We start from the raw sequence: 132,000 nt of genomic DNA, 5'->3' as shown, positions 1-132,000 counted from the left end.
TTAATAATGACGGAGAGGTGGGGTGCCACGCTTACTTGCTCTGCTGCTTTTTTCGAATTTGGCAATCAGTTACGCAAAATATAACAAAGCTACATGACTCCAATTTGTTTGGCTATATATAGGGGTACTGGCACATACAATCATATTTAGATTGTCTTTTAGAACTGCATTATCGAACTGCATTAGAACTCCATTTAGAACTGCATTATCGATGAAAATGTTATTGTAAGAGATTCCATTGAAGGCATAAAAAAATTGAGCAGGCATGGCATGCTAGCATGACAACAGAAACAACCCACAAGTAAACTGAGTGCGATAAGACCATGCAGTTTCTGGCCTAGGTGCCCTTAATTTGCAAAAACCTTGCACAAAAAACACTTTAGAACTATGTGAGCTAACACATGGCAGTGAATTGAAAAAAAAGATTGACTATATATATCAAGAACTACAAAATTATGCCTAAAAAGGAATATGCCATCAACAAAGCTAATAGTAAAGAAAAAAAGAGTTCATTATTGGCTGCCTACCCTGGAGTCTGCACAAGCGTATGTAAACCTATAAGGGGAGCCTATTTATGAAAAAAAATTAATCAAAATTAAAAATGGGCAGAAGTGCATAAAGCATGCATTCTCAAATCATGACAGGGAATCAGCCACTGTTCCTCAAATGAAAAGTATGCAAACCTCTACGTACCACCAGATCAACAAGTAATCTGGGCTTAGAGCCTAACAGGGAAACTTAATAAAAATTAGAGAAATACTGAACAAAAATTGGAAAACTGACTAAAATTCGTGATTATAATCAGAAGATGTGACTGTTCTGATAAACAGTTGATTTCCCATATTTTTGAACAGTTGCCTGTATTTTTCATGAATTGTCAACCCGTGGCGTCTGTGTGCGAGTGGAAACCATGCCATCACATTCGCCGAGAAACATGCAGGGCGCACGAGTTCCTGTCCTCTTCTCTCACTCTTTCCCAAAAGCACTGATGCTTTGCCTAGCTACTTGGCCTCGGCGGGGAGAACTGTTTGCAACCGCTGCTGTTCATACCGGTTCTAGGAACCGCAGGGGGAGATGAGCGAGTAGAGGGCCCGCATTGTTAGTGTGCCCATCTCGGGTGGGTATGACGTCACGAAACATCACCTCCTGTAGTGAACGGCGTGGCTGCTGGATGCGGTAGTAGTTTGTTAAAAACGCATTAAATTCATTATTTCCCTGTAGTTTCTGCCTGGAATGAAGGTTGTCCCGATCACTTTGAGGACCCCACTTCCAATTTGATTGAATATCTTGGTGGCCAAAAATTTGTTCAGTATCCCTTTAAGGACCATGTACCATACCATGAAACAGGAAATGGTTGGTAAAACATTAAGCTATTAGAAAACACCAGATTGGGTGAGACAGTCGGGTACTGCAGGTTGAAAGAAATAAACTTGGTGCGGCCATACAAAGAGTAAAACAAACAACTGGGGGCAAGAGAAGCAGAATGAATGCAAAAAAAAAAAGAGGAAAAGCCGAGAAGGCAGGGAATCACCTAGAGCGACAGAATTAGGGAGCTCACAGGGATGAAACTGAATCGGCTTGCTCAAGAAAGGGTAAATTGGAGATAATTTTAGAGCGGTCTTCATTCTGCAGAAGACACAAAAATAGGCTGGGGATGACGACGGTGGCACAGATGCCGTGCTTACATAGCATTACACAGGTTCTAAGATCTATGCTTATGGTGACACGAATAAAAACCATATCATGGCTCGCGATACACAACATCACATCACTGAATGCATCCTTAAGCCAGTTCGGGCTGCATAAAAAATCAACGTGCCCACTCTGGTCAGCTTGGAGTGCCAGTTCATGGCATTTCAAACAGTGGAGATACCGATTCATTGAATCCTATAAAAACAATGCAAAGAGTGGCTGACAGTGATGTAGCCTCCGAGCGGGCTACATTATGGCGGGCTTCTACTGTACTGGGTAACCTATGCATAAATGGTACGTGAAAGTCGTCTTGGACATGGCTGGTTGAAAGGCTTTTCAACAATTCACTTGCAAAAGATATAGCAAACATTTATCACAGATGGCAACTTCACAACTGCAGTTCACAGGGAAAGTAATATACAAACTATGAATTATACTCACAAATTTGCAGATGAAAGCATCCATTCTTTCCTTCACCATTGCCGGAAGGACACAAATAGCAGCAGTGAGCATCACCTCTGAAAAAACCGTGAGTTGCACTGTTTCAAAAAGTACTTAAATGCAAAAGCTACAAGCTGGATTCAAACTGCCATTTTAGCAACTCACTAGAAACATAGAGGCTGTAATGGTGTACATGACTGACTATCTTTTATGGGGTAGTCATGGTAACTACACTCAAACTTAGGAAGTATGCAGGGTCACCCAGCCAAGCGAAATTCACAGTCACGTGCACCACAGACCAGCTGGATACCTAATGTGAAGTGAGAAGGAGTAGACGTGCTTACTTACATCTACATTACTACACAACTAGTTTGTGTATTGCTATGGTGTTTAAGCAGCAGAACCTAATTCCCATTGGGGATAGCACTGCAAGACATAATATAACAAAATTTTTATCGTACCTTTAGAAGATGCAGTTTACATCTTCGTGCTTTCAGATGTGAAAAAAATTTTGGCACGAATTTTAATCCTTGCCATTGCCAAATGTAGAATGCACAGAAATAAATTGAAAACTCAAGAAAAGTATTGGAAAACACAGTGGCACCCATCTTGCCTGCTACGACCCCTTTAAAAAGACTAAAGAAATCACTTTGAACTGTATGTAAGAATGTTAAATTACCTTTTTTTATTAGTGGAGGTAGGCATTTTGTGAAATGGGAGTATTGAATTCATTCATGCAAAAATCCCATTGCAGTTTAGAAATTTTCAAAAACCGACCTCTAGTAATATTTGAGAAGAAATGAAATTCACCCACATTCAGCCGCGATACTAAAACACGGAAGAGCGTCACTGCCCTACTTCGTCAAGAATAAGTGAGCATCATTATATCGACCACCAACCAACTTCGTTGTGTGGGCGTGCAGGCTGTGCTTGCAATTAAACGCACATGGCACACAACAAATACAGAACTTTGCCTCTTCTGTAATCTTTGTTTCCAACATTCTGGTCTTTTGCTTGTGCTCATCTGTGCTTCAGTTTTGGTTCCATCATTGAACAAAACTTATTTTCTTAAATTTTATTTTATTGGTTTGAGCACAGAATGAACTGTATTTCAACCTAGCTTTAGCTGAGAAGTTCAAGCAGTGGTGAATGTATTGCACAAATAGAGGCAGTTTAAGATCTTCAGCAGCTGAGATATTTAAGCAATTTTTATTGCTTCTGTACATGAGCTCTTGAAATAAATTTATCTCTGTAATAGCTACCTGTAATCACGTCGTTGGCACTTAATGCCAGTTTCTAGGAGTGTGACATTGCATTTTCAAAACAAGTGCATATAGTGATAGACTAATCGAACGCATGCTCTGAGTCAACCAATGTAGAACTGTGCAAACAAATCTTGCCTAATACATTCAATTTTACAGCACCCAATTTGCTTGACGTAAAATCGGAAGAATGGCGCTACTGGAAGCTAGATACAAAGAAAGGTGGTAATGTTAGCGTAGAAATGTTTGAAATTACCCTCGGATGCATCTTCAGAGGCATCGACAAGAACAGCATCGAGGTCTTCCAGAAACTTTTGCATGTGACGTTTCTGTCTGGCTATTTTTACTATTTTTCCTGAAGCAGGCCCCAAGAATTCTTCCAGTTTCTCCATTATGGGCACTTTGGTAAGCAACCTGAATTCCAGCTGCACCTATAAAATTTTCATAAGGCATTTTAATGACGGTAAACCCTATAGACTTACTTGCATCTGCGGTACAACATTGCACAAGGTCACAGCACTGCAAAACGTGTAGTCAGGTTCACGATTACAGTAATATGAATAAAAATGCTGAAGATGATGTTAATCAGTTTTATGGGCTCTTGCAATGTGGCAAGACGGTTACTGTTACAAAAACAAAAATGGACAACCACACATTTGTAGCACCAAGCTACAAAAAAACTTTCATGGATTCCTCAACATTTCCATGGACAGAACAAAGCTTTCATCCTAAAAGATACACGAGGATTTCGGTTGAGCTTCGTGCTACAAATGCATAATATCTTTCCCTTTTAAGGAGTTGCAGAAGTGCTCAGATACGTGTGCAGTTAAAAAATATTAGGAAATGAGACTGTGCACCAGGTTATGAAAAAGGCTTTGAAGCATCATTTTCATACCTTGCAACAGTTTTCTGAAATGGGACATACTTTCTAAGTTTTGGATTTGCAGTGCCATCCACAGCACCATGGTGCTATGGATGTGAGATAAACTGCTAGCGAATGCATTTGAGCTGAGTATATTTATGGTTCCTTGGAACATACCAGACATTTGTTATTAGTGTGCTCAACTAACCTTGTTACTGTCTAAATTTTCTTTCTTTCTGCCGGTCTTCTTAATACCAGCTTTTTGTTAATTTTTCAAAAAGGCAAACAAAGCCACTTTCAAATACAGTTGAACCCCTTTATAAGAAATTTGTACTGAGGAGCAACTCTTGTCTTTTTATGCGGTGTTTCTTATAAGCATGGGTATCACTTATGCATTTTCTTATCAACACCTATTTCAATGTAGACACACTGCTGTCTCTTATACCAATTTCTATTTTAAATCAGTGTCTTTTATAAAAAGGTTCGACCTACTCCTACCAAGCACAAAAGGGCAATTTTGAAATAAAATGCGGAGGTTACTATCTGCCAGTTTCACAAGTAAAGTACATAGCAGGACATAATCTTCGTAAGTCCTGCCAAGGAATTCGATGCATTGAAGCAGCAAGTGACGAAATAAGCTGTTTAGCAAACAGATTACTCATTCCTGCCGCTTGGTCAATATAGCTATTGAAAATCTAGATGTTAGTAGCTTGTCGCTATGATGTAATATGAGTGACTATAGCCAAAAGTGCAGAGACAAAGGGATGTACATCAGTGACGCACCACCAGTTGTGTCATAAAACAAGTATACTATAAAATTTTAATATAAGCAAGGACAACTGCAGACTTACTGCAAAACCTTCAAAAATACTTTATGCTGCTCTGTACAGCAAGCCAAATTAACATAAATTATCAAAGCATGCACCTTGCCAATTTTGGCACACATTCGCTTTCCCCTGAATGGGTGTGCTGCATGCACTTTAGTTGTTCTTTTACAGCCTCAAAATGAATCACATAATGCCAATAAAATAGCATAAATTTACCATGTTTCTGTGGATGATGCCACTCTAACCTTCCACAGTTTAATTTGAATTTCCATTTGTCAACTAGATTGTGGCTGAGTGTGGCAATGCATGTACTAGAGAATAGCTTTAAGATGAGCTGGCACAGGAGCCATTTTTTTAGACAACTGCTTTCAAAGTCACTATTGCAGGGCATTCGGCCATCTCCTACAAACCACAATGACACAAAACAATGCCAACAGTGATATGTTGTAGCTACCAAACATTGGCAAATAAGGCGACAATCTCGCAAAGGTATCGTGAAGTAGTGATCACTTTGGCTGCCGTAGCACTAGACTTTCTACGGTATTACACCAGGCACTCGAACAACTGACTGATTGTCATGAGTAAATGCACCAGGCAATGTTGCAAGTTTTATTTGACCCTTTTACTGTCACTAATGTACCAGTAAGTTCATCTTGCATTCACAAATTAGTGCTGAAGCACTAAATTGGCCTATTTGGCATAATCCTAGTGATTCCACGATTTCTTGAATCAATATACAAGACTATCAACAAAAGCACATAGATACTTCTTAGCATGGTTTCCATTATGTTGCCATGGCATGATGAACGTTATTTATAATTTTCCCCCGACATATATTTGACGTTTACTTGAGTTTCCCTCAACATATGTTTGAACACATAACCATAGGCCTGCACATGGAAAGCGGGTCACAGGGGCCAGCCTAGCTCACCTAGTCACCTAAGGGAAGGGGGAGCAAAAAATCTTCCCCATACGTAGACTTAGTAGGGTTGAGGGCCACTGCAACGAACCTTTGGCCCCCTTTATGGGGAACCCTGTAAACGCCTATGCATTCACGTTTCAGTCAACAAAAATGTTATTAGTAAATGACAAATGTGGATTCTGGAACGTGACAACTAAAATAACTATATTTGCTGGAAATGCAAATTACCCCAAACTAAAACGCGACAGGCGACTGAAAAATTCTCCAAACAAATCGGCAGAAAAAGAAGCCCGAATCCTCCTGTTATAAGCAGAACTGGCAACTCTAGATTACAAATCCAAGAGTTGCTCTGCTATCTGCCAAAGGTTTGCAGTTGTTGCTTCGTCTTTTATATTCTCTTTGTGCGACTTCTATATTGCGTCAAGTTCAGAGGCACTCTCCATTGCTTCTTTGATGAACTGAAATATTACTCAAACACTGCTTTCACTCGCTTCATGCTATCAGTAGTAGAAAGGATGTTGTATCCCCTTTCTGCCCCATCTTGACGTCACAACAAGCGATTTCTGTGTTTCGAGCTTCCCTGATATTCCCTAAACAAGCAGACTCTCGGGTTGTGTGTTGGACAGAACCACGCAACAGTAAAAGCAATAAGTGTAAGCAATGAAATAAACCATACAGCTCAGCAATGCTAAATTATTTTCATTTTTCCTGTTTTTTCACATCTTAGGTGTACTTTTTACACTTTAATCAAAAATGTACATTAGGGTTTTACTGCATTCTTGTTCAAGCCATTGTACATATGCATCATGTTAGCATAAAGTGAACAATTCAAACAGTCAGTAAATAACATTTCAATAGTTTATATCAAATAAACTGCAGAATAAAAATTTTGAAAAGCTTGATGAACTAATAAAATACTTAGAACAACTGTACAACAAATAATTGCAAAACAAACATCTCAAGAATGGATGGATGTGGCCGAAACAGCAGAGCATGCTATTTCCCTGGGCACTTTTTAGCCACTTTCGATTCATGAATGCACACTGAAAAACTTACGATGGAGCCGATTAAAAGAGCAGGGTACTTCTTAATGATGTCATCAACAGATGGGCTGTCTTGGGACACCCACTCCCTTCTGCTTGGCAAAGTTCTGCTCATACAGTCCTCAATATAGGCCATGTCGGGCCTGGCCTTTGCAACTTCTTTCGTCATTGCCAAAACGTGACCAGCAATGGTCTCGGCATCTTCTGCGTCAGCCAAGACAGCTGCCTGAAAGCACAGATAAATTTTGTTGGCCAGATGGCAAAGACAAACCTGATGTCTGCAGGGCTGTGCAAAATTTGAAATACGTACACTAGGCCTCTCAGTGCGCCGAGGAGCAGTGCACTCGTCCTCTGTAGGCTTCTTCTTCCGCGGAATTCTTTCTGTGTTCTCCTTTGTTAATGCCTTCATTTTCTTCCTTTCATATTTGGCTTTAAATCTTAGAGCTTCTCGCCATGAATCCTGTAAAGCACGAGAGAGTTACTAAATATGTTATTTAAATAGGTAACTGCAATCATGTGATCATGGATCGCCTCACACACAAAAGTATGACTGGCAACAAGTACAAGGAATGAGTGCCACTGCAGCAGCTGTCATCACAGTTTGGTTGAGTGAGATCACATAATAAAAGTATTTCGGAAAGTTGTTATTGATTCATCCCTTTTCTTTTGAAAATAAACATTGCTCTAATCAATAACTTATAACAGAAAATATGAAAAAAGAAATTTACCTCCCCGGCACTTCTGTTCTGCTTTTGTTTTTATTTTTTCTGACCCCACAAGGGTACTTATTGAGCTTAAAGGGAAACTACACTGAATGTTCTGCTTGTAACTTCATTACTGCAGTTTAAGTGATTAATAATGAGAATAGATGGTGATGATGCCAAGAAAAGTATAGATGATGGTATTAAAAGTAATTGTAATGTAAATGTGACAAAAGAAAAGTGGACGAAAAGATACCTTGCCACTGGCAGGTACCGGCCCAAAGGCCTTTGAATAATGCGTCCGATGCTCTACCACTGAGCCACAGTGGTGGTCATCCCCCCATCCACCTTATGGGTATACTATATGTGTATTTAAACGTGGGAGGGTCAGTCAGTGTTGCCCATTGCCACTACAATGAGTGTGGAACACTCTTCGATCCGTGCCGGTGGCAAGTTATTTTTTCGTTCACTTTTATTAACATTTACATTACAGTTACTTCTGATAGCATTCCCTATACTTTCCTTGGCGTTGTTGTCTGTTAGTTCTTGGAATAATCTGTTTACAAAAAAAATGAGCCCTTAAGTTTACACTTCTTTCCTTCATTTCTGCAGTTTGTAGCTTTGTGTCTGGACATCCCAAAATTGAATCATTAATGCTCAAATGCATTGTATAAATAATGCTAGCATCACTGAATTAGAACAATTTTATGTCAGTTCAAAATGCTCCCCTAAATACCAACAAGCAACCAGTGTCCGAGAAAGAGAGAGTGCGAGATAATGTGCATTTAAGCCATGGTGTTGTTCTCAGTTATAAAAACTGGGCCCCATGTGTGATAAACAATGAAACGATGCCAGTGCTAAATATGTGCCCCCTTCCCCCCAGAAAAATAAAAAGAGCAATCCTGGCCGAAGCAACAACTACCACATTGAGAGCAGCGTGACAAGACAGCGTGGGGAGGTGACAAAAAATAGTCCTTGCCAGATTTCAGTTGGTGTATTGTGCACGCGGGCACTGCATGACATCTTGTGATGTTGACAATACTCGCTTTTCTTTCGAAACATCACATGGAGCTCTGTCTCTGTCATATTAGTGGTGATGTTGCGAGTTGATGCAAACTCAGATGCGCACTCTTGCTTACTTTGAAATTAAATTAAAATATTTTAACGGCAACATTTCTCGCTAATAATCACTAAGAAGTGCTCACGCATGCAGGACTATCGCACACATGCACCTGAGTTTCAAAATTTGGTCTCGGGGGTATTTTAGGCGCATAATTATAACTTCCAACACTATGTCTGCTCTGAAATCGGATTCTAGTGCACAAAATATTTTCAAATAGCTTATGCCAGAACATGATTATTGTGTTAGAGCATATTTAAGGGGAGACGTGGCAATGGGAATCGTAATTTGGTCAAAATGTTCAGTTTTTCAATTATTCTTTTCTGCAATCCTGAGACCATGTGTCACATCATAGTGTGATTTTAGACCCAAATAAGCAGTAAAAGTTGAGAAACAAGCATTTCACTAGTGGGATGTCGTCAAAAAAAGCTATGTGAAAATTGGGCATAGCAAGATGCAAATTTGAAGCTCTCCCTTGGCACAGTGCCACCATATTGGCATCATAAAGAGGACAAATTGGAGCTCTAGATAGCCACAAAGATGCATTTCTCCAATGAAAAATAAAGCCAGTTTCCTTCAGAGTTCCATTCTATCAACTTCTAGCTCCAAAATCTTTGGGCTCCATTTTCTCAGCTTTCAATTTTTTGAGCAGTTGCTGTCAGTCATCCCTATGCCATTTCACAACAAATTAAGCTATAGCCATTCCGTTTTTTGCACTTAGATTCTCAAACATGGGTGAGTGCGGTAAAGCTGTCCATATTTGTGTACACATCATACGGACTTTTCTAATTGGCTTTTTATAAAAGTTGTTGGTAAGACAATATGTCTGGGACATTAAAAAAATTTGTGTGCTTATTTAAATATTAAAAATAAACCAATAGCATTATGGCACAAAATGAAGCCTTGTGAATATCCTTATGCAAAAATTTTGACAAGCTTATGTCTAATTAGCTAATTAATATTGGGATGACAATGAGAGTCTATCAAGTGTTGTAACTCAAGAGGTACATTAGATAGCTCAAAACCGATTCCAGTTATGATATCAGCACAACAAATGACATCTGCATGCCGAATTTCATCCCTTTGGCCTCATAAATAAAGATAATTTTCATTGCCACGTCCCTTAAAAGGGCTGTGACAACAATTTTGAAGTGCAGTTATTTTTTTTTTTGCAATAGCTTTCTGGTGGCCAATTATTCATACCACAGTCCATTGATTGCTGCAGTTCACAACACATAAGTAGTGTGCTTATTGTCAGCTAGTTGCACCTTCAGTTTGAAAGAGCTAAGAGAACGACAAGCCGCCGGATGCAACTAACACCATCTAGCATGTGAAATGGCACACACATAGGTCGGCAAAGATGAAGAGCTCACATACGCTCACTCATGAAATATATTTTGCCCTTGGGACTCGCTCGGACTCAGAGACACCAAAACTCAGACTAGCGCTGTTTATCAGTCTCAGTGAGCCAGTGAGTCCATTTGCATGCAATTGACTTCCTTGAACTTTGTGTCAATGCTGTTTACCACTAATATCTCGTGTGCTCTGTGCCTTACTTGACACCTTTCGATCTCGTTCCTTGAAATATGAAATATTAGCGATCGCAACTCGGTGAGAATATTTTTATTGAAAGAGATGACTCACGTGAAATATTTTTATCGAAAATTTCTAGGAATCCCCACTGCCTGTTGACTTTTCGATAGCTCACACCTCTGATCAATAAATATTGAGCTGGCGTGCAAATGCTGGTGCTTTGAAGTACTATGTGCGAGTATAGGCCTTATGCAAAATCGCTGCCATCTGTCCGCCGTTGTGTGCATAGCAGCTATGTTAGAGGCTCCACATGGCGCAGTACACACAGGCTCACGTGTGTTTACGTAGACGTATCGACGAGAGGCGTGTATTGGCCCATAATCGCAATGGCAACGTATTGCTGCGTCTCTTGCAGCACACATAGAGGAACTCTGAGTGCTGAAGAGAAAAAGGTAAGCCGTAAACTTTGCCCCTTGTTTTTTTTTTTTTTTTCCCCAAGCTGATGGTTTTTTTAGCATGAGCTCCGGCTACTGCTCTCGAAAATACGTGTTTGCATTCTCCTTTCTATGCAAGTAAGACGAGCCATAGCATTTGCATTCGTGTTCCCGAAAATTGTTGCGTGCCAAGGTAAGGCAGTTTTTGTAATGTTCTCGCTAGCAACCATTTACCAAGTGACGGAGAAGCTTATGTTACACGCTGAAGTCACCTTTATGCAATTAACTTCATCACAGCTAATTGCGTGTGCCTATATTTCGTTGATGTGTTTTGTTTATTATGTTTGGGTAACGGCACATGCTCAATTAGAAGCAAGTGCATGCCATCGGTTAGTGGGATGACTTGCGCATGACTGCGTACATTTTTCAAGCATGCGATGTGCTCAGCACATGCAATGAAACGTAGGCACACACAATTAGCTGTGATAAAGTTCGTTGCATGAAGGTGGCTTCTGCATAAGTGTATGAGTCGCCTTAACTTGGTAAACAGCTGCTAGCGGAAACATTGCAAAAACTGCCTTGCTTTGGCATGCAACAATTTATGGGAACACGAATACAAATGCTATTGCACGTCTTACTTGCATAGAAAGGAGAATGCAAACACGTATTTTCGAGAGCAGTAGCCGGAGCTCATGCTAAAAAAACCATCAGCTTGGGGAAAAAAAAAAAAAAAACAAGGGGCAAAGTTTACGGCTTACCTTTTTCTCTTCAGCACTCAGAGTTCCTCTATGTGTGCTGCAAGAGACGCAGCAATACGTTGCCATTGCGATTATGGGCCAATACACGCCTCATGTCGATATGCCTTACATATACATACGTCTATGTAAACAAACCTTCTTTCAAATTTTTTTGGGACATGTGCTAAATGTGCATATATTTACAGCAACCAAAGGAATAAAGCCAGTTGATAGTTTGCGCTCTTTCCGTTTACGCTTTTTTACTTCCTGTGTTTGTTCGATTGTATGTGCAACATTACAAACCACAGACATGCACCAACTCGCCCAGCAAGAAGTTGTTCTTAGTACTGGGATGTTCCTTTTTTCTTTCTGCACTTCACCACTAAATGAAAAGCAGCCACTGTGGTGCGGTGAGCACAGTTTGAATATGTTCTACTTTTTAGTGCTCACTGAAAAACACAGTGCATACACACTAAGCCCTTGTGGTGCCACAGGCACACATATGGGCTGTTGCACCCCATCACCCATAAGCAAGCACAAATTATTGTTTTAGCATATTGCGGGACTTTTTTCCCTATAGCAGGTGTTCTCTCTTCTGTGAAGACATGAACGGCACCATATCAGGAGATCAAAAACGAAGCACTGATGCAAGATAGCTGCTATAGAGCACCTTCATTTAGCGACCAAAAGAGGAAAACTAAGCTGTTCCATGCACCTCAACTTTTTTGTTGAAGGGACACCACCTTTTAAAGATTAAGATGGAAGAAAAACAAGACAAAGCTCACAACACCTAAGCGAAATCACCACAGCCATGTTGTTTGGCATGTTGGCGTTCCTTACACTGCTCCTCATTACTCACTAAACCGAATGACACTGCTTGGTTGTTCCCTTTGTAAACGGAATGACCTGCAGGCTCACAACACATGTTCAACATCACCTGCTGCACCACGACTCAGCTAACTAGAAAAAAAGAATGGTGCAGCACATGCACTTTACATGCTGTCTTGCAGCGCACAAGCATTTTTGGACTGCGAACAATGCTCTTAGTGATAATGCATCGTCACATATGAAGCTCTCCCTTAGTTTCATGGAGGTATTTAATGACCGAAAACGTAGTGGATTCTGACTTCTTGGTAGACTCACTTGATGGTGTGAAGGCAGTGCAGCTTTCTAACATTACCTTTCCTCACATCATGAATACGTATTCATGTAATAAAGTGCCGTTGCTATTTTTTAATTTTTACTTTTTTAATGAAAATGCAATGATTCCAATCAGAAGCAAAGTTAAGCCTGCAGATTTATCATCACACAGGGACCTTGAGGGCGAGCAGCATTTCACTATTGAATGTTGCATCGGCTAATCATGTGTAACTGCCTGTCCCAATTTAGAATAATGGCTTATAGAACAGGAGGAGCCATGTTCAATTCTGAAATTCTTGCAGAAGCTATCTTTTTATTGTCAATGACTGATTTCGCTTCACTGTTGGTCCTTAAAAGCAGGCATTTATTAGACAAGCTTTTCAGTGCAATCAATTCTGCAATAATATGTGAACTCACATAGCCAGTCCCCGCTACATCAGCCAAGTTAGGAAATCTGGTGATCAAAGCCCGTGCTGCCTCTGTGTACAATTTCCCAGGGTACCTAGCAGGAAAAAATATTTACAAAAGCAAGAATGTAAGTTACTCACTAGCAGACCAAAGCTTTATCGAGAGATCGATAAAGAAGAGTATGAGGGCAAGAGCCCCTTTGATATGCAAAGAATAAAAATCGCAACAGTTACAATTGCAATGGCATTGCATTTCTAGAAAATAGGTTGCCTTTAGCCAAGTTTCTTTGTGGGTAATAACTGCAGAAAGTATGGCTAGAACAAAACATCAGAAAGGCATTTTTGGATAAGTAATTGATTGATATCTGACGTTTAACGTCCCAAAATCACCATATGATTATGAGATACGCTGTAGTAAAGGGTTCCCGAAATTTCGACCACCTGGGGTTCTTAACGTGCACCGAAATCTGAGTACACGAGCCTCCTGCATTTTCGCTTCCATCGAAAATGCAGCCGCCGCAGCCGGAATTCCATCCTGCGACCTGCGGGTCAGCAGCCGAGTACCTTAGCCACTAGACCACCATGGCGGGGCATTTTCAGATAAGTAGAAATCCAGTGTATGTACAGTTGACTCCCGATAATTCGAAGTCGCTTAATTGGAATTTTCGGTTAATTAGAAGTCAAGAGGTGTTCCCGTCAGTTTTGTATGCAACACCATAGAAAAAAATGCTCAATAATTCGAAGTTGAAAGCCCACAAGATTGGTTAAATAGAAGTTATTTTTTAATCTAGAGCCTCGAGGCAACCGTTAGTTTCAATAAAATGCGCAATTTTTCAAGTGCCAGAACAACTACCGCACTGCTGTCGTCACCATCGTAGCTGTCCGCAGCGCACTGTTGTGGACATCGTCGTTGTGCGCAGGGCCACAGTGCATGAAGCGGCAAGATTGTTCAGTCAGCACCGGCGTGTCGAACGTCGAGCTATCCCTTTCACTGTCAGTCTTGTTCTCTCGTCTCTGCTTGTGTTTCGTTGACTGTGTCAGCTGCGCGTCGCAAGTTATTTCCTCGTGTTCGGCTGGCCACGACGTTGAATAATGGCAAAACGCGGCTCGTACCGAACACTTGATCTGGCGATGAAAGAAGTCCTGAAAGAAGTAGAGCAGGGAGGCCTTGCCAAGCAAGACATTGCACGGAAGTACGGCATTAAGCCTAACATGCTCTCGAATTTTATAAAAAACAAGCAATCAATAATGGATGCTTTTGCAAATTACAAGTTTAAAATGTCACGGAAGCGAATGCGCACCGGCGCCTACCCGGATTTGGAGAAGGCGCTGCTGATTTGGATCAGAGAGGCACGCAACAACAAACTTCCTCTCAGTGGTGAGGTCATTCCAGCGAAAGCCTCATCTCTTGCGTTAATGTTGGACATCAACGACTTCGCTGCATCGGACGGATGACTGACGCGCTTCAAACAGCGCCATGACCCGATTTTCAAGAGCGTGTGTGGAGAGAAGGCGTCAGTCGACCAGGAAACATTTGCAGCATGGAAAGCAGAGAATCTTCGCGGGTACCTTGAGGAGTATCAGCCGGAAGACATCTTTATCGCAGACGAGACTGTGCTTTTTTATCGGTTGCTACCAGACAAGACTGACGTTTAAAGACGACGACTGTGCTGGCGATAAACGTAGTAAGGAAAGGGTGTCTGTTATGATTGCCGCAAACATGACTGGCACTGAACGATGTCGCCTTCTTGTGATCGGGAAGGCCGCTAAGCCTAGGTGCTTTAAAGGCGTCAGGACCCTTCCTGTCGACTATGCTTCTAACAGAAAGACGTGGATGACGTCCGACATTTTCAGGGACTGGATAAGGAAACTGGATCGGAAGTTCGCATCATCGAACTGCAAGGTGTTGTTCCTTGTCGACCAATGCAGTGCCCACATGGACGTACCAGCCTTGAGTGCCATCCATCTTGCGTACTTGCCCGCAAACATGACATCTGTGTTGCAGCCCATGGACCAGGGCATAATCAAAAATGTGAATGTCCTGTACAGGAAGCATCTCATCGAGCGCATGATTCTGTGCATGGATAAGTCCTCGCAATACGAGGCGAGTTTAATTAGTGCCATCCACATGCTAGCGCGAGCGTGGGGCTGCGTGAAGAATGAGACCATCGCCAACTGCTTCAGGGCCTGTGGTTTCGTGGCAAATTCTTCGGGAGAGGCTTCTTGTCCGCCGGTGGAAATGCGAAGCGAGCTTGACGACAGCATTGTTGACGCCGCTCTCGGTGACAGCAGCTTTGACGTCGTCCTCGGTGACCCCTGCTTTGAAGATTATGTCGCCGTGGACAGCACAGTCAAAACGTGCGGTGCACTGACGGACAGCGAGATTGTGCAGATTGTTCGGCCCCACGAAAGCGTTCATCAAAGCGACGACGAAGATGACATTGAAAGCAAGCCACAACCGAAGGCTGCCGATGTAGCTGCGGGCCTCGCTCTCGCGCAGCGGTTTTTCACTTGGGAGAACAACGCTAAAGAAGCACTTGGGCACATCTACGCCTTCCAAAACCTGCTTTCCACTGCTAGATTCGGCAAACAGAAGCAGACGAAGATGACCGACTACTTTTCGTAAAGAACTGCCGGCTTTGAACCTAATAAAGATGCCATGTTTTTGTGATTTCTGCCTAATTGGAAGTTCGTTTAATTCGAAGTTTTTTGCGGTTCTCGGGAACTTCGTATTAACAAGAGTCGACTGTACCAACAATGCAACAGGCATTGAAAGGCATCATAGAAGCATCTATATTGTTCGTATACCTGTTGTTGGGTCTTATACAAAGTTTTCAAGAGTCATCACAGTTTTCTGTGCTGGCTACCACAAGCAGGCTGAAACCATGATCTTTTAGCTCATTAAAGAATGTCAGTACAGATATGGAGGGGGCACTGGCACTACTTTGATGCCACTGTTTTCTACTCCTTGCATTTGAGCGAGACTTTATGCAGCATTCCAACCAGCTGGTACCTTGAAGATAGTGACCACAATGATGTAAACAAAAACAATATATATTTAATCACGGGAGGAAACAAGTGGGCATTGTGACTACTCCATGGTTTGTCACCAAGGGGTCATGCTTCATTGAAGCTTCCTTCAGCTGCACAGATGGCACTATGACATGTCAGATATTTTTTCTAGCATTTGAGTGCTTTTTCTGCAATTTTTTTTGTTTATTCACCATGGATGTCCCCCCCCCCTTTTTTTTTAACCCACGAGAGCGGGTAAAAGATGAATGTGAAGAAAAGTTTCAAAGCACTTTCAAACAGGATATTGCACAGTATCTACGTAAATATTACTCACATGTCGTATAAGTACAAGTCATGGTGAAGCCACTGTAGTACTCGAGAGCGACCTACGAAGTACTGCCCTGGCTGGTGGCATTTTACCATCCAGGCAATGTCTGGTGGTACATCTGGGAGGCAGTATGCACCGGTCCGTGCTGGCTGTGACGGCTGTGCAGACTCTTCCAGAACATCTGCTATCCTGTAATAGCAACACAGAAACTGCATTTTGTCAAGCTGTTATGAAAAACCACCTCACCCTTTTTTTGTTACAACTACCAAGCTAAGAGGCTTATCCAATTGAGAGGTCTGTTTTAAATGAAAACTTTAGCCACCGTTTTTCTCAAAGCAGTGTGCAACAAGCAGCTTGTAAGTGTATTGCTAAAGATGCAAAACTACTCACCGGACTTGGCTGGTCAGTCGGACTTTTATTCTCGATTTATTTTCGATCACGTCCACTTCTGTAATGTCGACAAAAACGTCGAAGTCTTCGTCGAAACGCTGGAAAAATAAGAATGCCAGAACTCAGAAGGGCACTACATAACACACGGATAAAAAATTTGGAAGTGTCATGGTTGCAATGTTGGCCAACAAAGACCTGCTGTTGCCACAAGCATTCGTGCTATTTACATGTCCCGAATTCCCGCCACAGCAAGTGAAAAGCGCAACATTTAACTGTATTTAATAAACACACTAAATAAATTTGACTACTGCCAGCGTCGGCTACACATACACGTGCAGCCTCGCTAGATGCCGAACACTACTGGAATCGACACCTAGCGCGATCTCGAAGTAGGATTCCCTACTCAACAAAAATACCTTCCACGTTTTCTACGATTAAAGAAGTGAGGGGTAAATTCGGTGCAGCAATGATTGTCATCGAGGCTTAAATTGGGCGAAATTTAGCAATAACATGTAACTTAGCGCTGTCGGGTTTTTCTATAGAATGGACGAAGCAAAAAGATGCAACACAAAGCTACAGTAATCGATGACAAACGCTGTGGCAACCACTGCAGCACGACGACTGTAGAAATATATAGAAAGGAAGGACTCACCGTCAAGCCTATGGCAGAGGCGTCAACTTCTGAGAACATGTCCAACCCTTTCAAGTGTTCAATTAAATCCCGCCCCGTCCACGGCTCGTCGAAAGCGACGGCGACATTTCTGTCGCCGTATGTAACGAGGCACTTCGATTGCATGGGGCGACAGCGGCGCAAGACAAAGAATCGTTTTTAAGCCAGCCGCGGCACATGCACTCGCTCAAAAATTCATGGCCCCGCTACGCACGTGCCTCCTCGTTGCAGTTGATGTTGATGGCGCAGCGGCGGCCGATGGATGGATGGATTGATATGGCTGTACCCTTTAGATCGGGCGGTGGCTGACGCCACCTAGCCGGAATACTTAGTGAACCACAAACTAGAGTTATCTTTTTTTTTTCCTTTAAATAGTGAAGTTAAGGTCTGGTACTTTACAGTGACAGCGACGTCACACGGCCATAATTTTTTTAAAGTATGTTTTAGTTTAAAAATAAACAGACAGTTTCTTATTCCAACCGTTCCAACCATAATGCTGTCTAAGGTGCCTTGAAGTGTTACTATTTGACAACCGTGCTATTTGACCAACCTTCTCGTAACGCGTTTTGCTATGGCGCCTGCACACATTGAATTTGGCATGATCATGGGCACGCTGTACCACAGTATTAAATACAAATCAGAAGCCGTAGCAGTAGTGCTAATACGACTGCTGATTGAATTATGGTCCCTGGCAGTATATTCTAGGGGCCACAATTCACTAATAGATCTACTGATTTTTTGAAATTTCCGCCGATTCAGTGTACTGCTGTTCGGTCTTTTTTTTTTACAAAAATGAAAGGAACTTCCACTTTTTTTACTAAGTATTAATTAAGACATTAATGTGTTACTACCAGTCAAACAAGAAATTTCTTTCATGGTAAAATTCTCAAGCTAAGCGCTACTTTTGATTGACGAGTCATACACCTTCATACAGTAATTATTACAGGAAGCTGCTCTATGTTATGAGCAAATATCGGGAAGTAATGAGACAGCGATATGAACGCACACCACACCCAAAATCCACGGAACCACAAACAACAAATCTGGCTCTCGGGCAAGTATCGTCTCTGGAATAAAAGAAATGCGTGCCACTAACCCCATCGAGTAGCATGTTGTATGAGCCAATTTCTCCTCGGCGACAAAGCAAGGCACGCTCTATCACTGTAGTGATTTGAGCAGTCTGGTCTTGCTGATCGAGATATTTATCTTATCGCTGCCTAGCTCCTTGTCCTCTCTGAAAGCTTCAGCTAGCCGCTGGCTCTGAAGCCTAAAATATTGCACCTGAGTCCACAGAGAGATCAGGAACTTCAGCTAGGAAGACCTATATGCTTTCTAACTGGTTATTAAAGCTGTTATTTGCAAAGATACAGGACGACATTATCCAATGGACGCTATTTGCTATGGCCTGTGATTTTGACCTTGCGCACATGACACATATATGACTTCCACCACATCACAGATTTAACATGCAGCAGTCAGTGCTAAGCCGAATAAACATAACACGAGGATCAACACAAGTGCTTTTAGTGTGTTGTTTGGTGTAGCCGCATCTGAAACTGAACTGCGCATGTGGTGCATTATTCTTCTTCACATTATTCGGCACACTATTCTTCTTCACGACACCTGTCTTCCAATTTCGTTCACGAAAGCTTAATGGAGCTCATCTTCCTAAATGCGAAACATTTCTTTGCCAACTGCAGGCACTTCAAAACGTTTCTATCTATCGATCGATCGTACGTCTGAATGTTCTCGCGGCCCCAAGCTGTTTAAGGATGTACTTGCTTGGGCGAGTTGGTAGCTATTTACTAGTTGTTACGTTATTGCGCACCGCTTATGACGAACACTTGGAGTCAATGACTAGACGGACACAAGCGCAATAACACGGTATTTTACGCGGTGCACAATAACGTAGTAACGCCTGTTTAACTTGGTATGGAGCAAAATTGGTATGAAAGGATAAGAGAGAACATGAGAGCGTGAAAATGCTGTCCCGTACGTACGTGGTCAAACTTGTGCGCGCCACAGGTGATAGTTTATATCTACCCCGGATACGGCAAGGACAGACATCGTAAACTGACATCGACAGCGTTTACCCGATGAATATAAAAAGTAAATGTCAGGGTCCCAGCAGGAATTGTACCCTGTCACAGAGCCACGTACGCCATGTCTTGAAAATGCTCTGGAAAAAGACACGATGCAGGTGTAGTGCTGGGGCAACATCAGTTCTGTGTGGTTGTAGTGCTAGTTATCTAATTTCATAAAAATTCAATAAACATTATTTGTGTACTCCTAGGGTACGTCTATGTTACAGGCGCCATGTCGCGTTAACGTCAATTGTGGTTCCAGTGTTCACTCTGTTTTTATAGCAATGCAAGAAACATTACATTAGCGTTACGTACGTATGATATCCGCATCATCGCACCGTGAGGTGCACTTCGTTTCAATAATGCTGACGTCTGCGATCTATAAGTGCTGACGTACTCTCGGAATGTAATAACATAAATTACTCAGTGTAATGAGAAGTAGACGCCAGTGTAATGGACATTCCTGGTCTGCCTACGATATGTGTCCACAGCTACTCGTAACGCTTGCCTCACCCCCCTCCCAACCCCAAAACAGTTGCTGGCCGGCTGCATGCGAGTACAAGGCTGTAGGTATCCCTTGTTTATATATCCTGCTCACGTACGGCTCATGTCGGGGACATTTCCTTTACTATTTGTTAAAAAGTGCAGTTTTATAAAAATGACCTTTATAGGCGCTGAATTTGGCATTCCTAAAGCGAGAGCAAATAGCGGAATAAAGAGATCTACTCATTTTTCGAAGACATATTCTAGCAGTGTATAGGTGTTCTGTGTTCTAGCCACTTTTTTTTTTTTTTTAAATGTGTCGTGGCAACACTGAGCCACCTTACCCATCCTTACCCGTGTTCACTGCCCGCGTGTGTCCAGGCGTTGTTCACGACGACTACAGCGTTCGTTTGGTTCCTTCATCCGTGCTGCAGCAAAAAGACAGCTTCTTTATTCTGCTTTCAGTGGCGTGTTTCTCCTGACTCGTATTTTCCATGTGCCGGATGTCTACTATGATGAACTTATTCACGTTCTCGCCTGCTAATCTTACGAACACCTAGGACGTGTGGCTTTCCAGCGAGCAATGTTCTGGTGATTTGTGGTTAGAACTATGAATGCAAAGTACTGTCCGAGATGCCCGTTTTTCTCTTACCAGCTGGTAAGAGTGATAACGCACATAGGGTTAGAGCACAGCGGAGAGCCGAACTTCAGCGTGATATGCGGCATCGAAGGCTGCGCCAACACGTACACGAACTTCTCCTCCTACAGATCACACCTGTATCGTCACCACTCAGCCGTGCTTGAAGAAAATGGCAGCAATTGCCATCAGCGGTCGCTCGAGCGCCCAAGGGATCGACGGAGCACTGAACTGCCGTCAAGCGAACAGCTTCGGCACGAAATGGACAGTGCGGATATGCACAGTGCTGAAATGAACGGCGCCGAACTGCCAATCTTTCGCGGCGGTTATTCGCATAGGAAAACTCCTGTGAGGAATTTGCAATCACAGCAGACTGCAGCTCCACGTGACCACTTTCAGCGCTTTCTGGAAAAAGTTAAATCCACCATATGGGATTTCTTTTTTTCCATCACTACAAAACACAGCTTGCCACATGCTGCAGCTGTGAAGATATTTGCCCAACTGAAGGAGGTGTTCGAGCTTGTGCTTAAGGCTTATGGTAATGAATTTATGAATGCAATGGAGACATCAGTGATGGGTCCTGAATTGCAAAATCTTCTTGGCTGTTCATTTCTGCCTGACCTGTTCAATGGGATTGAGAGTAAATGGAAACGAGACAATTATGTGAAGGAAAATTTCCCTTTTGTACCAGCTGAAGAGCATTATGTCGGTGAGGATGCAAACTATCATTACGTCCCATTGCCAAAGCTTCTCACTGTACTTTGCCAGCTCCCGGACATTGCAGCCCATTTAAAATCACCTGTAAATATTGAGAGGCATGAAACCTCTGTGTACAGAGATCACACAGATGGCCTGGTGTTCAAGGAACACATGCAATCTATCATTCCCGAGGGCAGCACACACACAATTATTCTTCTATTTTACACAGATGAAATAGAAGTTGTAAATCCCCTCGGAGCTAAACGAGGAAAGCACAAGATCCTGGCAGTGTACTGTAGTTTGGTGAACATTCATGCCAGGTATAGGTCACAGATTGACAATATTTATCTGGTCATGCTTGTGCGCTACGCATATGTGAAGACTCATGGTCTAGGCCCTATACTACAGCCACTGCTGGATGACCTGAAGGCAATGCACAAGGAGGGCCTCGTATTAAGTGTGCAAGGGCGTGAAGTTAATGCCAGAGTTATTGTGCTTGCATTTTGTGGTGACAATCTGTCCCTGAACCGCCTTGGCGGGTTTTCCTGCTGTTTCAGCAATGGGCGAGTTTGTCGATTCTGCATGATATCCTCAAAGCAGCTAGCACAAAAAACGCATGAAGACATGTGTCAAGCACGCACATTAGGTAGGCATGAATTGCACCTTGCAGCTGTAGCTGTGAACACAGCCAACAGACGTCTGTATGGTGTCAATGAGGCCTCTCCCCTGCTCCAGCTTCCCTATTTTGATGTGACTCGGCAGTTGCCTCCAGACCTAATGCATGACATATTGGAAGGTGGTGCAGAATCCGTGCTTCGGCAAGTTTTAAGATCGCTCTTATCTAGTAGGTTGCTATCCAAGCAGGATCTGGATTTGGTGTGGGCATTCAAGTACGGGAAGAACGACACAAAAAACAAGCCTCCTGCAATCAATATGTCGTTTCTGAACAGTAATGCTGTATTGGCAGGAACGGCATCCAGCAAATGGTGTTTGATGAGATTTTTACCACTCATCCTTGGAACGAGGATCCCAGAAGGCAATGAAGATTGGGAGCTCCTGTTGAAGTTTCGCGAGATCATTGATATAATTTTTGCAGCTGAAATCTCATCGGCCCGCCTTGCATACTTGGACGTGCTTGTGCAAAGCTTCTTGGTTGATTTTTCAGCCAGGTATGGCCCTGGAGCACTCATCCCCAAGCTGCATTATATGGTTCACTATGCTCGATTTGTGCGTGAGCTTGGCCCACTCAAGAACTTTTGGTCGATGAGATTTGAGGCTAAACACCAAAGCTTCAAAAAAATGGCTGCAACTATCAAGAACTACAGAAACTTGACACATACTCTGGCCGAAAGGCACCAGATGAAACAGAGCTGTCATCTGAAAAACTTTGAGCTATACCAGGAACTAGAAGCCTCAGGAAGCAGGCCTGTTAAATGGAGCACACTGCCAACATGTGCCAAAGAAGTTTTGTCGAAGACAGTGCATGAAGTACAAAATGCAATGGTCGACCGACGCACGTACCATGCTGGGAGTGTTTTAGTTCGGAGAACAGAGGAGGGACCACAGTTCTATGAGATTGAGCGACTACTTGTGGCGAGAGGAGTGCTCTACACACTCACGAGAACACTGGTGGTTGAGTGCTTCGACAGGCACAGGTTTTGCTATTGCGTTCGAAGAGCAGATGAGCAGGAACTTCAAGAAGCTAGTGAGAGATATGAGCCATACCTGCTGGACCTCTATGGGACAGGTGAACTGGTCCCCAAGTGGGAAACTTGGTAGACAACTTGTGCATTGTTTGACAGTATTGTATGAACTATTCAGTGGAGTGATTCATTTCTAGATTTTTTTTCTTAAACTCATAAGGGAATGTATGAAAATAGAGTCCTATGTTTAAAGACGAATATCGGGAAGAAATCATTTTTGTTGTACAGTATTGGGAGCAAGGATATACCATGGCGCCACCATGCAGATGCATTCCTATGATGTACGTGGTTGGATTGCTCCGCCAGCCTTCTCGCGCGCAGCCCGTAGCCCCTTTTGCGTCTCTTTTTTTTTGTTATTCTTGTCGTACTTCACTCAACGAAATCATAGAAATGCTGCCGTAGCTTCTTTACTGACTGTGCAAAGTGCTAAATAACTGCTCTGGAAAAGTTTTACACTTCTCATAATGCCTCACTGCCGGCGTCGTCTGGCCGAGCTCTCTGTTTTTGTAAAAGGTAGAGACTCATTCCATGTCGAATTGAAGCATCAAATGGGTATTCACGCGTGCTTGTGACAAAGAGTTATTTTTGCTGAAAGAAGTGTGCGCAATTACACTTTTTCATTCGTTGTAGGTTTGCATCTAAAGACGTACCGCGGTTGACACGACAAGCATGCGCAAATTTTCATTTTTGCTTAGCACACATATCCTTACGAAGCTCAGCGCAAATGGATTCCCCGCTTTGTGGGAAGCAGCACAGGATTATTACAGCCGCAACCTTTCTGTTATGATATCGGGCAAACGTGCGAGTCACATGCACATGCATGCCTCATTCAGAGTTGTAAATATGCAGGTAAAATTTCACACGAGGAGAAGTTTCTCTGCGGCACGATCCTAATATTTATTGTGAAAATTTTGTACGGTTGTTAGACGGTGCGCATTTGATCCCCATTGAGCCACACATGAGTGAAAACAATGAATGATTGCCAGTTCCACAGCTTCTACGAAGAGGTAAATCGTGATAAAAAAAGAAAAAGCAATCCCGACCGGGTTTGATAAGCGCAGCGAACAGACTGCGCGCCAGTTGTATTATTTTGTGCCCTTGAAAGGACATTCTGCGAGGTACATCTTTTGTACCGTGATCTAAATGGCAATTTCATGTTTCGGTAAAAATGCCAGTGTCCAGTTTCTTTCCAACTTCATTCATAAGCTGTGTGACATTTCACGGTAGCTATTAGAAGATGAATCAGTTTTCGAAGCTGGCCACGTTTCCGCCTGTAGATCAAAACAACATTGAGAAGTGGCCGTGAGCCCATTTTGCAGACTCAAAGAACCATGTGAGCTGAAGTCGCGGACGGCAGGGGCATAGACAGAAACTTTTTCTGGAGGGGGCACCACCTTGATAGAGTTGGGAGGTGGGGGGGGGGAGGCAGATGTGGTTGTCTGTTATTTCGTGCGCTTTTTGCCATGGAAAAATTTCAGGGGAAGAGGTGGGGGGGGGGGGGCACAGACTTGGTGTGCCACTCCATGGCTACACCACTGGCAGACAGAAACCTGTGTGCTTGAGTACACACATGGGGCAGACACCCGGGGAGGAGAGGGGAGTGGGGGTGGCGCAGACTGTGGTAGAAGTTACCTTGGCGAGAAAAGCAGCTTTAGCAGACTGGAGCGGCACATGTATGATGCAAGAACGAAGGTTTCGTCGAACGTGCTGGCCGAACACGCAGAAGCAACTGGCCACGAAATAGACCGGAATAGGTTAAATTAGCAAAAATTAAGGGAAAGGAACTGAACTTCCGGGCTTTATCTTCACTCTCTGACAATTCAGACGACGGCGCACATTCTTAAATGTAATGACAAAGACTTCTGCCACATCTACGTACGTGCGTCGTGAGAAAGAGAACAACCTTATTTAAAACGCCTAGGCTCCCTCCACACAGGGAGGACGAGCTTTCATCGCGACGCGGCCTTTACGACGTCATATTTTAAAATATGCATAATCGGTCTGTTTGCACATTCATTTTTTTATTGAACGAGGCTCCCGTGTGGTAATTGAAACGTTCTGCTTTCATGTGAACAATCGTGGTCGGTGCTTATTTTAACCCCATAGGCTTGAATTAACAACCACAACAAATAGAAAGAGAGAGGTGACAGTGTTATTGTCAGCGGCCGCGACGGTGTCATCGTGTACGTAGCACGCTGCAGCACACCGCCGATAACTTTTGCTTCAAACTTTCCAGATTGTGTAGTCTGTAGAAGTTCGCATACATCAAGTGAGAGCAAAACAACGCTGTTCAAAAGTGAAAACAACGCATCCAACCACCAGCTTTCCTTCGCCAGAGCGAGGCGAGATCACGTGATCCAACTCTGCATGCTACCGCGATTGCAGGGCTCGCGCCTCCAGTGGTGGGCCTCACCCCAAATACATCTTGTCACAAGAAATGGGCAACATATAACCACTTGAACAATGCATTAATGCCAGACTGCATGGTTGCTGAGTGAATCAGTGAACTTTCCTGTTTATGTTGTGAAGTGCACCTTTGCGACATAAAAGTTGTGCTGTAATTCACCTTAAAGGGACCGACAACAGGCCAGAATGTGCGTTTAGATCATAGGAAAAATGAAAAGGCCGTGAAATATACTGACCGATTCCAGCATTCTTTTCATGTTGTGACTAGGATTTATATTTTAAATCGTGCTTAAATGTAAGAAACACCATCTTTTTGTGCAGCCTAGCAGAATAACCTTGAAGCTGGAATATGGACTACGAAGTCAATCATTTTGCTGTACATAGTCTTGACACCATCATGTATGCCAGTTAGCAAAATTAAAATACGTGTATTAATATCTAGCCCTGCTCAATTCTGCGCTGAAATAGACTAGTACTGCTGAATGGGCGAGTTGATGCATGATAAATTAATATTGCGCTGACACTGTCGTCTGTATCTGTTTTTTTCCCCTTCTTGACTGCATAGCATCTTCACGCTCAAACTGAGCTGCGCTAAAGCAATATGAATTCTGCGCTGCGACATGAAAGAAGTTGCATGGTGAGTGAGAAGCGGCACTGCCATCGTGGCTGCCAGTGGACTAAGTCGAGTCGTGTGCATGTGCGTCAACCGCACACATGCTCATTTAACCACTGCGCTCTAACATGAACTGTTCTTGCGCTCACTGTTTGCAGCATATAGGTACACGACTTCATATTCATTACAGATAGAACAATTCTGAATTATGAATGTTTCGCGGTGCTTTCTTCTTTACCATTACATGATTAGACTCACCGGCTGGCAAGCTTTCCGTAGCGCTAATGAAAACAGGCACCTAGAAAATAGGCTGTCGCTCCCTTTAATATAAAAATTTCAAATGGAAAACAGCAAAGAAATCCAGAAAACACCCAAGACTTGTCAGGCACAATGACTTTACTCTGGCGTGAATTATGCGTTTAAGGGCCCCTAAACCACCTCAATATTTTTTCAAACTTTTCAAGTAAACATGCGCACCGTCTGCAGAATGCCGTCACGTTCAACGATGCCACACATGGCAGTGCTACAAGCTGCCGGCGTGCCACAAATTTCAAGAAACAATCACTCCTTTTTAGGCCTTTCTGGTTCCCATGTGATGTCAGGAAATTGAATATATTGCTGCAACACAAATCATACAGCGATTAGTCAAACAAAAACCCACTGCGTACTTCCGATTAGTCTGCAAGCAGCTGTCTGTGCTGCTTGTTGTTCGTTGTGTTGCCCGTGAAAGCCACTTCCCAGCCATCCCAGCAGTACCCGTTCTCCGCGTCTGTACCAGCCACACACAGACCTCATGTGCACCAGCATGCCATGCGAGATCAGGAGGGTCACTCGAAGAGAGGGAAAGCAAAGCAGCTTTTGGAGAGGATACCTATTCGGGTAGTGAAGAGAAAAGTGAGAGGAGCGATCGCCATACTTCATTAATTAAACACGTCTAACTCCGTTATTATGGCACCATTTCAGAAAATTCTCACGGCTTGTTGAACACTCGTGCACAACTTCCTCACAACTGAATTTCAACCTCTGTGCGGTTAAGGGCCCTTTGATGTGCATTTTGTACATTTGCTTGGTGATTAATAATTAATGTAATACATAATGGTGTTTATGTAAAAGTGTTTATTGTGCTTGTACATTTCTTCATTATGGGAATAGGTGGCTTTGTTGTTATACCTGATGACCTTTCCTGGAACAATACCTCTAATGCTATTGAAAAATGTACTGTTCTTTTAACAGCTAAGCCTGTCCACCTGTCTTATGAACCTACGCATAAAAAAAACCGTGAAAAGACCCATAGCGACAATATGTCTCTGATTTGCATTGTTCAAGTTGTCTGAGCACATCATAGACGACAGTTTTCGTGTACAGATTACAAGGCTGGTTGCAGCAGGCCTCTCTTCAGTGGTTTTAACCAGTGTGTCTCAATTTCTCCTCCAAGAACTTTAAGGATGCAGGAGGCAGTATGAGTGTACATAAAAAGAGGCCATTGGTTCTGCCTTACACACACAAGATTGCCCACAATTTGGAAAAGGTTACAAAAAGGCATGACGTTCCAGTCGTTTTCTCGGCACCCAACAGGCTCTCGAAACTTCGTGCCCACGTTTCTTCGCAAAAAGCCAAGCTTTCATGAGAAATGAAGCATGCCCAGCTGCGTTGCTTGGTGGGCATTGTTCATGAAATTTCGTTGAGCTGTGGCAAGGCATACGTAAGTCGAACCGGACCCTGCGTTTATGATCACCTAAAAGAGCATAATTATATAGACCAAGAATGGCGTAGGTTCACACCTGCCATTCCATTGTGCTTTGTGTGGCTGCATGCCACTGTTCGGAGAAGTTTGTGTGGTAGAAAGAAGTAGGGAAACCTTAGCATGCATGTGGAGGACTAGACGTTTCACTTACAGAAGAAGGGGGATGATGCATCAGTATCCCTCCAATCTCTTTGTTTTAAAATGAATGGCTACAATTATATGGTGCTGTGTGATAGCTATTTGTGCTCTGTGATAGTGTACTTGCACTGCACCCTCTTTTTGTGGGCATATCTATAAATATATAAATTTAGTAGTAGTTTAGAAAATAAATTAGTTGAAACTCTGCTGCCCTATCTCATTGCTCTCAATCAATCGTATCCCATTTTTTTTCACCTTGCCTCAGGTGACGCTTTAGAATGCTAAGTTAAAGCAACTTCATGTAGTAGTATATAAAATGGTTTGCTGTTATGAGCGTGCATATCGTCTAGGCTAGAAATTGCTTGTATTCCTCCATAAGATTCGAAGTCGAAAAAATGAATCGAACAGTAATGAAGCAGTACAAACAAACCTAAGTCAACCAATTATTCAGACAACTAGAATACTGTACATGTAATAAGACTGCAAAATCCTATGTTAGAAGTGTGTGAAAAAACGCTCACAAATGCTGGTTTTTCTGAATTGCACAAAGATAAGGTGTCATCACCACGGATCAGCAAAATTTTGAGCAGACTCGCTCATATTGGTCCAGGTGAGTAATATTGTGGTGAGTTTGATGGTAAGTGAGTGCAGTTTATGAAAATGTTCGTGAGTCAGAGTGAGCCCTAAAGGAAAAATATATTTCTTCAGTGAGCTCCACCTTTTATTGCCCCGCTGTTGTCCCATCATTGCTGTTAATATTATATTGGCTTACTTTTATACTGTAAAATTCTGAACACAAGTGCCCCTCTATTTTTCGTAAAATCTGAAATATGACTCCCCCCTTCTTGCCCTTTTCATTTTCACTGTGGCATTCACTCTTTTTATTCACCCAACGAGGACGAATGAAAAGAATTAATGCATGTGTATTCAATGAAGCATTTAATTAGAAGCATGGGTGTGCATTCTTTATTCTTAGTGGCTCTTCCTTCGCTATCATAAATTTCGATCCATGACCGAGCAAGCCCCCCCTCCCCTGTAATTCTCAGCAGATTTTACTTTATCGTGGGGCTTGTTCGGGATTTTATGGTGGTGTCTATTCACACATGTCTTAGGGAGACCTGCCTCACAAACTTTTTGGGAGGTCCTTGATGAAAATATCTTGCTTGAGTCGCATACTTTGTATTAATGTCCTGTAACCCTAATAACTGATATCTGATGATGTAAAATCAAAATGCATTTCGTAGAGGACGGATTTTGTGAGATGTTGGCATTAAAGCGTATTGACACCATGATTGAAAAAGCTGATTTTACGCTCGTGGACTCATGAGTCTACTCACTCAGGCTCACTCAGACTCGGGTCAAGTGGTGAGTCTGAGTGAGTTCAGCTGAGAAAAATTGTGTGTCTGAGTGAGTTCAATTGACACAAGTTTTAGTGGGTTTGAGTCGAAGTGAGCCCTCAGAGCAGATTACATATATTTGTTGAGCGAGCTCCAGTTTTTTTACCGACCTATGGTCATTAGTGTGCTAAAGGCAAGTCCAAAACCCAGAAATATGTGACCAGCATATCAGCATACATCTGTTGAAATACTTCAACGTTCAAAGCTATGTTTTACTGTAAATAAGTCTAAGCTCCTGCTACTGAGCGCTGTCGAATGGGACGCTTACTTCCATTTATTTCGTTCATGTTGCACAAGAGAAGCATACATCAGATGTTGACCTCCACCAATACTTTGATTTGAGTGAGTTGGTATATACTTAGCTGAGGAAACACAGTGCAGCAAAAGGATGAGGACTAAGGAACACAGTGTACTAGACAAGCGGTGAAATTACAGCGGAACTTTATTGCACCAACTATTCTCTTTTATAGCTTATCATACCATGCCTTTCCAGTCACACCTGCCATGTCAGAAAGCTATCTACATTTTCACGGAAAAACATCACGTGTACTTCTTTAAAACTATGCATGCACAGCTTGCAAGCTTATGTAAAAGGCAGAGAAGTTAAAACAGATGCCACATCAGAAAGCAATCCACATATTCACGTCAAGATGTCACGTGTACCTTTTTAAAACTATATGTGCACAACTCGTGTGCTCATGTGAAAGGCAAAAAAGTGTAATTAGATGCACCAAACTTTAAAGCAATAGCAGAAACCTCCAGGTAAGAAGCGAAGAAAAAATGATGGAAACAAAGGCACAAGAAGTAAAGGTGTAATAAATTATAATGAACTGTAGCAAATGTACAGATAAAAATTGTGAGAGGTCGACAAAAGGGTAAAGACATTTGTGCCTAACAGACACACTGGTGCTGTGTTTCAGATAGTAGAACCACAAAAAGTGTGGTTCTACTTCTTAGAGTAATCAATATATGATTTCAGGGGCATTGGATTATGTCAGGAAATGTGTTTGCAGAACTGAAGTGTACTCTGAAGAAAATTTTGTTAATATGTAGTGGGTTAGCATTGTAAAAAATTCAATAGCACTTTGGTGTTGGGTTTAAAAAAAACTTCATACAACTGAACACTTTGTTTAATTAATGCTCGTGCAAGTAATATTTCACTTGAATTAACAGTTAAAATATATGGCAGTGAGACAGAATTGAGATGAATGCCACATGAATTAAGCATATTGAAGTTTCATTCACACACATAGCAGATATGCTAGTTACAGTTCTTAGAATCTATGAACACACTTTTTTTTGCTTTCACATAATCTGCCTCTAAAAATCTTCTTGCAGCATATATTCGTTTTGGCAGCAAAATAAAATTTAGTGAAATTAAAATAGCTAATGCTGCACATTGCAATATTCTTCACAGAACACTGCGAAAGAGAGAGCTCACAAAATTTGCTTTTTCTGAAGATTAACAATGTACATTGCTGCTCACCATCATAGTTACTACGGTAAACAAAAGCTCTCCACATTGCTTTAAGCATGCTACTCTCCTGCATAAATTAAACAACATATTATCTCTGTAGTGTTTAGACCCTGCTGCTCACTATGAGGTAATATGGTAAAATTCAATAACGTCAGCTGGATGTGAATGTGACAACTACTAGCTTGAGCTAAAGTTACTGTATATTAGTTTTAGTTAATTTAGGCTAGCTTAGTGTAAGGGATGCCCAGTATCATGAGTTGCAGCTTATCTGTGGTTAAGCAAGGTTAGTTTTTATTCTGTGGTTTATTGCTACAATTAGCTAGTCTCATATCTGTGGGAGGTCATTTTAAAAATGTTAGACCAGGGAAGATGTAAATCAATTTGATTAGGCAGCTAGCTCACTATACATAGGTGAATTACTGCAAGTTCAGCTGCATTAGGCCAAGTATAGTGACACATCCACCTAGCTTTATATGGTGCAGGTTGGGTCATCGAATGGCCACAATCTGGTAAAGCTAAGTGGATAATTATTAAATGGCATACAAAGCATCAGAACAGACCCTGAAAATGACCAATATTTGCATTTGCTACATAAAAGAAGTACTCAAGGTTAATGTAATATATGCACAGATCTTGAGTAGTTGACAATAATAAGCTTATGAATGTGGTAATATCACAAGTCATGCATGTGTTCATGATAACTAATAGACAATAATGCCAGGGAAAGTATGGGAGCCAGTTATTATACGAAGCAATTGTAATGTAAATATGAAGAAATCAAAGTGGGCGAAAAGATGACTTGCGGGTGGCAAGTTATCTTTTCACCCACTTATCTTTCTTCATGTCTACATTACAATTACTTCTAACAAAATCCCCCATACTTTCCTTGGCATTATTGTCTGTTAGATCTCATTATTAATGTGTTTAACAAAGAAAACAAGCCCTTAAAATTTACACTTTCTTTAAGTCATGCATGTAGTTACACATCTATACAGGCACTTGTTTATTCGTTCAAATTAAAAATGTAGCCACCTCGTTTTATTTGTTATTACTTTATCTGCTGTCAAAAATGTATGCCTCATGATGTCATGAATTAAGGTGAATATTGACGAAAATGTCCTGTAAAAGATGCAGACTAAGTTATTAGTCTTACATTTCAATTAATTTAGATTGAGCACATCTTTCACCTAATGTGCTGTGAACAAAGCCTATGGTGGCAGAGAAAGGAATGGCAAACAAACATTGTGATTTAGTTATATTTGTAGTAACTAGATGTGTTGTCATGAAATTATACTACAAGCTCAACATTTTTATATTTGTGGGTATATAATATTAGTTATGTATACAATTTAGGAATCCATATGGGATGGATGCCCATAACGCTTGTAAATATTTATAATTTTCTCAAGTACCCACTGGGCCCTTAAATACGTCATTCTGGACTGTCCAAGACTGCCAAAAATACTGCATTAGTAGTGCCCACTGGCTGAAAATGCCATTTCAAGCAGTCTAAGACTGGTAGAGATGGAGGATAAAAGACTGTCATATGCCATTTAGTCACTGAGAAATAACTTGGCAATTCAATTAAAGTAGCACTTTATTTGAATGAAAGTGCATTTACAGTCAGACTGCTAGAAAATTTTCTACTGCATACATCATATGTGCACAAACTGTTCATAGTGGACATAGCTGCACACATTTTGGCATAATGAATGCAAGGCCTAGCAAAAAATTGCTTTTAATTTTGCCACTTGCTAACGCCATGCTCTTTTTCAGCAAAGTTGAGACTTTGCGAAGCTCACTTGGCCTCTTTAATTATTTGTTCCTGACAGTCCCTTACCACTTGAGGCAATTCTGTCAGCCAAGAAGAACTTTGTTTACAGTTTCTCAGATTTTTAGGGATGGAGAATCAAAGAGGCTCACTACGTTTGTGTAGCATGTGTGTGTTACAAATTTGTATGAACACAAAATTTGTATAAACACAAAATATATGTCTATATTAATGGGGAAGGTGGCAGGATGACAGACACATGCGACTGTTCCAGTATTTACGGTAAAAATGAAAAATTTTATGTCATGCACACACTATATATGAAGTCCTTGTGCTGCTCTAATAAACTTTCTGTGGAGTGCAATGACATGTGGTGCCTGTTTATTTTGAGTGAAGTTTTAAGTTAGTGGCTAAGAATATAAAGTAATGCACTCTTATCTCGTTTCTTTAATTCATTACTGCCATTACTGTCAGGTTGCTTACTTGATATGTGGGCTTGCCACTCAACAGAACTAAAAACTGACATTTATTTTCAAAAATAATTTTTCAAATATAATTGGGTGTCTACAACGTTAAATATATGTATTCTCGGGCCTTGGCCAGCATATTAATCAATACGCTCGTAAATTCGTATGCGATTATTAGGTGTTTTTAATGCTGCATATCTAGATAGTCTCTTTATTTACAATTTTTTTATTTTACTTTTATTCCTTTTCTTGTTGAATGCAGCGACAGTTTATTGCTTTTTACTTGATAGAAAGAACCTTTTTTTCTTATGTAAACATAACTACATGATGAAACATTTTTATGTATGCAATCATGCCTATCTTTCAAGTGAATGCGCACAACATGGCTACCGGCAATGACAGGCATTCAAGTTTTGCTCAGGCAAAGGTTTGTGCTCCAGATGGGGGCAGAGCAGCCTCACCAAAGATTTTTTCCTGCCCTGCCATTGCCCCCACAAGAGCCGACAGTGAAAAAATGCGCATGTTCCCTGCCTCCTTGCCAGTATGAGTTGTCCACTTTTCACAAAATTCCTACAATCTCTTTTGAAAGTCCCTTTGCAAGCATTGATAAGCCTTATAGCTTCTATGCTTCTCTGAATCAAGTGGACAGTGAAAAACTGTATAACAAGGATGAAACCCAGCACTTTCATGAAATCGGTAAAATAATTGAACAGGTAACTTCAGCCCTTGACGTGCCTTTCTCATTTCCTGTTAATGTTCTCTTTTCCATATAGTACAATCCAGTCTTGTCTTTAATTCCCTTTGTTCACTTGTACATTGTATATTTGTGCTTATACGTTTGTGTTATTTATTTTACACTGTCATGTTAGATATGCTGAAATAACTAAAGTTCCGGGCACAGTTTTGTAGCTTCACTGGCAATTGATTGGAGGAGTGGTTTCAGATGGGCTTTTTTATTTCAGCTTCTTCAGTGACATTAGGGTGTCCACAAACTAGTGAGTTTATTCAGCAAAGGTAGCAGAATCTACACACATGTGTCCTGCTTACTTGTAGTGATGGAAGTATATTTCACAAAGCTACATTCCAGGTACACATTCTATACTTATAAAAGGTATGGTTATGAATAAACAGAGCCCATGCCTAGTCCCATTCGTGCAATATGTTTCTGCTTTCATAGATTGGATAAGAGCCCTTATATGGCACTTAGAAAAGCATAAAGGCAAATCTGGTTCTCCAAGTAGCACGTGAATTCAGCAGCCCCGGGCAAATAAAGGGTCTCACAGTTTTGAGATCTCAGCTTGCTGAGATATTCAGAAGTTGAGGGCAAGGCTTACAATTTTAATAAGAATCAAGACGCAGCAAGTTGGGCACTTTGGTAATTTACACAGAAATTTGCAGAGCCAAACAAAACTATACAGAAACGACATATTAATGACTACCAATTACCAATTGTTAACAGAAATTTTATTGTAACTACAAATGTGTACATATTATATACATACACACAAAGTTGCATGTGACAAGAACTAAAGGACAACTGCAAAAGGATGTACTTTTGACCAAACTACATGTGCCAACATAACTAGCTAAAGACCAATGAGAAGGTAATTATTTTAGACGTCATGGAGCAATAATGAAGGCCATATGCAACACACATGCCATCTAACAATGTAAAAAGCCTCTACTAGTTCATAAGCTGCTGTCTCCTTTTGCTTCAATAGTACCTTGGCTTTCAGAAGGTACCACAGGCACTCTTGTATTGCCATTGTACCTGGAGGTGTGGATATTGATATTCAGACATGATATAGCTTGCTAGTAACAGCACTGTTTTTATTGATTGCCATGTTTGTTAACCAAATAAGCAAGCTGCAAACCTTACAGCACGATAAATTCAATGAAGGCGTCCATTCAAGTTTTCCTATACTCCCTGAGACGCACGTATAGTGATGATTTTTTTCTGTCTGGCAAGCATGTTGCCTTCCACATGAAAAGAGTTTTTCACATAGCAATAAATAGTCTCGATGAATTTGGTCCGAGCTTTATTATGCATCCTCGCTGTTTGTCCTGCTTTCGCAGCTTCCGCTATCAACAGCAGCACAAATATTGCCCAACTTGTCACATCCAAAAGACAACATTGTGGCCACCTTGTTTCAACTTTCTTCCACCTTGGTGAGACACCGTGCAGATCATGAACATTTATGATATGCTTATCTTTCTTACTTCTACCACCAGTTAATTCCTTGTTTTCTCTAGATTTCTTTTGCTCAAGAGAGCCAATTAAGCAATGTTCAGGATACCTTAACTGTTTTATATTTCCAACTGCCTCATGAAGCTCTTGTCCATCAAATCTGGACATCATTTTTTATAGAAAGCAGTAAAAAAAGAGGGGGCAATGGCATTATTGATAAATTCAGTGTTCTGGGAGATAGTCAAGGATAGATTTAACTAAACTTGGTGAATGCGTCTGACACATGTGCAGCCTTCCATGCCAGATACCGAGGCCTAAAAACCAAATGACAACGTTGCTTTCACTACCATTCCTGACATTATTTCTGTGATCAAAGTGCACACTGTGGTTCACATGGAACAGAATGTACAGCCTCCATGCACAGAATCAGAACTGCTCATATCTAATCTCCGATGTCCTCAGTTTGCTTCTTGGAATCCTATTGACAAGAAAGAAATGAGGACATGGAGATTAGGTATGGAGTTCTGATTTGTGCTATGTTTGCTTGCCTTTGGCTCTTTCTGTGGCTTACTAGAGGCAAATAATTCAAGATGTGTTGTGGAGTGTGTGGATAGTGTCATTGTATATCCAAATAGCCCAAGCTTGTGATGTTAGAAATTAAGGTGATGTTAGAATTAAGGCATTGCTGGGTGAATTGATCCCTCTCATTGGCTGACAAGGAGGGATAAATTGTGGTTGTGCCTGCCCCACTGTCAGGGAGAGGGCACTTATGGGTTACTAAAGCTCGGACTTAATGAGTTATTTAATACAATAAGGACACTGGCAATTTCAGTGTTTTGGAGATACACATGCACACAGTTCAGATGCAAAAGATGGATGCACCATCTCACTTTGTTGTGTCTGAGAAGGGGATGTGGCAGGACATTGTCTCTGGACACCTCCAGACAGGTCCGTAGCCAGACATTTTTTAAGTAGGCTTGCAAACCTTGAAAACTGCCTATTTTAATTATTTATTTTTGGTAAAACAACCTCTTTATTCGAATTTCAAGAAAAACTCGAGTCCCCCCCCCCCCCCTCCCTCTTCCGTTACGGGCCTGTCTCCAGAGATACCTTCCAGAAGTGTATCTCAAAGATCCTTTTCGAGTTGAGATCTCTGGTGATCAGGCACAATCTCTTGCGAAAGGAACATCTCTGCTGATTGCGTTCAGCAGCGATCTTGAATATATGCTCAACTCATTTCTACATCGAAGACTACCTTCACGTACAGGGGGGATGAAATTGGAATGACAATAATGAGAAACAAAACTTTTTTAACAATTGTGTTTCAGAAGCACTTGTTTTTTTTTTGGGGGGGGGGGCTATTATATGTTTGTTTATTTTTGTTATTGGCTGGATAGGTGACGTTACAGGCGGGTCAGCTTATATAATATGACCTGCAGGATCCTCTTCTTGATGTTATTCATTTAAATATATTGAGTGGATGTTGAAGACATCAGGTCGCTCGATTGCTCTGGACTCCCAGGGCCCAAATAGCCAAAATTCATAATATCTGGCACAATCGCAGCGCAACATTCCATTAATTAAAATGGCCAACGTCGCACACGCACTTGCGAAATGCACTGCGGACGACACAAAGCCCTCACGGGGAAGGCACAACTACAGGGGCAAATTTCTTCGCCAAATTTGTTGGCAGTCTGGCAACACTGAGTCCAAAATTTGGCAACTGATTCAAGCAACGCTAAACAGAACCTTGCCCTCGTTACAACGTCGACCCTTTAGCGAAAATATGCCACGTTGCATGCCTTGGAGCTGCACAACGTCTCCGTGATTTAAAAAAAAGCTCCGACACTACGACACTACCAGCACGCCGTTCCGCTGCAACAGCGCGGGTACGACAATTTGATGACCATGGAGGAAGGAATGTTGACGACGCACGCGTCACAGTGTGCATATTCGTTTGGCACGTATTACAAGCATGCTCAGACGAGAAGGCGCTCACAGTGCGATCGAGAAGCTACAGCGATATCTAAAGCAAGGGTAAACGTGTTCCACAGAGGTGTACGGGAACCACAGTAGTAAAGTCACCATGTCGGCACTTAAGAGGATTTTTTAAAATAAAATAACGTTGCAGCTGATAAATAAACGCGACTGCGGCGCAGGTGGAAATAAAAGCAAGGAAACAAACCGTGCACGATCTGATCGATCAAGCAAGCTGGACATCGAATTCCGCCGAATGCGGATCATGTGTGCATGCGTGTGTTTTCGTAATTGTGGACTAGTTAAGCGATTTTATCCACTTATTGCTTGCGAGAAACGAACGAGTATTGTTACGGCCACTTATATATATTTTCCAGGCACGGACACTTCGTAATGCACTTTGTAAAAAAGTGCTCAACAGTGAAAGGAAACCTACTCGCTCACCCCCCGCGTCCCTCCCTCTCATTCTCTAGGCGTACAGGAGTAAGTGTTGCAATTCGTCCTCCCGTTTCTCTCGTTTTGACGAAGGACTAAGCAGTTGCTCTCCGAAATTTGCGCACGGCACGCATGCTTCTGCAGTTCATCCTTTGTTGGAGTAAAGCGCCCTTTTCGGATGAACGGCGCAGTTACTCCTCAAAACTTTTTAGAGTGTAACCGGTATGGCTCACTACTCTCCCGTAGTAGAGTACAAAGTACCCGAAATCTTTAAACACTTTCTCTGAACATCCGTAACCTACACAGGTTCGCTTAGGCTACCTATACTCGTATCCCGGCTGCGGCGGCTGCATTTCCGATGGAGGCGGAAATGTTGTAGGCCCGTGTGCTCAGATTTGGGTGCACGTTAAAGAACCCCAGGTGGTCAAAATTTCCGGAGCCCTCCACTACGGCGTCTCTCATAATCATATGGTGGTTTTGGGACGTTAAACCCCACATATCAATGAATTAGGCTACCTATAATGTGCAATGTGAACAGCGATAGTGGTGATAAGTAGTCTACCTAGTGCGCTTCAAAACTACATGTGCAGTCGTGAAGCACAGTTGATGAACAGTTGTCCGGTGAACGCGTATTTACCTTTTACGTAACGTATAATCCCGAAATTCTTGCTACCAGCGGCAATCAGCTTCATCCTATAAAATGTGTTCCGCCAGAGTGCGCAGAATGAAACTCGTGTAGGCTCATATTTTGTCCGTGCCACTTGCTTGCTCACCACTTTCGAGTTCCCGTTAACTTGAATGTATCAATGCTTCAAACGTCCTCGCGATTTTTTTTTTGTCCTGCGCTTTATATAAACCGGCAAGTGGCTCTCAATGGCAGCACGTTATAAAACATTTTAGAATAAGCAAGCAGAAACAAAAAGGCGTAATGCCGTTCAGAAAGTGTAACGGAAGTTACGTAAAGCCAATTTTCCGGGTCTTGTTCCTTCTTTCTAGTCTTTTCCGAGCCACGCGACGTCAACTTGTTACGACATACAGTTCATGTTTTGAAAGCATGGAAAAGTTCGTGGTGGTTCGAGAACTGAAGAGGACTGAGGTATACTTCCAAACACATGCAGCGACTGCAGGAGGTTCGTTTGAAATTGTTGCATAAGCTGCCAAACTGGTTCTGTCGGAGTGTACCATATAACGAAGCGTTTTCAAATTGTATAGGCTGATGTATATTTGCGTCCACATGCGCTCGTCCGTAGATTTGGCACAATGCGCTTATACGCAGTGCCTACGAGCAATCCGCATGCTCGTAAACAGGAAGTGTGCAAGCATTCACGTATAGTTCAGTTCCCTCTTGCTTGAAACTACGTTAACGCTTCGCTTTGGCACAGAATATTTTTATCCTAGTCCAACTCTCGAGGTAGCACTCTTTCCGGAACATATGCATGGGAAATATGCCTTGCATAATTCTTTCGCCTTCTAGAAAATGTCAACTTAAATTGTCGACTATGTTTGCCAGAATAGAACATGGTGGCAGCTCCACCGGAAATTTGAGACGACGCTTTATATTGCAGCCTGCCAAATGAAATGCCATCTTTAAAAGATATATTGACACAATGATGCGGGTCAACACTTCAGACTATCTTATATAGAGCGGACAATGCTTGTAAAATTTAGCAGAAATGCTATAAAAACAGTGGTATCAGGTGCGAACTGAAAGGTACATCAACGTAATTTAGTATATTATCGCAGTGGTGTTCGTGGTATCCATTAGGTGGAATTCTTGACTCCAGCAATCCATGCGGCACCTAGCGGCAATATAGGAAAGCTGCATACTGAGGTCCAAACAGTTAAGGCGCCAGTCGTATACGGTATATAGGAGCACGGTGGGATGGCACCGCCCGTGAAGAAAAAAAAAATGGCAGCATATCCATGGAGTGAATGATGGAGAGTGGGACGAAGCATTCGTCCGTCCATTCGTTCTTGCTTCCATCCGTCCATGCGTCCGTCTGTGTGACCGTCCATGCGTCCATCCGCCCGTCCGTGCGTGCGTCTGTTCGTGCGTCCGTCCCTGCGTTCGTCCATGCATCCGCCCCTGCGCCCGTTCATGCGTCCATCCATGCATCTGTCTGCGTGTCCGTTCGTCCACCTATTCAACACTCCAAGTACCACCATCTCGCATCTTTTCATCATATATTCCCCATATAGAAGCACTGCCATCCAGCGGACATTCCAAGGACTAAACGAGAGGTGGCACACGCACACTTTCTTACGGCTTGCGCTTCGGGTCTACTTCCCATCTTTAACCACCTCGAGTTCATGGTATATACAAGTTCACTGTATTCATGGCACTGCGGCTCAACGCTCGCTAAACCTTTTTAAAACTAAAGAGGTTACACCCAGCGAGTATAACGTAGCAACCCTTTCCTGTCAGATAGTGCTCAATGTACATGTCAAAGGCTGCTAATGGGGATTGAGAGACAGAAGAATCCGGCTTCTAGTTAACGCGCACGCTGCAAATTTTTTATTGTTCAACAACGCACAGAAGAAATCTCTCAACAGAACCACCTTGGAGGTCAAAATGTTATACTTGTTACACACTACAATGGCTACGAGGGACGAACGGGTGCTGCTATAAGGAGATTCGCCCCTAAAAACGGACGGTCAAGCTGATTTCTACTTCCCAGGTGAGGCACCAGTGTTAACTTGTTAATTCGAACCTATTAAACGACCATTGTATCCAGTGACTACATGTCGCTGCGGCGCCCGAAGCATATGTAAACTAATTTCGCAGAGACACGGTGCGCCATTAGCATTACACACACAACGCGACCACTTCAAGAACGCCGCGACAAGTACTTCCATCCACCGAACAATCCGAGGACTAAACGAGAGGTGGCTACTACAACTACGACGACGACATGCAACGGGGACGCACGACTCATGGCTTGAGGAGCTTCGCCCCTAAAAAACGCCAAAGGCACAATGAGCTTCGAACCCGGGTCCCCTGCGTGCCAGCCCAGTATTATACAACTGAGCAACGCTGGTTCTTGGAAACGCTTTACAAACTGGCCTTAAGCAGGCTTGATGTCGGGAAAGTAATTACGTTAATATGACTAATAAAGCGTTTTAGAACAGCAAAAAGAATATTCAGGTGTCACAGAATGCGAATTGCGCAAAGAGTGGCTCGTCGAATGCTCCAATCGTTTGCAAAAGCTCGATCTTCTTCACTTATTAACTGTGACGTATACCGACTGTGGGGGATTGTGGGGATGAACAGAGCTTCTGCCATAATTCTTCATTGTCGTCAAGCACAGCACACAAAAAAGGTACCACGCTTCTTCAAAGAATGACGAATTATGACATAATGAATGCCTGCTTACTACACAATAATTTACGGCGTAGTGAGTACGCTGCAAGTGTACCTGATAGTCACCTAAACAGCGTTTAAAAAAAAGCTCTGAAAGGCCGCTTTTGCAGCTTTCGCTGTCAGTGCTGCGCGTTCCGCGCAGGCCTGGCGGGTTTCCTTTTTTTTTCGATTTGGTCAGATTAAGTTTTGTTTCGTTATACAAATAGTGACCCAAGGATGAGCATAACATAAATATAGGCCTCCAACGTGGATTTTATTTTTATATGTTTATTTTATTTTATTCCATTGTATCATTTTTTGCAGTCTCCTTTGAGTGATACGGTTCACCCGGAGAATTAGAAATCGAGAGGCTCTTTCGTTGTCCACACGCTCGTTAACCTGATAAAGGTGCTGATTAGACATAGGCTGATTAAGCCTAATGAGACGACTTCAGCTCATCAATTTGGAAATCGCAGTTGGCGCTGAGCTACATGGCTTTTGGGTGAGCGCTTGAAACGACCCCAACGAGAAGACAGCGTCGTCTCACACCTCTCTTGCGCTTCTAGTGGGGATTATATCGCACTTTTACAGCAACCAGTTTTTTTTTTGTTTATAAGCGACGACATCGAAAAAGAAAGGCTGTGTGAAGGCCGGTTTTACAGAGACCACGAAACTATCATCGCATTTGAACAGAAAGAAAAATGGCGAAGCTTTTACTTAGCCACGCAGTGCTTCAAACAGCGAAACCGGACGATTCTGGAGGCTAATCTGGTTGCTATCTGCGTTGTTTTTGAGCCTTAGCTATATGTGCATCAACTTGCTTCTACGTTTTTTCGAGGTTGTTGCTAGGCTTTCATGAGGCGCTTCTAGCCTGTTTATGCGCTGATTATCAGCTCAGATAGGTCAGAGTTGAACCACAGACAGTCGCAGCAGACAAGACACGTATGTACAGACTTCATAAACTCTGGCTGAAGCCGAGCGTTCGCACCTCTCGTAGATCTACGGGCATGCACGTAGACGTTGGCGCAGGTCTTCCATCGCTTCGGGTTCCTATCGCAGCCGCCATTGCCTCTCCCATTCCCGAGTGTTTGGCTGACTATCGCCTTCTTCCTGTCTAGTGCGCAGCAATGCCGAGTAGTCGAACTTACCCAAATTTTTATGGCACACACCCGTTTGAGATGATAGTTTTCTGATAGGCCGCCCGCATTTCTGTGGCACATACCCGTGGGCCAACTGTTGGGTTTATCTTTTTCTAAATGCGAAGCAATTCTTAGCGTACTGCAAGCACTTTTGGCATCCATCTATCTATCTATCTATCTATCTATCTATCTATCTATCTATCCGCTTACGTCTGGGTTGTCTCGTGATCACCCGCTTAACTTGGCGTCAAACAAAATTAGTGTGGGAGGGTAAGATGGTTTGGCGAATATGACGCGCTGGTCAAGACATCAACAATGTCACAATCCCGCCGAGTACGTCGTCAAACACTTCGCCTATGTCGTCAAAAACAAGTCGCGCATGCCGTCCAAAACGTGTCACTTCCATAGAAATATTGCAACACGGTCACCCTCTCTCCGCGCGCTTCGCATAACATCGATTCTTAAGGTACGTGGGGTCTGCCGATTTTTTTTTTTAATTTTAGTGGGCCATGGCTTAATAAAAGTATTAACCCCATTTTTGGGCACATACCTGAAAGGCCGCACAAATCGCACCTGCCTTAAGCAGGTTCACTTTTTAAAAGTCACAGTTTCGCCTCAAGGGCGAAGCTATAACTACGATAGCCATCAATTTAAATGACACATGCAGAAAGAATAGCTCAACACCTGCAGCGTGCTGCTCAAACACGAAGATGACCGCGTGAAAACAGCACAGAGTGTTTGTCCTGTGTGATCCTGTGTGTTATTTTCGTGCGAACTTCTTCGTGTTTGAGTAGCGCGCTGCAAGTGTCGACTATGCGCAACCGACTAGTCCCTACTACGACTCTTCTAGCCAGCAGCTCACCCTTTCCGCAACCACAGCCACTGCAGCGGACTGAATGGCTTTCGCGTAGTCTATAGCTTCAATGTAATATTTGCGGTGAAAGCGCGACATGTGCCCCTTTCTCTTTCTCCTCCCCCTTCCCTCAAGAGATAAGCACGCCAGCGCGGGTGACCATGTCGTGTAGTACAGTGTATACAAATCGGGGGCACGCATCCCAAGTCCATCTAAAAAAAGAGCGGGGCGACGAGCTTTAAAGTGCATCTCTTTACGCCGTTTAGCGGGTGGCAGTGAACAAACCTCTGGCACCCCAGAGCTCCGCGCACCGTCAGCAGTAAATGGTGTATGTAAATAGCTTGCCGACAGCTTGCTGGAGAATGTATGCAGCGTGGTGAAGCTTCCTAATGCGGCGTGCTGGTTTGAACTTCGTATATCCAGCCTGAACGACATCTGTAGGCAATATGTAAATATGAATCGCCTGCGTACAAGAAATTTCCTTATGGGCAAAGCTCGCAACGGGATTAAGACGTGAATTAGCAAGCTGTTTTTGTTGATTGATGTGTGCCTCACTACCACTTTCGAGGAGCGACCGAGCATCGGCTGGGGTATTTAGCCAGGCAGGAAGTGTACAACTCCCGAGAAGTTTTCAATTGGTCCTAACATATCACCTTGTGCTTTCGTTTTGCTTTTATCTTAAGTTCTGTGTGAATCATTACCATAATCTTGTCAAGTTTCGTTACTACCTCGTGCGTATAAGCGCGGTGTATTCTTTAGCTCCACCCCTGAAATCTTTCGTCGAGGAATACAGACTTGCAGCCAACTGCGCGGCGAAATATGCTTCATCGTCGGCTGCTTTTTCCTCTGTCACACCATTGTCGCTCCAGCGCCTTTGGATGTAGACCGCTGGAAGAACGACGCGCTTTGCAATTCCAACGAGCTCCGACGTCACATATTTTTTTTTTTTCCTCTCGGCTCACTGGTCGACGTTAGGAAATCACTGAAAACGTCAAGTCTACACTCAGACTTCTTGGAAGTACAGTGTCAGCACCGTCGATTCCATTTTTCTTTTTCTACCTGCGCTCTTCTTTTATTCTTTTCTGTTTTTTTGCGAACTCGCTGGAGAGCAATTTTTAAACGCGCTGTCGTCAGCAGGGCGGTTATATTGGACGCAGTAACGTTGCCTTGGACTACTCCTCCCCCACCCAAAAAAAAAAAAGAACAGACTGGGCCGTACGGAGATGCCGAGCTACGAAGATTGCTGCCGTGGTCAGAACCTGCGTGACGGAGAATTATGTTGTTTCTTTTTCTTCTTTTTTGCACTCCTCCGACTTCTTTGCGGAGATGTGCGCGAAAGAATTTGGGCATCTCAATCGTAACAATGGATTGCTACAAATATAGTAACTTCGAAAGAATTCATTGGGCGTCTTCTATATACGCTGCAACCAACCGTGCTGACCACCAGCTGCTTCCGGGTTTGTCTAGCGAACAACAGTATTAAATTTAATTTCGCTGCTCTCATTCCTGAGGCCTTATTAGTGTTTCCTCAGTGAAGCCGCAGTGAAGGGCTTTAAAATAAGTACGAGTACGTGGGTTTGACCGACGTGCATGTAAAGATACGTGTACGTGTACCATTGGTCTGAACATAACCTGCATCTTAAACACCATTGTTCTGCCGACAAAACTAGAGCTCTAGGTTAATTTTCTAGCATGATCTGACTTTATTTTTTCTGTGTAAAACCTTCTCATGTTCTTGCTTTCTTTTTCTGTGATCACCATACACTATTTGTTGTAAGTACTTCAAAAACTTTTGGCGTATTTTTGGATTTGTGAACTCAAAGAAAGGCGCTTATTAGCTCTACTAACGGCACGCGAAAGCAAGAGCTGAATGTACGTTACTGTGTGACCCACCGCTTTTTTAGCCATTTTCGTAATGCACTTAGTGAGGTGACGCAGTTTCTGTCACTACGCTTTCTTTTGTGAGCAAAACAATGTACTAGATTGTCTGACGAAGCATCATTTTTCTTTTGTCTACGCGACGTCAGCGTTCGTACAAATTCATTTATTTTGGTTTCATTTTGCTCCTTTTATTGTCGATTGACCCCATCAGTAGACTCGAATATTTTTACGCTTACACTCACGTTTAGAGCAAGCACACATAATCTCGACGCCAGTTTTCATCTGTCGGTGGGGCGGCGGGATAGTTAGGTCACTGTTCATGGCGAGCCAACACCGGTGGCCATCGTGCGACTTTTCTTGGCCATGAAGAGAAAACTATATACGGCGGAGCTTCTGCGCAGGCGCTACGCGAAGCGGTTTGGTATGGAGCGGTTTGGAGCGGTATGGAGCGGTATGGAGCGGTATGGAGCGGGAGTGGTATGGAGCGGTTTGGTCTCCCATTGTTGTGGAATCGGCGTTTCATGCCTATGAATACGTAGCTTAGCGTTCGTGGTACACGTAGTACTCTCGACTTTCTCGCGCGCGTGCATTAACGCAAAGTGACAACGTGTATTCGCACTTTCCGACACCTGTAGGTGGCGCGGAGAGCGTTTCAATATGGCGGGTCGAGAGGTGATGGAGGCTACCCTAAAGCATGCGCGTCTCGAGAATAAGGCGGCTTTCGGGCCACTGGTGTCTCTAAGCACTAAACATGGAGATATATTATTGTCGAAGGAGGGGCAGCGTTTATCGCTGGTCACGTTTTGCAAACTCTGTACAATATGCGAGAGTTTAGAGCGAACAGCGGTAGCGCAGATGTAAACAAAGCGCCACACGTGCGTTTATGACGAGATGTATATGGTTCCTCGCGCCGGCTGAGCTGCGAAACGATCGTTCAAAGTAGCCGAGTGACACGGACGCTGTGAAACAGGAGTGATTTAGGAGATAGGGACACTACACGTGCGTTTGCTCTTAGCTCGTAGCCCGTTTTTCGCCACGGTGCAGCACGACTACGATGAGCCCGCACCCACCTACCATCACCGTCTTCCAGCTTCCGAAAAAAAATCCGCATGGTGGCGCTAGCTGATCTGTAAAGTGGTTTTGTGTATTCACGGGATTACACCAAATCAGGGAGTACAAGGTGATATGGGATGGACATCATTTGAGGGCAGGGAAGCTAGCAGCAAGATAAAATTTGAGAAGCGATTGAGAGAAATGGGGGAAGAGCGTTGGGCTAGGAAGGTTTTCAGCTACTTGTACATGAAGAATGTCGATACAAAATGGAGGAAGCGAACCAGGAAGTTGACTGGTAAATACTTAGAAAACAGCAGGTGGCCAAACCAAAAAGAACTATCGGTTAAGAAGAAAGTGAAGGAAACGGAGACTGACATGTGGAAAATGGGCATGATTAAGAAGTCCGCACTAGAGATCTATCGAACTTTATGCAGGAAATCGCCAAGGAAAGGATCTATGATAATACTCGGGGTAGTTCTCTACTGTTTGAGGCAAGGACGGGAGTACTGCGAACCAAGACATATCGGGCCAAATACGAAGGGGTAGACACAGTATGCAGTGCGTGTGGAGAGGAAGAAGAAACTGCCGAACACTTGATAATGTTCTGTAAAGGGCTTCACCCTATAGTTCAGGATGATGGCGCAGAGTTTTTCAAAGCACTGGGGTTTAGGGACCGGGAGGGCAAAATAGACTTTAAGCAAGTAGACTTAACTAGAAGGAGGTTATCTGATTGGTGGCTAAAGTCAAGGCACGAGTGAAAATTAAACTCTTCACTGCAAAGTACGAATCCTAAAACTCACTTTTTAAGGAAAAAAAATAAATATAGTTTTGGGTTCATTAAGTATTACGGCTTGGTGGCGCTAGCCACCGCCCGATCTAAAGGGTACAGCCATATCCATCCATCCATCCATCCAGTGCGAATACAGTAAAGCAGAAATACCTCGCTGGTGTGAGCTGCGTCGTGCCTCAAAGAGCGACGTGCATAAAATAAAAGATATCAAAAATATTATTGCTGCGCTAACACGACAAGCGCTCTTCGGCTTCTTTCGTCGTGCTTGTCTCGTTATCGTAGCAATGTTTTTTTATATATCACGCACAAAATACGAGCACTATTTTACGACTACGTGCATCAGCACTGCCTTGAACGCGATTTAGTTCTTAAACGTTCGCTTCATTCACACATGAAGTTGTCTATGAATATAGCATTTTTTTTACTAGATAACGTAGGTGGAGGGTGCCACGAACCCAAGCATAGAAAAATTCAGAAGCCCTTCTTGACCTGTCGGGAAAATGGGGACAAAGAAAGCTTAGGTTGTGCGTGTCTGTCGTACTACCTTCCTTTCTTTCTTTCTTTTTTCTTTCTTGTTTTCTTTCCTTCTTTTTTTTCCCGGCGGGATCGAAAAGGCTCTGATTAGCTGCGGGCTTGGTGTGAGGGCGCGCCTACGCACTCGCGTAGGCGCGCCCTCATGTTACGGCACCGGAACGTGAGGTCGTGCGTTCACATCCAAACAACAATTGAATGTTTGAAATGAGGCAACAACCAATCTGCTAGTGACCTCAAAAAACAGATCGAATTGCCATATCAGAAATGACTGACCGCCGATCAGCCCACACTCGAGAGAGCAAAATTTAGGGGAAAACAGCGCACACGAGGGCGCACGTCACCAGCGCAGCTTTGAGAGCCGCATTTCTGTACCTGGCTGGCCCCACTCTATTTATTTATTTTATTTATTTTATTTTATTTATTTTATTTATTTTATTTATTTATTTTATTTTTACGACAACGTTGCCAACGAAATCCGTGACTGGTATGCTTCGCTTGAAAATGAATAGGACTTAGAGGAGGACCTCTACATTTACTATGCCTTACGAGCAGCCACGTGCACTGCAGTACTGCACAGTATAAGTGGTGCCGCGAAATATACACTTCTGTCTTTTACTATGGTAAACCTGATAGACGTTTTTACCATTATTGCCTCATCTACGCATCTGTCTGTGCTTCATATGTATATACTTTGGTGTTTGATGTAAACAAGCGCCAAAGCCGGCCTTTTATGCCTCCTTTGCATATATATAGACACAGTTTCATATATGGGAGTCATCCGCCGACCATTTCGGTCAGTCTGTCGGGCATGAACGCCGTAAAGTACATGCGCACGGAGAAGACTGACCAAGAGGGACGCCGAACTTCCGAAACGCCGCGGCGATTCGCATTTCCATCAAACGCGTCGGCCGGCTGTCGCGGAACGAAAAGACAGATAAAAGGGAGTTGAACTTCCCGGAATCGCGAGCAAGTGCTTTAGATGAGCGTTGGAGTTTTGGCGTGAAGCTAGCGGAGGTGTCATCTTTTTATTCTTTTTTGCGGTTTCTTACGTACCCATCGTTTCAAAGTGAGACCTGCTTCTAACGTGTCTCTCGGTCTGTCAAAATGTATCGACACTAGGCAACTTATCCGAGTAGAAAATATGTAGTGCAGATGGCACAAAAAAATAATGTAAGCTGGAAATCGTTTCCGGTTGTGCGGCTCTGAATGTCGCAAGATTTATTCATTGGAGAACTGATTTGCGGGTGGAAATATTACTGCACTAGCGGGCAGGTTTTCTAAACCGTGTTTCCGATGCGTCCGATCATCTTTATACTTTTGGTGTCACTAAGCTACCTCCTCCTATGGCTTCTTCAATCTCGCCATGTGTCAAATATATAAGCAAAAGAACCTCGCTACCCGTCGCCACCGGCGAAGGCGGACCGCATGTGCCCGCGGCAATGCACATTTGTGAACTGGATGCCACTATGTTATCACGCGATATTGAAGATTGGAGAGGCGGCCTGTACTATAAGTAGATCGACTCTGACTGTGGCGACGTTCATGCTTGCAACACGGAGATCACGGAAGGTGGCACCGTATACCAGACGCACGTGAAGTTGTGTGCATCGCGAAGAGTGTACTGCCTGCCAGGATCGGCATTGGTGGCTGTTGCGCCCAATTGACTGATTTGCAATACCGTCTGGCGATTCGAATTTCAAATTTCTTCCGTGAATCTTCCAACTATATTTTGGTGCATTTACAAGACATTCTATTATATCTCGCAGATAAAATATGATATAAACCTTAAGAATAACCATTCTTTCAAAGCTTTCCTGTCGTGGTTGCCGACGCGCGCGCGCATGTTTTGAATCCGCCAGCCGGTTGGTGCGCACTGCGGCACCCAACGTGTGGCGCGATGCAGAGACGGAGTGACCAAGTTGCGCCCACGTAAGCAAATGCTTGGCGATCCCGATGCTGACGCTGCCTACCGTCTATGCTGACGCTGCACGCTACTTTTTTTTTAAGCTGAAGAGCAGCGCGTGTTCTCGCGCAAACTCCACCAAAACGAGATATCCGTAACGAAACAAAGCTGGGCTCCTAATCTACAGAGATTATTGCGATACATGTTGCGATACCACGATATGATTATGAGGGACGCTGCAGTGGAGGGCTCCGGAAGTGGCGCCCACACGTAGTTCTTTGACGTGCACCTAAATCTAAGGGCACGGCCATCTTTCGTTTTCAACTGCATCGAAAATCCAGCCGCTGCAGCTGGAATCCGACTCCACAACATTGCATTCAGCAGTCGAGCACCGTATATCCACCACGGTGAGTCTTTTAATCTTCAACCAGGGTTCAATTCTTGTAGCTGGACTATAGTATAGAGATAACTCTACTAAATCAAGTTCGGCTGCGGCTCTGAGGAAAAACGTGAACATTTAATGTCACTATTGAGTTACGGGATTAAAATCACTGTGACAAGAAGTGTGCCTATCCTAGAAAAACTCCATGCAGGAGCACTGGAGTTACGATAACTTTATGATTTTCAACTAACCTGTGCCTTGAAGATCAAGCGAGTGGTGAAAGTATTTCGCTATTTTTTCTGCGTGTTCGCTTATTCAAGGTGAAGTTATTGTTTAATAATAAAAGCTGTATTCAAAATATAGCTTTACTTCTGTTTGTCTATAAATATGGCACAAAAATTAAATGGTACGGCTATTTTCAGTACTCTTAGCTTGAAGTTTGACTCCCCCTAAAATTTGCCCGACGGCAACCCTGCTATAGGCTAACAGGTTACCCAGATCTATGCCGGTGCGTTAGTATGTGTCCCTACAGGTTTATATGGCATTGTAGCGCGTCATTCTTTCATACGACTAGCGGCATATACAGCTGTGGCGTCTTCACACGATTGCAGGTGTATCGCCATTTCGATGCGTTAAAATGAAATGAACACCCGTGTGCCTAAGTACAACTGCACGCTGAGAAATCCCAGGTACTCGATATTAATCCGTAGTCCCACACTGCGGCGTCCCTCGTAATATTATCGTCATATTGGTGCGTAAAACTCCAGAAATTGATAATATGGCAGCTGTATCATGTTCGGTGCGCGTGCCTTCTGGACTATTACTAAAAAAAATTAATACTTTTTTGCATCAGCGTCCTTTGTTGAACTGTTAGGCGTTTCCCAACATGATAATCCAATGGCGATTACCTTCGTGCCACCGTCGTACTCCATCACTAATGCTGCGGCACGCGCAGATTATTAGGTTTGCCATTCACGATGCGAAATTCCGCAATCTTGCTAACTCTCACACAATAATAACGCATTTCTGCACCAGGATGCGTTACAAAACGCCGCGGAAGCCAAATCAATCCGAATTTCAGAGAAGGGGGGCGGGAGGGAAGGAAGTTGTTAAATAGAGAAAAGAAAAGTGAGCCCCTCAAGTGTCTGCATCAGAGTGCGACACCTCAGCAGTAATCCGCGTCTCTCAGCCGGAGTTTTCACCTCACGGGCCTTTGTGCACGATAGACAACGTTGTACTAACTTCCACAGGTTGATAGGTCTTTATTCGGGAACAAATTGGCGTATGCAGATAAAGACGCAAGACAAACATAGCATGCCAACGCCGTCGTTCGTGCTGGCAATTTACTATTTTCTGAGGTCTTTATTTGCGCGTCTAACTTTTTCTTCCATCAATCACACTTATGCACGTACAACCGGAGGTCAATATATTACGCCGATTTTCTTTCGATATGCGCATTGCGACACCTGAATAAGTAAGTACCAAGTTCTGTGCGCGCAACTAAATAATAAAAAAAAGCCTTCCTTCCTCTCGAAGGCTGGTGGCCCCACTCCTTGGGCAAATTCGTCCGATGCTACCTACCTCTCCCTCTCTCTTTATGCGGCCTCCGATAGATCCGCCGGTTCTTCTCGGGAACTGTGCGCAGTGCATGTTGATGCTGTTTACTGCTCGCCGCGCTGGCGTTGCTGCGGAGTCATTGCTCATTCGTCCAGCCTTTTCTTTCTTCTCCGGCTGCTGCTTGTGTACGCTCGAATGCTCCGACTCACGATAGATGGCGCGCCAGGCGCTCCTTCCAAGGAGCGCATGGAGTGCCACTCTTGACGGAGATTTATCGCGAGCCGCAAAGTCCTGGCGTATAAGTCCAGGATTTGCTGCTCTCGTACGAGGCTCGATCCGACGAACCCCTCTAAGTCTTTACCACCCACCTATTTCTCTCCACTCTCTCTCTCTCTCACTCTTTTTTTTTTACGCGTCCGTAATTCTCGTACGCGACACTCTCCGTCACGGCCATGTGTCACGCTGCTCGCCTGAGGAAGAAAGCACGTGTCCCTACCTTTCCCCGTTTCTTGTGCTTCTGCGTGCGTTTAACCATGGCTTCCGAGATGGCGGGTGCGCGAAACGCCGCGTGCCCACCATCTCCGAGGCAATGTTTTAGTTAAAGATGTGCAGAGTTAGGCACCAGAGGGCGAATTCAGAAAACTTCCATCTGGTAGGCCTGTTTTCACATTGGACCGGCTAACAGACATATGCAGTTGATGTGCATAAAGCAGACCTTGTCTAGTTCAAGGGTTCAAATCTTGTATCGCAAGACAACTTTTTTTCCCTGAAACTCGACATCTCAATTACTCAAAGCACTTTACGGCATAGGCTACCCATGCCATTAACTGCTACTTTATTTGATATTATTCGCAAGTATGCCGTTCTATACTGTTAGGTAGATTTACGCATACATAAATCCTACGACTCCTCAGTTTTTCGTTTCGTGCTTTTCTACACATTGACATTATTTCTTCACCCCTTCTTCGTTTTTTTTTATCCTTTATCACGAAAACATGCGGGTATATATAACAGGTTACGAAACCCGGCGTGTAACCTAATGTGATACGTGACTATAGGAAGACTGGTGAGCTGTCTCGGGTGCTTTGCGTCACTTGGAGAAATACCCTGCACAGTATTAATAAAGCATGATATACTGCTCAGTATCCAAAGGTCTTTTAAGTGCCGCATATTCCTTCTTATTCGTGGCGTAGCTCTTTTACCTCACGAGACTCGAGCCGCTCGCCAAAGAGCGGCTCTGCCGTCGTCAGTGCTTCAGCGAACAAATGAATCGTCGCCTCGCCGTCATCGCGAGCTGCTCGGCGAGTCTCGTGAAGGATGACTCGTCACGCAAAGAGTGCGAATAATAAGCCTCCATTGTGTCCTCACTCGAAAGATCCTCCGACGGCCGCTCGACAATGGACCTGTCGCTTGGAGTCGTGGGCGCGCCTCGAGCCGCCACCGTCTCAATTTTATGCACATGGTGGGCTTCAAGGCTGTCCTCAAGTATACTCGTCGGTGTCTGCGGAGAAAATCTGCGAGGCGAGCACGTTGACGAAGTTGGCGAAAACTGTCTCTTTGTGAGCATCTGGGACCATCGAGCGATTTTTGTTGGTGTAGTTTCCCGTTGTGAGAATGGAACAGGACATGTGCACAAACGTTATATAGGATGCCTTTTTTATTGTACAGCAGGCACATTTACAAGTGGCAACAAGACGACGTACTTTGACGCCTCCAGGATGCGCTATATAGGTAGATGTGTAGGCAAGTTAGTGATTTATCATGTTCTTCCCCCTGTGCGCACATTGGTGTCTACCTTATGTGGTACACCGTACGCGCACGCGCGTGCTTGTGTGTTTGTGTTTGTGTGTTTGTGATGTTTACATTGTAAAAACCAAGCAACCAAAATGTTATGCTAAATTTATAATTGAATAATGTCCACGTCAGACACAATTAAAAAAAAGAAAACAGAGATTGGACCTGTGCAAGCTGCCACCAAAATAAAAGTGCTGTTCGTTTTTCTCACTCGCTCTCTCTCTTTACTTTCTCGGTTTCACTTTGCGCATAGTTTATCCGCATATTAGCATAACGTAACAGCCTTGCATAAGTTCTACGTGTAACGGGTTCCACTCTTCTTATGACAATGACGGCGATTTTTAAATTACCTCTACAGCCCCCAGAGTGCCTAGATTTCTTCAAAAGGTGCTGTGCTTAGCACTTGCGTCAGAACCCGCGAAAAGAGCCTCCGAAAACGGCGCTCAAGAACACCGTGCGTTTATGCAGATAACAGGCACATTTACGTAACAATGTTTTGCGTAACGGCAACCTCAATGTTCCCAGCAACGCTTCCCCCCCCCCCCCCCGGCCACCCGCTTAAGCCACTCGAAGTAGCAAAGTGTCGTTCAAGTATGCAAACTGAATCGAATGGCGCAGGTTTGTGATGTTTTAGTACGACATAAAGAGTTGGGTAATCTGAAGTCAGGCGCACTTTATGAGCTTACCCGCCAGGGCAAGCGTAGTGTTTCCACATGCAGTTGCCGTCTCTCCGGTATGCACATTTGATTCGGTTTTCACAAACATAACTTTCTCCGGTCGTGTCGGCTCTGAGTTTTAAAATTCAACGAGAAGCTGTTACATGTCCACATCTGGTCAATCCGAAATGTTTCGTAAGGTTCCTCTGTTTCGATGTCCTGGTACCTTTGTGCCACTTGCGCTTGCAGAAAGAGCAAGAAGTTTTCAGAGCTCTTTTATATATGTGTGTGTGTGACACTATGATGACTGGGAGACTCGGCCTGGCTCATACCTCATGTTTATTCTATTCTCACTTCTTCTTCATCAGCCTCTACCATCAGTCACTGTTTTCCTACGTCACAGGATTCCCCCTCCCCCCGAAAGATGGCACCGTTTACAAACTACTACAAATTACAACCAACAACCTACAACAACATACAACCAACAAAAAACGAGCTCTCGAATTTCACTTTTTTTTCATTCATAGCGAGCGCCTCCCACCGGCAGACTTGGTGCCTTCGCGTAGCATGTGAGAGCTTCATGGACAGCTGTCTTCTCGGTGAAAGATCGCGTGCTACGTGCAACTGTAAACAACCATGGTTCACAACCACTGCCATGGCTTTTGGAGACGTTGACTAACACTACCCAGGTTTGCATGCGCATAATTACATGATAAAGAGTACGAGAGGACGACCGCCACTGCATATTAATTGATAGGGCATCGAGCACGTAATACGAAGGTCGTAGGTTCGATCCGTGTTCTTTTCAGTCGCTTTACTTCACATAATTGCTGGTAATCGACCTCGCAAAACCACCATATGATTACGAGACACGCCGTAGCAGAGGGCTCCGAAACTTTTGACCCCTGGGGTTCTTTAGCACCTAAACCCAAGTACACGAGCATCAATCATTTGTGCCTGAATCTAAAGTGTGGCCGCCGCAGCCGGGATTCGATCCCGCGACCAACAGGTCAGCAGGCTAGCACACCAGCCACCAAAAAACTGCGGTGGGTCGTCCGCTTTACTTTATTCGCATCCATATTCTAATTATTTCAATACAATTCAAAGGGTACATTCAGCGTTCTCTATACGTTCATTGACTTCATTATGTGTTGCTTTTTCATTAAGGTAATACGTGTGAAGGACAACTTGTTCTTTCGTGGCTACGTCCGACCTTACTATCTGTTTCTGCAGAATACTTTCTTTTATTGCTAAGCTTTCTTTCTCTATAGCCACACGCCAGTTAGTCGACATTTGATATTTTCTCTCATTAAATTCATTTTGAAATTCCTTCGATTTTTCCTCCACGAAGAGAGAGGAGGAGAGAGTTTTCTTGCAATGTTGCCTCTTGAAAACCCGAGTTGAATGGATTCAGCGAGCTTTCCAGCCAAAGTTTTATGGGATTATTGTTACCAGCTTCGTTTCTTTTTTTCCTGTTTCGTGATCGCGGACACTGATCCAATAAAAAGACTTAAGCGAAAGTGGATCGGCCCGAACAGCACGATAATGAATTGCGTAAGCGCGTCCAACAGCTACCTCGGTCGGGGTGATCAAAAACAACTACACAAACGCGATGTCCCAGCCATGTATGGAATGTGAAACTTCTTTGTCAGTATAGATGCAACAAACAAGCATAGAACAAAAAATGTAAAAAAACACAGCGATCATGCTTGAGCTCGTTACATGCTACTTTACGATACCGCTAAGCTGCTTCAAGTGTCCTATTCTTCGCTCGCGTCCTGCTTTTGTTTCTTCGGTTTTCGCGGGATGCTGGTACGCTTCTCATTCCCTTTAACTGGTGAAGCACTGCCATATGCCTATCGTCATCCCTCCTCATCCCTGCTCCCTAATGAATCTTCCTTCGTCGTAAAATTACTGCCTGCATTTCGAAGAAAGCAAAGAAAAATCCCACCGGCGCCTTAATCTTGTGATAGCTGCAAAAAAAAATACAGCAGAAAAAGAAACAACTTCTTAACTTTTTTTTTCTTTTTTAACAGTTTTTGTGGTGAGCGCTATACATTCCTGTTTCTGACGCACCGTCATGTCTCTTGTCAGGAAAAGAACACCCTTAACGAGCGCGGAAAATGACTCGCCGAAGATTGAAGTTTTCTTTTTGTATTTATGTGCGCCTTCTCTTCCTTATATCAGTACATAACTGCGTTCTGTGCGCTCAGGCTGCTGTGTCCTCGTTTATTTTTTCTTCGTATTTATGCGTAGTCGCTACCAAGTTTATTAACGCAGCATGCGATGAAGACTAAAAAAAACAATGTCAGTCTTCTCCGCAAAGCGCAGCCCAGTCTCAGCGAGAGCATGAAGAGCGGCTTTTCGGGGACCTTTTGTGAACTTTCTGGGCCAGAACTGTAGGTACACATGCATGGCACCCACTACGACAAAACTCATCATTTTTTTTGTGAAGTAGGGAAGCACCCAGTGCACCATTATCGGTATTCTGCAGGGAAGCGAGGTACCTGCTACACATCGTCACTATGTGCAATTTGTTGATGCGGCGCCTGATAACAATGAAGAGTTATGGCTCAGCCATTTGTAATAGGTTGAAACTTTTAAACGGCCAACTAGTTTCGTAATTTCCATTGTGTGGCGCCCAGGCACTGTTTTACTCCCCTAACACGCTTTCTTACACATATTAACGGTGTTCCAAATTTAACTACACTTGCGAGGCACCCGCTACTCCGCACGTCATCGTGATTTTTGTGTTGTAGAGAAGCCGAACACCATGCCATTATTCATCATTCTGCGGAGAAGAGAGGTACCCGCTGAAAACGTGTAGGACACCCTGTGAACTTTGTTGAAGCGGGCCCCACCACGGTGGTCTAGTGGCTAAGGTACTCGGCTGCTGGACCGCAGGTAGCGGGATTGAATCCTGGCTGTGGCGGCTGCATTTCCGATGGAGGCGGAAATGTTGTAGGCCCGTGTACTCAGATTTGGGTTCAGGTTAAAGAACCCCAGGTGGTCGAAATTTCCGGAGTCTGCCACTACGGCGTCTCTCATAATCAAATGGTGGTTTTGGGCCGTTAAACCCCACAAATCACTCAATCAATTTGTTGAAGCGGTGGCTGATGACAATGAACAATTATGGCTGAGTCTTTCGTAATGAGTCGGAAGCATTCAACGACCCACTCGTTACGCAAGTGGCATTGTCATTTCTATTTTTAACGCAATTTTGTGCATGTTAATGCGATTCCTTTTCCGTCATGAAGCCTGCATAGGGTCTTTTTGCAAGGGCTTTCCAAGCACTTGAGTGGCTCCGTCAATTAAGAAAAGAAAAAGTGGTGAGGCTCTGTGGTAGAATGTTCGACTACCATGGAGAGGGCATGGGTTCGAATCACGTTGTTTTCCTTTTGTTTTTCTTATTTCGTGCGCTGGCGGTTTCGGACACCGGCGGTGGTGTCGGTGGACAAGTACGATGCCAAAAATGGTTGTTGTTGTCGTCTCATGACAGCCTTCGCTGTAAAAAAAAAAAGTATATTCTGAACGACGCACGCGCTATGGGTAGTCAAGAGGGTGGCGTGAGCGACGGTCATTTAAAATGGCTGAGTGAGGTCGCAGTTCGGTGCAAATACACGTACCTTTACATCAAATTAGACACGTAGCACAAATTACACAGCGTTAAGTACATCAGGTATTCGCCTACCAACTTCAACCATGCTACTCAAGATGCGCTTCCGCGTTTTTGTGCTTTTGTCCTCGTTCAGGCGCTTCTCGTAGGCAGACCTTGAAGATCAAACAGCAGCAGTGCTATCTGGCGGGTTCGTGGTACCTATTCCTTCCATGCCGAAATTCTCTGATCATCGGCCATTGACTCTCTTTATTCCGTTTCTCGCCGTCATACGAGACTTAAGAAGCGCTGCCTGTCAAAAGGAATCACTCGTAGTTGTTCCGTTATGTCGGTTTCGGCGGGCATCCCAAAGCCGCGTGCGCATCGCCCAAAAGCAAATCAGCACGAGACTGAGCTCGGGTCCGCGTTAATTCGACGCCCACCGCGCTTGCAGCAGAATAACCGCGATTACCGACTTTCGTAATCGCCACGCACCGCTGCCCATAGAACTGCACACTCACGGCGTCACAGCCGCCCCGTCGTCGCAAAATGATGCATCGTGTGGCCAGAGAAGATAGAGAGCACTCTAATGAGCAGCGAGAGGGGCCGAGGATTCACGGAGGATTATACAGAGACCTGAGCTCGGGAATTCGGGATGGAGTGCATCGGGCGGAAAGGTTGGGAGGGCCTTGCTTTGTGCAGTCTGGTGGTGTACAGTGAGCACGGGTGTGTGTGCGTGAGGCTAAGCGGATTATGGCCTCGGGGTCGGGAAACGAATCCCGAGGAGGAAGACGTCACGCAAGCGTGCGGTGTGGTCTCGGCGATACCCAAGTGGCGACACCCCATCCCAGGGGCACTCTTCACAGCGGGGGGTTTTCAAAGCTCGATGGCAGGCCGTGGTTTCAAAAAGAAAGCGATAAAAAAAAGAGGATTGCACTGCCGGCCCCGAGCATCGGTGCGCAACGCAGACGCATTGCGGCTGTGGAAGTTCGTGACCTCCGCGAATCTCCCTTTTCTCTAGCTTTCTTTTACGTTGTATCCCAGTGGGCTTTAGAATAGAGGCTTCGCGAAGAGCGTTACGCTGTTGCTTTAACTCTCACGAGTTCTTTCTTCAGGTGTACCTCGCCGATGTAAACTTTTAGCGGTTACCCTATACGCTGTTGAGTCTCTCGCGTAAATGTTCTCGCGCGTGCGTTTTAATGACCTCCTCATCGGGGTGGCCGAAAGGCCGAATGCTACAGTCCCGTGTACTTTGATTTAGGCGTACGTTGAAGAACATCGTATCGTCTAAATTTCCAAAGCCCTTCACTACAACATTCCTCATAGGGATATCGTTGTTTTGGGACGTAAAACCTCAACTATTCTTGGTCACGGTGGATTTGGGACTATGGCACTCGGCTGCTGACCCGTAGATCGCGGATTCGATCCCGGCTGCAGCGTCCGCATTTCGCTGGAGTCGAAATTGTAGGGTCCTATGTACTGTGCGATGGCAGGGCACGTTAAAGAACACTAGATGGTCGAAATTTCCGGAGCCTTCCACTACGCCGTCTCTCATAATCATATCGTGGTTTTGGTACGTTAAACCCCGTGAAAATATTATTATTAAAACCCTAACTATTGCTATTATTGTTATTTTTAATTACTACCGTGAATGTTTTCGAATATGTCACATGGTTCGTCTGCATGGCGCCAATAGGTTAGCCACGCCGTTGTAGGCTAAGGTACTTGGCTCGTAGGTCACGGGATCAAATCATGGCTACGGCGGCTGCATTTCCGATGGAGGCAGATATGTTGCAGGCCCGTGTGCTCAGATTTGGGTGCACGTTAAAGAACCCCAGGTGGTCCGACTTCCCGGAGCCCTCCACTACAGCGTCTCTCATAATCATATGGTGGTTTTGGGATGTTAAACCCCACATATCAATCAATAAATCAATCAATCAATAGGTTAGCACGCTCTGGAAATTACGTCTGCAGCCACTGTGCACTAATGTGCGTCTTGCCGGACAACCACCCACCATCGATAACGCTGGGACGTGCTACATTAACGCATTTATAGAAGCCGACGTGTTCCAGCGCACGATGGTGTTTTCCAAGATGGACGACTGCTCTCGCCTGTATCGTTGTACCGTGAGCGTTAATTATTCCTGCTGGGCAAAATTTCATTCGAAAAAGAGCTGAAGCATTACATCGCGCCTCATCTGTTGAAGTCTTTATCGCTACAGCAATTTGGCTGTACAAATCCTTCGTTGCAAATCTGCGATTGTAGTACATATACTCGTGAGCGAATGGTCAGAGATGCATGTGATTGCATCACGACTACTTCATATCGTTCGTGGTTGGCACGTGCCCAGTAGAAGCGCTGATGTGCGTGACATATATCTGCTATGCATGGGGATGATGACAAGTGCTTTGCAATATCTCTTTCTCTTTCTACATGGATCGGCTCATTTAGAACCTGTTCCGCAAGACACCCTTCAACACATCCACTTTAGCCAGACAGGAATGTCCTTGTCTGCAGCAAACGACAAAAACAAAATGCTTGATAAGGGCGTTTTCAAATATGAAAAAAAGTGTGGGGCTCATATCGTTTAAGTGAACATTATGAAAGCGGGGTATTCTTGCGCTTATCGGTTGGTGGTCGCCATTTCATTCCCCTGATCCCTGTTGTGAGAGACGGACCCATGGGGATGAAATTCCCTTACGTAATATAATATTTCTTGAGGATTGCTCCGGTAAGTTTGTCATAACGCAGTCATTCAGCGTTACTATCAAGCTGTGAATCTAAATCGACCTCCGCAAGAGCACAGCAGCATGGTGCGGCACTTCTTGTACACTGTCGTCCTTTATGAAAGGGAACACGTGGCCTGCGCTCTGCAGTGGCTGCCTACAGCACCATCAACCGACAGCAAAAGAAAACACGTTCACCTTCAGCGTCATCTGTTGCCGAAAAAACAAACGAGTTATGACCAGCAGACAAGCGCTACAAATTGCACTCCCTCTCCGCTCTGGCCTGCAGTGTGTAGTTCGCTGCCATTATATCAAACGTTGTGTGCTACCTCGACGCAGGCTGCAGTAATCGCCCGATATCGCTCACTGCGTGAGCGGTGAGGGAACGTAATCTAGCAGCGCTTGTCTACCGGCCATGACTCGTTATCTTGCTTGGCCATAGATGACGTCGAAAGCGAACGTGCTTTCTTCACTTGTCGGTTGATGGTGCTGTAGGCAGCCGCCGCAGAGCGCAGGCCACGCGTTTGCGTGTTCCCTTTCATAAAGCACGACAGTGTACGTGATAGCGTGAAACTTGCAGCGATGCCGCCATGGCCGAACCACGCAGCTCCGCTAGCCGCGCAGCTTCGCATTGAGTATAACGGCTCTGAATTTTCTTTGTACACAGACTAGCCAGGGCGGCCATCTTTAGGGCTAGAAATGCTACTGTCAGGCTTTCCGTTGTGGCTGTTCGCGCCGAGCGTCGCGATCTGCAAATACGTGTTCCTGCCCTGGCGCAGGTGCGAGAACGTGGACTCTGTGATCGGCTTCATCACCATCAAGGGACAGCGCGAGCGGCTGGACAACTTCTGCGGCTCGCAGCTGCCCAACCAGATCATGTCCAACGAGCACCGCATGACCGTCATCTTCCAGAGCTTCGGCAGCAGGCCGCCCAGCGTCAAGGGATTCCGGGCCATCTACCAGTTCGTCACCAGTGAGTATTGTTTCTTATGCACATAACTGCTCTTGCACTTGTATTGATATACAGTCGAGTATAAAATTACAGATACCATGGTAGTGTGTGCCAAATTAGAGTTGCAGTATATGCTACCTTTAAATTACAAAGTTGTGCCTAGGTCTGGCTAGCAAACGCAACCATGCTGTGGAGTCGTACTCTGTTCTTGCATATGACCTACCAATCATGTCACTGACTGACGTGTTTATAGTGTGTTGAAGGCCAGTAATTAATTTGACTGCTGATGACTGGCGCCAATTGAGATCGCTGCAGCCGTGGCGGCTTGAAGAAATGCAGAAAATTGGCCCCATCATCAGCTTCTCTGCAAAGTGCAGTTCCCAGTTGCATATGAAAAAATGACGTGCACATGCACGCTATTTCAAACTAGAGCATCGAACTAGAGCCCAATTGCATCGCAGCGCCTTCTGACGGCTTCACGGCTAAGTTTCGGTGCTTGTAGTTCTCACGCGCATGCTTTCCTTCTCTCCCGCAACCCCTCCGTGGCGGTCTAGTGGCTAGGGCACTCGGCTGCTGACCCGCAGGTCGCGGGATCGAGTCCCGGCTGCGGCGGCTGCATTTCCGATGGAGGCGGAAATGTTGTAGGCCCGTGCGCTCAAATTTGGGTGCACGTTAAAGCACCCCAGCTGGTAGAAATTTCCGGAGCCCTCCACTACGGCGTCTTTCATAATCAAATGGTGGTTTTGGGACGTTAAACCGCACATATCAATCGTCAATCTTCTCTCCCGTCAGCTCGTTCGCTCGCTTGAATCGCGTACACACCTGAACGTGAGATAAAGCGCAAGGGCCCACTTCTGCAGTCGCCGTGAGAGCGATGGTATTGTTATGTAGTTGTGATGGTGCAGAAGACTCAAGCAGAACTCGGAAATACGTAACTCTTTATTTGGCTGAACTTGTGGGTGGGAAACCCAAAACTGCAAGCGGGCAATGCACGCTGTGCGTACACTGATAGCGGCAAACAGAGCGTCGGCCATCAATAAACTGCTAATCGTTGGAACACGCCATCTTTTCGAACTTTCCCGCCTTATCTCTAGTGTTCACGCAAGCTCTGGAATAAGCTAGGCTGTCCGCGTCCTGCGCGCATTCTTAACAGGACAATCTACTACAGTCGCGAAGCTTCTCGAACATTGGGGTGTGGTATGCGCCGAGCATTTCTGGCAGTCTTTGTGGGTGTAAACCGAATGCAGCGAAATCGAAACGAGAAACGTGCGTCGCAGTATTGTGGCGAAACTACTTCGTTTACAGAGCCCAAGCGTCGTCATCACATCACCGCTTCCATGTTGCACCCTCACCACCGGTTCCCTTCGCGCACTTGTGACAGGTGCCCCTTGCCATAGAGTTTCCTAATATACACTAGAGGGAACTCTGGCGCTAGTGTCTATGGGAGCTGCAACGCTGGCGCTAGTGTCTATGGGAGCTTCAACGCACGGCGCTTCAGCGAGGATGGGACTGATGGGTAGTACACACATTTGTCTCGTACTTCTGGCCTGCTTTTGGCTCCGTGTGTGCTCGTGTGGCTTGAAGCTGTTTTCTCACAAAACAAATATTAGCAAATGCTCGGCGGTTGCGCTGCACCATCTTATTCTTTTAGACTTACCTTTCCAAATCGGGTCGCGAAGTTCAAAAGGGTTGAATCTTTCTTTCAAAACAAAACCTAAACACAGCAACAAACGAAGCCGCAAGTACAATTCGCTGTCCACAAGTACGAGGACTAGGCAAATGTGTGTACTGCCCATCATTCCCATGGTCGCTGAATGATCGCAGCGCCAGTGTCCCCTCTAGTTAATTTCACGAAACTCTATTCCCCTTGCAACCGCCGACGACTCTTTCACGTGTATCGCGATACTCGGTAGTGGCGGCACTTCCCACCAGGCTCCTTTGTCTCATGACGTATACCCTAAAAGATGTTGCTAGTGCTGCGATGAGCGTGCAGTTGCCCTTTGAACTTGTTATGTAACGGACGAGTGTCGTTCGCTCGGAGGAAGAATATCACGAATCAAAGAAGTGCCAGCACTCACAGATGCGTGAAAGGGCACGGAAGCGGCGTGAACCTTCCGGCTGCTCTGGCTGCCACCTTCACCGTAGGCTCAGAAATGTTTTCATTACTGTTTTACAAACTTGCCCTTTAATTTTTTATTTCGACTCAATGTGGCTTTCTTTTTTCTTTCTTTTTTTTACAGATTTTGGCATTCCTTCCGGTCGTCAGGACCCACAGGGTGGTAAGTTTCAGTTTTTTTTTTTTTTTTACTTCTCCGCCTCTTTTGTTATTGCGTACTGTCGTTCACATCAACCCGGGGGTTGAGCATTTAGCGAGTGATGTACACGTTAAAGAGTAATCGACGCGATCGGACGCGTCTGCACCGAGCTCCGGAGTTTTCCGATGTTTCAGTAGGAAGACGTGCCATAGCTCAAGATTTCTTGTACGAATGGTTTCTGCAAATCATACCGGTCCCGAGGATACAACTTTCCGACAGATATTGGTCACAATTTTCAAGTAAGCTTTTCATCTTTTCACGCCACGCCGGCAAGATCCGCCACTGGACGCCTAAGCCTAGCGACGCTACACCGAACGCCGCTGTCGCGGCCGCTGGGACACTAGCCGACATGGAAATCGAGGTCGACGGCGTCGAAATCTCTCTCGAAGAATGGTCAGACGATTCCTGGACACCACCTCAAGGTTTCCGAGCCCAGGCGAAACGTCACCAGGCACTTAAGCAACAAGCCCAAATGAACGACGCGCAAGTAAGCAAAGCCCCCAAAACTCCACCAACCCCCCGGCCGCCGCCGGAACTGAAACGCCATCCCTTGCCAAGACTGCCGTCGCACACGTACCACATCGTGGGACGCCCCAAGACACCCATTGACCTCACGCGCACATCACCCGGAGACTTGCAGAGAGCACTGCTTAAAGCGGCATCTCTGTGTGACCTGGACCCAGCCAAGCGTGATCAACTACGCATACACCCAAGGAATAACACTTTCACCGTTAGTGTGGCAACCACCGACCGAGCAATCGCGTACCAACGCATCACATCAATCCTCCTCGGAGAAGACCGGCAGATTGAGCTACACATGTACGCCCCGCCACCAGACGACGCGATACGAGGCATTTCTTTCTACGCCCACACGTTCCCCACCGATGATGAGACGCTGAAGGACCTTCAAGACAGCAACCCTGACTACCAAATAGTAGGTGGCCGACGCATGGGAAAAACGAAGAATTTACTTATAACGCTGCTCGGGGACCACCTACCTAGATGGCTTCTACACCGTGGAGGTCTCATTCGAGTATACCCTTTCCATCCCAAAGTAGACGCATGCTTCAACTGCCGGAAGACCGGGCACCGCTCCGATGTGTGCCCTCAACCTAGGCGCCGACGCTGCCCGCGTTGCGGAGAAGACCACGAGCCACCGCCGCAAGGAACGCCACCAACATGCCAAGCACGCTGTATCGTCTGTCAAGGAGGACACATGACGAACAGCTCAAGATGCGAGTACCGCTTCGCCAAAAAGTCTGAACCACTTAACGCAGCACAAGCAGGAAAGACGCTACAAACCGAGTCACCAGCGACGCAGCAAACCTCAAATGACGATAGCCCGCCTGCCTTGGACGAGCGTAACTACCCCAGTTTCGGGACATCACAAACGCCGACGAAACGCGACAGCCGATCGAAGTCACGATCTCGCCAGGGTCAAGCAGCCTCCCACTCTAGGTCCAAATCAAGAACCCGATCATCAAGTCGCATCCCACATGCTGATATATCCAAAGCACCACCAAGCAACCCTAGTGTAGCATGGGCGCCAAGCGCAGCGTCTCCGCTGCCATCATCTCCCCCGCAGCCATCGAAACCGTGCGCCTCAACGCATGACCCGCTCGTCAAGGAACTTACGCAAACAATCAATGCGTTAAAATCCCAAATGGCGACGCAACAAGCTCAGATCGAAGTGCTCCTTGCGCAGAACCGCTCCCTAGAAAGTAAACTGGCAAAGGCCAGCCAGTCCGTGCATAATTCAACTCAACAGCCCCAACCACCCGCAGCAGCCAAACGCAAAGCAACGACTTCCACGGAAACGCTGCAATCCGAAGAGGACATGACGGCGCGAATTATTGAAATGGTCAACGCATCCGTTGCTGAAGCCCTCCGCACGACAGTCCAAACCACGGTCGTCAACGCCGTTCGTGCCGCCGTAACAGAAGCCTTCGCAACCGTAGACTCACGCCTAACGAACATAGAGACACGGTTCTCAAACATGGAAGCCACCGTAAACAACACCGTAGCCGGATTAGAAGCACTCAGAACTGCCACAGACACCAGTTTTGCAGTAATCAAGCAAAGCATGGCCAGAGCACCAGCTATCACACGCAACCGAGTGACCTCTCACTCTTCCACCCAGCACAGCGAACCCACGACGGCCTCAAGTAATGCTCCAGCTGCTGCATCATGGCCAGCACCCACTTGACTATATGGCAGTGGAACTGCAGGGGCTTTCGTAAAAAGAAAGCCCACCTGCAGCTACTCGTACAAGAAACACAACTGCCCAATTGCCAAACGCCTCCAGACGTCATCGCACTACAAGAAACAATGGCTTCTGTCTCACTCCCTGGATACATCGCTTTCCAACAATTCACCGACTCGCACAACCAAGAAGCCCCAAGTACAGGCACGCTCGTCCACAAGAGCCTCACGGCGAAACAACACGACTTAGAATTCTCGGACATTCCACACACGGTCGTTGAAATTCTTCCGCGAAAACGCTCGCACCAATCAGTCTTCATCCTCAACGTATATTGCGCACCCCGGGCACGCGCCGACGACTTCAACCTGCTCTTCCAGAAAACCACATCGCTTTCTCGAGGCGCACAACTGCTTATACTGGGCGATTTCAACGCCAGGCACCCTGACTGGGGCTACCTGCAGGCGAACAAACGAGGCAAGAAGCTATGGCAACTCGGTCAGGACCTCCGGCTCACTCTACTAAATGACCTGCAGCAGTCACCAACCCGCATAGGAAACAGCGTGTGTAGGGACACGTCACCCGATCTCACATACTGCAAGAATATTGCGCAGGCCAGATGGGAGAACACCTGTCAACTCGCTGGTAGTGACCACTACATCATTGCCATCCAGGTACAGACGTCCGCTGGCAAGAGAGTACACAACGCCCTCGCTCAAATCACGGAGTGGCCAAAATTTAGAGACATCCGTGAAAGTGAAGCCCCAGAACGCATAACAAACCTCAAGGAATGGACAGCCTCCCTAAACGACCACGTGCGACGCACAACGCGCGAAAGTAAAGCAGCAGAGGAAACGCCTGCCACAGACTCTCGTCTTCTCCACATGTGGGACGCACACGCCAGCCTGCTGCGCAGATGGCAGAAGCAGCGCTACAATAAGAAATTGCGTCGCCGCATACAGGCCCTCTCTGAAGAAATTGAGCGACACAGTACCTACCTCGCCCGCCAACAATGGGGCCAGCTGTGCAGCGGACTCAACGGACAGCTAGGCAACAAGAAGACGTGGCACCTGTTACGCCACTTACTGGATCCCGACGACTCGAAAACAGCCGCACGGCACAGACTTAAGCGACTTGTCCACCAACACCCCGGATCAGACGAAGATCTACTAATTGAACTGGCGGACAAATACATCAACCAAGCCCATCAACCAGCGACACCGCTACCACCCTATGAAGGTAAACCAAATCCAACTCTTGATGCCGACATCACAGAAGCCGAAGTGTATGCAGCCATTCTAAAGCTTCGCACAACTTCGGCACCAGGTCCAGACGGCGTCTCGAACAAAACAATCCGCAACCTAGACGCAAGGTCAGTAACTGCCCTTACTGAATATTTCAATGACTGCTGGCATGCCGGAAATATACCAGAAGAATGGAAGCACGCGAAAATAGTGTTTATACCAAAGCCCGGAAAAAAGGCAGACTTATCAAATCTTCGCCCCATCTCGTTAACTTCATGCCTTGGCAAACTATTTGAGCACGTGGTCTTGGCTCGGCTAGAAACACTTGCAGAAGAGCAAGACCTTTTCCCCCCAACCATGCTCGGTTTTCGCGCCCACTTATCTACTCAAGACGCCCTCGTACAAATCTACCACGATTTGTTGAAAGACCCCGTACGCGCGGGCACGCGAGCAATGCTAGGCATAGACCTACGCAAGGCGTTCGATAACGTAACACATGAAGCGATAGCCCAGCACTTGGCTTCAACAAACCCTGGGGAACGCATTTACAACTACGTGTGCTCTTTCCTCCAAGGCCGTACTGTGGAACTTTCTCTGATTGACAGCAACGCCACGAAGAGACTTGCCCTATCCAACAAAGGCACGCCACAGGGAGCTGTTCTTTCACCTTTCCTCTTCAACCTTGTAATGAGCCAACTCCCACAGTTACTAGACTGCATACCCAATATCCGACACACCCTATACGCGGACGACGTGACGGTATGGACCACTACTGGCTCCGACGGACAGATCGAGGAGGCACTGCAACGTGCTGTGGACACAGTGGCCGGATACGTCGCGTGTGCAGGTCTCGAATGCTCAGTGGAGAAATCTGAACTCCTCCTTCTTCGTCCTCCTGACTACCGTAAGGTTAAACACCCGCCACTACCAACCATCACTCTCAGAATGGCCGGATCCGAAATACCGATAGTGCAGCACATGCGGGTACTCGGCCTTCACGTACAAGCCGGCAGGGGCAATACCGTCGCACTAGAGAGGCTTGCGGTCACCGTCACTCAGACTGCCCGTCTGTTAGGAAGAATCTCCGCGCGGAAACACGGCATGAAAGAAAAGGAACTTCTCCAGCTGTTAAACGCCTTCGTAACCACAAGAATAACTTATGCCTTACCGTACCTACGACTCCTCCAGGCTGAAAAAGAAAAAGTAGACAGACTTATTCGCACAGTCCACAAGATCGCTTTGGGCCTCTCCCGCACCACATCGACCATGCACCTCCTCAGCCTTGGAATTCACAATACAATAGATGAACTTATCGAGGCTCACCGAACTGCACAAATTGAACGATTGCGTGGTAGTAAAACCGGAAGATGGATACTTCAACGAATCGGAATTCCCTCGTCACCAAGCGGACAAGACTTGATCTCGCTACCGCCTCTCCTCAGACAGCGCTTCATTGTGCAGCCGCTGCCGAAAAACATGCTGGCCGGCATTCATGACGGTAGACGATCAGCCCGCGCCAGAAACCTTCACAATACCTATGGTACGAACACAAAAGTGGCTCACGTCGACGCGGCAAGCTACCCAACCCCCAAACAAGCCTTTGCAATCAACGTCTCGTCGAAACGTACCCCAGTCGATATAGAGCCTACCACGAGGTGCGCCGGCTCCATACGCACACAAGACCCAACCGAGGCCGAAGAAGCTGCCATAGCACTCGCCGCAATGGCCGGTTTTGAAACAATTATCAGTGACTCCAAATCTGCTATCATCCGATTTGCCCGGGGCACTGTTTCCCCAACCACGGCGCGCATCCTCCGTCCTCTGCCCCGAGCGGCACGCAACGCCTCAGGCGACACTACTGCCAGCAGCACCGACGATGACGATCCTCGTTTAATCCAACTCATCTGGGTCCCAGCGCACGCAGGAAACCCGGGCAACGAAGCCGCCCACAGACAAGCTCGAGGACTCGTATGCCGAGCGGTGGGCCAGACTTCGGACCACGATATCGAAGCAACTGAAGCACTCATCACCTTTCACGACATCACACAGTACTACAAGCTATCAAGGCAAACCAGACCACCCCCGCACCCGGAACTAAACAAAGCTCAACAAATCACTTGGCGGCGGCTTCAAACGAACTCATTCCCTTCCCCGTACATATACAGGCACATATACCCTGCCTTATTCACATCTACGTGCACCCTTTGCAAGACCCAGACCGCAACCTTGGATCACATCATCTGGGGATGCAGCAAGGACCCTCCCCCACCAAACCTCCTAGGACAGTCACCTTCAAGTGAGGCCTGGGAGAGAATCCTCACGACCACAAGCCTGGACACCCAGCTCCGGGCCATCAAACGCGCTGACGAGGTGGCGACCAGGCATGGCCTGACAGCCCTCGCCACTTAGGAAACCGTCAGCTGCCTTAATAAAGTTGTTTACTACTACTACACGTTAAAGAACCCCAGGTGGTCGAAATTTCCGAAGCTCTCCACTACGGCATCTCTCATAATCATATGGTGGTATTGGGACCTTAAACCCCACCAATCAATCAATTAGCGAGTGATGTGCGCGTCCCACATAGAACGCGTCCTTTAATTTGCCACGGTGTACATTGAGCCTGAATTGCTGCTCTTTCAGCTAAACTCGACTACGCTGGTTTGATCCCCGCCGTCATACAGTTGCGGCTATCTTTAACGTCGCTGCCGAAATTCACAAGCTCGTTAAACGCCCTGCTGTCGGCGCTATCGATTACCGTATAACTTCAGAGGCACGCCGGAATTTTTAGATGTAAACGCTATGTTGCACATGGAAAACTTAATGCCTTTTCGAGACGGATTCACCAATGGGTAATCGTGCACTTATACCGCCGTTTTCACATCGAACGGCACCGATAACAAAAAATAGCCCATTTATCGCAGGCAAGCTGCATCAGTATGCGAGCCCGCGCCACTTCTGAAAAAGCGAAAGCACATATAGGCTGCGGCGTTGCCCGAATGTGAAATTCTGCTCGCTCAGCTCGAACATTCAATTTTAACGCGGTAGTGTTAAGGAGATTTTTCGGCAGATATCCTGGTGACTGTTATGAGCGAAAAATTGATGTGGTCCGCAAATTAACATTCTAGGTATACGCAAAATAATAAAAATCGTGTGTCAGAGTGGAAATCGAAGCTAGGACTTCCTCGGGGCAAACATCATTTCTAATACCGAACCACGTACGCCAGTGCCTACAAAATTGTTTTGAAAAAAAAAAAGATGTGTGAATACCGCGCAGTGCGAGCAGCCTCTTTTACGCATGTATTTTATTGTGACAGAAGCGTAGAATCGCAACAGGGGTCAAAATATATGAACAGCGCTGCTTATGGCCGGTTTTAAGGCCCACAACTTGAAGAGCAACAGCACCAACCAAGAGTATAGATTCGTGGGTGCGCTTGTTGCCTTACGGATGTGCAGCGGGTACTTCGCCAATTGACAAAATAAATAATTATGGCAGACTGGGCCCTTCGCAACTGTACTTGCAGCGTGGGATGTTGCGGCCAATGTTGAGCGCATGTGCGTTCTTTTGCTCACGGCATGGCGTCCACCGAAAACGAAGCTACGCTAAAGACTGGGAAAGCGATGTGAGCGGTGCCCGATTACGCAATCACGCTCTATCCTGAACGCAAACTTCAAGCGCCCTCCAACTTTAAAGAGCGAAGCTGTTTAACAATCGTTCGTTGTTCAGTCCGTGCTAAATAATTATCTTCATCCTAAATGGTTGTGTGCAACAGAAGTTGGGTAAGTCCCACCTCCGCTAAAAATAGGAAGTCAACAGTACGTTAGCACAACGAATCGCTGCGAAGCGACTGCGGTGAGCCGAAGAAACCCCCCTTTCCTACGCACTAGAAACTAGAAAAAACGGGAAAGGGCAATAGCGGCTGCGAGAAGGACCCGAAGCGATTGAAGGTCAACGACGTGCCCGCCTCGTGTCTGTGACTGGCTGTTCTTTAATTCGGACCTCTCTGCACTGAGACCTATAGCACAGTACGTCCAAAGCCTAGCAACGACCTATAAGCAACCTAGAAACAACCTGCGTCACCTAGCTGATACCATAGAGCGACCTAGAAGCAAGCAGTTTTAGTCTTGAGAATCGTCCAGTTTCAATATTTCAAGCCAGGCGTGGCTTTATTAGTAAAATCTTGGCCATTTTTTACAGCGAAAGCTGTTGAGGTCACAACTCGGGTCACGTGCAGTGGTCCGCCGCCGGTGTCCGTAACTTAACACCAAAGACACAGTGGGGCTCGAAACGCGGGTGTGCTGGGTGTCAGCCCAGTATTCAACCACTCAACTATACGCCGGTGTTTGTGCCTTGTTGGCAAACCTAGCACCAAAGACACAGTGGGGCTCGAAGCCAGAGTCTGCTGGGTGTCAGCCCAGTATTCTACCACTGAGCTACGCTGGTGCTCGTGGCTTGTTGGCAAAATTACCTTAGGCAGACTTGATGTCCGGAAAGCAATCGTGTTAATACGACTTATAAAGAGTTCTAAAACACCGAAAGAACAACCAGTCGTCGCACAATGCGTATAGCGTTACGTGTGGGTCGTCCAATGCTTCAACACATTAAAGAAGCTTGTTCTTGTTCCCCTATAAATTGTGGCGCATACCCACTTCAGCCGAAATTCCTCATCGTCGTCAGCCATTGCATGAACAATGGGCACGAAATTCCTTGCAAGCGGATAACGCGATTTTCAGAAGAATGGCAAAAAATAGATTAGCGAATGCCGGCCTACTACTCAGAAGTTTATTATTATTGCCCTAGTGGGTATCAAGCAAGTGGGCTTGCAGTAGTTACCTAATGAGTGTTTTTAAAAAGCTCTGAAAAGCCGCTCGTCTAGCTTTCGCTGTGACTATGCTGGCGTTTTTTTTTCTTTTTTTTTTTGAAGCAAAGGTTGTTAAGAATTGTGTTTAGAAAAAGTGTTTGCCGATTTAGAGTATTTTATAGTGTACTATGGGAGGGCAGAAAGCCTACACAGATTTCGGTAGCCGCACGTTTTGTGCAAGAAATTCGTCATCGGCGAAGGTGAAAAAAAAAACATAAAAAAATTTGCCCACAAAATGTGCACCGGTCACTTGCGGATTTGTGTGCATGTTTTTTTCTTTTGGATAATGAATGCTCTTTCGAGTGTGGGCTTCTCGATGATCAGCCTTTACTGATATGGCGATCTTATCTTTTATCGAGGTCGAATGTCATTTCGCGCTGCCACGTTTCATAGTTGCCTGGATTATGCACGCGTGACCCTCTTTGTTGCCCATAGCAACATAAATGATGAGCGGCTAAGCACGTGGATTGAGATCTCTTTCCTGGCGTGGAGGAAGGAAAAATTTAGGAGGGAGCATTGAGCGTTGGGAAAGAAAGAACGAAAGAAACAAAGAAAGAAAGAAAAGAAGAAAGAAAGAAAGAAAGGGAGAGAAAGAGAGAGAGAAAGAGAGAGAAAGAAGTATAGGAAGAAAAAGAAAGAGAAAGAAGTATATGAAGAAAAAGAAAGAGAAAGAAGTATATGAAGAAAAAAGAAAGAGAGTGAAAGAAGTATAGGAAGAAAACAGAAAGAGAGTGAAAGAAGTATAGGAAGAAAAAGAAAGAGAGTGAAAGAAGTATAGGAAGAAAAAAAGAAGGAAAGAAAAGAGGTAGGCCAGCTTCGCTTGGCGTTATTTTCCTGATAGGGCAAGAACTTCTGTGGGTTTTTTTTTTTTTTTTTTCTCTAAGCATACGAACCTTGGTCACAGCATGAGTCCGAATGACTATGCTTGCTGACGAACCTTTCTCTCTCTCATTTTTTTTTTTGTGCTTGCAATAGTTCCGTCAATCACGAGGCGTGGGCGAGCAGCCTTCCCCGCGGATCCCGCTTCGAACGCCACTTTTCACTGCGACGCGCAGAAACCGGATAAAACGAAATTCGAAGTGTGAATTCCTCTTCCTGGGTATCCGTGCTCTCTTTCCCCGCGAAGCTTTATCGGAAGTCCACTTCAACGAAGAGACGATGGAGCTGCAGTGTCTCCTATTCGTGTTGCCGGCACACTTAATTCGTGCGTGTTTGGGGATAGCCCCTTCGGAAGACGGGATCTCTCAAGGAAGTAAGGGCCGTTTAATCTCACGTCGACACGTTCTGCCCAGCTTTCTATTTCCTCGCTGTTTCTTTCTTTTTTTTCCTTCTTCACGCTGCTGCGTTCCGTTTATTCAATTTGGCAGAGTGACCCGGAAGCCGAGCAGAAAGAACGTCAATCACGGACGTTTCGCGCGATTACCATAGCGAAAGCAGGGCGCAAACACGGGAGACAAAAGGAAATGTCGTCGCGTTTCTCGTCAGCCCAGTTGACAATAAAGTAACGCGAGAAGAGAACCGGGACGAGAACGAAATGAAGGGGATATAATTCGTGACAGGCGGGGAGGGAAAAAAGGGGTGGTTAGGGTTAAGGAACGGGGTGCGCTGGTAAGAATACAAGGCGTGGTGGGCCACTATGGCTACGTACGAGCATGGTCCCTCAATGGTACGAGTGAAGGAAAGGCGCGGCGGTGAATGTATGGCGCCGTAGCCAGAAGTGGCAGCTTGGCAACTTTTTTTTCTCGCGAAGCGAGAGAAAAAGACGTATCCCACCAGAACCCATCTCGGACCCCGAAGTGGGGCGTCGTGTTTGTGTTGCGGCGGCGGCTTTGTTCTTGGCCCGTCGTTTCCCATCTCGGCTTGTTGCTCAACGACGCGTCTTAGTCGTCGTCGTATATACGCAATGAAATGCTGGGACGTCGCGAGTGTTGTGGGATCTCTCGGGCACACAGCGGCGCCTTTCTCTGTTCGAGTGTTGTTTCTTTCCGCGGTGAAGAAGAGGCGATACTCGACTGGGATGCACGCAGAACGGAATAGACGAGAGAGAGAGAGAAAAAAAAACGAAATAAATGGCTTCCTCCGGGGATGGCGTTTTTAGCTGCGGCCTCCCAGACAACGCCCGTTTATTCGAGCAGCGAATGACTCTCCGGGGCAATAATTTCTGGGCCCACAACTGCGCGTCTGCAGCGTTTCGAGAAACGGTAAATATGGCTGCGGAACGGGGTACGAGAAAAAGAAAATTAAAGATGAAAGCACCCAACTGGCGGGAGAAGCGCGAAGAATAAGCAAAAACAAAAGTGAACGACGCTGCGATAACTGGCCACAGGCCTTGCGACGAGGCTTAGGGTGGCTTGCATCTCTTCACTTGTGAGACTGAAAGTGCGAGACGCCTGAAATGTAGACCCACTTAGCTATCACTCGTTTCCCCGAGCACCGTAAGAAACGCTTTAAGCGATGTTCTTTTCCAAATTGCTTCGACTGGTTATCACTTTTCATTTAACGCTTCTCCTGATTGTTGTATGAGCGGAATATCTTCTTTATTCATAGTGCCTGTTGGGTACATCAGTCGCATTTGTGTAGGGTTTCCGCTGAATGTCAAAATGTGCTGGCCGTGCGCTCCTAATCTATTGACGATCCTTGCGACTGCGCGCCGCGCTCTCCTTATACCACCCAAACAACGACTGCGAAGAGTGGTGCGACTCGACAGTTCACTCTAAGGTTCGCGACCATTCACTAAAGTTTGTCTCTGCAAATAGTTACGTGCGCCCTTTTTAGGATGCTTGGTTTCGTTTTATTCTTCTTTTTTCGCCTTCTTTTAGTCTTAGTTTTGCTCTTGCGCAAAACTTTTGGGAGCTCCCAAGAGCTGTTTACCCCCATTATCAACGAGTAGCTTGCTTTACTATGCCGAAAAAAAAATGACAGCCTCTCCGGGCACGCCATCGCCCTAAAAGGACCCTTATAAGTGTTCGCGACAGGTCCTCGTCCTTCGTCGTCGCCTTCCATCGCCACCGCCTCGCTCTTCGTCTTCCTCACTCCAACCCCATGCATCTGCTTCCTCTTGAACGCGTACCGACGGCTTAGAAAGCCAGGCTCACTTTCGGGACGAGAAGTTCCTCGCCAGCTCTTCCTTGAAAAGGGAGAAGAATCCCTCGAGAGGCCAGAGATTTAGCGCCGCCTGGTGCCAGAGGCAACGAACTACCGCCGAGCGCCAAGTTTGTTCCTAGGCTGCGACGTGGAGCGCCGCTCCAGTCACGAAAAAAAAAAAAAAAAAAGCTCCCCACGGCACGGCCGCCGTTCACGCCAGGGTGGCCGTGAAGAACTCTGTGCATGCATCTCCTCTTTTTACGCCCTCTCTCTCTCGGTCTTTTTTCTCTTTACGTGCTAGCTCTTTCGTTCCTAGTCATGTGGCGTAAGGGACGGATGAAACGTCCACTGCTAACGATAAAGAGCGTATATATATGGCTGTCTAGAAGGCCTAACCAGTGGTGCAGCGTAAGGAAGTATGCATACCCTCCCTGTTTATTAAAGAGTAAGCCCTCGCCCATCTCGGATGATTATTGACGACGCCTGGAAATGAAGACGGAAGAACGTGCCAGCATGCGTTGCGCTGAAACCTGTCGGTTTGAACGCGCTGTTGTCGCAGGAGACGTGGTTCCCTTTATTTTCCATCTCGACCGCATAATACGCACGCTGAACTACAATTTAGGCTACTGCGCTGTTGTGAGCTTGACAAAGTGTCTCGCTGAAAAGCTAATTTTAAAAACAAACAAGGATGTTCTGTATTTCAGTTCAAAGTTTGTTGAAGGGTAGATAACTGATGAAGAAAAGGAAGCCTAGTTCGGCATTCTATAGTATGCTTCCCTACACGTTAATCAAGCTATATAAACGTTACATAAATATTACATAAGTGCTCCTTCGATACAGCCGTCACGTCGGGTTCACGTCAACTGTGGTTAGTTGTCATGCGCTGAAGTTGATTTAAGTAGCAGTGTCCAGGGCGGCATCCTCGCCAGCATCAACACTTCATATCAGCTTCTGGGGTTGCTAATACGCATGTTCCAGTTGGCATCGTTGCGCAACTGCAAACTGGTTATACAAACATCTGCAACTCTTCAACATGTCTGTGCGTGACACATTTGTACTGTAGAGAAGCCTCCGAACACTGAAGTGGGCCGAACTCTCAGGTGCTTTCAAGTGGGTCTACCCAAAAAGGGACGCCGCTCGCGCAAAGAGTCAGTGCTTGGCCGGTGCTAACGCCGCTGTGTACGCTCGCTGTGTGCCAGCTAATAAACGCCCTAACAGTACATATACTTAGCGCCATTTTATGGCGTATTACTCAATAAGAAAATTGCAACACGGCCTCCTTCCCTCCACATGCTTCTCATAACGTTGACTATCAGGTACCTGGGATCTGCCGAATTTTAATTTATAAATTTTAACTTGGCGTTTTTCCACACGTAAGAAATCAGCGCCTTTTATAAAAACCTCGAACGCCAAGCGGTGTCTGCGTCAATGTTAGAGAGCATATTCCAGTTCACTGTGGTCTATATGAAACTCTGATCGCAGGGAGACATCACTTTCCACATCGGTATACGAAACGCATGTCACACCAGACTACTTCGCGTATATGGTCGTCCGTGTGCAGAAACTACGCCTCTATAGCTTTTTCTTCGTTGCCAAGAAAAGTTGTCTGCAATTATAGCTCATAGATTCGCCTGAAATTCGTTTTTTTTTTCTCAGCTCCGTGTGGCCTACAGCCGCTTCGTCACAAGACGCAGTTCAGCAAACGTTCCGTCCCACTGAATTGACCCATTTAGGCTCGCCAATTCAATTCAGCCCACGAGGTTCACAATCAGCCCGTTTTTCTATTCCAAACAGAAGCCAAAGTACCCTAATGAACAACTGCACAAGTTATACACGCTGCAGTGAAATTACTGTCAGTCTCTCCCCCACCTTTTTTTTCTTTTCCCTCTCTTCCCTCTTTCTCGTCTTTTTTGTCCCCTTCCCTAATCCCCCAGTGTAGGGTAGCCAACAGGATGTCTTTCTGGTTAACCTCCCTGCCTTCTCCCTTTTGTTGCTTCCTCCTCCTCCTTATTCGAAGTTTCGAGCATGAAGGCTACACTATAGTGCATGCACTATCCATCATTCACGTGGTGGCTGAACGACCGTAGCTCCACAGTTGACTCTAGTAAATATTTTAGTACGCCCTATGGTCGTCGTCTTATGGTCATCTTCGAGTGTTGAGAACGCCGGTAAGAATTAAAAGGCGCCATTCTTGTGGTCTCAAGTGTGATTCCTTGTAAACACGCACTCGTGTCGCCCACTCCGAAGCGGTGACGTACTACAATGAAAGCTACATTCGCAGCGGTGCTGTTTATAACCGTATTCTTCGGCTACGCGTATCTCTCGAAATCGCTGAACTGTTTCCACTGTCGCACTCTTTCTGCACACTATAATACAGCTATCTCGTAATCGTACTTAAGGCTCATATCCTCCTTTTCGCTCGCATATTCCCAATCATTAGTATTTCCAATGTGGTTGTGGCGTTACGAGGTTGTCTTGTAAAGTGATACGGTAAGCAAAAAAAAAAGAAAGAAACCATACATGTCCACCACGGTTTTTAATGTCACAAACTTTCGTCATCCATTGGCACCACACATTTTACGACATGGTCATGATTTCATTACTTCTATGTTTTTACCCGCCTTAGCGAGAGGAATTTTAAGGCCCTTATACAGCAGCTAATCACAAGCATTGTCCACATCTCTAGTCCAATGAACTGGCGCTCTTTGGCCATCAATTGGCCCTTGCGCCAAAAAAACACAAAATATTAAAAGCAAAAAAAGAAATAGTTTCCCTGTTCCTTCATGCTTCTCTCTCTCCCCTGTTTCCTCATTTTCTTCCTTTTTGCTTTGTGGCATTATTTTCCTTATATGAAGCGCTCACGGGAGTCGTATTACGTAGCGTTTCGCGGCTGTTATAGCGTTAGTTTGCGCAGTGAATTCTCATTTAGTAAAAAGCGCGCCCGAGAATTCCAATAATGCGAACTCTCAGTTTAAGAACTTTCGTATTACGCTTATCTTTTACGAGTCCCAACTCATGGACGGCTTGTTTGCGTCCTTCTCGGAGCTGCGTCCAATTACCTAAGTGAACAAAGAAAAAAAGATTGGCTGTAAACAGTCGGCTCAAACAGTCGGCCTCTCTAGAGTCTTCAAATATACGCTGCAGACAAAGTGAAGCGAAAAGTGAAAGAGTGCCCCGAATGCGCACCAGGCCCGCGAGCTTTGTTTGCCTATAGCGTTATCGAATCGTAAACAACCAACCTGCGCCAGCCAATGAGCGGCGAGTAGCAGACAATGACAACACACACACAAAACTTTCTTCACACTCTATGATGTGGGAATCGGCGCAGCCGTACACAGATGTCTGGAAAAAAACAACATAAGCAAGCAGGTCGACGTGTAGACGGCGCATGAGAGTCCGAGCAAGGTGGTGCAGCCTACAGGGCAGGGATAGGCAGGCCCTGGGGAGAAACCGGTGCTCTAGGGAGCAAAATAATGCGACGCATAAAGAGACAACCAAAGGATGGTTGCGAATATATTGATCAAGCCGGCGGGGCACACTGCGATGGACAGAGTTCGAGAACTGGGGCGGCAAGCCCGGCAAAAGGATCGCCTTTGTTCCAAGCTCACGCTACAACTCTGGTTATCGAGACAGCGCCTCTAGGTTTTTTCGTGCTCAACGAATGCGCAGAGATCAACGGCATGAAAACCCACTCATTCTTTTTTTTTTTTGGTTCTGTTCTTGTTACCGCCAGCCCAGAGATGATCATAGATAGAATGAGCAAAAAAATAATAGTGAACTGTACGACCCACTCATTCCCTCTATAAAACTATCAAAGTGCTAACTTTCTTTGGTTTTGTTTGGAGGCATTTGAAGCAGCTGGTTTCGACAGAACAAAATCTAGGAAATGAAAAACTTTATCGCTATATTCAGTAAGCCTGCGAGCGCTTTTTATTTCATATATTTAGAGTCTTTCGCTTCCCCTTTCTTGCTTTTCGACTCCGTTCCGTTCTTTTTTTTCTGCTTTTTTTTGTTCATAGGCGATCTGCTCAGTTCTACCATCTTATACTGTCAAACACAGTGTCGAACCGCTTGCCGAGAAGTTGCAGCAAAACGCGTGTGATCCGAAACAAAATGGTGACGTTTCATTTCGCCAATCTTCGTGAACTGTTCACACGGTCGTCGAACAAGTAACGACGCGGAACATTCCAGAATTTGGCGTTAAAAAAAAAAGAGTAATAGGGGAGAATACCGCAGTGGTCTGCGAGGATTCGCAGCACTGTAAAAAAAATGAAAGCAGTTCAGTGAAAGAGAGCAACTGCGCAGTGCTGGTGAAGCGCGCTCAAAGTTCTCTGCAAACTCTACTCAGCCAGAGCTGCAACAGAGTCGTGTTTCCTGTTCGGTTTTTTGATATTTCTTATTTCGCATGCATTGGAGAAGCGTCGCAGAGACCCATTCAGTCATTTCCAAACAATTCCAAGCAAAACGAAAAAAGAAAAAGAGAGAGAGAGAGGGGGGGGGGGGGGGCGTCCGCTCGGAAGCGAACGCTTCTTTAGTTGGACGGTCGCGCAGAATGAAGGAGACTTCTTTAGATGTGCGCCAGTGGAGCTTAATACGATGCAGTGCGCCCGAGTTTAACTCCCGTAATCTCCGAATTCAGCAACGTACACTTAGGATGAAACATCAATGAGCTGTTTAAGTTTACTTATATTTTTTGTACAATATGACTCTAGCATATCGGCGCTTAAATGAACGCTTAAATGTGATAGATGTTGAATTTTATTTGGCGCATCAGTTCGTACTTGGTTTGCTGAAATATAGGCAAGTTTAATTATTGTGGCAGCTTATAAAAAGTTGCTTTAGAAAAGTAAATGCGTCAAGCGTTCCGTGCTCGGATATGCATTCTGAGGCACCAAACTAATCACTTTATTAATTAAAAAAGAAGGATAGAAAGGATATTTGATAAGTCGACCTTAATTGGGTTAGAGACAACCCCATACAGTGAATCAGTGAAAAGGGAACAATAACATGGCAATTTAAGTTACTATATTGCTTGTATGAACCTTGTTACTTTAATGACTCCGAGGCAGCAACCGCGAAGTAGGACTCGCTCCTATAAAACACTTAGATGTCTTGAAATTGTGTTCGCACTCTCTTATGATAATGATAAACATCAGATAATAGCCCTATCGTCGAGCTTCTGATTACAAGCCTATATCAACAGCATTCAATAAGAACAGGCATTGTTTTCCGGCCGTTCGATTTTCAGTGGTGCCACACTTCTAAGCCAACTTGGAGCTTAAGGACTCTCCTTGGACCGGAGCTTGAACTTACTGGAAGTTTTATCGTCAAGCAAGTGAACAGCGCTTTGACTGCTTTGGGTTTTGAAATGAGCGTCGGCTAATAAAAGCGAGTGCAGCCGAAAGTACGTATAATTTTCTATTCGTCTGGCTCGTTCATTCATTTGGCATTATTTCATCTGTCTTATGGGAACGCTTTTCACTTTTGCATAGTACCGCCACTGCACACCCGTCAGCCCATGTACTGACAATTTTGTCCTCTCTTTCCCTTCTTTTTCCTTTCTCTCATCTTTTTAATCCCCTTTCTCATTCCCTCTAGCGTAGGGTAGCAAACCAGGCCTGGTTAACCCTCCTGCCTCCTCTCTTGTTGTTCTTCCTTCCTTCGTATTATATAAACGTATGTTTCTTGTTTACTGGGTACTTTTTTTATGAATTACGCCGTCAAATTGACTCCAGCCATAGTTTATAGAGAAAGCCCAACGTTTCGAGACTGATTCCTTCCCTTCCTCGGCGAGTAAGTGTGCTGGTCATGAAAGCATCGGCGTGTCTTGTCCTCTACTTCGTTTTGTCTGCATTCTTGTGGAATTCCTGCAGTATCCTTAATAGGTTAATGTGTGGTTCAATGCGCCGGCCCGCTTACTTTAGTAATACAGTGGATTGGGCTAGGTGGTACTGGTTCCTTATTAGTTTACCGGTACTGGCACACGGGGCATCACACAGTAGGCACTCAATGTGGTGCACAGACATGCACGCGTTTGTTAAACTAAAAGGTGAAGGGGAGTACCATGTGATAGTGTAGTTTACAGGAACATTTTCGAGCACAAAAGCGGTGTAATATTTTACAAAAATCTAAATATGTACACTGCAGCCAGCATCTACTTTTCGTGGCAGGCACAGATTCAACAAAAGATAGACATTTAAATCGGCTTCTCAAATGCCGTTTGTATCAACTCCTTTTCAAAGGGTATGATGCAGTTAAAGCGTTCAAGTACAATCATTATTTAAAAATTGACTCCATGCATAACGGAACACAGAAAGGAGACATGCTCATACAAGCTCAAATAGATGCGCAAACCATCAATGAAAGCGCTCTTAAACAAAGCAATGCATGCAAATTTGGAATATAAATTTTTTTTGTTTTTCTCCCTGTGTGAGCGCTTATTCCCCAGATGATTCGTACTCTGCCGTCCGCTTCCCTCTTTTCTCTTCATTAAATATCATCTCCGAAAGGAAAAACGCGCACCAATAGGGACAGCCTGCATGACATTAACAATGGTGTGTTTCGCCAATCAGAAGCGCTTCTCTCGAACGAAATGATTCGTTAATTCCTCCCTTAGTTCTTAAGGCTAAAAACCACCTTCGTGTCTAAGGTGGAGGCACACATCAGTATGCAAATTTACTCCTGCGTCGTCGTTATAAGATAAAAAAAAAAGCCGCAAGATGCAAATTAACTTCGCTTTGTACTTCGAAAGGTAACGACCCCCCTCGGTCAACCATTAATACAACGGTCCGTACGAACTGCGAAAACTGCGGAAAACAAAGCCGTATGTGACCAAAATGAACTGCACTGATTTTGTTTCCATCTCCTTTGCGCTGGAGGAGGATAAACGGGGAGGGGGGCGCTGTTTGTTCTTGGCCCGCGTTGCGAAGACGTCCTTATTTTTATGGAGTGCGCCTGCCGAGAAAACTCCTTAGGCGCCACTAAATGAACTATGTAGTGTTACTGTTTATCACAAACACACGTCTATACTTAGATTGCAGGTTGTTCTGCATGTTTCTAATTAGAGTGCCTCGAATCTTCCAGGGAATTTCATGTTTGCTCGTTACAGACCATACTCGTTAAAGCTTGGCCGCTATGTGTTAGCGTCATCATCGATCGGGCTAAGCGCATTAGATGCTGCATGGCGCAATGAAACAGTTACTATAGAAATAAATAAGGAAAGAGGAAAGGAAATAAAGAAGGAGGTAGGGAAGAAAAAGGGAGGAAGGAAGGGAGGTAAGAAGGGGGGAAGACGCTACTGCTGTTTTCTAACGAGTGTTTTATCGAGAGTGTTTAAAACTTGTTACAATTAAGTATACAGAAAACCTGGGAAATCTAAGCAGTCCTTTAAATAAGCAAGATCGAAACAACCCACACAATGGAAAAATCGGAACGTATTACTCTAGCAGGGGGAAGAGGCACTTCATTGGATGCGACACTGCCTCTGCGCAAAGCTAGATTGCACATAATTAAAGTTACGTGCCTTGTAGAAATAGGCTAACTCGTGCACAGTCGAAGCGATTGACACCACGTGCTGCTGCACATCATATTTCACTGCTACTCCCATTTCTATAAACCACGACGATAGGCCGCTGATATATTATGTCACAGGGACGCCATAGTACATTATAAATTACCTTCAGAGATGCGCCCAAGTACGACAACAAACGCAAAGTAATCAGTTATCACATCTACGAACACATATTGGACGGGCTCTTTTCTTTTTACGTCCTACTACAACGATGCATATACGCAAAAATGGTGATGTCAACCCAGTACATTTCAAATGGCTTAAGCATGATAACACACTCCCTCTTAGTATAAAAAATTAACGCCATATCCCCAAAGTGAATGGTGTTAGAGGAGCCTGCTCGGAGTTGCACCGGGCATTCCTTGTCGAGTCCATTGGCGAGTCCTATGTAGAGCCAGCAGTGGTCAGTTTCAGTTTCCAATGGGCATTACGGCTCTTCGAGTGCGTGCTTTGGGGTACGTGCAAGGAGGTTTAAAAATTGGGTAACATGCTACCACAGCAACTGAGGTATGCTGAGACTTTACGGTAGGTCGCCAAATACCAAGGAAATGGTGAACGCCCTGGACGATAATAAATGATAAACGCGCGTTGAATACTAGATCTTGCTTTAGCGTCCTGCGTCTAGTCAAGCCAATCCAAGCCTAGTCGACGGCCGCGGCTCATGTTGCGAAGGAAGAAGGTGCTACAGTGCTCTGACCAGGGCTGAGACACTGCGCGTTACCACACTGAGCATTAGCTCACCGAGTGGCACTGAGCCTTAACACATTGAGCGTCACCACACTGGGCGTTAACCCTGAGCGTTTCCGCAGCTACTGCGCTGAGGCAGCAGACATGTGGATGCACTTGAATTATGAACGCGCAATCAGGACGTCGCAGCGTCTTGGAGCCGCTTTTTCCGCCCGCTAGGCTGTGTGCCGCGACTCGAAGTTTCAGTCGTGGTTCCCCAAAGAAGCGGCCCGTGTTGCACGGTTTTATTCGGGACGACGCGAAGTGGGGTCCGCGAATGTGCGAAACATTCACTGCACGAAACATTCACTGCACGCTGCACTGGACGTATTCAAAGGGCGCGTTTCTCCGCCGGCGACCGTTCACCGTATAAAGTGCGAGAACAGTTGTCGATGTGATTCATTCGTTACTCGGCCCCCTTTTATTCGGTCCGGCGAGAAGTGGCATCAAAGCATTTTCTCGCTCGGCCGTGAAAAGGAATCGAGCTGCTGTTCTCGAGCCGAGAGCTCTCGCTCCACGAGTGCTTTTCACGGAATTTCTTTTTTTGATGCCTTTACCAAAACACTCGAAATCTTTAAGGGTTATTGATACTTCCAGCAAAATATGTAGACACTTTCAAAGAGTGTGATGGTGGTAGCAGTCAAAAAATGTATCAGTTCTGTTTCCCTAGAGCGCAGCTGCCCGTCAGCCTTTCTTATGCAATAGCGCTATCTCGGCCGTTCGGGACAACGTTTACACGTGCAACGTCAGAATCCTGTAATTTTGATGTGAGTTTACGTTAACCCACGAAAGTAACTCGAGCGCACTCTTCCCAATTCGTTAATACTATACCGATGACAACAATCATCATCATCCGCCTGACTACGTCCACTGCAGGACAAAGGCCTCTCCCATGCTCCGCCAGTCAACTATAGGTCCAGTGCTTGCTACTGCCAATTTACACCCGCAAACTTCTTAATTTCATCTGCCCACCTAACCTTCTGTCTCCCCCTAACCCACTTGCCTTCTCTAAGAATACATAAATCTAGGACAGCAATCAGTAATTGTTAATTGGTGGTTTGATCGTGTTAGGAGCATACTATATGAGTACCCTCCTTACAACTAATCCAATGGTCAGGACACAGATTACGCAGTTTTTTTTTCGATCACAAATCCTTCCAGGCAGGCCTCAAGAAAGCATCACACATTTCCCCTCGCAGGCAACCATGGTGGTATGCGAAAACGTGGTCGATGATGGCTCTGGCTGCCAACTCGCGTTGCCTCGTCGCTTCGGGATCGGGAGCGGCCGCTTGACGCTGTCGTTGCCCTTCAACTTTCCGAGCCCGGAGTTCTGGGTCAGCCTTATAACGCTGATGTTCCACTTTGGCGTGCCGAGCCAGTATTGCTTCCGTAGAAGTTTCCTGGCAACGTTGACGTTTGGATTCCCTGGCCCCAAGTTTGGGGTCCGCTCGCCGACGCTGACGTTTACGTTCTGCTTCCCGAACCTCCCTCTGCTCCGCGGTGGTGTCACTGCCGCTGTAACTAGCGACGACGTTGACGTTGTTCCTGGCGTTCCGTAAACCGTTGCAAAGAGACAGGATGACGCAAACACAGCGAACGCGTGTTTTGAACTGCGCCGTTACAATTGCACCGTCCACAGACGTACCCTTAAATAGAGAGGGAGGGAGAGTTGTACGCAATGATTTGCTGCGCCGCACCTGTGGTAGAGAGAGGGATATGGGAGGAGGAAAGCGCACACCTGCGTAGGAAAGGAGAATCGGGGAGAGTTGCGCATGTGCAGTATGGGTGCGGACGTCGCAGAACGGATACTGCCCCGAGCACAAGATGTTCTCGCATCTCAAAGACGTAAGCGAACTTTCTCCAATAATCTATGCCATGCCGTTTCGCGGTCCTCACTATTTTGCCAGATTCGCTACCGCGAGAACCAGAGTCAAACAGCGTCGTGCCGCTCGACCAATGACGTCAAACGTGACGTTTATACGCAAATCAAGTGACTCTTCTGCACGTGACGGCGACTCGTAATACCACAGTGGTACCACTGTGCCGCTCTTCGGGTTACAAAAACACGCGGCGGAACCAGACGACTTGCGGTCCGATATTGTGTTTCAATCGCTCAGTAATGTATCAATGGGTGCCTACTATGCATTCGGATAATGCTACACTTTCAAGTCTATGCGAACCTGACGAGGTACACGAATACTATGCACAGATATATATGGTCGGGGTTTGTTACGAAGCTCACAACATCGTCCATCTCTTGCGTTTTCGGCGGCGCATTGATTCGAACAGCTCGACAGCCGAACCACTGACACCTCCCATGCGCCAAGCATCAAAGACCTCCCTTCTAAAGACTTCCTAGCCACTCCGATTCCAAAACACTCCCATCACGTTGCGTTTTCCTGTAATGGCCGTATCCCCGAAAGTGAAGAATCGCGAAGAGTGCTCTGTTGCTTCGCACCGTCACCACTCTGGCGAGCGCGTAGCTTGCGGGTGCATATTTTACGCTCCTCCGAGTGCTTTTCTGTGAGTGGGCATACATAAAGTGCGCGGTCATTTTTCTCCGCGTCCAGTCCTTCCCTCGCCCTTATTGCCAAGGTTTCTGACAGCTCACAGAGACGCGCAACGTTCGTGAATAATATGCGCCCTAATCAGCCCTCTCTTCCCCTTGCTCCTCTTTTATCGTTGTTTTCTTTCGGGCAGAATCTAATAACCGCGCGGCATCTTCGTGACAAAGACAAGTGTTTACCACGTGCAGTATACCCTTAGACTCGCGAAGCTTGGCTCCTATGTGTTTTCCCTTGACGTGTGAAGTCCACTCACGTGACTCATTTAAGAGGGGTTGCCCAGATAAGCATTGTATAAAGCCTGCTACTCAACGTATAGACTCAGAAAACTTTGTCTCTCCTTTTACACACGTGGTTCTCACGTGTATAACACTCCCTTTAGAGATGCACGTTGACTCTCTTTAAGAGAGTCGTGGGACGAACGACTCTCCTAAAGAGCGTCAACGTGCCTCTCTAAAGGGAGTGCGGCACACATTTTATTCTCACATGTACAAAACAGGAGCCAAAGAACTCCTTTTTTCTCTATTAGAGTGTAAAATGACCGTAGAAGGGGAAGAGTACACTGTTTAGCTTACAATTAACCGCAAGTGCAAACAGTAGGACACAAAGCATTTATCCTGTTAATATATAGCCAAGTATAGAATAACCTTTTCGCTAAATTCTGACTACAGTTTGAAAATCGTAACTATTATTTTTACATGTGTTAATCACACCTGTGGCGCTCCCTGTAGAGAGGCTTGCTGACTCTCTTTAGGAGACTAGTGGCACGCCCAACTGTCCGAAAGGGAGTCAGTGCACGACTCTCCTAAATAGAGTCAGCGACTTTTTAGGAGATTTGTGCACTAACTTCTTCTTTTTTTTTTAAAGTTGGGCGTGCCACTACCTCCTAAAGAGAGTACGTGTGCCTATTTAAAGTAAGTGCTACACATGTGACTCGCACGTATAAAAGGAGGATCAAAGGACACCTTTCTTAGAGCCCCGTGGTGGTGGTCTAGTGGCTAAGGTACTCGGCTGCTGACCGCGGGGTCGAATCCCAGCTGCTGCAACTGTAAGGCCCGTGTGGTCAGATTTCGGCTCATGTTAAAGAACCCCAGGTGGTCGAAATTTTGGGAGCCCTGCTCTACGGCATCTCTCACAATCATATGATGGTTTTGGGACGGTAAACCCCACATATTATCATCATCATCATCACCTCTCTTACAGTAAAATAACTACAAATTTCAGAAAGATGGGCTTGCAATCTATGTTCTGACTACCAGAACAGCATGGCCGTACTCTTTCTTTCTTGCTAAACGCTGGTAAAGGTAAAAATAAGAATAAAGGTGAAGTCACTATTAATGTTTGCAATGTGCATAACCCATAAATACATTGGATCTAGTTTGGAAGGCTTACTCTTCAATGTTGTAGGCCCGTGTGCTCAGATTTGGGCGCACGGTAAAGAACCCCAGGTGGTTGAAATTTCCGGACCCTTCCAATACGGCGTCTCTCATAATCAAATGGCGGTTTTGGGACGTTAAACCCCACATATCATATCAAATTTAGAGAGCCTATGCATGACCGGCCAAATGACCAGTCGTGTAAGCTCTCTATTTTCCCACTCAAAAGTGTACCGGTCGAAAGGTACGCAGCGTTACAAAGAGAGTCCCCTCAGTTAGGAACTTTGTCTTTTATAGGATCACCATATATTGTGTGGCACAACGAAACGACGGGACACACAAAGATGCACACACAACAAAGCGCTACATGTAGTGCTCCGTTGTGTCTTTCCTGTGTGCCGTTGATTCGTTGCGCTGTCTAATCTGCACCGATGCTATGTTAACACGCCCAATATTAAACACGCCCGATAGCTTCTAGTTCTACGTAAAAAGAACTGTAGCTTTAACAACGTCAAACGATAGAATTTATAATGCACTACAAATTGTGAGATCACCTTTGAAAAACTGCAGATATTCCCTCAAGCAAAACGGATCTGATGGTCATGCAGGTCATGAGGGTGATTGTGTGCACTGCGCAATGGTCATATTTTCAGTTGCAGCATGCTTAAGTGAAGCGACTTCTATGATTGACCTCGTTTTCTTCGCATTGCGCTGCCTTATACGCCGGCCCGTGAGGGAGACGTGTATTTGACAGAGTTCGCCTGTTCCCCACGCAGTGTGCACCTTCATCTACAACAGCTCCGAGGTGTCCAACGGCACCTTCTCCACGCCCAACTACCCGGGCGTCTACCCGCGGGACACCGAGTGCCACTACCTCTTCTACGGCAAGAGCAACGAGAAGATATACATCGAGTTCGCCTACTTTGACGTCGAAGGCGTGCCACCGTACGTACTCGCGCAACTGCGTCGCATCCGCAGCGGAGTCTATACTTACCTACAGCTCGCTCATCTTATAATCTCCAAGTGTTAGAAAAATTGAATACAACAAATTACTATTTCCCGAGCTTATAATGATAGATCCTTCATTAATGGTTCTAACAGTGGGCGTTACCACTTTGAAACGATATGTACACAATTGCGTACACCACTTGTACAAATTACAGGGCTGCTTCAGAAAAACTTCATAATGGTCCAGTTAAATAGACAAGATCAACGTTTATCGCGCAAGCTGTACAGAAAAGGGCTGAAGAGAGCGATGTGAAAGACGTACAAAACACATCAGCGTAAACTAAAAAAAAATGTTTAATACACAGCTCTTGCCCACATGTGGTCTTAATGTGTGTATCATGCTTATCTACGTAATAAGCACTTAGCTGGGGCCATTGTGTTTTCTGCGTATTCCATCGCTGTTTTGGCACATTTCGAGGAGTTTGCGCATGAAATGACGGGTGAGCGCTACGAAAAGCGGGTATGTGCCAGCATTTAGTATACTATTGTACAGTGTAGCATTGCTTAGCATAATACACAAAAATGGTAAGAAAGGAAACTGAGGAAAACTGAGGTGAAGGTGAGCAGGAAGGAAAAGAAACGAGACGGCAGTGTAAAAAAGTTAGAGGGATGTAGGAAGAAAGATCAACATTATTATGAACAAAATACGAAGAAAAAACTCAATCTCCCTTCGTCTAGTGGTGGTGTTTTTTTCTCTAGCTCTGCTGTTATCTCATATATCACAGGCATATACCTGCCTTAAATTTTTTCTATTTTTCGTGCTTATCATTGACTAGGGGCTAATAAAAGGCAAGATGCATGGAACTTTGCATTAATTGAACCTCCCGCGTAGTTAATTTGCCTTCATTTACCTTGATCTTGATGTGTATGGTTGCGTATATATGATCACTCCGCTGAAAGCACTAGAGTCGTTTGACGTGCTGCTTTCCACGAGCTGTGAATAAGTTATAATTTTTATTTGCTTGAAGTGGTCATAACTAAAACCGAGTTGCACTACATGTCAAGTCTGAAACTTGATTCAATTTATGCAAAACAGGGCGAGGGTGACTTTAATGTGAATAAATCATTATTACAATTTGATAAGGAGAAAGTTCAATTACAAATAAACTAATGTATAAAGGCATTATTTTTATTAAAGCAGGAGTATTGATTTGACGCATTCACAGTGATTTATTCACAGCTAGACTCTGAAAGGGTTCGCTGTTTTCGTTTAGCAGTCTTTCGATCTTGTAGGGTTCGCAGACACAAAGCTTCAAGATTCAATATTCTTTTTTTTTCTTATCCTTTTCTGTTGACGTACGTAGCACACACATGCTCCAAAGTGATGCTGCATTACTTGAGCTCGAAGGTGGCTTTTTAGTAGACAAATTGAGGTTTGAGAGCGACCGCCTGAGTAATATTTTGGTGAGTTTTTGTACAAGTGACTCTGGTGGAGGAAAATATTGAGGAGTGGGAGTTCGAATGCATTTGGTTGAAGAAAATTATTTGTTCAAGCCCCAAACACAAGATATATTTCTTGAGTCCACCAAAATACATTCAACTAGAACACACCACACCAGTGTGGTCTTCCCACCAGAAACAGCACACCAGGCTAATGTGCACACCAGGGCACAGCAGCGTGTTTTGGTGTATCAATTAGGTTACACCGGAATACATCAGACAGACTCTGGTGGGTTTTTCAACTGGGTAGGGTAAATGAGATATCAAATACAATTTAACACGAATAAGCTCAACTACACATAAACTAACATATTAAGGCATTATTTTTATTAAAATAGGAGTATTGATTTGATGCATTCATAAAAATTTCTTCACAGCAAGACTCTAAAACGGTTAGCTGTTTTCGTTTAGCAGTCTTTCTCGTGAGGTTCGCAGACACAAAGATTCAAGATGCAGTATTCTTGTCTTTCTTCTTAGCCTTTTCTGTCGATGCATGTAGCACACACATGCTCCAAAGTGATGCTGCATTGCTTGAGCTCGGACATGGCTTCTTATAGACAAATTGAGGTACACATGTCTGAGAGCGACCGGCTGAGTAATATTTTGGTGAGTTTTAGTACAAGTGAGTCTGGTTGAGGAAGATATTAAGAAGTGTAAAATAGATTGCATTTGGTTGAAGAAAAGTCTTAGTCCTAGCCCCAAACACAAAATATATTTCTTGAGTCCACCAGAACTCATCCCACCAGAACACGCCAGTCTGAGTCGGCGTTCCCGCCAGGACACATGACAGTGGTTCGGCATTATTACCAGGACACGCCACACTGATTCAACTTTCATACCAGAACACATTCCACCAAAACACACCAGAGTTGGTCGGTGTTCACACCAGAATACAGCACACCAGGCTAGTGTATTCACCAAAACACACCAGCGTGCTCTTGTGTATACACCAGGTCACACCAGAGCACACCAGACACACTTGGGTTTTTCAACTGGGCTGGATCTTATGTTGGCCGTAATGCAAGCGCCTCCCATTCAGAGCACAACTTCGGCGCCTTCTTTAAAAGAGCAGAGATGATGAATGCGTCATCGCAGGTGCCTCTCGGACACGGCGAGCGACTACGTGGAGTTCTCCAACTTCCGCACGGTGGACCGCAAGATCCCGCGCCACTGCGGCAACCTGCGACCGACAAAAATCGAGTCCGACGCCGACTTCTTTCGCGTCTCGTTCAAGTCCAACGACAAGTTTGACGGCACCGGATTCGAGGCCTTCTACCAGTTCAGAAACAACCCCGGTGCGTATCTCTTATTTTTCTTTTTATTGCTATAGCAATTTTATGGGCACTCTCAACGGGTCTTTTGACGTCGCCGTCATGTTCCGTATAAATTCCCAATTGGTAGCATTCCCTGTGCATTTCATGTTCAACTCGTGCGTGAAAGTGCGAGAGAGGGAGCGATAAACGTGGCTGAAGCAGAGATAAGACGAGCCGATCCATCTCCGCCGCACGGAGAGCTCACGTGATATCACGCAGCGTGCAAGAACTGCCCACGATGGCTGCTCTACAAAGAGTAAATGACCCGCCCGTCTAAAAAGAGCACGAAGGTATGTGAAGCCGTGTGTCACTCGAGCAGCGGCTGTGAGCTTTTCATTATGAGGGCCTGGTCTCGATCACTAGAGCACGCCCTATCTCGGCAGCCCTCACCAGACAGTTTATATATCCTTCTACGAGCTGCGCTGTTAATGCAAAGATACTGTGTGAAAACCACCATTTTCTCTGTAGAAGAAGAAGAACAAAACTTTATTAGCGAAAAAGACTTTGTTGCCACCAAAACATGGCAGTGCCACGTGGTCGGGCCCCTATTACAAGACACCGCTGGCTCTAACCATCCTTTCAGCTTTCCTGACCAGGCTCCGCTGGTCCTCAAGGGATGGGCTGGACAGCATTGCCTCCCACATCTCCCTGCTGTTGTCCTCTTCGTGTTCTTCGGTGTGTGCCGTACATTCCCACGTGCTGTGGTAGAGCGTCGGTGTGCTTCCATACCGCGGGCATATGTCTTTGTATGATGTTGGGTAGTACGTATGCAATCTGTGGATGTTTATGTATGTGTATGTTTGGAGTCGGCGTAACATCGCAGAATCCATGGCCGAAAGGTTCTTGTGTGGTGCTGGGCGATGTATCCGCGAATCTCTGTAGTATTGCAGGATCGCTTTGTAACTGGGATCGATGGGTGTCGGGTCCTCCACGGGGTCACCATCGGCAGCTCGGTAATTAGTGAAACCTCGAGCCACCCCATCTGCATAGAGGTTCTCCGTAACATCCTCGTGTCCCGGGGCCCAAGTGATTGTCTAGGTATAGAGTATGTCTAGGTGTCTGCTACTTTATGTCAGTATCCGGTGTTCCTTGGCGCCGATTTTCCCTTTCTGATAACTTCTACATGCAGCATAGAATCTGTGATGACAGTCAGCGCAGTGTTGCGCTCCATGCCTTCCCTTATAGCTAAGGCAATGGCAATCTTATCTGCTTGTATGACAGTTGCTTGGGAAATCAAAGCACAGGCTATGACCTTACCGCTTCTGTTTACCACAACCACTACCATATTTTTTTGCATTGGCCCAGTATGGCGAAGCATCCGTGAATCTCGAAATATTCGGGAACATTGTTGTTTTGTCGATATATGCCGCTCGAGCTTTTCTCCACCCTGCATGTAATGTCGGATCCATGTTTTGTGGTATTGGTGATACCCCATACTAATCTCTGATCTGGCATGGTAGTGCCTTGGTCCTTTAGTGTGTGTGCATACACCTTTCACGGCCGACTCTATGAAGAAGAGCTCTGCCTGCTGGAGTTTGCCCCAATCGAGTCCTCTGCGCTATGATTTGAGGCTCAGACAGCTCATCAAAGGCGTTGTGGAGGCCGGGGGATATAAGCTTCTCATTAGAAGTGTTACACGGCAATCTCAATACTTTCTTATATGCCATCCTCATAATTTGATCAGCCTTATCTTGTTCCCCCCCTATTCAGGGCATGGTAAGAGAGCGAGTACATCACTCTGCTGATTACCAGGCTTTTCACAAGTCTGAGGCTGTCATGCTCCCCCATCCCTCTCCTATTATGGGCCACGTGGGATATCATTCGATTAATCTGATTATCATCCGATTAAGACACCTGTTGTTCGATTGTAGTCACATTCCCAGCACTCTAAGTATTCTCCGCTCCGGAATAACCGTCACCTGAAGCCGGATCTCGAGTGCGAGTCCGGGATCTTCTCTTTGTTTCTTGTCTTTTGTAAGGCGAATCAGTTCCGACATCTCCGGCGAGCACTGTAATCCCCTTTCGTTTGTATATGCTTCTATTATATTGGCTGTCAATTGGAGCTCTTCCTCCATTTCGCCCAAGTTTCCCTTTGTTATCTTTATTGTTATATCATCCGCATATGGAGAATGTTGAGTGTCGGGAATTTCTAGGAGCTTTTTAGCCAGTCCAATCATGGCTATGTTGAATAGTGTAGGTGAAAAGACTGATCCTTGTGGTTTGCCTCTGATCGGAGGGTGGATGACGTTGGATTCATCGTATTCTACTTTGATGACAGCTGTTCTTTCGTTCAGGAAGCTTCGAACGTGCTGATACGTCCTAATACCACAGTTGGTCTCGGCTAAGCCGTCAAGAATCCCTATGTGGCTTACGTTGTCAAAGGCTCCTTTTATGTCAATGGCCATGACAATGTGTTCTCCTGGTTTGGTGACGTTGCTTAAAACTTATTCTTTTAAAAGCAGGAGAATATTCTGTGTTGAAAGATGTGGCCTGAAGCAAAAGATGGTGTCAGGCATGAGGTTATTTTCTTCAAGATGACGTTGTAGTCGAATGTTTACTATTTTTTCGAACACATTTCCTAGACATGATGTGAGAGATATGGGGCGAAAATTTTCCAAAGCCAATTTCTTCCCTGATTTTGGGATCATGATAGTAACAGCGTGTTTCCATTGATGTGGTATCATTTCTTTAACAAAATGATCATTTATGAAGCTCGTGAGGGCTGTGATAGATTCATCGTTCATGTTTCTGATCATGGCATTTGGTATTTGATCCGCCCCTGCCACTGTGTTCCGCTTTGTACAGGCGATTGCTTCTCGCACTTCTGCTTCCGTGAAGAGCTCGTCCATTCCTGGGTGTGGGTGGCCATTGTAGTCAACTTGGTACAGAGGTGTCGAAACTTTGTCACCGAAGCATTTGGTATAGACTGCATTGAGAAGTTGGTCTTTAGTGCCTGGTACGAGTGTAAATATCTCTTCAAGTTTTTCTGGCTTTCGCATCGTGTTTTGAGTGGGTCTATCATTGATCTAAGGATGCTCCACGCTTTCGCTCTTCCTAGTGTTCCCTGTAATGTACCACAGAAGCGTTCCCAGTGTGTTGTTGCAAGTTGATTAGCGTATTCTTCCGCCTCTTGTGTTGTGTTATGTTTTTTTTTATTTTTTTGAGCTTTCGCTTGCGTTTTTGCCGTTTGAATCACTTGGTCAAGCTTCTTCGTGCATCCCACAAATGTAGTAGGCAAGGGTTGACTTCAGGTGTTTTGTCCGTCCTGGTGACACTTTTGGTGTGTTACGCCATCCTCATGTATGGAGTGGTACGGCATCCTCATGTCTTCCGTCCAGAGCAGCCAGAGCGGCATCATCGGTGCGTTCGTTTCCTATGATGCCACAGTGACTTAGAAGCCACTGAAACGTCACGTGGTGCCCTTTCGTGTGTGATGTGTGAATAAGATTACGAATTTCATATACGAGCTGTTCGTACGGCCCACGACGCAGTGCTGTTTTCGCTGCCCTAATAGTGGTCATTCTTTTTCGGCGTTACAGATCCTTTCACAGTCCGACAAGTCTCCGCTGTGCAGAACAAGCAAAATGGTAAGTAACAGAGAACATCTGCCAATTGGTCGGGTTATTCCATGTTCGAGTACTTGCACCCTATTTTGCAACGCAGTCGGAGAGTTAATCACAGAGCTGGAAACTATTCTAATTTTACAATAAACTACTGCTTGACAGCTGTTTTGTTTTTATGCTTATCCTGAGCATCAGGTCAAGAGTGATTCCACGTAAGATCAAACAAAGCATGGCTGGTCAACCTCCTAATTTTTTTTTCAATAACTTTATACATTGTTGCTGGGTCAGTGCAAAGAAGATATCCGCAACTGGTTTCGCTGTAAATTGTTTGGAGGCACAGTAAATCAATAATGATGGAGAGTTGGAGCGCCATGCTTACCTAATCTGCTGCTTTTTTTCAAATTTGGCGATGAATTACACAAATGTTTTTAAAGCTACCAGTCTCAAATACATTTGGCTACATATAGGCTTACTGGCGCTTACGTTCAATTACATTTCGGTTGCCAACGTAGTGTGTATTTGTTTGCAAAATTCTCAAATTTGATCTAAAAACGTTTTTTTTTTGCCTAGTTTGCAGGTTTTCATTTCACAAAGCACCTATGGCAGAGTGGTGAAAACTCCGCATTTTTTTTCAACATGCCTATTTATAGAACTGCCAAAGCTTTTACTAATAGCACTTCTCAATAAAAAGATATAATCGGGCTAACTTCATGAAAAGAGCATGCAATGGAAACTTCTGACGACGATTAAAGAACATTTTTTTAGATTGTTATGTTTTTCCCACTTATTCTACTGCACATCAGCTTTCACAATCAACAAAAACATGTTGCATTATATGGTTTAGCTTGCAGTAACGGCCCGTCAGAAAATTCCCTTGCGCAAGGACTGGTGAAGTCTATTTGCTATGGTGTTGAGACTCTTATATATTTCTTTTTCAATGTAGTAGACGCTTATTATGATATGTGCATAATGAGTTACAGTGGCTATCGTTTGAGAAAAGTCACTGTCAAAACGAAGAGAATGTCCAGTCGTGGCCAATACGAGTTGCATGCATCAAGCTGGCTGCGCTCGAAATGGCGCCCACGCTGCAAATCAACACCTACGTAGAAAAAAAAAGGTGACTTAAATTCTCCTTTAGCAGTGCTTTCTGAACAAATTTAACGTTTGTTGGTGTCATTGTTCAGGCTTGGGGTCACTTTACCCACAGCCAGCGTGTGGCAAGTCATGTGTATACATTTTTTATCAAAAAATAACGTCAGAGGAAACGTAAACGTTAAAAAAATAGTTTCACACTTTTCACCATTGTTTTAATCAGAAAAGCAATAAGATTTGCGGAAAAGCGCTCCCTAATTACCAATAATTAGGTATGCAGATGAACAGTGAAGTGCACATCGCGAATAGCGTAATGCAATCAGGCCCTTTATATTTGTCGGTCGATGTTCGTCTTCCAGCACTTTTTGTTGCGTTTTTTTTTGCGTTTTCTTTATTGCAGTGAGTGGGTCAGCCTGACCAGATTATGCACTGCTTACAAACCAGATTATCAAATAGAAGCAAAGATGCAGTAATCTTTATCGTATTAAGAGGCGCAGACCTTAAGTATAGTGAGCGGCATGTAGCAGGAACCCCTGACGCTGTTCGTGTTTATAATGCAAACACTCCTTGACAAAGTTACCGCTCTCATCGCTGGTTACCGCTCTCAACGCAGTAGCTCCACTGTGCACGCAACTCTACTTTGGAAAGGACGCTTTCTTCATCATATCGACCCTTTTGCAAACTAGATTGAATGGGTGTCTATTGGAAACACTTCTTTTAAGGGAGTACTGGTTGGTTCCGACAGTCCGTTTTGTTTGCTCTACTTCTTCTGGCTCGTGGTAAGGAGAATTGGAATTTCGCATTTATTCAATGCCCACGCTTTGCTGAAGTTGTCGAAAAATATATAATTGAAGTGTTATTTTTGAAGGCATCAGTCGCATTGCACTTCTCCTTCAATATCATTTGCTTGGCCGAGTTGTAGTCGGATTTTTTTTATTTAGTGCACACACCAACCTAAATTGCCTGTTTATTAGTATGCTAACGTGACCGATAAGTCACCTGTTCGTGTCGGTAGTCTGTTGTAGCAGTTACACAAGAATGAACCTTAAAAACAATGACAAGGTTTCACCGTATTGTGTACAAGCATCATACAATTTACTGCAAATACGGAGCTTTAGTACATGTTAATTTTGGTGCTCAATGAGACTTCAAAGCACTGCCGAACGACAATGCAAAGAAGGCGGTTGCACGACAACATGCGGCATACTTCGTTTCTTTTCGTTTTTTTTTTCCGCAGGTTGATTCTCGCGTGCGCGAGTCACACACGAGAAAATGTATTGCATCAATCAGTTTGTTGATTCAAATGCTTCATCACGTCACTGTATTTCCCTTAAACCCTTTATATGCGCGTGCATATATAATTATGATCCGCGTTACGAATTTCCCCATGTTCTCTCTCTTTTCAGTGCACAGATCTTCGCCCGCAACCGCCCTGCTGTCTCTGGTTCTGCTGTGGCTTCTGGTAGCCGATCACTGAGGCGATCCAGGCGGGCCTCTCTCTTTCCGCTTTACTCAAAAAGCCGCTCACTCACCGAGTTCAAGTCATACCCTCATCTCTTTACGTTCTCGATGTGTTCTCACGGTCACCGAAAAAGTGTAAACGAAGCAACAAAAAACAAAGAAAGCACAAAGGCATCGACATACTTCACACCTCGCGCCTCACCGCACCTCCGTTGGTGCTCAGAGCTCGACTGTCTTCGTACGCAGAAGAGGATGAAGATCGTGCTGTGTGTGTGTGCGTGTGTGTGAGTGTATGTGTGTGTGTTCGACGTACCCACTGTGGTAAACGACGCTACAATTCAATGCGCACAGACTGTCGGTCATGAACTTCACGCCGATTTCACTCTACCCTCTCGACGTCTCCCTCACCTCGCATCCAACGTGAACTTCAAGTTCTTCTTTTCCTCCTATCAGTGCTTCTCCACTTATTATTCGTGTGCGGCAGGCACGAAGGGCCTCTTGAAGCTCGATGTCGTTTTTTTTTTTCCGCAGTTATGTGAGCGCTAGTTTATGTGCGCGTGTGTACCGTGCTCGTGTGTGCGTGTGTGGCAGATCATTGGACCGCACTGCTTCCTCACGAAAAAACAAAGAACTGTCATTGAAGAACCTCGATGAAGATGTTCGCAGCACGTCTTCATGGTGGCCGGAGAGGACTCAATGGTGGAAACATGGGGAAGTCGTGAGAAACAAAACTGAACAATACGAATGATGGTGCGTCATCCTGTGTATTATCTCTATCTCTATCTCGAAGAGCGAAATGACAGCAGCGTTATATAGGCGCGGTCACCGCGACGTATTGCACTGTTCCTGAAACGAGGACAGTGACCCCTTTCTGCGACATGACCCCTTTCTGCCACATGTCACTCATCCGACATCCCGTTCGAGTTTGCGTTGTTGTTTTCCTTTTCGCTTTTGTTGTTTCATTTTGTTACTTAGAATCTCCCCGACACTCGAAATGTAGAAGAAATGGGTTTGGACGGGGTTGTTGCGAGAAGCTGGGATAACCGCTGTTTGTTAAAGAACTGGATTGTAAATGGAAGAAAGCGCACCAGAGAAAGGCCGAAAGGTCGGTGGGAAAGTAGGATTTAGGAGCTTGCGTGAGTGAAGTGGCCGCTTGATGCACAGGACCGGATTGAACAGCTTTTTTATCGTTTCACTACGCACACGCTGTCCCCTAGTGGGAAAATTTTGAAACGTCGCGGTAGCGTCTCCGGACATTTTCTAGTCTCTGAGGCTGTTGTTCTACTCGTATTGCTTGTTCCAAATCACGCGCTAGGCTTTGCCTCCCGAAAATGGCAGCAGATGGCAGCACAGAAAAGTGAAAAAAGGTGGATTGGAGAAACGAGGTAGTTGGACACTGATCTGCATCGGGTCAGGCTGACGATAATGACGCTGATAGTGGAGATGATGAATAAGCACGACGTGATAAGAGGCCGTTCGTCAAAATATGAACGATGTTGTCTTCGAAAGGGGCCGCTTGCCCTTGCCCAGTCCACAATGAAAATCGAGCGAAGGGTGGCATGTTTTCGAGTGCGTTTAGCTGGTGTTGATGAAGATTTCAGTCTGCTCCCAGTTTGTGTCTGGCTACAGAATCTCATAAAGTCGTTCACGTTCTTGACACTAAAACAATGTGTTCATATAAATGTGTTGCGCACGTGGTAGTAGTTGAAATACTTTTTTTTCGTATGAGAACTATCTCCATCTGTGAGCAGGCCGAGGCGGCAAAGAAAATTGGTGCTGGTTTCCCAGTCAGAAAAAAAATGTACTAAGATTGGACCCGACACCAAGGCCCAATAACACTGGTCGTTGTGCTATATGGACTAACACTGGTGAATGGCAACGCGAGGATGAGTCATGCTCGAAGCACAGGATTTCCATATAAACTTACATTGATCGTTTGGTGTTCTTGTTCTAAAAGAAGTTGGCGCTTTCTTTGTTGCTAATCTCATGTCTAAACATGCGATTGCGATAGCACTTATATAAGCACTCTAGGCGCTATTTCACTGTGGCTGTTGGTGTGAGGTCCCGTTAAAGTCCAAAAGCTACAACATGAAACCGATCACCGTATACTCTATATGCGAGCTTTCGTTTATTTTTTCCTACGATTCAACTCTTACGCTACGCTCCTTGTAGTTCAGAGAACTACGATCACGCGCATGTGAGCATGGCAGCGTTTTCTCGAATAGAATCTATCGGGCGTGCAGTTTTGAAAAAAGTGTGAGCGTACATCAAGTTTTCTGTTATAAGTTGTTGAATTTGCAGCAGTAAGTTAGTCACAATGTCGTTACACTGACATGCTCTAAATCACGACTTCACTACCCTCTGTGACTACCGCACTTCAGTAGCGGTGATATAAAAAAAAAACAAATGCCGTGTATTAAAATTGACTTGCAGTTTCCCAGCTACACGGTGCACAAGTGGTGGGACCATGACTTCTGCACTGAAAACAACGTAGTAAAGTTTTTGTTGTTTTTGGCGACACTATCAGGCACAACGCCTGCATTTTTTTTTTAGTATGCGCTTGGATATTCGGGAACAATAATGCCTCACGTCACGCTCGGCCAGTGTCCTTACTTGGTTGCTGTAGTCAAACGACCGCGCCGAAAAGGTGTCGATCATCACCAGTTCCAATTGTATGCAGTAAGCTCATTGCTATTATTCAACGCTTCCTTTTGTGGCGACCACTCTCAGCTTTGCTTGCTAGCTTATTGCTGCCTTCTGATGAGTATTCGGGAAAGTTGGAGCGCAAAAATAAACATACACCTAGGTCGAGAAACGCCAGATAAGTGCGCCTTTTTTTGCTTTAATTTTCCCAATTTTCATATTCTCGCCAGAAATCAGGTTTGGTTGAACGATCTTTCGAAATGGTTTTCATTTCATATAGAACATTCACCATCTTTCAGACAGGCGCAGAACTGATATTCCACTGTTCTCGTTCTGGGGTTTGTGCTCAACACTCTCCTTGTTTAAAGAGATGGTTCTTTGTTTTTCTTTTTTTTTTTCCTAATAGGAGTTATACTGACATTTCTTAGCCTTGCTTTACAACTGAGTATATCCCCCCTCTTTCACATATTTTTCCACTTCCCTTTTTCTTCACACTGTAATTCTTATCAGAATCCGGCTTGTGAATTCACACGCTAAAGAAAAGACAAAACAGTCCGTTGACTTTTTCTTCTTTTATTTTTTGCTAGCGCTGACTGCCAACGTATAAGACCCTAATTGAAGAAACATGTGAACTCTCTTCGTGATTCTCTTTCGAGAGACTCGTTGACCCGAAATAGAGTCGGTCTATTTTTAAAAAGACTTGTATACGCCGCAAGTCAGGGCTCGCCAATCAGCGACACACAGATCGTTTTTGTTTTTTTAAGTGCAATGCACTTCCTTCTAGACAAAGAGCAGCCATATTCTTGTAGACCAAAGGCTCGTTCACATCTGCGACAAGCACTGCTCGCGCGACCAAGTTTGTCGCAACGCGACGACTGATTGCACATGCTCACGAATTGCCTTTTTTTTTTTTTTTGACCGCGAAGTGACTGCTTTGCCTCAGTCGCTCGCTGCTCCTTTTTTTTTTTCAGACGAGCGACTGCAGCCGCAAAACACTGAACCAATGACATGCGCAACAACACGAAGTCAACTTATTTTGCAGGGAAATAACAATGCAAACCACATGCGAGCAGGCGTTGGTTCTTTGCGGCGGCGACGGGTAAAAGATTGGTATAGACTCCGTATGCCTGTAAACAGTAGTAGGCGCCGTCGACATAACTGGAACGCTTGTAGCGACGTCGCGGCCCGCATAGCTCCACCCAGCTAAATGACGTCCGTAGAAGCTCGCCACCGCACTCTGTGATCACGTGACAACTATCACAGCTGCTGCCTTCGAGATCAGCGCGTTCGGGAGACTCCCGAGTGAACAAGCGAGGGGGCGCCCAGATGCGCCTGTGATTTCGGGAGCAAGGGAGCTCCCCGACGTTGTTTGCCTCCGAGATATTCGATGCACGAGAGACTCCACGACGCACTGTGCTCGAAGGCAGCCTCGCAGCTGCTGTGCGACATGTCACATGATCACAGAGGGCAGTGGCGAGCTTCAGCCTTGGCGGAGCCCGCGCGCTTAGACGTCGCTACAAGGTATTCAGTATGTCGACGGCGCTTACCGCTGTTTACAAACATGCAATAGGCCTAAAAGTCACACGTAGGTGTCAGCACCGGTCGCCTTGAGTGTTTATTTAGTCACTAGTCGGAAATGACAGTGCGACCGGTAGTGGTCGCAGCTGTGAATGAGCCTTAACTGTGTCATTTTACTGCTGCTATGTGTCCGTGTAGATGAGCACGATGGCATGCACCAGCCGCTCGACTTTCATGTGGCATTCGGTCTTTGAAGCGTCTCTGTATATACTCCTCTCTTGGATCGCGCGCACAAGCAAGCGGAAGCGATACCCATGTGTCATGTTGCTCGCGTTGTCTTATTGATCGGTTTGCACTCTGTAAATCCGTTGCGCGTTCTGATTTTGTCTACGCTGCTCTTCAAGAAAGTTGATGTGCACGGTAAGAGCATGATCAACACAAATGTAAGCACAAGAAGGTGTTAAGAGTGCAACGTTGTTTTTATTTTGTCTGATTCCATCGATGAACAATAAAAAGAATTAACACCTTGGGGCGTTGGATTATTGGTCGTGGGTGCATCGACTTTGTCTCCAAGGGATCGACGTAAATCGTCGGACAATGACCGTGAGAAGCGTGGTCATATTAGATAGTTTACTGTTGGTTGAAGTTTAATCTCATTTTAACGAAATTGTTTTTGGTTTCATCTAAAAAGGTATGAATATGGGCTTTAAATTTTTTGCTGTAGCACTTTTGAAACTTTGACTGAATTTAAGTAGAATTCCTTTTGGGCCAATTTTGAACCAAGAAAGGTAAGCCTTTAGCCTTTGAAAAACCTTCTATTCTTAGACTTTGTCTACTCCAATCCAATTTAATTAAAATTCATGTTGTTTCCATCTTTAACAAAATTATGAAACTTTGGGGGTGATTGTTCTTGGTTTTTCACAAACATGGATCTAATTTAATCTTAAACCAAAACGTAAACCTTCAGAACCTTCGATCTCTAGATTCTTTTGGTCCCACAATAAACCAAAGACGTAAGCTTTTAGAAGTCACCGATTTTTTTTAATTTTTTTCTATTTTGACCCAACTTCATTAAAGTTTGTTATAGGCCCCTTTTAAGCCATAACCAGTAAACTTCTATACTAAACAAATCTTCTATTTTTGAATTTTCGCAACTTTGATTCTATTTATTTGGTCTTTTGATGGTAAATTTTTTCGGCGAAATGTGTCCCAAAAGTGTGTATTTTTGTCCGTGAATTAAGCTATTGAGATTAATTAATTTTAGATAGAAACTATAGATATTTTGTGGTTAACAATGAAGTTTAAATAGTTTTTTTTTCTGTTACATGCACATAGTTTTTGCATGACTAACAAAAGATAATTTTAAAGAAACCTATATGACAGGTAGATAGTTACGCGATGCAATAAATGTCTGTGTAGTTGATAGAAATACAAAAATAGGTGCATGAAGGGGCGTCAAGCAAAAAAAAAACGGAAATTGCGATCTCCTCACCCGTCATGGCGATTACGCAAGAAGCTGGCATCTGGCGTAATCGCCTTGAAGAGGGGGGGGGGGGTAATTTTAACGCCTGTTCCGAATCACCTATGACTGGTTGTGTTACCCGCCATTAGATGACGCGAAAAGCGGCTAGGGTTGTTCACGATCCCACTTGAAAGTGGTGCAAGCCGACGCCGCAGGACGCAAGCCATGCGCTCACATGTTCCCTTTCATGAATATTGACAATGTGCAAGTACGCCTCTGACTCTCTTTTGGCTCTTCTAGATGACGTAGATGTACGTTTTTGACCCTCAAAGGACTAAAATTCTATTTCTGTTCAGTTTTACTCAAAAAGGTTCTGAGAACATTCTGAGATCTGTTTCTCGATTTCAGCAACTTTAATTCAATTGAAATCTAAATCACTTAGGGCCTATTAATAACCATAGAGTAAGCCTATAGACTTTGAAAATCGTTCCTATTTCGGCCCAGCTTATTTTGAATTTATTACGCACACATTTAAATCCCAAAATATACGCCTATATACAGCCTGTGGAAATCTTCAATAGTTTGTTTTACTTTTGAAAATTGGAGTCTCTTTATTTACAATTCACTTTGGGACAGTTTTTAACCAAAAGGTAAGCTATTGTATTTCGATTTTTTCTATTTTTGGAGTTTCGAAAAATGTTTTTGTCACATTGACATAAAGTTATGTCTGGGCGCATTTTCTACCAAAAAGATAAGCGTACGAAATTTACAAATCTTCGAATCTTCTATTCATCAATGTTTGGTCGCACTTGGATAAAATTATTTCTGTGTAAATTTTCGAGCGAAATGGTAAGCCTTTACAAATTTTGGAATTGCCAATTTCCCAGTGTTTTGTCGAATTCAAATTAACTTCGTTCTGGGTGCACTATTACCCAAACTGTTTTGGTTTATAGGGTTACCTCTGTGATAAACAATGCTTTCGAAACTTTTGTCATTAACCTGCAACCATATTTTGAGAAATCCGAAAAAAAAAATTCAAGAGCTACAGAGGCCACACCTTTAGGCCAACGAGGCCACCAAAGTTCAATACCATAGTGATACGTGCACCGATGCATGAAGCACCGCAGTGTTGGTGTCGCTTCAGATATGTACAGACGAATTTGTAAGCACAGGTGCATGTGTAAATTCAGTGGCCGAGTGGTTAGAGTGCTCACCTCTAAACTAAGAGGGCAGCGGTTCGAATCGGTATGTCGGCATGCCATCTACCACCCCCCCCCCCCCAAAAAAAAAAAACTGTAACACAATTTTTTTTCTTTTCTTTCTGGTGTTTCGTCTAATATTTCAAAGTATATATTTAAACTTGGTTACACGTACAATCCCCACCGCGGTAGCAAATATGGTTGGGCACTTGCATCGAATGCGAGAGGTACCAGGTTCGATCCCCAGGGTGCCGACAGTCTTAATCCGGTGAGTACAAGCATGATTCAGGGTGCGAAGAGAGGAGCACCTAAGGGCAGCTCCTAAACAGCTGCAGGGATCACTTGGCGTTGTCCTATGTGATGAACCAGGAGGAACTTCTTTTTCGTGAAAAAAAAAGTTAAAAAAATAATAAACTACGTTTCTTCTCAGCGAGGACGTTAGCGTGTTTTTAACCAGGGACCTGTCGGTTACGAAACGAACACGTTACCGCCTCGGCTGACACATCGTCATGAGATGTGGTCCTACAAAACACACATCATTGGAAGTCTTGAACTTTACGAAGTTTTTTACAACATTAAACATCACCCCTTTAAACAATGAACCATTTCAGTGTCTTTCCTACCAACATATCCTCCTGATGCACTTGCTTCTCCGCAATTGATGTCGAAAAGTGATCGAAAAGGTTTAGGTGCTTATCCCCCATGATGAGACTCAACCTTTGTCTGATGTCAAACCTCGCAGTGATGGACAATCTTTGTGGTTTTACCCGCTAAACATTCTCCTTGAGCGTTAGCATACCCGCAACAGGCGTTGTAAGCAGCCCAAAAAGTTGATGCCCTTATCACCCCTGATAAGGCTCAACATTTGTATGACGTCAAACCTTGCCGTGAAGGGCGTACTATACGTTTGTTTCGACCTAAAGTGTCCCCCTAGGCGTTGGCTTCACTGCGATGCATGATCTAAACGTGTGAAAAAAGTTGAGGCCCTTATCACCCCTGATAAGGCTCAAACTTTTTCTTACGTCACACCTTGCCTCGTAGTGCCCACTATACGTTTGTTCCGAGCCAAAATGTCCCCTGAAACGCTGACTTTCTCTAAATGCATGGTCGAAACTAGCGAAAAAAGTTTAGGCTCTTATCACCCCTGATAAAGCCCAATTTTTGTCTGACGTCACACCTTGCCGTGAAAGGCGTACTATACGTTTGTTCCGAGCTAAAGCATCCCCTGAGGCATCAGCTTCTCCGCAACGCATGGTCGAAACTAGGGAAAAAAGTTGAGGCGCTTATCGCCCATGATAAGGTTCAACTTTTGTCTGACGTCACACCTCGCAGCGCTTAGCATCCGTGCGGTCTTCCGAGCTAAAGCGTCTCCTGAGGCGTTGACTTCCCCGCAATGCATGGCCAAAACTAGCGAAAAAAGTTGAGGCCCTTATCACCCCTGATAAAGTTCAACTTTTTTCTGATTTCACACCTTGCTTCGTAGTGTCAGAGTCCTTCGTAGTGCTTACTGTACGTTGCTTCAGAGCTTAAGTGCCCCCTAAAAAGATGGCTTCCCCGCATTACATGGTCGAAACCAGCGAAAAAAGTTGAGGCCCTTATCACCACTGATAAGGTTCAACTTTTGTCTGACGTCACACCTTGTTTTGTAGGGCGTACTGTACGCTTTTTACGAGCTAAAGTGTCCCCTGAGAAGTTGGCCGCCTCACAATACATGGTCGAAACAAGTGAAAAAAGTTGAGGCCCTTATCACCTCTGATACGGCGCAAATTTTGTCGGACTTCACGCCTTCTCGCGTTGGTGCCCTTCACGGCAAAGTATGCCGTCAGACAAAAGTTGGGCTTTATAAGGTGGGATGAGGGCCTAAACATTTTTTGCTAGTTTTGACCATGCATTGCGGGGAAGCAAACTCCTCAGGGACACTTTAGCTCGGAACAAACGTACAGTACGCCCTTCTCGGCAAGGTGTGACGTCAGGCAAAAGGTTAGCCTTATCAGGGGTGATAAGGGCCTCAACTTTTTTCGCTAGTTTCGACCACGCATTGCGGAGCAGCCAACTTCTCAAGGGATGTTTTAGCTCAGCACGAAGGTACAGTATACAGTATGTTGAGGCTCTCATCAGAGGTGATAAGAGCCTGAACATTTTTCGCCAGTTTTGACCATGCATTGCGGAGAAACCAACTTCTCAGGAGACACTTCAGCTCGGCACGCCCTACAGGCCAAGGTGTGACGTCAGACAAAAATTGAGCCTTATCAGGGCTGATAAAGACCGCAACTTTTTTGGATGGTTTCTACTCCTTTTGCGCGAAAGCCAACGCTCCAGGGGAATATTTAACGCTAGAAAACGCCCAGATGGTCTGTCGCTGCAGAGTGTGACGTCAGACAAAAGTTGAGTGTTATCAGGGGTGATAAGCACCTCAACTTTTTTATTGGTTTTCGACGCTCATTGCGGAGAAGGGAAATTTTTAGACTGCTTGACAGCTATTGAAGTGAAGGAAACATATCAGACTCAGATGATCACTTAACTCAGTAAACTTTTATTGTAGTAGTAGTCGTAATAGTAGTAGTAGTAGTAGTAGTAGTAGTAGTAGTAGTAGTAGTAGTAGTAGTAGTAGTAGTAGTAGTAGTAGTAGTGGCTCTCTCCACTTGGCTCTCTCAGTGCTTGCTCGCAAGTCAGACCTCCCACTGCCTCTCAAATGGGTTTCTCCCTAAAAAGGGTGAATTACTTTTTGGTGGCCTGGAAGTACACGTCCACGTTATGTGTGTGAGAGATAGCCGCTGTCCACGGAAACTGCCCAGCCTCGTTCGCCCAACCGGAAACACCTGAAAAGGAGGTATGGAGACATTTGCTTGATAACATGAACTGCGCTCATTAACGCATACATTAGTTATGATGAACGCACTTAAAGATTATGGCGTAGTTAGAGTCGTGTATTAGGTTTTTATGCTGACCCAAACTCCACGCGACACTTGGCACATGCATTGGTTACGCTAACCACATTCACGCAAGCACTGCTCTTTTGCTGTGCACTTGAGCTGTTTATACCATAAGCAACCAGAACACCTTAGTGTTAGTTTCAATTATGCTATATATGAACCTAATCGAGCGTATCAGGTAACTTTTTAAAAAGAAGGTATTTTATGCCTACAATAGGTGAGAAAATTGTGTCTGTTAGGCGGACCGTAATTAACATAAGACAAATCGCTGTAAAGCAATGAACAAAAACGAAATAAACAACCTTGTCCACGTTGGGCTTCGAACCGAGGACCTACCACTCCGCAGTCAAGCGCGTTACTCACTTGGCCAATCACCAACGCTTTTCGCGTGCGATTGCATCTGTAGCCGATAAATTAGTTGTCTACTGCGGATACAAAAAAAATTGAAAAGGCAACACTACAACGACGACTTCGTTGGAATATTCGGCAACGGTTTGATGAAAGCCCTATGATAAAGTGTAAATATCTGCGTGTAAACCTCGAATCTTCTTCCTTTTTGTGGCCAAAGTCGAGCTTCTATCATTTCGGTGACAATAGCTTCCCTCAGAATCCAGTTTGAATCACCCGCTTAACGTAAGCTAGACCACGTGACCCTCTGTCAGACCACACTTCAAATCGCCTTTACATAGCCTTCACCTTGCAGTTTCTGCCACATAACGATAAGAAAAAAAAAGACACCGCCGAATGCAGGTGCTGTTATGGCACCTGTATACATCGGTTTTTTTTTTTTCTCGTGTATGCGCTAAATTTTGCAATAGAATAGCAACATGCCCTCAACTACGTGATAAGCTTCCCCACCTAACGTGGTAGAATGTCGCCTTACTCATCACGGGTCCCTCGTATCAGTTCGCTTTTTTGAAGACTTCTCCCAAAGCCCCCGGATACATCCACTGCTCGAACACCCGCCATGCCTAAGCTCTGTCATGTGACCCTAAATTATTCTCACCTCGTGCCCCTTCGCTTCCACCCTCGTCATGAGTTTTTTTTTTTTTTTTTGTAACACGTTAAACCGACAGCACCAAGTTTCCATAACCAGCTTGGCTGTTGAAGGGTGCGTATCTGATGCAGGCCGATTGTCGACTTGACGTGGAAACTTGTTCACAGTTGCATTGCCTCCGCGATTGACTTAGGCAATAAGCCGGAGCAGTTTTAGGCGAGCTGCCACTGCTAGTTTCAGTACAGAAATAACTTCATCTAACGTATAAGTACTCCATCAGTGCACCCTTTTTTTCTTACTAAGTTCTTTAGGAAGAGCTTGGCTGAAGGGGGGGGGGGGTACTTTTTTTTTTAGCCTGCAAAGGTAGGCACGCAAATATTGCTCCTTACGAAATAATCGTCAATGCGCTCGAACTAGCCGAAGCCAGTGAGCACTACAATAGCGACAGAAAAGACAATCGTTCAGGAAAATGTTTATTGAAGTATACGCGTTGTCCCGGCAATCGCGTTACTCTTCTTCAATCGTGGAAAGCCCGTTCGTGGCGGAACACGACTGCCCATCCGCCCGAGGAGCACCGGACGGCCGCAAAGAACCACGGTCGGCAGCAGGAGAAGCACTGACGGTGGGAAGACTGCTGCACCTGGCGGCACATGCACGAACACTGGAGGCGGCGTCCATAGATGACCTCGTAGACCTGCGGTGATGAGGAGAGTTTGTCAAAACATGCTAGATAGGCACAAAATGACCCGTACAGCAACCGAACCAGGAGGGGAACAGGCGTACGCAAACATCAAATCAACGAACTCGCCCTGATGGAAGTTCTAGAACCTGAACACGACATATACGTAACTGGCCGTGAACACATTACGCAAGGTATCCCTTGCAATTGCTTAAGCGCTCATCAGTTTTGGGTAGAATTCACTTACGCTAAAATACTGAGGCCGCTCCGGAAAACCAGGGGCGAGTATACGCTTCACGCAGGAGGGTACCCTAGGCGCGTCCGGGTCAGCAGGTAGGAGAGGTGATGAGGCAGCTTGTCCACCAAGCCCTCCGGTGACCACGACGTCCTGTCGAAGGCCCTCGGCAACGACTTCCGTGGTCTGGGACGAAGAATGCAGGAGCAATATGCGGCGCGTGTCTGCAGTGAAGAAAAAAGAAAGTTATCAGAATGCGCAAGCGAATATGTGATGTACTCACCGATAACCTACGCGGCGCGTAAAACGGTGAAGAAATGGAGACCAGGGAATGAAATCGGACGAGAATCTCAGCGAAGGACGCTCATGAGAATTGCGAATCCACTGCCATGATGCTGGCTTGGCGAATTGGTGTACTCCCATGTGACAGTTGAACATGGCGTCAGGTAAGTGGCACAATGCGTGTGTGAGCAATGCGGGTCAATACGAAGGTAGCGAGGTGCACAAACTTGTAGAAAGGTATATCGGCGGCAAGCCTACAAAAGCAAAGAAAAAAAGCCAAGTAAGCAGAAGAATAGCAACAGCTGGCGTAATATGCTCACCTCTGAATGCAGCGGGCGGTTTCGCGGAACCTGAAGGGCGCGGCGGGTACTACGTTGACGACACGCGAAAAAAAGCGTAGCAACGCGGTGAAGACCAGAAGCTGGAAGGAGAAAGAAGGTTAGCATGGTCATCCACACCACCACACACACACCATTCCGAATTCCGAATTGCGCCGGGCAAGCACTTATCGCTCAAGAGCACATCAGGCGCGCGGGCATTCCTTGACACGACAACGTGCACCGTTTGCAACGGCATTCGGAACGGGCCCTGTTCGTGACGCAAACGCAGAAGGGCACCCTAGACAAGCTATGCCTTCCTAGTGTTAGCTCGGCCTGAAACTAATGTGCGCAAACACACCCTCGCGCTTCCGTCACTGGCAGGCCCGACATGACTGTTCAGGAAACCGAAAACTCAACTAAGCGTTGCAATGCTGCACGCAATTTCGTTAACTGCGGAGTGCCAAACTAGGCGCCTGGTTTCCTGAACCACAATCACACTCGCTAGCAGTGAATGACCTTACTTTGACGCAGTCCGTTGTTTCTAGCTGAGCCCTCGGTGGCGTGGTGCCGGTAGCTTCCAGGTGTCCCCGACGAATGGCCATAGGTCCCAGCACGCACGCATGGCAAGCGTACGGTTCGGCGTGAAGTGGCGGTCCATATCCAGCGTGGTTATCTCCGGCATGTAGCGAAGGGTGGCGGTGACGACATATGACTGCTGGGCTGCTGCGTATCGCGTTTATAAAGACCAAGCTAGCCATCGCGCGCACGCGCACTTGGCCGGCGCCAACCGTTCGTGGAATTTTCCAGAGCTTCCTCCTCGATGACGACAGGAGGCGCTCACGCGAGTATTGGAACCGTGACGCAGCGCTTCTGCTCTTTCTTATCGTCAGAATGGCTTCGTGAAAGCGTCGTCTTGGCGGGTGGGCAAACTTCACGCGCCTAAACAAAGCCACGTGGACTTTCATAGTGCGCAGGCATGTTTGCAGGAATGAAAAAAAAATGCTGTCTTAAGATTTCTCGTTGATGCGCCTAAATTAAATGTTGATATGTGGGGTTTCCGAAATCGCCATATGATTATGAGAGACGCCTAAATTAAAAGTAAACAGTGCAGTATATTCGAAGCGATTACTTTACACATAATTCGTGTGATGTTGTTCTATTGTTATTGTTTATGCTATGATCGAACACAGTTAAACGCTCCGCAGCAGGACACACAAGACTCAGGAGTGCTCAAAATCTGGACCACAGCCCATTGTTTGAGTACAGGATAATAATATCCGACATTTATCGTCCCAAAAGCGTGATATGAGTAGGAGCGACGCCGTGCTGGAGGCCTCCGAAAATGTCGACCATAAAATGTTTGACATGCACTGATATCGCACACTACGTGGCCTCCACCATTCCGCCTTCATCGAAACACGATCACCGCGGCCCGGATCGAATCAACGACATTCGGGTCATCATGTCACTGTACAGGGTCCTGGTACAACCTTCGAGATCTCCGTCATCAAAGAAGGCGTTGCAAGCGCTGCTGATTGATTCAAACAGAAAGTCGGGCATACCAGCTTGCTTTCAGGAGCGACGCGCGCTGCGTGCAGTTTTTTTAAGCACAGAAAACAAGGACCAATTGAGAACCAGCAAAGACAGGCTGTAACTTCCAACAAATTTATTTTCAAAGCGTCACATCCATACAGGTTTCCCTTAGCTATCACTAGCCAGAATTTTAAAACGTACAAGTGCGCTCTATGATGAACCTTTCCATTTCAAGTTGGCAGCGATGGTCAACGAGTCGCCAACTACTCCATCCATGGGCTTCTATTGAAGTTGCGCCGCCAGTTTACAAATGAATTGGCCCTGCTGTAATAAGCAGAAAGACACCAATACTTAAGCAGATATAGGCTATTTTATGGATGGGTTTAGTGCCGCTGTTGTGAGCTGTTAACTTGTGTGTTTCGTATCTTCAACAACTAAAACAGTATAGTACGGTATACGCATATGAATGAAAATGATTGGGTTGGTGCATACGACGTTTCGGAACCTTGTTGATTCCCGACGCGATCTATAAAAATAAATAAAGAACATTGGCTTAGCAAGCTGACATGGTGGGCCGCTAATGTCTTATGAAGAATACATAGTCTATAACGTTACAAGCTGTCCAGACGCTTTGCAAACCGATCTACAACTTAATAATTGAAATTTTTCGTCCAGCATCATTGCTTTAAAAGCTATATAGGTAATTAAGTACGCCTATTGTGGCACTTCAACAAAAAAAAAACAGAAATTAGTGCGACTTACTCTATGCAACAGTCGACAACGTTCATTTCATATAACACGGTCACAGATTGCAGTGGGTTAAACTCGGGCTCATGTTGAAAAGCCTGTGAAACCGCATTTGTCCCATCTTACGCTGCATAGACGGTCAGTGACAAATGAAAACCGGCCAGAAAGCATAATATTAAGATATGATTTCCTTTCCGCAGCGTAGTTCGCCGATCACGATAATGATAATTTTGCTCTTCCCGTTTAATCAACCGACGGTGCACCTAAGAACTTGTGCCTCAATTTAGCTATATTCAGGGAGTTTTACTACAGGGTATACGCAAATCGCGGTGTTAGTGCTTGTCGCCGTCACGCATGCATTGTCCTTCATTATTTGTGGGGGTCCCGCTTAGTGACGAAAACAGACGCCTTTAGTTGGGCGTACGTAATGAGCCTACGCATGCAGCATGACTATATGAGAAAAGTGCGCCTGCGCAGTCCGTAACGCATCTATTGGCACGAAGGTGTACTACGCCCGAATAAAAATACCCCGGCGCACGCAAACGTCTACGCAGCGCTAGCTCCGTGACAATCTGACAAGATCTCGATGAAAGAGCAACCATATTGAGAGATGGCACAGAAAGTAAAACCGCGGATCCAACGATTCAGTTTGACTTGGATGTCAGTGGTCGTCATCACGGCCGTTACCACACGCTGACGACAAAGGAGAAATCCATAGCTGCTTGATTTCCCATGCATATGATATATGCAGTTGAACGAAACGCACCCCGGTACGGTCGACACGGTAGACTAAAAGTTTCGTTGAGTGCTTATCTGCCAGCGTATATACGCAACGTGACGTGCTGCGTACGTAAGATTTTTGCGTACGCTCAACTAAACGTGCTTAACAGCAGGCCTGTAAAATGAACGCTGTCCTTGCCTTCGCTATTCTGAGACTGCCTTTCGCCACTTCTGTTAGTTCTCATGTCAGTTGCTTAGCGCTCTTTGCTACGACCTAGCCTTGCAACTACTGCGTGGGGCTTTCACCTGCCTTTTTCTGCAGTCGAGGCTGAATGGAATGCATCGCCGTTACGTGCATAGTTGTTGTTGTTGTTTTGTTGTTGTTTTTTATTTGTTGAATCATACAATACAAAAGATCATCAGACTGCTTGGACCCGTAGCTAATGGCCAGTCCTGGGTCCAAAAAGAAAATGTATACAGTGATGCAGGCTTACTGTTACATAAAAAAAAAGAAACTAACACTCAGAAACACAGGGTGTTGTACAGTACTACTACAAGCATTTTTTAGCATGCGATCTTTGTGCCAAATGACAATGAAATCTATAATCGCAATAGTGTCAAAACGTGCACCAACGCAAGCAAATCACTAAAGTGTACATAGTAACATAAACAAGACAACTCGGAGACATATTAAGTAGTCAACAATACCAGTATCCGTATTCCCAAATGCAATACAAATACAACATTCGTTGCTAGGCCACAACAAGATTCACAGTCCAGAACAGCGGCACGCATTTTGAAAATTGCACACACCATATAACCATCCAGCTCGTATGATGTTTCTGTGACTGCGACGCGACATGCCGGGAAACAAAAAACCGCAAAGTTAGTTCGCATCATTCAAGCTTAGATAATTTTTTTTATAGAAGTGTTAAAATTTTGTGCTTTCTTTATTTCAGGCGGCAAGCTGTTCCATATTTTTGTTCCTATAAACGGCAACTGACGGTCTCCATACGCGTTGTTTGTGGGGGGCAGATTGAAGTTACCAGGCGCAGCACTTCTAGTGGGTCGAGAAGTTGTGTAGAACAAGGATGCATCAAAAGGGTTGTTGTGCCATATGATATTATTTACGCAGCAGGCTGTTTTTGTTTTACGCAATGCATCAAAAGGTAAAATTTGCATGTCGTTAAACAGTGGTTTATAGGATGATCATGCCTAGAGTATGCTATTGTTTTTAGAGATCGTTTCTGTAATATTCGAATAGGTTCTAGGTAAGTCTTATAAGTCCATCCCCAAGATTCAATGCAGTATGTAATGTGAGAGTGGATGAATGCGAAGTATAATGTTCGTAAAATGTCTCTATCGAAGTAGTTACGGGCCTGCAGTAAAGCATAACATCCGGACGCCAACCTAATGCAAACTTCCGTTATGTGGTTTTGCAGGTTCAAGTGGTTATCGAAGTAAACGCCAACGTACTTGTAAGAGGTTGCATGGAGAAGAGAGTGGTTGTCGATAGCTATATTGATGGAGTTAACATTTACGGTCTTGTTACGAGAATGAAAAATTGTATATTTAGTTTTCTTGGTATTAATTGTTAATTTTGTTGGTGTGCCCCTGCCGCCCGTCGTTCATACATCGATCTGACTGATATCGAGATGATGCAAAGAATCACGAAACTAAACAGACTAATCAACTAACATTCACACACCCAGTCTTCGTTCTTCCTTGACCTCCTTTACCCCCCTCTTCAGGGTTCATTTTGTGCCCACATGTTTCGACGAGATTTGAATGGCGCATAGGCTTCCCATCCCAAGCAGAATCGCGAGTTGGTGGATGATCAGCGTGGGAAATTTTACAGCACAACGGGTTAGATACGGACATAGAAGGGACACAGCGCTGTGTCCCTTCTCTGTCCGCATCTAACCCGTTGCACTGTAAAATATTCCACGATGAATTCCCTTCCCAGGCGGCTCACCCCTGAAGGAAGTCGAGTGTTGATTTGATTGATTGATTTGTGGGGTTCAACGTCCCAAAACCACCATATGATTATGAGAGACGCCGTAGTGGAGGGCTCCGGAAATTTCGACCAGCTGGGGTTCTTTAACGTGCACCCAAATCTGAGCACACGGGCCTACAACATTTCCGCCTCCATCGGAAATGCAGCCCCCGCAGCCGAGATTCGATCCCGCGACCTGCGGGTCAGCAGCCGAGTACCTTAGCCACTATATAGACCACCACGGCGGGGCAAAAATATAGAACGCTTCACGATTTTGCGTGTCATCCTTGCGCAGCGGCCGTGCTAATCTTCTCTGTATTGTTCCAATTTTAGTATATGTACTTTGAAAGTCGAGTGTCAGGCCGGGGGACGCCTGTGCCCCTTTTGTGAAACCGGTGGGTATCTGGTGGCACGTGGGTTCGAACCAACGACCTCCCGCAGCCGAAGTGGACACCCTACCACGAGGCCACGGCTGCGGTGAGTCTTCGTTCTGCGATATAAAAGTTCACGCAACAGGACAGTTCGTATTGCATAACAGTTCACACGAACGAAATTTTCGCCTATAATTTCACAAACATGTCCGTACAGCAGATGACTTGGCACTTGGAAGTTCTCTCTTGCACTCTGACTGCAGTAGTCATAAGATGTTATGGCATTGATGTGAATCCCTTATTAGTTATGTAGCATGAAGAACTGAATGGTTGGATGTTTCTCCTCCTCGTGTATTTTCGCGAAATTGTTCCCTCGGTTCGTCAGCAAAATGCCCGTCCTCTCTTCTTCTTCCTCTTATTTTATTGTTTATTTTTATTACTATAGTTATTCCATGAGTGCCGATCGTGAAAGCGACTGTGAAAGTAGTCCACGTGCGTTTTCACTACGGAAAAAAATACTACCGGTGACTATTCAAATCTCCCGCCAAGCAACGCAAAACACGGGATTATTTTGGCATGTAGCGCCGCCTATCTGTGACGCCAGCAGTTTGTTCACCCTCCGAGAGTTCCGCGCAGCGCTGTGCGAAAGATCGCCGATAGAAAGCGCTTGCGTACCTTTTGGCTTTAGATCGCTTATGCAATCGGCGAAGCTTTTTGCGCAGGCGTTGGAGAATACTTTGAAAAGACGTAATCGAAAGATAGAGACAATATCAAAGAAAAGACAGGCAGGTTAGCAAGGTTGTACCTGTTTGCTATCCTATGGGTCTAGGGGAAGGGAAGGTGTAGTTAAATCAAAAATAAAAAATATAGAACAAACGCTACGCTCGCTGAGATTTCGACATTCACCACTCACACCCGTGTGGTGACAACCGAGAAATATTCGAGCCCGCTTACCGCCGTGAAGAGTAAATGGGCGAAAATAAGGCGTTGGTTATTTTGTTCCGGCTATTTGCTCAGGAACGTTCATCGCTTCATTTTGTGAGTGTTTTGAGAGGGTAGCATGGGTATCTGCAGCGTCAGTTTTTTTTTTTTTTTTTTTTTTTTGCTGGCCTACCTTATGTAAGTTGTTCGTGGAATGGCAGCAGCATGCACTGCTCCTTCACTGAAGAGGCGAATGAGGATATTTTTGTGGTTTAAGCACGATGTCGTGACTATTTTTCGTTCTCGGCTTTAACAATGAGAGAGAGAGAAAGATAAATAGAGAGGAAAGGCAGGGAGGTTAACCAAGCTTGGCTCGGTTGGCTACCCTACACTTGGGGTGGGGAAAAGGGAGAATATTAGAAAGGAAAGAGATAGAGAAGAAGATGAGTAAGAAACAGAAGGATTAATAGTCAGCTCGAGACTACACAGCATGGTCTCATACTGTTCTTTCACAAGCGGTCGTGAAGTCTGGTGGTCCTTAAGAAGGACAAGAGGGCAATCGTGGCTTTGCGCGTATGGGAAGCCGTCGGGCAAGGTCCCACGATCTTCTCTTCTGTAAACGGCCCTGAATCCAGCTGACAGAGCTTGGCTTCCATAATACGTCGTTCAGACTGGTATGCTGGGCAATGACATAGAATGTGCTCAAGCGTTTCCTCGCAGGCGCAGATTTTGCATGCCGAAGTGCTCGCCATTCCAAGGAGACAGAGCTTGGCTTCATTGTAGGAGAGATATACGGCGAGCAAGTGATTGTTCCCTGAATCCAGCTGACAGAGCTTGGCTTCATTGTAGGAGAGATATACGGCGAGCAAGTGATTGTTCCCTGAATCCAGCTGACAGAGCTTGGCTTCCATAATACGTCGTTCAGACTGGTATGCTGGGCAATGACATAGAATGTGCTCAAGCGTTTCCTCGCAGGCGCAGATTTTGCATGCCGAAGTGCTCGCCATTCCAAGGAGACGAGAGTACGCATTCGTAAATGCCACGCCCAACCCCATGCGACACAGTAAAGTTTCAGCGCATCGTGGGATGGCAAACGAAGTTGCAAGTTTGGGTCGATCGAATACAGGTGCCTGTTGGAGAAACCCGGCGTACTCCATTGTAGGAGAGATATACGGCGAGCAAGTGATTGTAGTCGCCTTGCAGTGTCCGTTCTCAAGAGTGGTACGGGCGTACGCTGGTCTTGGACATGAGCCGATCGAGCAGCTTCATCCGCGTGGTCATTGCCGACAATTCCGCAATGACTCGGCAACCACTGAAATACAATATCGTGACCTTCCTTGAGCGCTTCGTGGTAGTCATGCCTTATCTGAAATACTGACTGTTCATGTAACCCGTGCTGCATAACAAACCACAGTGTCTGTAAGGCGGACCTGTAAGGCGGACCTGCGGACCATTGGTCAGGTTGCTGCCGAAGAATGTACTCTACTGCACCTTGAAGCACTGCGAGCTCTGCTGCTGTCGACGTCGTGGTATGAGAAAACTTGTATTTAAGCAACACATTTTCAGATAAAACAACCACTGCTCCTGTAGAGCTGTTGAAATCAGTGGAGCCATCGGTGTAAACATGTATGCGGTCGAAGTACCTTTCGTCCAACAGACGCGAAGTCAATTGCTTAAGGGCTGGTGGTGACACGCGTGCCTTCTTAACGATTCCAGGAACTGATAAGCGCACGTCAGGTTGACGGAGACTCCATTACGCAGCTGCTGGATGCATCGCAGTTTTGAAGCCAGGCGGTAATATGACCTGATGTTTTGTCACAATACCGCAGAACGAAGAATGGGGCCTCCGCGCTGTCAAACACGCTAAATGATGTGACGGTACCGCGATAAACGCCGAATGTGCGCTCTCAGCGTCTCGACAATGATATGCGTTGTGACCGGCTGTTCTTGCGCGATAACAATAGTTGCCACTGCCGATGAGCATCTTGGAAGGCCAATACATGTCCGAAGTGCTTGGGCTTGTACGCTTTGCAGTGCACAGATGTTAGTCTTGCACGTGTTGGACAGGACAGGAAGGCTGTACAGGAGAACTCCGAGAAAGAGGGCTGTATAAAGCTTCAACATCGAGCGCACGGATGGGCCCAATGATTTTCCGGCGACGAACTTGAATACATTCTGAATGCCGCCAATGAGCTTTTTCTTCAGGTATATGTGACATGCGGGCTCCAGGTTAGGTCACGATCTACGATGACACCTAAGAATCTATGACTGCTCTTATATGTGATTGATCTGCCATCGATGCACAATAAGTAGAAAGACATCGGTTTGCGTGTAAACGCCAACGCTGCGCATTTTTTCTGTGGCGACAGTTAAACCTTGCTGGCGAAGGTATGCCGATGTCATTGTTGCCGCTTTCTGTATCCTTGCACGCATTTGAGGTCATGTCATGCCGGACGCCCAAATGCAGATATCATCAGCGTAGAGAGACATATAAGCCGTCTGCGGCTGCATTTTGGTGAGCCCCACGAGAACCAGGTTGAAAAGAGTCAGACTCAAAACAACGCCCTGTGGCACCCCACGATGAGGTGCAGCAATATTGTATCGAGCTGTAGTGGTCGTACTGACTGCGCTATTTATTGATCTGAGTCGTTCAGAGCTATGAACTGTGCTGCACTTTTCTGACGGGGAGAAGCGTTGCGAGGCATTGATTCCACAAAACGGCCTGTCCTTTTTTTTTAACACTGAGTTCAAAGGCGACACAGTAGTTTTTTTTTTTTTCGCCTTCACTGCCTTTCCTACTAACAGTATCTTTTACTCACCCCATTTTTTCCTTCATAAAACACGTGGATTGTCAGCAGCAAGCGTTGCCCCGCCGCGGTGGTCTAGTGGCTAAGGTACTCGGCTGCTGACTCGCAGGTCGTGGGATCAAATCCCGGTTGCGGCGGCTGCATTTCCGATGGAGGCGGAAATGTTGTAGGCCCGTGTGCTCAGATTTTGGTGCACGTTAAAGAACCCCAGGTGGTCGGAATTCTTGGAGCCCTCCACTACGGCGTCTCTCATAATCATATGGTGGTTTTGGGACGCTAAACCCCACATATTGATCAATCATATCAATCAAGCAGCAAGCGTTGAACCAATTATGATTTCGCGCTTTTGGACTGCACGCGGCAATTATCTTTGCTTGCGCACTCGCAAATATCGGAAGTGAAGTGAAATCAGTTTATCGCGCGTGATAGTCACACTAGACAAGGCAGAACAGTAATGCGACTGCTTGGCAAAGCAGGCTACGAGAGAATCAACAACAGATACCTCTCATATATCGATCGATTGCGAGCTTGTTTCACCCTGACTTCATGTGGAGTGCTTATATCACGATTTGTGCCACGAAGACAGTAAACTCTGGGAGAGAATAAAGTGCTCGTTATTTTCCGAAGTTGTTTTGGTGCCCTTTACCAGAGCGCACGCATTGATTCACGCACGTATACACACGCACCTTTCCTTTGCCCTTCTCTCTACGCTTCACTTTCTCTCACAAGATCAATGTAAGCGCTAACGCACGCACATGCACACATGCATTACATTAAGGATCAGCATAGAGAGCATGCTGATTCATCAGAAACTGCTTTGGGCAGCAACCTCGCCACACGAGCAAAGTTCGGCTATACAGGGGCCTTCGGTGGTGTCACCGTCATAAGACGCTATCGCGAAATGTATGCTCAACAGATATTGGAGGATTGCGTTACCCACCACACGGCCGAGCAGTATGTAAGTGTTCCGAGTCTGGAAGCACTTGATAGCAAAATCTGATACCCGACATTAGTCGCTAGATTCGTCACCTAATTATCGATTGTTTATTTTAATGTTCACACGTTTTGTATATAACCCGTGTTAGTGTGTGTGTGTGTGTGTGTGTGTGTGTGTGTGTGTGTGTGTGTGTGTGTGTGTGTGTGTGTGCGTGCGTGTGCGTGCGTGTGTGTGTGTGTGTGTGTGTGTGTGTGTGTGTGTGTGTGTGTGTGTGTGTGTGTGTGTGTGTGTGTGTGCGTGTGTGTGTGTGTGTGTGTGTGTGTGTGTGTGCGTTGTATGCATAATTAGTCTCGTGTATTCATCTTTCCTTTGTCCAGTCATCACTTCAACGCGCGCACACGCACACACACATGTACGTGCACCTGCAAACATGAGCACGCATGCAGACACCAATCCGAATCGTTGTGTGTAGCAAGCATATCTGCCGCAGGGTCCAGCTACACACAACAAGCAAGACCGAACCGGCTCTATAAATCTCTCTAACAGGCTTCTTGAGGCCCTGTGCGGAGGAGGCCCTGCTAAACGTGTGAAACGGGCGAAGGAGAAGAATGTGATGAGGTCGCCGCGGTGCCCCAGGTAGCAAGAAAGAAACTCGCGGGGCGCGCGATCTTCTCTTTGGACTTGCCGCGCACCCTGGGGTGCAGCCAGCTCCTCACCTCACGATCTCGCATCGATGGCAGGGCGATGCTTTCCGCACCTTCGTGCACATCGTGGTGGCTTCCCTTCATATCACCTCTCTCTCTCTCTCTCTCTCTCTCTCTCTCTCTCTCTCTCTCTTATACCTGTCCCTCACGCTACGGTCAATTTTCGGATCGAAAATTGCTACAAATGTGTTCCGTCTTTTATGATTTGTTCCACGTTTTTTCTCGCTCTCTGTACTCATCACTATGAAACGGCTAACCTCCTTCTTTCGTCCGCACTCTCCCACTCCCTTTATCTTTCTCTCACTCTGTTCTTCATTTCTCTTTTATCTGTTTTCACCCTCGCCACTTTTCTTTCTTTAATGCATTCACAGAAGACGCTCGCAGGTCCCACAGTTTTAGGTGTTTATGTTCTCGTACTCCGCATTTACCGCGCGTTCTCACTCAGTCATCGTGTTTTGTTGTATCTCGTGTTTACTGCCCGCGCTAATAGCGTGCGTCTTCTGTGTGTTCAGCGCTGCCCGAAAAAAAAGAAAGAAACGAGACTTCTAAAAGGCGCGCTCGTTTCTCTTTCCCGTGTATCCCATCACCGCGCATCCTTCGACGTCCGCCTTTGTGCGCCCAGGCCGCGCTGCAGGCGTGAAGAGAGGTGCTAAGTGCCCAGCGAGCCCGGTTTTACGGGTAACGCCTCTTTTGAAAGAGGGAAAGAGGGTGTCAAAGACTGAATCAACAAAAAAAAAAAGTAAAGTAGCACCTGTAGTCAGCAACCAACGATCCCGCCACGCGTTCGTTTTAGTATACATGCATAGGGGCCGCTGTAGGCGCATCGACCGGCGCAAAATCTTTGCAAGTCGTATGTCTTACGACACCCTCGCTGTTACGAAGCCCTCTCCACACAAACATCTCTCCCAGCTCTCGTTTCACAACGTTCCTTATTTTTTTCGACCGGGTTTCGTGTAAGATCTGGTCACTATATACTGATAAACTGTATCTGCTTCTTTTTCTATCGCCGTTAATACTGTTAGAGCCGTTAGCGGCCACACGCGGAGGTGGACAAGATAGAGAGCGTTTATCTCCGCGTTAGCGCTTAGGTAAACGCTAATTAACTTCCCAGAAGTTATCTCTTTCTGTCTCTCTTATTCCCTGGTATACATACTTGTCTGTGGTGTGCCTGAAGCAAGGCGTATGCATGTCGGTAGCCTTGTACGATGTACTTTAGCTGCCTGTTCATTTCGACCAGCTATTTGATTCGTTCAATAAAGTAACAGTTATATACCTCATTTCCCACCAAGAGAAAAGCATCCAGGAAATGAACCCTGGACTACGCACCAGACGCAGAGATGCGTCCGTCGCTGACCCCCTTGAAATGCAGCTTCAACACAACCCCTTCCCCACTTCAAGGGAAAAAAAACAGTACTTAGACTATAGACACTAGGGAAGTATAACACACAGAAACAATGAGTGTCAGGGGAGCGCAGTTTATTTTGGGTAGAAAATGTGTGGGAAGTAAACGCAATAAAACTATGGACATGATTCGTTAACATCACCATGATACGGGGAGATAATAACAAGGCTTCTGCCTCGTGTCAAAGCAGCGTTAGCTGATACAAGTACACTATACTCACGGTTTGAAGCGGGACAATTGTGGGCTATGTAACACACATGCTTTCGTTTGCAACCTCTTCATTTTATGGTCGTATCGGCGTATATCAACAAGTAGATCAGCGCCAACATTATCTCTGGCGACCACATTCGTCGTGACAAGACATTGCTATCTCGAGCAATGACGAATACTACAAAAGAGTGGCTACCTGGGCTGGTTGGTATTGCATTTTTTGAAAGAAATATATTTTCTTAGTGCGCAGGGAAGGTTTTCAAAAGGAAGATAGAGCCGAGAGATAGGACATATATCTCTCGGCTCTATCTTCCTTCTGAAAACATTTTCTGCGTACTAAGAAAGTATATTTCTTTCAACAAAAAAAAGGCGAATACTAAGTGACTGCTATGTTGTGTTCGAATCCATTATTACAGTTTGCAGACAACCGTTTTCACGAAGAGTGACCGATGGTTCACTGACGCACACATTTTCCTCCTTGTCGGTAAGGATGACAGAGAGAGATGAACAAAGATGCAAGGAAAGGCAGGTTAACCAGACGCACGTCCGGTTTGCTACCCTGCACTGGGGAAGGGATGAGAGCTTCAAAGATTTCTACGCTGTCACGGGTACGTCACGAGATTCTAGAAGTGGAGAGTGTCGCGCAAGCACAGGAAGAAGAGTGCGCTGACAGCGTGCTACGAAACGACGACCTGGAATCACACGCGGGCTCCCTGAGACGGTGATTCGGACAGCGCTCCATCTGGCCTTTGTATACGAGAATCTGACAATGGTATAGCGCACTGAACTGTGGTGCATGTGCACTGTACCACCCGTGTAGCCCTTCTTGAAAGGTAAATAATGTACTTTTTTTTATTCAAGTAAGTTTTCTTTACGGCATCAATACATATTAAACGAAATTGGGCAGCTGCGTTTCCTCCAGAAAGTCGAGCAGGGACTTACGGCTCGAACCATAAATCTATTGCTGCAAGTTGGGCGGCCTGGCATGTTGGAGTCCCGCATGTCACTGATTTATGTAATTATGCTTGTTAAAGCTGGCTTTACACAAGGCAGATCTCATGTTTGCACCCCCCCCCCCCCCTCGTCACGGTGCTGTTGTGAACGAGTCACGTCTAATCCCTGGTACATTTACTTCCTATATATTCGCTTGCCACAATAAACTGCGGTCCATCCATAGACTTTGCTCGTGTTGTGGGCTTCTTTTTTTGCTTCCAGTCTTGGCGCTATTTTTTTTTTCTTCGAGGTAACACGTACACCAGGAAGCCCTTTGATAAACCGTCCCCCTTCCTTCGTTGGTGCTACGAGCACAGAGGCTTTTAGAGGTAGCAGAGTGGCGCTTCTGTCTTCTAAACGCCGTTAGCAATGGTGCTTTGCGGGGAAGTTGATGCACAAGCCAATTTCTGTAATTCCAGACGCCGCTGTTGCAGCGAACTAAATTTTAGAAACAGTAAAATTCCTAATACATGACAATCGGTCCCTATTAAACACCTAAATAAAAGGGAGACATGAACACAATGACATGAGCGGCACTTCACTTTATGTTCCGCCATCCAAGGGGGGGGGGGGGGGTCTTTGCGTATTGAACCTCATGTAGCCAGCCCCTGTGTATGTGTTCTTTTTTTTAATAAAGGCAAAATATCCTGCAGTACGCAATACCAACTAGAACAAAGATTTTTCTTGTCAAGTAAAATCCTTCGCCGAACGGCAGCACGCCTGCATAAACAGAATGTGGCTTTGCCGCATCGTTGAGGTTTACAGCCGTACGTACACGCGCAGCTTTGGCTACCTAAACGCAGCACACGCAGTAACTCCAGAGGCTTTCAAACGCCGCAGCTATACCACGAAGTCTTCCAGAACAGGGACCGGGGGCGAACTCCGAGATGGCGCACGGCACGTATAGTGACCTCTGCAACGTTTCCGAGAAACACTGCCCATCGCCGAACTACACCAGCTACAAGCCACGCTTGTAAGAGCCAAATGCGAGGCGAGAAAAGGCCGCGAAACACGAATTTGCCGGCGGTCGCATGGGGTGCCGAGGGTCGCGTTACCGCGAAGTTTGCCGTAAGCGTCCTCAAGGAGGAGGGCCCCTCGAACAGCCTCTTTCTAAGTGTCTCTAATAACGAGGCGCGACAACGCTGCGAAAGTAGCAGCAGCAACCGAATTCGGAGCGCAAGCAAGATAGCTGCGCTGGGAGCGAGAAGATAATTGCCACCTTATTACTCTCTCCGCCTCATTATCGGGGATTATCGGCACCAAGCCGCGCCGCGAGTGCCGTGCTGAAAAGCGGTGACGAAGCGGCCGCCTTGCATTTCGTGCCTCGCCGTGATTCCCTCCTCTCCCTCCTTCGGCCCCCTTCTTAGCCTCGTGACGCGTGCAGCGCGGCCGAAGGTGCGAAGCATGCTGGCGCGAATCGCAAAGTTGGACACGCAGGTTTCTCATTTCACGTGGCGCACACCTCGCAAACTTGCATCATAACAGGCAGCTTGACCAGAAAATCGAGTGAGTCAAGAATCAGTGCCGCTGAGGTAAAAGCAAATTGAAAGTGCCGCAGCTATAGGAAACCGTGAAAAGTGCAGCACAACGTAGTGGTGACTTCACTGTAAGCCTGAGAGATTCAGGCTCCAGTACGCGAAGTATACAACTTAGCAACTATTTAATGAACACTACAGCGGTGGCTTGATAAGCGTGTGAGATTCAAGTTCTGGTGTATTCCTTGTCTATGCTTTGCAAGAGGCGGAGGGACTCGGCCGAAACCATCAGGATGCGTATGTTCTTGTGTAGAATGTGATATGACCTTCCGTAAGTTCGCAGCTGGCCTGCCCGCCTGCTTCACACATTGGAGGAAGCGTCCAAGGAATAGCTTTGGGTCCACTGCAGGGTCAGACGGGTTGTGTAGAACTTGCCCGCATCATTCTTGCAAAGCCAGCTAGCCGAGGCCTGGGCAACGCTTCGCCCGTCAAACAACTTCGCGCCCGGCCACCGCGCGTCCCCAGCGTCGGGCAACAAGGTGTCAACAGGTACCTCCGGCGGCGGCCAGCACCTTCTAATTTATACCAGCATCCTCCGGTGCGGCGCTGTTGCATATCAAGGCCGTAATGAGGGCCCTTTGTGCCGCGTATGCTTTTCGCACCGGCTGAGGGAGAGAGAGAAAGGGAGAGGAAGTGTGATGGGGGAGAAGGAGAAAAGCGGCGCCCTTTTTGACGCTGCATATCCGCACACGTTTATGTGTGCGCGAGTTGCCTCACGCGAGCCTGTGCAAAAAGAGGGAGATTGTCAGATAAAGGGGCGTCATCACGGATCCAGAATAGCGATAAAGCCGCTCTAGTTTTCGTCTATTCAAGGGAAGATAATGGAGTAAGAAGAGGCAGAAAAGCAAGCATTTCGAGCTTTTTTTTGTGAATATACCACGCGCGACCTGCTGCGGCAGCCCTCGCTCGCCTCGCTTCCACCTGTCGAGCGCCCTTATGTTTTCCACTCAAACGCTGTCCGGTAGCGTAATCAAGGTATACTTCTGTTGTTTTGTTCATACCGCACGCTAAGTACAAAAGAATGCACCATATTGATATGTGATAGCTAAAGCTGTATAGCATGCAGTGTTCAATAAAGGTTTTTCATGAATATCTCAGCGCTCTAAATTGAATAATTAACGCTATACCGTCAGTAAGCACTGCAGTAGTACACGCTATCAGTTGCACCCTCTTCTATTTGAGTCATGCGTCGCTTGTTGTACAGGGCGCACAAATGTACCTATATTATCAAATAAATAAATAAACAAATTTGTTGAGTGGGAATTAATGCAACCTCGAGTACCGACTATGGAGGCGCAGGCTAGGGTGGAATCACTGCAGTGAAAGTAAGTGGCCGACTACAGCCCTGACCCCCTCAAAAGCATAGTTATGATAAAGTCGTGCATACTGCTGCAAGATGTGCAGTCGACGCCACGTCTGTATATAGAGCACGTGAGCAGCCTGTTTTCGCTCTGCGGCGCGAAACCTTTAGGCTGTGAAATGCTCAGCCTAACAACTATAGCTCAAACACTCTCCCGTTACACCACTTAAGAGCCCCAAACTTCCCCAAGGTTTCGACCCGCAGAAAAAAAACCGGCTTATCGCGCGCTCTACACAGACGGCCGCGGCTGTACGTCCGGTATGTTTCGAAATGGCCTTTATTTAAAAGTTTGTGCTATCTTGATAAACATGTTCTATGCACCTCAATCTACGCACGTCCGAAGTGTCGGGGCATTTTTTACCGATCACCGCAGTTAGCGGAAGCCGTACGATTTCAAGTCGGACGACGGAATGGCACCTATATACGACGAATCTCTTGCCTGTTCTCTTCCGTAGTCAAGCGCGACCTTATAAGGTGTCGCGTCTTTCGCATCAATGATGCGTCGACACCACGTATAACGAAGCGTTCCGTACAGGCAAGGCTTTCGCTTGACTCGATATCGCAGATCGTTCACACCTGCAGGCGCGTGATGGGGCGTGGCATCGCCTAAGCACAGCGCCACTTCACCCTCTCCCTCGTCGCTGCACGCGCTACACCGCGAAGATGTGCTCTCAAGAGACCGTACGAGTGCACGGTGTAGTAATACGAATGCTAGTATCGCGTGTGTAGTATACAGCACACAGCCGAGCACGGCACGATGGAGCTGCAGTGTGCAAGGCGTATATCGGTGCGATCGATCATGTTCGTAATTGCCCTCCGTCTTTCTTCGTGCTGTCCACGTTTCGAGCACAATCCACGGTGTATAGCCTCCCTGCACACGAAGTGTCGGCCGCGCGATGCGACGTGCTGATTATCTGTATTACGCTCCCGCACTCGCGATGGAAAACGCGCTGTTACGCCACTACAGCCTGGTATACGAAGCGAGCCGAGATAGCCGGCCCGTGTACAGTAATGGCGACTTGTTGATGGCGTGAATCCCTCTGCCCTGTTATTACAGGCCTTCGCCCCCTCTCACCCACTTGTCTCACTTCCTTGAGACGCACTTATTCCTTGTCTCAGATTTGTTTTTACTTGTTTTTTTTTAGCTTTTTCTTGCTCTTCAACCTTCGTTTTCAGTACGATGCTATGTCGGGTCATTTGAATTGCTAAGGCCTGATCCGACGTCGTCGGGTAAAATGCTGCCAAGATAAGATACCTTCCCCTTGTATATCTGTTTTAAGACATCTTTCTAGCTCAAATGAACAGGCACACGGTTGTGTGTGTGTGTGTGTGTGTGTGTGTGTGTGTGTGTGTGTGTGTGTGTGTGTGTGTGTGTGTGTGTGTGTGTGTGTGTGTGTGTGTGTGTGTGTGTGTGTGTGTGTGTGTGTGTGTGTGTGTGTGTGTGTGTGTGTGTGTGTGTGTGTGTGTGTGTGTGTGTGTGTGTGTGTGTGTGTGTGTGTGTGTGTGTGTGTGTGTGTGTGTGTGTGTGTGTGTGTGTGTCAATTAATTAAGCAACACTGCTCATAACACGTTGAACATGTCATTCCTGCGCAGCCCACAACAGATAGTATACGAGCAGGAAACATGACAAGTGCTATAACGAAGGAAGTCAACTGCACAAGTCAGCCATCGGTTTTGCTATCTGAAAAGCACGTTGCGTTCTTACATCACCGATATAGGCACCTGTGTGTGTTCTAAGTTTTGGTGATTAGACCAGCACTTGTCCAGTTTACTTCTCGTATAACGTCAGTTGTATACGCTGCCCAAGAGAGAATAAGTTCCAACTCGTCCGCTTTTGGCTTCCACCGCAACGTAGATATCGTCGTATTTCTCGGTGACGGAGACATTTCGCATTTGTTAACTAGCTTCAGCTTCGTTGAGCCCAATGACATTTGGTTCAATTAATTGCAGATCAAATAAGCTAGCCGCGAACCACGAATTCTGTGCTACATACAGAACTGCATCCATTATATATTTCCGGCTATCTGGTATATGCCTAACCATGTATCGCCTTGACTCAACCAGATTTTTTTTTTTTTGAGGGCGGTACCTAATAACACTGTTTTATTAGTCCACTGTCGGCAACGCCTCTAATGCCCGCAAAACGCGCTACTTATAAATGGAATATTTACGGTCATTCGCTCATTAGACGCAAACTTGATTACGACTGCCTCATGCGGCAGTCATTCTAGCTCTAGCAAAATAACAGCGACCGGCCTTTCATTTAGTTACTTATTTTTGAAGGTACCTGCGCGGCTTCAGAAAAATAATGGCCTTACCAGGTTTTTCAATGAAAATAATGAAGCGCCTGTCTCGCAAACGCGTGTGCCCTCGGCGTGCAATTTACGCTCCGAGACTAATTGCGAGGCGACGTTTACACCGCGTAGGGTGCAATCATTCTTGTCGCCACACGCGAAGACGCGCGTCCCGCTCAAACCGCAACGCTCGATAGGTGAAAACCGTGAAAGCCGGCGCGAGACGAACATCCTGCGACGCGGCGCAGCAAAACTGCGGCGTTCCATGGGAGCGCGACGTCATTAATCATCGTCGTTTCAGCGAAATTGTGTCCGAAACTGCGATTAGTTACGCGTGGGTCGCCCGTTGAAAGTCGCCCTCCCTCTTTATACGACCGGGGTTTAGCTTCAATGTGGAGGCCTTTGAAAATCCCTATCGTCGCCGAGCGTTTCCCTTCAGCTTCCTCCAATGCGTTTGCGGTCATTGGACACTTTTTCGCTGTGGTGCACCGTGAAAGCCTGCGAATTTACGGGCAGGTTCGTTCGCTACATGCATCACTTGCGGCTCGATAGGTTTAACTGATACGTGTGATTTAACATTATAATAGAGAGAGAGAGAGAGGGGGGGGTAACCATAAGAGAAACTTCGCTATAGGGAAGCATGGTGCATGCATGACCGGGACTATTTGGTATTTCATGCGCGGTAAAGCCCACTGTGCGATAGCGCTGTCAGGCGGAAAGAAACTGTGGAAACAAGCGATAACAAATAAACCGCAACAATTTTCGGTGAATAGATGTACATCGACGGGATCGCAAACGCAACCGCTTAGGAAGTATCATTTCTTGCCAAGACGAAGAAAAAAAAACGGCTCTAATATGCCAGGAGCAATACAAGAGATTATAAGCGCTAAAAAAGTGTTTCTTAGAGAATCAGCTATTAGAATAGAATTTTGAGCAAGTTGGTTATTTGTGGTGATGAAAAAAAGCCCGAGAACACGTCAGACAAGGCAAAGAAATCACTGCAGGATAAGCGTATTTTGCTTGTCCAGTAGCTTTCTTCATCATGTCTGACGTGTTCTGACGCTTTTTTTTTTTCATCACGTATTACCAACTCGCCACAAAAGTCTATTGTAATCACTGATTCTATAAGACACTTGCTCCTCTTTCTAAGTAGGGATGCTCATTCTGTCTTTGCAAGCGTGCTTACGGAGTTGCATTTGTGCATCACGTCAGCTTATGAAAATGAAGTTTAAGTAATAAATAAATATCTAGGGTTCAACGTTCCCCAAACTGCAATATGTTTATGAGAGACGCCTTAGTGGAGGAGGGTTCCGGAAATCTCGACCATCTGGTATTGTCTAACGGGCTATGACATTTGCACAGTACACGGGCTTCCGACACTCTGCCTCCGTCGAAATGCGACCGCCACGACCGGTATCGAACCCGCGACCTTAGCGTCAGTAGTCACCCAACGGATACACCACTGCGGGGGACATGAAGTTTAGTTGGAGGTCGGCGCTCGTCTTTGAGTTTTCGTTCCCGTCCTTAATCTGCTTTCGCAATGTGTACTTAAGGGTACACTAAAATCAAATAAACAATTCATGTCAGTGTGAAAGATCGATGTATGGCAACCTCTGAAACGACAATATTATCAACAGCAGTACCCTACTTACCAACCAATTAACGTAAATGCACGAGAACAGATGCGCCGTGGGTAAAATTTTTGCAAAATGATAATGATGACGTCAGACTTACCACCTACAATAAGTCACTAGTAATCGAACTAGCTGCACTGAATAAAGAACCTTTTATGCGTCAAGAGACGTAATAAAATACTGCTTGTTCGTTTCTGTTTCATTCATGGAAAAAAAAACCGCTGGACGTTACTGTGAGGAATGGCGCGAGTGGTTAAAAAGTTCTATTCTCGCCTGGTTAAACTGAACAGGTCGTGTCATCTAGCGGAGCCAAGTTGAACCAAGTACGCTTGCCATCTCGGAGGCCATGGCGGAAAATTGTCCAACGGCTGTTGTTGCTGCTATGGCTCCTGCTACTTTCGCTCTGTGTCTGCTAGCGTCGGTTGCCGCGCACTAAAGCCTAGCAACGGTGTGCACGGCAACAGTGACGTGAAAAGTTCCACTTGAGAAGGGCAATTTGAACTGTCATAACACGACGCAGACCACTAAAGTGTAATTTTATTTTTAAATGAGTGCTTTCTTGGCATAAAAGTTCCAGCACGACGTTTCTGGACAACTATTTCAGCAATCAACATTGACCTAATAGTTGCCTTTAGTCTCCCTATAACTATGACGGGGCATAGGTGAGGAGAAGGTAGAAAGATAATGAAGTAATGAGAGAGAGAGAGAGAGAGAGAGAAGAAACAAGACGCCCCATAACACTGGGCGAAATCCGACGACCCACGTTAAACGAACTCTAAAATAGCATTACGTGATGTCATCGGTGTCGTCACATTAGTGGCCTCATGACGTCATCACATGGCAAGGTGGCTTGGTCAAAGTGCGCAATGCCGTCATTTTTATAGAAAGCAGATACATGGGCCGCAGATTTATAGAGGCTTTCTATATTGGGAGAAACTCGGAAAGAAAGAAATGTATGGGCGTTCTACACCACACTGTTCACTTTCGTGGCCTTCTACGTGCACCCGATTAAATTCATAATTTCTGTTTTGTTTGTTAGGTATGCTGATAAAGTGTCCCGGTAACAGGTTGTCCTTGATGGACACCATATATACGATTGATTAGCGTTTCAATAAATCAGTTGCGAGTCTGCGCCCGTCTGTCTCTTTTCAATCTTTCTTTGTGTCCCTTACGCTGCGCAGTTTGCTATAGAGCATAAACCCGCACCAACTCGTCCATTCAAAACATCTTGCACACACTCCTGCAGGTTATTTAACATACACCTAAATGTAACAACACTGGTCTTTGAATTTCACCCCCATTCGAGTGAGGCTACCGTGGCAGAAAAAAATTAGAGAAGGCCATCGAGTGAAATGTATGTAGGTGTACCTGAGCTACTTGGGGCACATTCATTGGAAAAGAAAGCGAGCGTAAACTACAAAGAAAAAACGAACCAAGAAAGTGGACGGGACGAGCAGTGCACAAACAGCACTCGTTCATCATTCTTTCTTTGTGTTCTGGCCGGCTTTAGAGAATCACTAACATTGCCGCGTCCGGCAGCTGAGCGTGAGATCACAGGCTAGATTCCTCGCTCTGATGCATGCATATCGGACAGTAAAACTGATCGACCGAGCTGCCTCAGTGGATGTTCGGGAAAGGCAGCTACATATGCACGCAGAAACAACTGCCGCTGTGCACGCGTATCGAGTGGTTACTAGTTTCTTCAGCTGGGATCGGCCGCTATGCAGCACTTCCCGTCGAAATCACTTCTTGCATCATTACAGAAGGTGCCTTAAAGAGTGGTAACAAAACAATGTTTGCGCCAATTCGTACCAAACAGATACCACTCGATCAGATAACAGGCTTTGTTGTGAAACGACGTCGAATTCAGCGCATTTCAGCCGTTCTGGCGTCTAATAGAACTCAGTGGCGTTGCCGTGCACGGTGACTTTTGTTTATATTCTACATTTATTCGTTGTAGTACCATGCAACACGGGCGCTAACTTCCAGTAACAAACTACACAAATGCATGTGCGTGCGCGCGCGTGTGTGATTGTGCGTGCTTGCGCACGTATGGTACGCTAGCTTTCTTCGAAAGGCCGCTGCTATACTTACAAGGTGTCCGCGCCTGTTGGCAAGCCGTTAATATCGGCACATGTTGCAATTATCGGACCGCAGGTTGCAACATGAATAAATAGTAAAAGATTAGGAAAAAAATGCCAGGGGGCGCTCGCTTCGACCTCCTCGGCGGCACGCGAGATTACGCTCGCAATTACGCAAGTGGATAACGCCTCTGCCGATGGAAACTTCACCGGGCCGTGCTCCTTGCTGGACGGTCAGGATCTGGCGCCACGCAGCGCATCTTTCTAATCACAAAGCCGCATCCAGGGCCGTTCCGAATCGGTTCGGGACGGCAGGTTTGATACGGACGGCCGCGCAAGGTGGGCGGACACCGTTCGTGTCTTCGGAACTCACCGCAGAAGCGCCGCCTGTTAAGACGCGCAACAAGCGTGCCGTGAGGCGTCGCGGGAAAGGGACGGCGTTCTGTTTATATAGCCCGAGAGAGGGCGCAACACGTACCAAGAATCAAGCAGAAAAAGAGCGATGCGGGAGGGAGCGTACGAGAGATAAAGGATGCCTTGTTCTTCACAGCCACAACATCGGCGTTGACGCCTTTTCGCAGCGAGCGAAGCTCGCGCGCCAAGAACTGCACTCATCGCACCAGCCGGGTTTCCTCTTTTCTTGACCGCCGTCCAGCGCTTCGGCCGGATGGATAGCCGGCGGACGGTGTGCCCACCCTTTCCCGGACCCTCGCCTCCGACCGCCATCACATCGGCCGTGCGTGTTGCAGCCTTCCGTGCGCAGTACAACGAGCCGT

At 45.5% G+C, this 132,000-nt stretch overlaps 3 protein-coding genes and 1 non-coding gene across 6 annotated transcripts; 1 reads left to right on the top strand and 3 right to left on the bottom strand.

Moving 5' to 3' along the window:
- Positions 1-2,028: 2,028 nt before the first annotated feature.
- LOC119177280 (uncharacterized) lies at positions 2,029-24,901 on the bottom strand. Of its 2 annotated transcripts, XM_037428726.2 has the most exons (8): positions 17,504-24,901; positions 16,852-16,949; positions 16,468-16,650; positions 13,132-13,216; positions 7,360-7,509; positions 7,063-7,275; positions 3,652-3,826; positions 2,029-2,210 (listed from the first exon to the last, which is right to left on the bottom strand). In XM_037428726.2, exons 1-8 carry the CDS (start codon positions 17,645-17,647, stop codon positions 2,029-2,031), a joined length of 1,230 nt encoding a protein of 409 aa, XP_037284623.2. In that variant the 5' UTR covers positions 17,648-24,901. The 2 variants fall into 2 exon arrangements, with proteins under 2 accessions (XP_037284623.2, XP_075741859.1); XM_075885744.1 differs by having other exon boundaries at positions 7,063-7,509.
- Positions 24,902-60,453: 35,552 nt separating this feature from the next.
- LOC119174849 (suppressor of lurcher protein 1) lies at positions 60,454-97,145 on the top strand. Its single transcript, XM_075885747.1, has 7 exons — positions 60,454-60,579; positions 60,724-60,917; positions 63,137-63,175; positions 87,611-87,779; positions 90,378-90,577; positions 94,135-94,182; positions 96,657-97,145. Exons 1-7 carry the CDS (start codon positions 60,527-60,529, stop codon positions 96,725-96,727), a joined length of 774 nt encoding a protein of 257 aa, XP_075741862.1. The 5' UTR covers positions 60,454-60,526; the 3' UTR covers positions 96,728-97,145.
- Positions 97,146-107,923: 10,778 nt separating this feature from the next.
- On the bottom strand, positions 107,924-109,812 carry LOC142793132 (uncharacterized). Of its 2 annotated transcripts, XM_075885745.1 has the most exons (5): positions 109,501-109,770; positions 108,980-109,080; positions 108,661-108,913; positions 108,390-108,601; positions 107,924-108,157 (listed from the first exon to the last, which is right to left on the bottom strand). In XM_075885745.1, exons 1-3 carry the CDS (start codon positions 109,735-109,737, stop codon positions 108,820-108,822), a joined length of 432 nt encoding a protein of 143 aa, XP_075741860.1. In that variant the 5' UTR covers positions 109,738-109,770; the 3' UTR covers positions 107,924-108,157; positions 108,390-108,601; positions 108,661-108,819. The 2 variants fall into 2 exon arrangements, with proteins under 2 accessions (XP_075741860.1, XP_075741861.1); XM_075885746.1 differs by lacking the exons at positions 108,390-108,601; positions 108,661-108,913; positions 108,980-109,080 and having other exon boundaries at positions 109,501-109,812.
- Positions 109,813-114,225: 4,413 nt separating this feature from the next.
- On the bottom strand, positions 114,226-114,333 carry LOC142793133 (U6 spliceosomal RNA). The gene has a single exon (XR_012891459.1). It is a non-coding gene; the product is annotated as a U6 spliceosomal RNA (small nuclear RNA).
- Positions 114,334-132,000: the final 17,667 nt, after the last annotated feature.

This window comes from Rhipicephalus microplus, unplaced genomic scaffold (genome assembly GCF_043290135.1).
Source record: "Rhipicephalus microplus isolate Deutch F79 unplaced genomic scaffold, USDA_Rmic scaffold_283, whole genome shotgun sequence".
Classification (NCBI taxonomy): Eukaryota; Metazoa; Arthropoda; class Arachnida; order Ixodida; family Ixodidae; genus Rhipicephalus; species Rhipicephalus microplus.
Note: the sequence above shows the minus strand (reverse complement) of the source record. Positions and strands in the feature narration are given on the sequence as shown.

Coding starts and splice junctions, on each gene's coding strand:
- LOC119177280 (XM_075885744.1), bottom strand. CDS start 17,647: ATGCAATCGAAGTGCCTCGTTACATACGGCGACAGAAATGTCGCCGTC. Junction 16,950..17,503: donor CCTCTGCCATAGGCTTGACG/GTGAGTCCTTCC, acceptor TTATTTTTCCAG/CGTTTCGACGAAGACTTCGA. Junction 7,510..13,131: donor ATGTAGCGGGGACTGGCTAT/GTGAGTTCACAT, acceptor CGTGCTTTACAG/GATTCATGGCGAGAAGCTCT.
- LOC142793132 (XM_075885745.1), bottom strand. CDS start 109,737: ATGGCTAGCTTGGTCTTTATAAACGCGATACGCAGCAGCCCAGCAGTC. Junction 109,081..109,500: donor AAACAACGGACTGCGTCAAA/GTAAGGTCATTC, acceptor TTCTCCTTCCAG/CTTCTGGTCTTCACCGCGTT. Junction 108,914..108,979: donor ACCGCCCGCTGCATTCAGAG/GTGAGCATATTA, acceptor TTGCTTTTGTAG/GCTTGCCGCCGATATACCTT.
- LOC119174849 (XM_075885747.1), top strand. CDS start 60,527: ATGCCGCCATGGCCGAACCACGCAGCTCCGCTAGCCGCGCAGCTTCGC. Junction 60,918..63,136: donor CATCTACCAGTTCGTCACCA/GTGAGTATTGTT, acceptor TTTTTTTTACAG/ATTTTGGCATTCCTTCCGGT. Junction 63,176..87,610: donor TCGTCAGGACCCACAGGGTG/GTAAGTTTCAGT, acceptor TTCCCCACGCAG/TGTGCACCTTCATCTACAAC.